The following is a 144179-nucleotide window of genomic DNA, read 5'->3' as shown; positions in this document are numbered from 1 at the left end:
AAACCACTGAATTTGCTAAGTAAACTTAGTGTCAGTCTAAACTGGTGATATCACTATGAGTGTAACACCATCTATGCAGGCACACATGAGACACCCAAAATTAACCACTGCACATCCAAATAAATTCAAACTCAACACTTACTAGGTTCCCCAGCAGCATAATGCCAGACTGTAGACTGATTTAGTTATCTACTTAGATTCTTAATGATCTTCCTAATGATAAGTGAAGAACACATCTCATTAAAAACCTTCTTCCCAGTCACCATAGGGCAAAAGGAAGGTACAACCTGGACACATCACAAGACCATTAGAATCACCAGTTAAACTAAACAATGCAAAATGTCTAAAATAAAATAATAATAGACAATTTCAGATGGAATATGTACATGAGAATCTAATCTCTTAGTTAGTAGCTGTTGTGTGATCAATAAATAATAGTGTGTCACACTGTGTCCCCTAGTTTGTACTTGTCTGCACAAATTAGTGGAATTACAAAATTATGTAATAAGCCTGAACAATAAAGTCATGTTTTAACATCAAAGGTATGCCTCTGAATGAATGTTTTACCTAGAGATCAGTCTGCTGCCTAATTAGGACAAAGATACAACAAAAACATATCATAAAGAGTTCTAGTGTTTTCTGGCTTGCGAACAAAGCTTGCACAGCTGCTAGGTGGAGTTTTTTTGGGGGGGGGTTTTAAGCAACACTAGGCTGCAAAAGTGACTTTTATAAAAGCTGAAAATATTATAACAAAGAGTCTCTGTATTGGATCAAACCTCCCCTCTAGAAGAAAAAACTCCTCTTTTTGTGATAGGGCAGGGAAATTATGTCTCTTAATTGACCCAAAAAATGTGAACAAATCTATCTATATTACACCCACATAATAACCAAAGTGATTAACCCACTACATTACATTATACCACCATCTGATATTCGTCGCTTGTATGTGTGGCCACTGTTGCAATATGTCATGCTCTGTCAAAACTGCTCCCTGTGGTCATTGCCTGTTTCCTCTATTTCATCATCTTGGTCTCATTATAAGTACCATCCTCTTTCTTGCATGTCTTTTTTATTTATTTTTCATCTCTCTCTCGCTCTCTCTCCTTTATATTCCACCACCCATGACACCATCGGCATGCAGTATAATCACATCCTTCCCCTTCTCCTCTCTTTCTCATACTAGCTCCCACAGTTTCTCTTGTTCTTTCTCTCTCTCTCCCTCTTTCCATCTAATGAGAAACAGTAAAACCAAGCACAAGGGGTATCCCTTATGGTCTAGGGGACAGTGGTAGAGGCCTGTTTATTTCAGAGTGATTAACACACAGTGCCACAGTTCCACATGCACCACCAGTGGCTGGCAAATGAAGTATCTGACAGATGAATGGCAGTGGAAGAAGAAACTGAACACAGAGGAAGACTTAATGGATGTCCATATAACTGCTTGCCCTTGTGTACCACAGAGCTAAAGATGTTTTGTGGATGTGTTCAACATTTCAAACTGGTCTACCACATATGACTTTTTCCATTTTCCATTTTACAATATCTAGATCAATAAATTACAGCTATTCGTTTTTTCCCCCTTAATATTACACTTGCATACTTCTTAACTACCTTGTCAAATACATTGAGATGTAAAGTAGTCCATGAAGTGTATCATTGCTATACTGCAGTGATGTTACTGGGATGAAGTCAAGGTGGATGGCTTGGGGGTACGAAGTAAAAGTCGAAGCAACAAATGTGTTCAGCTGTGTTTTTAGATTTAAGCTACAGAAAAAAAAAACCCTGCTTGTTAAAAGTATGGTTGATTTAACAAACCCAGAAAGAATGATTACATCACAGGTCTCTTCAGCTGTACAAATCATTTTAGCACTTCTTGCTACCACCAAATTTACCATGTTGCTCCACTATCACCACATATTTCCAGCAGCCACATATGTTATCATAAAGTTTGCACAGTGCATGCTGTCACAGTCATGTAGAAATCTGAAATATTATGATCACAATCATTAGAGGTTTCCTTAGAAATTAGTTAATTTAAACTTGCACTAAGCAGCCACAAAATTTAATAGACTGGACAAGCAGTTTTTGAGCATGCACACACAGTGTGCAGATTTCCACGTAGTGCAAATCGTGCTCTCCGTGGGCTGCGCAGCAATAAATAAAGGACAAATAAAAGTAATGACTGAAGCTGGTTAATGTAACGTCAAATACCTCATGCAACTAGTGGCTTCATAAAAAGATCTGCTTATTGTTTTTACGCTAGTATATTTAGGTTAAAAATTGACACGTCGATAAAGAAAAAATATATATAACTGATTTAAAGACTCTGACATAATGACGCCATCAAACTATTTGATTGGCGTCATTATCATAAAGTACATGCATTTTACTCCGAAGTTCCATTGTTTTTCTCTGCCATTGTTTTTCTCTGCATTTGCTTTGTGATCTTCTTCTGGTTGTCTTTCTGTGTCACTTTTCAACAAAGAACATCTGCAGTATTATTTTGAGTGCCTCTTCATGCAAGGGGCTTTGAGGGTATGATCAAGATGAAGGGCCTCAGCCATTTGAAAGACAATGCATTTCTTTATATTTTTTCCCAGGCAAAATGCAAGTGAGCTCCCTACATCTTTATTTAATTTAGACCTTTTTAATTCAAAGTCACTTCTCTTCAGAAAGCAAAGGGTTGATCCAGTTCATTTAAAGCATCTGAGACAGCTTTGAGCTGCTATGGCAACCAAGAAAGATAAGGAATAAGCAATCAAGTAATGTGACACTTTTTGACAGTCATTATTGCTAGCCCAAAGCTCTTGGGCAACAGCAGCAAATTTAATGCATTATAATAATAAGCAATTGTGCGTGCGTGTGTGTGTGTATAACGAGTACGCTGTGAAAAGCGAAAGTTAGATTGGTACATCTGCTCATGATGATTCAGCATCATGTGATATTCCTGCAATAATTTCTTCATCAGTAGCACCCTTTGGTAACCTCTGATTTGCCTATTCATTATTGCCCTTCAATCACCTTTTTATTGTCTGTTGTAAACTCTTCATTGAGAGTGACGCTTGTGGCTGTTACTTCTTATGTGCTTAACATTGCAGGCAACCTTTTAAAATTGACATTTTGCAAGCATTCTTGCTATTTTTGATTTAATATGCATGCAAATAGGGATTATAGCAAGCTGTAAACGAGTGCCAGAACTAAAAGGGATGGGTTATATGGGAGGGAGGGTTGTGGGGAAAGAGCTGGGCAAAATATGTGATAGCTTTATTAGTTGAACAATGCATTTAAATCCCTTGTCATTGGGGGCCAACAATTGTTTTCAAATCCAGAGGTAGCAAAAGCAAAGTGACACTTAAAAATAAAAGTGCAAGCAATTTTCATAACCAAGGTCATACATTGTCTTTTAAATTAATTATACTGGAGTTGTAAATTTTATAATTTAAGAATATACAGAACAACATAAGCCCATGAAAATAGGCATGCATAGCATCTGTATCAAAAGCATTCAATGTAATGCAATGTTATATCAAAAGCATGCCAAACTACAGCTATATACAGTATAACCTAAGCATTGCATTGTGTTGGCTACTCATCTTTTTACCTGCAAAGCTGCTGTGAAGTTAAAGATGGCTGTCCTGACTGAAGTTGGCTTTGGCTGATTGCTTCTGTAAGGCCAAAAGAGATCTAGTCAGGAACACAAATTAAAGCATCCTACAAAACATCCCCTAAATTCTTCACTGGCTCTCTAGGGGTGTTAAGCTCCTGCAGAGTCCCCCAAGTCCAAATCTATTCTCATAACTGGGGTTCCTAAACAAGCTAACTGTTATGTTTTGGCTAATTCTGTTAGCTACCTACTAAATATCTTAAATATTTAAAGCCTAACAAGTTTTTTATCAGATGTGTACATTATATTGCTTTATCTATGCTTTGGGATAGATCTGCATTGCCTCTGGAACAAGGGAGATTGATATCTGTGCTCCATGAACTATCTGCCTATTGGCAAGGTTGCACCAATCACTGAAACTAGTTGCTGCTTACGTACATGTTCTTGAAGGATGTGATTTTGCTACACAATGAGATGTGGAGCACAAGATCAACAAGCAGTTCTTTATATTTATTGATAGGCTCAAAAATGTGCAACTATGATTCAAGGCAAGTCGCATAAGTGGAGTAAGTCTGAGTGAGGAACAGTGAAGAGTAGACAGGCAGGTTATCTAAACTTAAAGAGGTTGCTGATGCAAGAGTGATGATTTGGATCATGGGGGAGAAGTAAGGTAAAACTGGTGGGAAGACACACTTCAAAAAGTCTGCATTTCTAGATTGACTAGAAACAAAGCACAATAGAGGCGATACTATGGCAAAGCTGGCAGAATAATGTGGCAACGAGTGGTTGTAAGGGCTGTTGTTTAAATCCAGCAAGTGATGAGTTGAATGTGAGCAGGTGTATCATCCAGGGAGCCAGTGTAAGACCACGGCCCTGTGCTTCGTACGTCGCTTACTACATCCAAGATCAAATGAAACATCCAAGACCAAATCATCGCGCTAACTCTGAGCTCGCTATTCCGGTTCCCCGAACACACCTGTTGTTGACGATTAGTATAGCTGGATGAAGTAATGTGAGATCACTGGGTGGCCCAACAGGGGCTACGCATCGATAGTAGAAACATTGATCGGCAACCCTTTGATTGGTCGGCGAAAATGTCGAAGGAGCGCGCTCGGTATTTTTCGGCAGCAGAGCAAGAACTCTTGAGTGAGGGATTTCAGGAGTTTCAGAGTTTAATTAAAACGCAAGGGAACACTGCAAAGGCTGCAAAAGCAAGGAGAGAGGGCTGGCAGAAAGTTGCTGACAAATCAAACTCGTAAGTAATTTAATAATAATAATAATAACAATAATAATGGAGTGGATTTATATAGCGCTTTTCAAGGCACCCAAAGCGCTTTACAATGCCACTATTCATTCACTCTCACATTCACACACTGGTGGAGGCAGCTACGGTTGTAGCCACAGCTGCCCTGGGGCAGACTGACAGAAGCCAGGCTGCCATATTGCGCCATCGGCCCCTCTGGCCAACACCAGTAGGCGGTAGGGTAGATTTATCATATCACACCATATTATCCAATATTATATTACATTATATTATATTATAATATGTTATATTATATCCCCTTTCACATTAGAGCCACAACAGGACCCACTAGAACATGGGAACAAGTAAAAGTGAAATATAAGAATATTCTACAGAATGGTAATATTTATCACTTATATTGCTTGTCGTCTCTTGGAAAGAGACCCTGGAATACTCTGTTTGTTTGTTCATAACAGCAACCAAGAAAAGGGCAGAGCAAAAAAAAAGACAGGTGGTGGTCCTGCACCCCCTCGTCAACAAGTTGGTTAAGTGAATAATACCCTCACGGGAAAATCGATATCTCTCTATGAGCACACTGTCGCGCTGAGCTAAAGGATCCTGTCTGTCCCGCAATATACACTGAATTCTGAGGACTATCCTTATCAATCTTGCACCTTCCGCAATGGGTTGCTCGCGTAAACGGACAGGATATGACTGCGACAGACTTCCCAAATCCACCTTCGCTTTTATAGCCGTGGTCTCTCATCTTGATTACACGAAGTAATTTACAATTACTACTCTGAAATATGAATTACATCTGTAATAATCACATACATGTAATAGAATGTTAATAGTACATTTCCCTTTTTTAGGGAATGACCTGTATGTATCTGTGTGAAATCAATAAAAGGATCAAGTGCTGCATTATCTTTAGTTACATTGATGTTATTTATTTATGGTGAAACAGTGGTGGAATATCGCTGTTGCTTTCGTATGAATGACGCGGACATACCTGCGTGGCCGCGATCTAATCCTGTTTACATAAAGTAAACCTGCTCCCCAGCAGGTTTACGCTTACGGCTCTGTTGCTATGACAGCAAGTCCCGGATGGGCTTCGGGGAACCGAACGATCCAGGATCACGCGAAATCGTCAACAATCTCATCCAGCTAACTCACTTAGCGCGGTACGAAGAACAGGCCCCACATCTCTAGGGAGGCAATACAACACAGAGAGAGAGCAAGGGAGTGGAGGGAAAGATAGAGCCAAGCAGAAGAGAAAAAGGCAGGTCAGCACTGGAGGCAAACGGGATCAGAGCAAAGACTGCACCCTTACTTACCAAACTCTGACAGATCTCATGTACCTCAGATCTTCAGGCAGATTCATACTTCAAAAGTTCAGGCCTTCATCTGATGTAAGCTCCACTTAGCTCCTTAGTGGGTAACACTAAGCGAAGGTAACACAGTTAAATTTAACACTTTATTGCTTACAATTTCACAAAATGAAAAGAAAAGAAAGCAGGAAAAAAAAGAAAATGACAAATGGTTTACAATCACAGCCAAAATTCACAGGTGAAGCTCTAACACAATTTAAGCAGGTAGGGTAGACTGAAGTTGGTTGTCACACTTCTTAGTTTATCAATCAACACTTAAGGTGGTGGCCCCAAATGGGTATTAATTGTAACAAAAAGCAATTAACCACCACCAACAACAACACTGACACAAGGTGTGGGGTTGGGTGTCCCAACAGTTATCAATGGGGTTTCTGTTAAAAAATACTAACTTTAGTAAATAACACAACATAACTGTTATTAAAGCAGCAAAAATAAGTGAGAGCAGATTCACATCCAATGGCTGCTTTTTGAACTGAGCTATCATTGATATCATTAAAAAGGGAAATAGGGAATATGGTGTCATTGCACATTTGTAAGCAAGTAAAATTCTGGATGTTGAAATAAGCTCATCCTGTTTCTGTTCCTGCTAACAGGTGGTGGGCTCTCAGCATGAAATCAGTTTTCTTTCAATATGAATAGGTGGTCATGTACAGCCGAGATAGTGCCATCATAGTAGGCTTTGGTAATTATAATCTACTTACAATGAACATCATCTTACATTCTAATAGCAGAACAGGAAGTGTATGGGTACCAAGCGTTGCAAGAAAAGGGACAGTTTGCGAGAGATGAACAAAGAGGATGCAAAGGCTCCATCTGCTGAGAGCATATGTTGGAATTTATATTTTTGGAATTTAAATCAAATCAAATCACTTTTATTGTCACATCACATGTGCAGGTACATTGGTACAGCACATGTGAGTGAAATTCTTGCGTGCGAGCTTCACAAGCAACAGAGTTGTGCAAAATACAATAATGTAAACAAGCAAAATACAAGAATGGCTACATCTGAAACTAATAAATATATGTACAATATATAATAGTATATGCATTTCTGGATGTGTATACTAAATATTTTTCTACGTGTGTGTGTGTGTGTGTGTGTGTGTGTGTGTGTACACATATTTTACAAATTAAATAGAGTAAACAATAAATAAAATATATAAAAATATACAGAGTTGAGACATGTGCAAAACAGTGGCATTACTGTACAGTATGGAGTGCATAATGTTAAAGTTCCAGTAGTGAAGCTGAGGTGTCTATGACGTGTTCAGCAGTCTGATGGCCTGGTGGAAGAAGCTGTCTCTCAGTCTGCTGGTACGGGACCGGATGCTGCAGAACCTCCTTCCTGATGGAAGCAGTCTGAACAGTTTATGGCTGGGGTGACTGGAGTCCTTGATGATCCTCCCCGCTTTCCTCAGGCACCGCTTCCTGTAGATGTCTTGGAGGGAGGGAAGCTCACCTCCAATTATCCGTTCAGAGCACCGCACTACTCGCTGGAGAGCTTTGCAGTTGTAGGCGGTGCTGTTGCCATACCAGGTGGTGATGCATCCAGTGAGGATGCTCTCAATGGCACAGTGATAGAAGGTCCTGAGGATGCGGGGGCTCATGCCGAATCTTTTCAGTCTCCTGAGAAAGAAGAGGCGCTGCTGCGCCTTCTTCACTGTTTTGTTTGTGTGTACTGACCACGTAAGATCCTCAGCCAGATGTACACCAAGGAACCGGAAGCTGCTCACTCTCTCCACAGCAGCGCCATTGATGGTGATGGGGGTGTGTACTTCTCTGCACCTCCGGAAGTCCACTATCAACTCCTTTGTCTTTGCGACGTTGAGGGTGAGATGGTTGTCTTGACACCAGTGGGTCAGGGCGCTGACCTCCTCCCTGTAAGCCGTCTCATCACCATTGGTGATAAGACCCACCACTGTAGTGTCGTCCGCAAACTTCACAATGATGTTGGAGTTGTTAGTGGCTGTGCAGTCGTAGGTGTAGAGTGAGTATAGGAGAGGGCTCAGTACACACCCCTGTGGAGCACCAGTGTTCAGTGTGATGGGGGATGAGGTGATGCTGCCCAGTCTGACCACTTGGCGTCTGTCAGACAGGAAGTTAAGGATCCAGCTGGAGAGGGAGCTGCTCAGTCCTAGATCCTGCAGTTTCCTGTCCAGCTTCGAGGGAACGATGGTATTGAATGCTGAGCTGTAATCTACAAACAGCATTCTCACATACGTGTCTCTCTTCTCCAGGTGTGACAGGGCAGTATGTAGTATATATATATCTTCTCAGTTTTGGCACCATGATCCTCATCAACTACACGGACAGGAGCTTAAAGTGTAAATAGTATGAATCACATTTTTCACATTAATATTCAAGTCATATCCCAAACATGTTAGTATCCAATGCTACTATGACTGATCCCCAATTTGAGAAGCTTAGTTGAGTCAGTCAATGGAGAAGAAGCGTAATGCTTATATCCATAAATGTAGATTGTCCATATTTATGGATATTTATACATGTCAGGGACTGAGACAGAGGTATTCAGCACTATGTGGAAATGTCAAGTATGTCTCTAAACAGTTGTGACACGCTAAGTGATGATCAAATGACATTTATAGTATTCCAGGCTGCCAAATCTTCCCCATAGCAGCCAAGCAGACACAGGTTAGTGCAATTTAACCTCTGCTCATTCTCTTATCCTTCGGACCACATACAGCATTGGAGAGGGTGATTATACTCAGAAAAATGCATAAGCCAGTTCATTATGTATTGAACCCTACTTGGCTGAGCCACTATATTGATGCACAAAAGCAAACACAATGTACAGTGGGTCTCTTTACCCTCAATATTGTCCCTGTAGGTGCAATTTTTGAAACGTAATGCTTGTCTAGTTAATGCAATGTGTGTGTCTGTGTACATGTACCTCTGTTTGCAATTCCTAGTGCATGAATCATACAGAATCAGTCAATTACAATTACAATTCCAACTCTTTTTTTCTGTCTTCCAACTCAAATACATCACTTCAAACATCAAACTAATGTTACAATACAGCTCTGTGCTCTCCTCCCACACATACAACTCCTCCTCTGGAGAGGACCAACAAGAAATGAGATTCCACATTGAGCCAATTAAGCTGATGGGTAGCTGCTGTGCTGGCACGAGCATATGTTTACGATCTCATTATAAACACTCTTCCTTGTTCTGATAGGGACCGCCTCATCATACTCTCGACACATTCTGTGTCAAGAGTAATTCCCAGGCCTTTAATTTGGCAAGGCAATAAAAAGAGCCAGCCCTCCAGAAGTGGGAACTTGTACTGAGATTGTCAGAAGGCCACCTGCGATTCAGGTGGTGGTAGCAGGTCATGCTGCTGGCAGTGTGGAAAGAAGATGAAGGGTTAAAGTGCTGCAGCAGTTTGGGAGATGTTTCACCATTGTTAATTGAACATGCTTAAAGGTGTGAAATACAGGGATTCCCTTGCAAAAATGTGATGTCATCATTGCAAATAGTGATGGAGTAGCATGGTAGAATAAAATCTATCCTTCCAGTGGAAATTAAACATAAGCTAAACTAAACAACTAAACAATCTTTAGAGAAAAGCAGACTATGGTGAAGATTTCATTTGAGAAGTTAAACTGGAATTAAACTGGATAAATTCAAATTAATACAGTTGTAGTGTGTGAACACCCATAGTTAAAGATTGCAGAGATGGCAACTGGGACATGCATGGTCACATTGTGACAATGGTGACAATGGTGAAGTGTATTACTGGAGTTGTTTCAATGTGGGGTGGAATTACATCAGGTTACATCAGGGATCAGCTTTGAGCCCCTTCTTGTGGTAATGGACAACTTAACAGATGAAGTCAGGCAGGAGTCTTTGTGGAGTATGATGTTTGCTGACCAACAACACTGATGGTGTTTGCACACAAAGATGAACTCAAAGTGATAGAAATGTTTGGTGCACACATGGGGCACTGTACTTTGAATTAAAATGGTTAATAAAGGATTTAAAGGGTTAAAGATCAAATATAGAACGTTTCATGAACATTCATGAATCTTGGGTCTTGAGCATAACACAAGCAGCAGCATACATCCACGTGATTTACGCACACTTTCCCAGTATGGATTGACTCGAGGAAAAGGCAAACTTGAAATACTTGGAGGTAAAAAAATAAAACGAATATCATAGTGGAAAGTTTGAAGGTAAAAGTTTCCCTGCACAATAGAAATGTAGACTTAACCTTAAAATGAGCCATGTCCACTACTGTGATAGTCACTTCACCTTGGAGTGGCAATAGTTTAATCTTGACACTTTGCTCAAATTCATTGCTTTGAAGTGTGGGGGATTTGAGTGGGGTTGAACCAGATCAAATTTTACTCAAGACTCTGCAAAGATTTTGGTGGCACTCAACATGAGGTATTCATACTGTCACCTTGATTGACTCAATAGGCTGTGAAAACCAGCCGTTGGCAGTTCACATGGAGTCCTCTCTTTCTAAGCATCAGCAGTCAGCCAGTCAGCCAGGCAGCCATGCAGCCATCCGGTTGTTAAGTGAAAGTGAATCTCCATCAATAATGATTAGTTGGTGCCAAGCACTCTGTCTCACCCTTTATCTCCAACTGTATGGATATAGATGGTTGTTTCTTTTTCACCAATATACAACCTAATTGCTTCTTGTGACTAGTCAAGAATAGAAAAGAACGTTTACACACTGCCTTGTGTACCAGTTTCTGGAAGGAGCAGGATCATACATTATATCAAGTGTCTGCAGTTTCTGGAATGAATGAGATAGCCGCTAATTATTTGTAGCCATGTTTTCTGTTACCCTATTCTCTGGATGTAAAATGCAGCTTTATTTTCCAGTGTGTTTTTGTCACGCTTGTTGGCCAAATTTTGCAGAACTCTTGAGAATACAATTGTTAATTCTGCTAGCCTTTTCTCACAATTAAACCCCACCTTCACTAGCCTTCAAGTCAAGGAATTCTCCAAAGGGTTTCTTGCAAGTAAACAAATATCAGCCTGTGTGTCCTCAGCTCAATGGCCACCCAAAGCTAAGCAGGCCATGCATACATAGTTTACAACGTGTAGGCTGCAAACAACATGCTATGCTGAGCCCATTGGCTGTTATGTCAAGATGAGTGGACAGGAGAAAATTAGATTTTTTTTCGACCTACTGAGTTAGTTATACACATCCTATTACAGATGCAGCAAGGTTTAATTCATAGACTGAAAATAAACAAAATTTGCAATAGCTTCAAAAATGCAATCTAAGGTAATCGGTAAACAGGCAGAGAGGCAATAGCCTTGTGAGAGCATTTGATTGGCACATTCATTTTTCTTATTTAGCTACAGAACTACTTCCCTCACCCTTTTACTTTGAACAAATCATATTTGTGTTTTGCTAGGTTATACGTATGTATATACACACTAAAATTCAACTGTAAAGGAAACCACTTTCTCTATAATGCACCATAGCTAAAAGCATTTGTAGAAAATAGAAAATGGATTACTTTAATGTGCAGTGCAAACTGCATGGCAGAATAGATATTGACTCGTTCCTGTGGACCCCCCACAAGTGCAGAGAGACAGAGAGAAAAAATAAAAGCAGTCAAGTAGTAAGTGTAATAACACCCATGAGAGGTACCTCAAAAAACATATCTGCAAGTCCCATCCAAGACCCCTGAAACATTGCTGCGGTCAGTGGTGGGGAATCAGATGTGATGATCCTTTAAAGATCAGTGATGGGTTTTTATCTCTTTTTCTCCCATTTAGGTCTTGCTCTGTCTAACTATTTCTGAGTGTTTACTGAGTGCAATTTCTGATATAGGACCCTTCTGGTGAGTCGGAGGGCAGAGGTCTCTGGAGAGAGTGCATCCTGTAATTCCTCTAAACAAATAGATAGCGGGTTAGCTAAAGAGCATCTGTTGTGGCACAAGACCAACAACACACAGCTGCCTGGCTGGATGCAGCCAATCTGCCTCCAAGACATGCTCAGGAGGATAGAGATCAGAGAGAGAAACAGAAAGAGACAGACAGAGAATTTGTGTGAGAGAACACTGTAAGTGCTGAATAGGGAGAGGGAGAAAAATGTATGTGAGAAAGACGAGGTAGCAGAGCTGCAGAGAGAAAAGCAAGTAAACCTGAAGGACACAGTGATAAAATGATTCAGAGTGGGAACGTGGTATGTGTGAGGGAGACAGAAATCCTGCAGATATATGCCAATCCCTGAGTCTAGAATTGAAATGTATCCAAGGCATAATACAAGATGCATCACATTTCTATTCTTGATAGTTGCAAGCGTAAACACATCATAAAAGTCCAACACAATGTTAGTATCTTCTATAACCATGCTCTAAATCCTCACAGTGCATATTTTACACCATATAAATCAATTTCCATTAGCGATTCAGAAAAAAAAGTACTTTTAAGTACTCGACATTTGTGTAGTTTTGATAAATAAAACAAAAGTTATCTTTCTTTTTGCACTCTCCAAGCCTTTAGTGATTTAAAAAAAAATACAGTTTAAGAATTTATGACATTAAAGATCTAAGCAGCTGAAAAAACTAGACACTGACCATGTTTTTAGAGACTTATTTAAATACTATTGACATGAATTATTTGAAGTTTTGAAAGTGACGGGAATCGGTGTTAATAGTGGCCACATGACATGTTCTGATTCACTTAAGGTCTCATTACAATAGTCCAAGAAAGATCTATAGAGTGCAGCAAATCTTCCACCATTACATACTGCAGTATTTTTACAGTAAAACTCCCACTGGCAGTATGACCCAGGGGGTCAACTTCACAGTGCACAACCCCTTTAATGTGTGAAAACCAAAACAACACAAACAAAAAAATAAGCAGTCTTATGCTGCTGTTGCAGGCTGTTCCACAGTTTGATTTTTTGATTTTAAAGACGCTGGAGATCCAGTTTTTTAGAAACATCCAAAGCCAAAAAGGTGAAAAGCTTCATCGTGAACAATTTTATTAACTAATTGTATGTTTGTTTGGAAAATCTTTATCTAAGAATCAGCCAGTGTTAGCAAAAATAATCTAGTGAAGCTAAAAATAAATGGGCATAATATGGAAATACTGTTATGCCCATTTAATGCAACTAGCTCAAATTTGTACTTGTGAAAATTATTTCTCACCAATGAAAAAAGTGTCTGTGCCAACACATCAGTATTTATAATATAATATTAATTTATTTTAGTCGTGTACACTAAACAAACAAATAGACAAAACAAACGACAGTTGTACATATTGATTGCTTTTAAATTCAATATCCGGTACATTTTATCCACAACTGTTAATCCATACTGATCACACTATACAGGGGCAATGCCTCACTGCAGGATGTAAATCAAAGAGTAAATACAGGCAGGAGTACAATCCTGCTTGTATTTACTGTACATCAGTGTATTGAATCTACTCATTGATTGTGGGCTACAGCTTTATCATTGCTTAAACGATCAAGCTGACATCATTCTGTATCTTGCTGTGTGGGTCACCAAGCTCACAAAAACAGTTTTAATTAACCCAGATCTCTGTGGGGTGAGTTTTTCCTAATCCTTATGTGATCACGGCTGGACACCACCACCCGCTTGTGTTGATGTTACGCAACTCTTCCTGCTAGCCAAGAGACATTATGCAAACACACACACACACACACACCTAATATGCCCTCCCCTCTTTTAAGAATCAATGTGCTGTGAAAGAGTTTATTGCTGATAAATACAGCTGCTGGCAATGTAGCTTGCAGTTCTCTTCTCTGTTTCATTTGCTTTCTGTTGGCATGCTTTATCCAGCATTGGGAATAACCAATTATAAAGCAATATAATGTCAAAAATGTGTCATCTTATCTGGAGTACAGTGTATTGGAAATATGAGTAGTAAATGTCAGGCTTTGGTGTCATTTCACCAGAATCAAAGGGTAAAGTCTTTTTTCTCCAGTCACACATGGTTGCATTGATGTTTAACTGTCACAAAGTTGGTTTTTTTGGGGTTGTTTTTTTTTTTTTTAAAAAAGCACCACAGAGAAAGCAGAGACATGTCTCATTCAAGGCCAATGCAGCCTCAAAAGCCCAGAATGCAATGCAAGAAATGTTGTCCTTTAGGAAAAACACACTGTCACTTTTAAAATAAACAAGCTTATATTTTATCTTGGACCATAATATTTAAACAGATGTAGATGAGAAATAAGAAAATAGATAAACAAAAGGTCATCATGTAATATATTTGGTATAGGGCAGATTGTGATACTGGGTTACATAGATTTAGAGAATTACATGGTATATGCCAATTGCTCTACAAGCATGCCTAAAATAATTGTATTATCTTCATGTAAAATTTTAACTTTGAATAATAACAAATACAAAAAAGAATCACCTCAGAGCTGAAATTGAAAAAGAGCTCACTTAGTTTTAATATCTGTTTTGAGTAGTCTCCATTATCGTCTCATAACTGAGCATGCTCACTAGGAGCTCTACCATAGACACTAATGCTTTCCAGCATGCCCTGTAGGGTGCCTGTATACACCTTAGTGAACTGTGTGTTTTTCTTATTAAGGACAAGATTTCTCTTCCCAGTCACACTTGGTGCAGGTCAACCTATAGACTGTAGTAAAAACTATTTGTATTCTGAAGTGTTCTTCACTGCAAAGTGAATCAACTGAGTTAGCATTAGTGGAAGGACTTCTGAGTATCAGTTTCCTGCAATTCTATCTTAAAATGCTTTTCATGCTGCAGGGATTTTCATGTCTTAGGAAGAAATGCAGCGCTAATAGTGTTAATAATGGCTTTATTTCAGCAAGTTGAACCATTTAACCATGCCAGTGAACTATTATAAACAAGGATACGTCATACTGACATATCCTTGTTTATGTAGCCCATACTTCCAGAGCTCTGAGTGCTCCGGGAGTATGGTGAGTTTGACCCATTGCTACAGGCCATTCGATCTTTATACAACCATTGCAAGAGCTTGGTTCGCATTGCCGGCAATAAGTCGGACTCATTCCTGGTGGGTGATAGGCTCCACCAGGGCTGCCTTTTGTCACCGATTCTGTTCATAATTTTCATGGACAGAATTTCTAGGCGTAGCCAAGGCTTTCACTTGGGTGTTCTCAGGATCTCATTTCTGCTTTTTGCGGATGATGTGGTTCTGTTGCCCTAATCAGGTGTTGGCCTCCAGCTCGCTTTGGAATGGTTCGCAGCCGAGTGTGAAACGGTGGGAATGAGAATCAGCAGATTGACAGACAGATTGGTGCTGCAGCTGCAGTGAAGCTCACGCTGATAGGGTGAGCAGTTTGGCCATCCGGGAGGGGCTCAGAGTAGAGCCGCTGCTCCTCCACATCGAAAGGAGCCAGATGAGGTGGTTCGGGCATCTGACAAGGATGCCTCCTGGGTGAGGTGTTCCAGGCATGTCCCACCAGGAGTAGGCCCTGGGGCAGACCCAGGACACACTGGAAAGATTATATCTCATGGCTGGCCTGGGAATGCGTTGGTGTTCCCCTGGACAAGCTGGAGGAGGTGGCTGGGGGAGAGGGAGGTGTAGGCTTCTCTGCTTAGGCTGCTGAACCCGTGACCCGGCTCAGGATAAGTGGAAGAAGATGGATGGATGGATGGATACGTCATAATGCAGTGCAGTTTGTTCTCTGTATATAATGTAGCTCCCATTAGATAGACATGGCATAATTCTAATAACAGTTGAGTTAAAAGACAGGACTGAATTTTAAAACTCCTATCTAAAATGATCTAAATTCATTCAAACAACTAGATCGAATTTTTAGCCATGAAGAATGCCCTGTGTTCTGCATCCAGTAACCTTTAATATGTTACATTCATAGCAGGTGGTGGTATATTGTGATAATATGAATGAGGAGACGGTACAGGTGGATAGATGCTTTGCTATGAATCAGTTCAGCAATATTGATAAAGTGATGTTCATATTGTGAACCATGGATGACCTTATTATTACAGTGTGGATGTATAGTAGATGCCTTGTAAATAAACTCTGAAAAGGCAGAGCAAATATCTTACTGTTTGTTATAGCACCAGATTTCTTTATTTATCTTCTTGTAAACTGCTAATAAGTAAATATCTCAAAATCACAGCATAGTCAGCTGTTTTTGTTGTTACAGTCAAAATTGCAGGAACATTAAAACTGTTATTTTCACCACTTTGCTCGGGCTCATTGCTCATCCGCATGCACAGGAGATTTTATTGTCGCAATGAGAAAACCTGAAAGTGACATAGCAGCTTAATTCACTCTGATTTGCCATATTCAGTATGTCTCAGCACGTTCAAGCACAACATGAAGCGATTTGCAAGTGTTGAACACTGACAGCCGATGTATATACCTTATGGGCTTTGCAAAAGCAACAAACACATCAATCCCTCAAGGATGCCATTTTTGTTAATCCTACTTCTTTAGACTGTCATGGGGGGGAGGGGTTTAAAAATTAATTTCATCACTTTAAAGCTCCCTATTGCTACAATCCCCTAGTTCCTTTTCAAACTAAAACATCTTCCCTGAAACCATTAATCTCTATATTGTACATATCTGATGGTAAGTCAGAGGGCTTGAAACATATTAGTCTCTCCCTTTAAAAAGAGAAGCCATCACATTTCTTCATTAAACCTCAACTATAGCTAGTATGGCAGTCTTTTAATCTGGTGGTTTGGTACTTTAATCTGCCTCACATATGGCCTTCTAGATAAATCAGACAAGCTTCACTCTTCCCTGTACAGCACTGCTCCACTGGGGTTATCAACATGTTTTTCCCTCAGCAGTAATAATAACTATAGCTGCAATAAGCCAAAGTCAAGTCTCATTTACGCTTTCTGCACTGTAGGGTCTCCTCACACTTAGACAGCTTCTGTCACCTATTAGAAAGACAGAGCGAATCTACTTCTCACTTAGCTCGAAGCAGGTGTTTCTATGGAATATTGTGCACTTATTTGTTTGTGCTGCAAAATGAAGTTGTAAATAGACGTGCCAAGTGCTCGTCTATGCTGTCAGAATAATTTACAATTTTTAGCTCACTACTTCCGGGCTCGGTTTTAATGTTTTGCAAAATTGATATGTCCACCTTCTCAAGCTTAACTTCAACATAGATGATTTAAACTGTAATGAGGATTTGCCAAACTGTTTTTTTTTTTTACCAGAAATATAGATAACTATATAACAGCCACATTTCTAGCAGTTTGTGTGACTAGGCTTTAACCTCAAATTCACATATATGAGTAGGCATATACACTGGATGTCTGATTAGCTGATCGAAGTTTACCAGAAAAGTTTTGGGTAAAAGAAAAAAGAGAGGAAGTAGAAGTATCTAAAGCATAACATAGCATTTAAAAAGTGAAACAGTGAAAAGCTGAAGGTAGAAGAAACCAGGATTAGTCTGCTGATGCTCAAGGCAATTCTTCTTGTGCCATTCTTTTTTGTGAACCTATTATATTGACATGCAAATATATAATGCTCATGTATGTTTCCAAATCTGCATTTTCATGTTTTTCTGGGAGATTTGTCCTTCCAAATGTATAATCATATGACTAGTTTGTGATGTGTCTATGAAATCCTGTTCAAGAACCCACAATTTTTATGCAGTTACTTGTAATGCAATTTGAATAAGTGAAAAATTAACCCTATCATGGGATTACACATGATAGTGCTGCATATACATCTGTGAAACCTTATCTGGAAGTGCCGCTTTAGCTCACATAATCCTTGGCATTGCTTGCCTCCATATGACACCAGCCAACACCATTAATTTAAATATCTTCCTCAAAGATGTCTTCATTTCCCCAGATACTTTCAAAGAAAACATCATCAATCATGTGGTCCTCTTGAGCTCTTTCAGTTTGACCTGCCTCGTTGTTTGTGGGCACTCTAATTCAAAAGTTCCCCAGTGAAATCATTATAGTTCAGTGTCTACTAATGTCCTCAGTAATTTGTATATGTAGAGATGGCATTCATTCAAATGTCTAAATGCCATCATTATTAGCTTAGATGCATAATTCCTTATAATACAAAGCTGAGAATTAAAATATTAAGTACTTGTTTGGTTGCTTAACCAAAGGCCAGTGGTGGGCTTGATGTAGACAAATCTCAAAAGATCATTCAGTCAAAGAGCAACTGATAAGTCTAGTTCATGATGATTTTGAAATATTTCAGAAATATCTAACAATGCTTCAAAGTGACTATTATAAAAGAAAAAAATGGTTTCATATTCACTGCAATCACCAGAAAGTGAAATGCTGTGACACAGAGGCTGAGACCTCTAACTGGATGTTGTTAGGATTAAATTGCAGAATGAGGGTTAAGAGGTGGGTTGGATTTTATCCTCTCTGTTGGCACATATTTTCAGACACAATAGATTCGGTAGGTACACTGAGCGTCACAGAGAGTTTTTTTTTTTTTTTTCAAAATCAGGGATTAACCTCCATTGGTTGTAATTAGATGGAGCAGGCACTTCCACTCCACTACAATGGATTTGTGTGTCTAACACTCTGGTGCTCCATTTTCTCTGTGATTCATTTGTCATTTGTCTGCACTGAGCGCCTGCCTTGGACAAAAAGCTCAAGGAGGTAAATGGGCTGTGCTCCAGGAAGTTTAGAATTTGGCAAGGATGTGCCACTAGACCACAACTTCCCAAAAGAAGAAAAACATACACACACTTACATATATGCTGTTAGTCCTTCTTGGGAAAGCACTGCCTGTTTTTCTTCACCAGTGTGAAAAATAGTGCCATTTTGTCAAGGCTGTAATGTCTCAGAGACCCCTTAAATATCATTTAAAAAAGTTGACCAAACTGACAAAGTGCCCATTTTCTTACAGCTCATACATAAACCAGAAATAAAACCCTATTCACAGAAAAGTGCAGCAACGTAATCTTTGATCTTGTGTAGTGTTCGTCACTCAGAAACATACCACCAGAACAAGTGTAATAAAAAGCCTCCTTTCCTATTTTTGATGTCCAACATTTGATGGAGTGTATGTGTCAAAGTAATGCAATCAAAGTCTTACCGGTATCTGTGACACCAGCTGTTTATGATAAAAAAAGCCATATTTTTAATCCCCTGTAATGGGAGCAAGTTAGAAAGCAATATATCTTGATTCATTTGTGCATCATTAAACATTTACCCTGCCAGCTCATGTGTTTTAATTTTTGGGAACCGAATTCTAATTAGCTGTGATCGGTAAATATCTTAGATCTTTAATCGTAGATTAAAGTACAGCATGCATAAAAGTGATCTACACTGCCCCTGTTGTGTTTGATTTCTTTGTCTATTAACTTGCTCTGATTGGAGGATTATAATTATTACTCTACAAAATCTCTTTACTACAATTTGAGTTGATTCACTGAGCATAAGAGAGAAAAATCTATTCATAAAAGCCACCAAAATCAATTTATTCAGCTAAATTTGAGATATGAGCAGTAATTTAGACAACTAGAACCTGATTAGGAGAGATGAGTCTTGCCTGCAGCAGGCTGGCCTGTTTACATCACTGTTTGATTGTCACGGTTAACTTTCCTTCCACCATCTGCCTTCCCATTTTTCCTCACAACCGTCTGCTATATGTAATCACGCACTTAAACAGTTAACTTTTTATTTCTCACTATCTCTTGTGTATGCTTGTTAAACTTCAGTAAACTTGTCTCTAAAAAAAGAAAAATGCACTGAGGGTGTAGTTTTGGTGCTTTACTTTAAACAGATGTCACTGAGCTACAGATGCTATGTTTATCATTAAAGAGAGACCTGTGTACAAAAAGGCTATCTTAGTCTTTTTTTATTTTTTGCAGTTTTGCAATTTTAAATGATTTATTGGCTCAATTGTTGTTGAGCATTTGCATTCAGTTTGCTGCATTCAGTTTATATGCAACAGTATATAAAAGCTTCATAGCAGAAGCCAGTATATATAGCATTCACCATTTCTGACACAAAATGCATATATTATTTTATATTATTGAAACATCCTTCGCATATAATTAAATGGTGTAGTTTTTATTTACCAACAGTTTTAACATGCTGGTGTTCCATTTGTTCTGCGATTCATCCGTCATTTGTCTGGATTAAGAGCTCAGTTTGGACAAAGAGCATGAGGAGGTAAATGAGTTCTCTGCTAGTGACTTTAGGATTTGGCAGTGATACGTAACTGGACACCTACCCTTCAAATGGACACAAATATCTGTTCATCCAGTCTTGGTAACTTGTAAATAATTACACAGATCCAGCAAACCTTCATGACAGAATCACAAGATTGTGCATTTGATTCCTACACAATGGAACGCAACACCATCATTCCTCATTTTGCACTTTAGAGTTATTACTTCATTGATAAATAAGCTAATCATGGTTGTGTCATTAAGATGTTCAAAAGATGGCCTACACTGGCTTTACAAAACTGCTTCACACAAGAACAATGGGGTGAGGACAGTCTGATTGTCTCATCTTACAGATCCAATAATGGACTCTAGTATGAGAACCACCAGGGTCAAAATAGACAATCTGCCTGCAGAAAGCAGACAAGATCGCGAGCTGAAGAACATCCACCATGACAGTTGTATTTACCAGCCAGAAAATCAAAGCAGGCACTTAATGAATCAGCCCATCTCCGCGCTGTCAGGCGTTTCAATAAAAGACAGTACTAAACAGCATCAAAATCCATAGTTCTATAGAAGACAAAAACCCAACGTGGAGGATTATCCGTTCAGCAAATTAGGCCAAAGAAAAACAGCTAATGTGTTAAAATGGGAGAGAAAAGGGAGAAAGAAAAAATCTTTATGGGTGTAACAAGATACAAACAGGCCAATAATCCGCTTTTAACAAGATGAGTGATCATGGCCTTTTGTTAGTGCATTGAAGTCACACAATCAATGCTGGCGATTTAGCCCCCCGTTTACTCCGGGGCCCCCTCTGTAGTGAAAGTCTGGATCTTCATTTATGTGGCGCAGGTTTTGCACAAGGCTGTGTCCTCGCCTGCGGGGATTGTTGATTAGGAAAAGTGACAGAGAGGAGTTTCGGGCAAACAGGAGAGAATGGAAGTGGGAGCAAGAGGTGAAGACAGAAAAGGAACGACAAAGTGGACATGAAGAAGAAGGATGGAAGCACAAGGGGTGGAGGTTTGAATAGAGGCAAAGAGACTCTACTAGTCTACTGCCCTGCTGTCAAGTAAATGCCATCTGGGTGTTTTACAGATGAGACTGCAGCTGTTGGCATTTTGAATGCTCCACCTACACTTTGTCCTTTTCTATTTCTTGCTTGTTTATTCTGCACGGTCTACTCTTACACAGGCTCTATTGAGAAAGGCCCAACATTTGACATAATAAAGCATAAAATTCAATATCCAAAACACTAACATGTGTTATTCAGATTGAAAATAACAGAGTTTGTATGAAAAGAAATGAGGAAATCATCTGTGATATACACACACAGCTATGGCAGGGTGAGGCGATGTGGCAGTGTACTAAAGTAAAATACAACTGCAATGGAATTGCCAGAAAACCAACAGATATGTGTTGATAAAACCTCACATTAAATTATGCCGCTGTTTGACGTTGTTTGTAGCATAAAGTTAAATACTGGCAGACATCTGCTGACATTTTAACATCATTATCGAAATTCAAAAGTCTATAGATTTTAAAATATGACAGTCTTTTTCTTTGGAATTACTGGAACTAATTTGCCAGGGTCCAAACCTTTAATTTATGAACAACAGTTGGTTAACAGAATGATTTTGCCTAGGCAAGGGGGTCTAAGAATTAACCAATAAGTGCCATGAGAGGGGCTAACACTGACCGCTAAGCATTTTTCAAGTGTTGCCAAGCTGTGCAGTAGGAGCAAGGACCAATAACATAACAGAAATCAGGAGAAGAAGGAGGAGTAATAACAGTGGCATATGCAGCAACATGTATTCTTAATATTGCCTGACATTAGAGTTTGTTTTTGTTCAGCTTGACTCTTGCAAGCAACCTTACATGATTTTCTATGTGAACATCCAGGGAAAGTATTGTGAGAAAGGTGAATATTTATTTGACAACATGTGTATGTTCCATTCTGATATATTCTCTTTTGCTGTTGCAAATTTTTTTTAAAAAGTGGGAAAAAATTTTCAGGTAGATCCATTTGATTGCTTATGAAACATCAAATTCCCTACTTGGGAGATAGTTGTGTATAATTCTGTCTGATATCATGCAAATAGTCCACTTTTAGATTTGAACCATGGTGATCAGCATGCCACACTGACTTTATCAGTCATTTTTTTCTTTCTTCACGCACAGTTTAGGTTTTACCCCGAGGCTTCCAAAGTATTTTGAACATTTGTGTCCTACTAAAATGAACAGGACCTCCATAGCAATTTTCTCTGAAGGCCGTGAAGCTCATGAAAAATTGATTTTGAAAGCCTTGAAATAGTTTTACTCTGCTTCAAAAACTCAATGCTCATAGACTAGCAAAAATAACAATAGCTGTATTATTGAGACAGGAAATGCCTGACAAAAATCATCCACTGCCTCCAATAATATGAGTTACTTTCCCAGGAGATTTGGAAGAACTGTGAACATATCCACAGCCAGGGCATCCTGATAAAATTGCCCTGCTTGCTCTTAATTCCACAATATTCTCTCTGCTGTTATTGTCAGTCTCTGAAATGTAGGTCAGAGGGAATTTGTTGGCGTTGTATTGAAAGGTAGATTTACACAGCCGCTCAGCACTGCCACAACTGCCTCGCTGCCTGGACGCTAAGTTTACACCCATCCCTAGAGGTAAAGCCTGCAATTTCCTTCCTCACACTCATTCTGGCTTCTGTTAGCCCTGTAACAACCATACAGGCTATCAATTGGCTTCAATTGCAGCTATAATTTTTACATTAGCCAAGCTAATGAAAAAAGGTTCCTGTTGCTCATGTTAATTTTGCAGCCTCCTACAAAAACACAAGTACTCTGACGGAAACATTATACTCACAGCACCCTTCCAGCCCTGCTGCCCACAGAACTGCCACCTGAGTATGTACGTCTATTTGACTTCTGTCTGATCAGTCTAAACAGGATTAAGTGCTTGTAGTCAGTCCCATTTTTCATGTAGAAATAAAAGATTATGTGTTAGGTCTGTACAACTATAAATCCGCCTGCACAGTGGTGTCATTTAGAGACTGCCTATGACAAAAGCTGCTGCTTTTGTGCTGCTTTAGCTACACAGCTGCTTGCACACAAGGTTTGAGCTTCAAAGTAACCAAAATCACCCTAAAAATAGAAACCTTTGCTCTCTTACGTGCTAATTAGAAAAAAAATAGCTTGTTCTACAACACCTCAAACACTTTTGAAGATTTATTTTGATTTCCCACAGACTACTTGGGAAATATTTCATTTGTATATGTGTTTGGATTTTTCCTTTTTGCTAAAGAACCTTTGAGGATTATTTCAAAGTTATCGTGCAATAAGTTTGGTCTTATAATATTTTTTTGTTACTCTTTAAGGATGTTTGCTTTTTCTTTTAGCCACGGAGAAATGCTTAGCTGTATTTTAACACTGTAGGTATTACAGTAAATTGTCACTGGAGGCGACTGCAGTCACAGGTCAAACGTGTGCATTGTCATATTAAGAAAGAAAAAAAAAAGCATCTTTTTGGCCCTTGTCAGACAAACTGTAATCTTGTTTATGACCAATAATAACACCATCACTGAGTTGTAGCCATGAATGGGCTTTTATTGTTGCAATTTGGTTGTTAGCAAAAATTAACTGGCATTGATAGCTACTCTCATTTGATCGTTATCACAAGACAATCCCATATTGTTGGGCTGGCACTGCACTTATAGATAAACAAAGGTTAGTTGACACCAGTCTGTCTGTAGATGATATATTGTACGTTCAATATGAAAACAGTGTGCACTGCTTCACTACTGTTCTCAGGTTTGAACTGAGAACAGAGAATTCTCACATTTAGCAGGTGTGTTAGAAGTGTAACCCAATCAGCACGATGCTATAAATGTTATAAATAAATGTTTTCTGTGTTTTCATCTGGCCAATATGGCTGAGGCTGAGGGTGTGTTCTAGCTGTTGCAAGGGAAATTTGTTTCTTTCAGTTACCTGCCAATTATCATTTAATCATTGTTGTTTGATTCCTGAAATTTTACTAACAGTTTTGAAGGACTGATTTCACTTGGTAGTAAAGTAACAGAAAGATTATGGCAAGGCAAGGCAAGTTTATTTGTATAGCACAATTCAACAACAATGTGATTCAAAGTGCTTTACAGAGACATTAGAAACAAAAACAAATAAAAAGCATGATTTAAAACTGATTAAAACAAGCAAACAAACTAACTAACTAATTAACAAACAAACAAACAAACAAAACTATATAAAATCAAAACAGATAAAATCAGAACAGTAGATAAAATCAGTAGTTAAAATGTTAGTTTTGAAATTTAAGCTTAAAAGTGTGGATTTGGTGCTTTATTCAAATGCAGCTGAGAACAGGTGAGTCTTCAACCTGGATTTAAATGAACTGAGTGTTTCAGCTGATCTGAGGCTTTCTGGGAGTTTGTTCCAGATATAAGGAGCATAAAAGCTGAATGCAGCTTCTTCGTGTCTGGTTCTGACTCTGGGAACTGATAAAAGACCGGATCCAGATGACCTGAGGGATCTGGATGGTTCATACTGGGTCAGGAGGTCATTTAAAAGTACTGTGAGCTAAAACAAGTCGAATGTAAAAGTCTATCTGTACTATTTTATGTAAATGAGATATCACCGTTTTTTCTTTCTTTCTCATTTAGTAAAATTAAAAATAAGTGTAAAATCTCTTGGCACACAGGAGTAGATTATTGACCAACAAAACATTTTAAATTATTAATGAAAAAGCATCTACTCCCATGCCATAACTTAGCTATTACCCTGGTTCCTGAACTTCTGAATTGCAATTTGCTGATCACATTTAAAATTTTCTCCAGTGATTCAATGCAAAGTCCATTCAGTCTGAATATCAGGCTACTATTCCACCGCTACAGCAGCCAAAATGTCAATGGCCAATCACTAATGGTGGCCTTGCTGTAGCTCTTAAGGTCTCAGTTAATTGGCTATTTAGACCCAGGGAAATGGCACTGCCAGAAGAACAGTCACCACTACACACCTGGGAATGAACAACCAGCCATTCAAGAGAAGGGAAACAGAGGAGAATTAATCGGTCAAGTTGGAGAAAACAATGAGGTAATGGGTTAGAAAACTCATACTACATATCTTTCAAGGTTATAGCGCGAACCTAATGACCCATGTAAAACAGTCTAAAGGGTGATTGGAGCAAGATTTTAAGAGATGTACCAAAACTGGGGTGATGTGTTTTTAAAGCAGTTAGCAATGCATGCATCTAATTTAAGAGCGTAATAACAAAACAGGTGCTAACATTATATGGAGCAGAATGAACTAAAATGTTGAACCAGTAGATCTGAGAAATCTATCCCGAGCAAAGTAGTTTTATTTCCAGCTTCATCCATTGTTGCACATTTTGAAATCCTAACTTCTACTGAGAAACCATAAATGCTAATGACACCAATTGAAAGCAGAAAATAAAGAGTTGAAGGTCTTAGATGACAAAAGTTGACACAAATCAGTACACATAGAACATATAATCTATATACTACAACAGAAGTAGTCCAAGTACACACTGAGACTTCTGAAGAAACTTTTTTGTGTGTTATCGTCACCTTTTGCTTCCAGGGAAGTATTGCCTATAATAATATTATTGCCTATTTATTTTATCAAAATGTTACTCACTACAAGAGGAGCTGTGGTCATGGAAAAATGACGATGTGCAGCAGAATAATATTAACTTACTGTATATTTTGCCTTTTTTAAGCAAGACGCAAAGGTGCCTTAAAAGTTAAATGGCAGTCTGAATTATGAACTGTGTGATTGTCACCATGACTTTAATTACAGTGTAACACTAAACAGTTGAATTAAGGTAGGCCAGCTTAAATAGGTCACTCAGTGAATTACAAATGATGTAATAGCTGCTGTGGCACACATGACTAAGCATCTAAAAAATCATAAGCTCAGTGGATAAGCCCCTCCTGTAATATCTGAATTCTGCCTTCACATTTGAATTTGATACTGTAAACATCTGACAAACTTAAACAAGGATCATTAAAACAAACAAACAAATTATAGAAATATTATTTATGAATCATCACAGAGAAACACATTTATACTTACAGCCAGTTTGCAATCTCCACGTAACCTAACAATCTTACTGCACCAAATACAATCAGCCCAGCAATCCCTTTTAAGCAAGCACATGGCGACAGAGGGGAAAAAAACCTCCCATTTAGCATAAAGAAAACTTGGGCAGAAACAGACTCAGTGAGAGTGGCCATCTGCCTCTGCCAGCTGGGTTGAGTGGAGAGTGAAAAGAGAAGAGAGGATCACTGTCGAACAACAAACAACCAACAACATAACAATCTTTCAATCAGGTAGATACGGGTGCCTGAGAGATACTCGCAGGAGGAAGCTCAAGCACAAATAGCAGACACAAAGGTAATGATATGCAATGCTGGTTTAAAATAAGAAGTGAATTATTGGAAGTTAAGGGAAACCTAAGCTAGGTTTATTTAAAAGAAAGTAGACGGGTGTCTTTTTCAAGGTTTTTCAATTTAAAACACTACTTATTAATATGCATTCTTTGGGTTAAAAAGAAAAAAAGTACGACAGCTGCAAGTAAAGAGAGATGTGTTACTGCACATCTCCCTTCTGGTCTCTGCCAAATTTCTAGAAATGAGACCTACAACATGCAAAGTGGGTCTGATGCTGTCTCTCAGAATAAGACCAGATTTTCTACAGAAAGTTTTCCAGTTATCTATGTAGCTCACATTTGATCCTTTGGTGGACACCAGCTCGACAGTCAAAGTCGGCTATAATAGGCATCTGTACATGTGAGTCAGGGGACCAGAGAAAAATTGATTATTTTGGGGTGGTTTTTGCTTGTTTTTCTTGCATACTGCATATACACTGAGTGTGTTTGTGTCATGTACTCTTAGTTCAGACACAAATTCTAAGCTATTTCCTGTATAGACACATCTTTGATACAAATTGAACCTAGAAGTCAGACTGGCAATAAATAGCAATTTTAAGAGTGAAAGCAATTTTTTCTTTTTAGACATACACTCCAGACAGAAATACACACACAGGTAGCTTCAATACAAAATGCATCCACCTTAAGTTCACATTTTGGTGCACTTGCTTTGCTGTAGACCATTGCCAGATTTGCCTGGTATTTATTGAAATTGTCTTAAAATAATCACTTAAAATACTGCAAAAGATGACAAAGCAGAAAAAGAAGTATGAACATAAAATTAATTAGAGATTATGTATCGGAATTTCAGGAGCGGGACCACGCATCCAAACACACTCCTTCCAGTTGTCATCTATATAGGTTCCCCCAGTTCTGCAAGCTGCTCATTCTCATTTCGTGCCCCATTCTCCCTCCCTCCTTGTTCTCAATTCTTTAACTTCTTCACTCCTATTTAGTGCATGGGGATCTGCCAGGCCTGGGAGCTGTCGCCAGTCCCCTTCGAGGTCTTCTCCAAACCACAGCTCAAATTATGCCCAAGCATTCACCTTTACCTACTAAAATGCTGTCAAACCTAAAATGAGGACGTGGGTCCAGCTGGTGAAAAATGTTTTTATGTCCAAGTTTAGACTGTAGGCTTTGCATCTATAGCTAAACCTGGTGATAATGAGGCACAGATTTTCTATTACTGAATCTGGAATTAAAAAATTCATGTTTTGAAATATTCATCCTCTAAGAATATGCCCTGTCATTTAAACCAATATGATAATCTGAGGTCACTTATGCATAACAGCAACCTCCCTGAAGTGTTGGGGCTCACAGACCTGTGTGTCCACATCACCTGTGTTGCTTCTGCAGTGCAGCAACTACCAACCCTTTCTTTCCACTTTGAATTTGCCTTTGATAGTTATAACCTGTAGGGGATTTATAGTACACACATTGCCCCCGCTGTCTTCTTTAATAACATTCCACTGTGAGATGTTCAAACGTATCCCAGACACTAAAATCAAGTGAAAGGTGTCAGTTATGCAATATATCAGTAGATGTTTTAACAGCCTATTTTGGCTCCAGACTGAGTCACAAAGGCAACATGCTGAATCTCTAGACGAGTTTCATCTACCAGCATGCGTAAATAAAGATATGTAGTACCAGTCCTGAGTCTCTCCCTACTGATGAGTGAATCAGATGTACCTAAACTGAAATATCCCTGTTTATTAGGTGATTGGCAATTTATATCAGTCAAAAAAATAAAATAAAATAAAGTGATGACAGTGGAGCGGTAACTAGTACATTCAAGAACTGAAGTTTGGCAATTATTCTTAAAAGTCATATAGGTTGCTTCATTTTAAAGGCATGCCTGTTTTTTGCTTGAATGACTAGTGAATCATGAGGTATTGGTAAGTTTAAAACAACACTCTGGTGTGGAAAGTGTTAATGTTTCTTGGCCCTCAGGATCCCTTATTGGCTTTTAAATTTAGGAGGTTAAATCGATGTGAAGAATAATTATAACTTCTACATTTATTAAATTATCACCTGTGAAGCTGAGGACTGCGGGGAGTAAGTAATGGAAACACCGCTGTTAACACTTGTTAGTTTCCTAAATTATTATGAAACAGTCAAAGTTATAGTAATAAATGTAACAAGGCATATTATTTCTCTTCCAAGATGAAACACAGTTCATACTGATAGTCAGGCAAAAGCACAGTGCTTCTGTCTTGGCCTGTCCTCTGAAGGACTCTGCTTTTTTGGCCAGGTCCTTTAGAGGGTCTTTGTGAAGGGTTACAACAACACTGTTCAACCACCTACGGGTTGTTCCTGAAAAGCTGAATGATGCTCAGTATATGTAATTCTACAGTCATTACTACTTGAACATTCAGTCTTGGCTTAATGCATGCAAATAAAACAAAAGAGGAATGCAAATTACAAATAACGGAAAAGACTGTTGCAACTTTTTCATTGGATAGGCACACTCTAAGAGTAACAAGAGAGCTGAGACTAAATATTTTACATAACCTCTTACAAAAGTACATGAATATGGGTCAAGTTTATTATGTAAACTAAAATATATATGCAAATTAGCACAGTGCATTTGCAAATTATGTTTCCTTTGATTAAATTGCCAACACTTGTAGACATCAAACATGAGGCTTTCAAACAGCTGAGTTCAGCAATGCAGTGACCTATTGCATTTTATCATGTGTTTAAACATACCCATATTTGTATTTTTTTAATCTGAATATAGTATTAAACATGTACTTCAGAAGTCCTCTAAGCAATAGATTACACATGAAAAGGTCTGCATGTTGTAAAGGCTACATCACAACTGAATCTTTGGACAGTTTTTGTATAATTTCTAATAATTAAAAATTTATAATATAATGTAATTCATAATTTACAGCTAGTTAAAAGCTTAATGATACAGCAATTATTTGTCAAATAAATAGTTTTAAGAAGAAACACAAATTAATCACATTTACTTAATTTATAGACATTCTAAGATGGTCACTATGGTTGTCAGATGTTATTCTGCAAAATGCTGTTGCTCCCTGAAGGATGAATTGGATTGTGTGAAATGATTTGATACAGTATGAAAATCTATACTGCATTAACACTCAATTAAGGTCTAACTAGACCGCATCCCTATTGGTCATCCCACATCTCAGGAATGGATCAGCCGTCTCATGCTACACTGACAAACAGCATGGCGCCGCGACAGATACCACAGTCGAAAAGAGAGGGCAGGGAGACAAGTGAACTCAGCATTTTAACCGGCAGAGCAGAACCCGAGCCCTGGAATCCAGTGGAGCCTTGCAGTACGAAGAGTGACAATGGATCAATACCTGTGATTAATTAACTTCTAATGAGTTCATCTAGGCGTTGAGAGACCTCGAAAGTTGGACATGTCCCATCATCTCTATCCTCCCCTCTATTCTTTCCCTCATCCCCTATACTGCGTTTATTGATTCGGTGTAAACCCAAATGAATAATCTTCTCTTTTTATTTGTAACAGCTCTCCTTTCTCTTTTAGAGTACCCTTTCATTGATTAATTAAATAATTTGAAAATATCAGTACAGTAACCTGGATTGTGCTGGATTATTGATTTTCGGTTTCGAGTCAATATCTGTCTTGGGTCACTGCACATTGCCGGTACCTCATTGTTAACAATTCCTATTGTGCATCAATAAAACACAGCACAGTGAAGATTAAATGTCATTGAGCTGACCTGATTTCCTATGGCTCTTAAAGCTAGAAGTCACGGTGAAGTCAGAGCCACGATAGCAGACAAGCATTCCCACATGTAATTACCCCAGCAGTCATTATGATGCTTCAGAGAGTGAGAGTGAAAGCTTGGAGTACAGAAGCAATGGAGATGAATGGTCATGTGAATAGAGAAGTGGATTGGGGAGCCTGTGTAGCTAGGTCTGCCATTTTCTCTCTATTTCTCAGCGCTGAGGGCCAAGCGCGAAGTTATTTGTCTCACAGTGAAATTAGTAATCGTACCGCCATCCATCATTGGCTGACCTGCTATTGATCGCCACTGCACCCTCTCTTTTCAACTAAATTATATTACAAAAAAAGAATAACAAATGTCTGCACAATCTGAGTGGTCCACACTTTTGTCTGCCTCAGCAGAATATTTTGAAAGAAGAAAAAAAAAACCACTTTAATGTGTAATGTTTGTGAGACATGTCAAGCAATCCTATTCAGAGAACTTAGTGGTGTTTTCAAGGTGACAAGTATTGTACCGATTTAAACCAACACAGACTTTCAAGCGGGGGCAATTTCTGCTAGAACTGCTTGTTATATACTCGTGACACCTTAGTGACAAACACTGTAGAACATGCTGATACAAGCATCAACTTGTAAATGTTTCAGAGGTGAAATGCATGCCCTCTACTGTGGAAAGAGTTTGCACATACTGTATCTAAATATAAAATTTCAATTTCAACTACAGCTATCAAAATGTGCTGCAGTGCACCAAAAGGAGGTCAACATCAGCTTTTTTGTGTAGACTTTTTCCATTACACAGTCAATAATACATACAGGCTCTGTGCTGTGATTAGCCTGCTATTGATCACTGCTTCCCTGTGACTATGAAAACACTGTACACAGAGTTCACTTGTCAAAGGATATTCAATAATGTCCCACAGAATGTCAAGATTTCAACAGGATTTTCTGCTGTGAGTTATATTACTAGCTTAGTAGCTTGAACTCTGTGAATGATAGAAACACTGTCACACAGACAGACCCATAAAGTTGCCATTTGTGGCAGAAAGCTACATAGATAGCTATATAGCTTTAGAGATTATAGAGAGGGGAAACTGTGGTGGAAAAGAACATTAAAGTGGTGTCAGTTACATTGTAGCTCTCTAATTGCAGAAATAGCAGGAGCTTATGTGATCTTGTGATGAAATGGATTCTGGTTGCAGCTGTTACCAAAATAAATAAATAAATAAATAAATAAAGTGTCTAACTGTAATTATTGCAGTTATTAAAACTGTGTTTGATTATCAGTCTTATCCATTCAAATACTTTTCACTGTCACCCAAACTTGATGTAGCTGTGGTGGTGCAGAATGCAGTGTGGGGTTATTTTGAGTAAATGAAAACAAAAGGCAGTGCAACAGAGATATTTTACCTAAGTCTGTTGTTGCATCTGTATCTTGGATGTTAAGAGTGCTAGGGAAACATTAATCGATGACAGTCACCCTGTCTGCGTCACAGTGGTCACCCACCGCTTCACAGTATGAGCAAAGTAAATTAACTTTAGGTCAATACATAATTTAAGAATTTCTGAACAGTAGAAAAATTCTTGAACTTTTTTATAGACCGTCAGTGTTGTACGTTGAATTTACCTTCTGTTGCAGAAACAATACATACGCAGATAAAGATAAAGTGAATTATATGCCTGTCAGTGCCAGGTGTAGGCTTTTGTTTGCTGCTTTCTTTGGACTTCACAGTTCTGCTCATAATATCTGAAATATGAAATGGTTTAGGTATTGAGTCTATAAGGCTGGGTTAATACTATGCATCCCATTCACTCTTACCGCGATAATAACTAAATGGCCAGTCTAAATTGTGATATTTAATCTCTGTGCTCATTCTTTTTGGTTTCTGGGACTCAGCATCAAACAGAACCTGTGATGGTCATCACACATCCCACATATCTGGTAAGCACAACTCCATTTCTGTCAAGTTAGAACCATCCTAACTGGAAACATCACAATCTGGAATGGGTTGTGCAGTCCATGACCTGAGGGGTTTTGAGTGGGTGATTACATGAGAACATGAGCATGACCAGTCCACTATAGACTAATGTGGTGAGGGAGAGTCTGTCCAGAGCCCAAAGGATACTAAAAGACAACACTGACCCCAGTCACAATCTGTTCACCCTGCTGCCATCTGACAACCGATGCAGAAGTATTTACTGCAAATGCCACCAGATTTCGAAGTAGTTCCTTCCCCCCCAGGCTGTGAGAATACTGAACCCATCCTCCTTACTTCACCATGTAAAGAAAGAAGAGATATTGCCTTCAGTTATCACACTCCTTTCCTGTAGAACGAGTTTGAATGTCATTAACTTTCCTGTCTCGCATAGATTGTGCTTGCTCCTGTTTGTTGTTTTTATTGTCTCTCTGTGGTCCTATTTTGTCTTCTATACTTCCTGTATCTGCCAGAGGTTTCTTCTTGTTAAAGGAGAACTATTTATTCTTAACTGAGAACCATTTCTTCCCATAACCAGATAATTGGGGCTCACTCTTTAATTTGCAATATAGGGGTTAAAAATTAATGACAAACAGACACTCTCTTCTTTAACTGTGAACACTGAATTCTGCAACGTAATGGAATAGAATAGCAAGGTTGATGTATTAAATCCCCCTTTGAATCAGATCAGCACATGGGTAAAACAATGAGGTATGTGGTCATCTATATAGTCCTCTGTTTTAAATCTGACCAATAGGCTTCATTCACATTTTCCTATTTACAAATCCCTAATCCCTGTGCTTTGAAATGGGACACTTGAACAGACGTCTCGACTATGTAATCACAGTACAGTACAACAAACTGTAATCGCATTGGATCTATGTTCTCTAAAATGTACTGTAAATGCCTAAATACAATTTTTGACACACAGCACAACCCATAAAGCCTCTTCACATCTTCTTTTTACCTCTTTGTCACTGTGACTGTTTGCTTTCTGACAGTTGCATGAACCCTCTCCTCATTCTTATCTCCTTTCTATCCTTATCTCAGCCCTTCAATTCCCCTTAACCGTTCCAACCAATATCCCTGTAGATTCTTTGACACACACTAGATAGCCTCTCAGACATCCACTGTTGTGTCTCCTTCTAATGTCTTTGCGCAGTGGACTTTGAACTGCGGATGCCCCGAGCACCCAGCAGAGACCTGAGAGGGCCTGTGGTTTGGCCTCCAATCTGTCATATCTTACCTGCAGCCATGGAGAGACAACCACTCTCAGTTCAGCTGTTGGACTCGATACACACTAATATACATCACAAATATAGATCCCTTCAACAAGCCATTGAACCCCAGTGCTTCTCAGATTGCTGTTATATTGAGCTTCTGTGTGGAAAAAGATATTATGACAGCACTTCAAAACATGTGGCTTAGCCACGTGGTAAATGTGAGGTGACATTTATCAATACTGGAACCAAAAACAATGTAGTCTAAACTATTCTACGATATATTGCCAAAAATATTCCTACACTCATGGCTACATGTTTATAAAATTAAGCACCGAGGGATGCAGACTCTACAAAGATTTCTGAAAGAATGCCTGAGCTCTTGAGAACAACCCAATGTCAGCATGATACCATGATAGGATGCCACCTGTACAACAATTCCACTTGTCCTAGCTACTAAATGTTCCACGGTCAACTTTTTGTAGTATTATCATAAAGTGGAAGCAACTGGGAACAACAGTGCCTAGAGACCTTCATGGAATATGATTCCATGGCTGAGCAGCTCCAGTCAACCCTTACATCATCAAGTGCAACACAAAACATCAGATGCAGTGGAGTAAATAATGCACCCATTGGATTCTAGAGCTCTATGGAGTGATGAATCGCTCCCTCTGGCAAGTCAAAAGGCAAGTCTGGGTTTGACCCCAGGTAATTTTTCAGAAGTTGAACTGCTTCAGAATACCAAGAGATGTTGGACAATTTCATGCTCCCAACTTTGTGGAAACCGTTTGGGGATGGCCCTTTCCCGTTCCAACCTAACTGTGCACAAGTGTGCAAACCAAGGTCCATGAAGACATGGATGAGCAAGTTTGATGTAAAAGAACTTGATCGACCTACACAGAGTCCTGACCTCAACCCAACAAAACACATTTACGATGAAACAGAGCAGAGGTCTTCTTTTCCCACATTAGCATCTGTGTTCACAAAAGCACTTCTGGAAGAATGGTCAAACATTCCCATGAACAGACTCATAAATCTTGTGGAAGTCTTCCCAGAAGGGCTAAAGCTGTTATAGCTGCAAAGGGTAATCTGACATCATATTAATTCCTGTGGATTGAGATGGGTTGTCACTCAAGTTCATATGCATGTCAAGGCAGAAATATTAATAGTTAAAACGATTACTTATTTCCCAGAATGTTTAAAGGCTTGATTTAGTTTACATTCCCTTTCAAACCTGAAGCATATTTACATTCAAACGGGAATTTACTGTTTGGGTTTTTTGTTTGTTTGTTTGTTTGTTTACCCTTTCAGTGGCCTGTTGCAAGTAAATAGTGATAACTGTGAGCTTTTTTGGATAATGTTTTGTTTTTAATATTTCAGTCTTAAGCTTATACCGTACTTCTTTTTAAATTTGTATTCAGACAAAGGGAACTTCCAACCAAAGGCATAAGCTTTTCCAAAAACATACAAAAGGAAAAAGAAAAGTAAAATATTTGAGCTGAAAGTACCAGCAACATAAGGCAAGGATGGGGTGAGATACTGGATAACGCTTTGGATGAAAGCCATGGAGTTGTCTTTTAAATCAATTTGTTATGAAAACCAAATTCTCTCAGCATATTAGCAGAGCACTAATAATAGCTCTCTTTCAGCGCCGCTTAGGAAGAGAAAACCCTTTTGAATTTGAATCATTCCATTTTGAAAACTTTGCTACTGGCAGAAACCCAGCTCTTCCTGAGTAAGGTCTAATTGACTCTGTTGTATTAAAAGGAGTGCCTCTAAATGATCCATTTGTATCTCCATGTGTGATTTATTGAGCCTGTGGAGACTTATGCTGAGGTTTAATGTAACAAGTAGAAAGTGAAGACCATATTTAGCTACAATATAACTGAGTACATAGAAAAACTGAAATCCTAAAAAAAGGAGATGTTTCTTTCTTTCTTATCAGGTTTTATACTTTGTATTAAAATGTATGGCTTTTTTCATTCACAGTCAATAACTGATATCCTGGTAGTTATATAAAAGTGCAATTACAACATGAACAATAATTTTAGCTATGAAAGTTTCCACCTTGACATTTTGTGCCCCAATCTATCATATACTAATTAGCATAATGCACCAGATTTATGCCTCTGTGAAGGTTGCGCTGTCCTCCTCACAAACTTCGACAACTCCACACCACTCGTCTGATCATCCATTCTGGAGGCAGTGCTTGACGTTTGAAAATCAACTGCCTGTAAACCTTCCTGACAGGAGAATGAAGACATATTTCCCCTGTCTGTCCATGTATCCCTGGTGATTGTCTGGGAGGATGAGAAAATCATCAATAACGAAACTTTAGAAAGCAGAGGGCGGCAGTTGCAGTGGTTACACAAACCTCCCACTGACACCTCCATGGGATGCAGGGAAATTAAATTAAATCAGAAGGAATCACTGCGCCACTCATGCTGGCGCGCGCGCACACACACACAGACACAGAAACACACACACAAAGCAAATGTGATCTTCGTATTTATTTACCCACACAAAAACAGAGTGTGGGAAAGCTCCATCTGCTCTACCTGCCTCAGTCACTGTCCATGTGAAGGGCCCTCAAATTTCCAAATTCATCAACACAAGAGGAGCGTCCATCTGTTTCCAGTCTACATACGTGGCCAAGTGTGTGTTTGCCTTTTGAAGACATGCCCCAACTCAATGACGGCAAATTACAAAGAAAGAGAGAGGAAGGAATTGAAGGCTCAAGCCATTAATTTCCCTGGAGAAAGTGTGCACTCTGCTTGGAGGGCCAGCCTGACCTTTCGCTGACAACACTGGAGCTGCAGAGACAGGAGCAGTGGACAAATGAGATATTAGAATACACCAGCAAGTGGGGATGGAGGGGAATACAGACAGCCAGGAATGGATAATCACTGTAAGTATGTGTTCTGACTCAAATATACAAGGAAATTTGAAGTATGTGGTAATCTGATGCTTTGCCTTTGGATTATATTGCAATGCTTTGTTATTCATTTAAAATACCTGTACTGTGTTCTGGTAAATGTATAAAATAGATATTATTTAGCAGGTATATTTTGTTTAGTCCTGATCATGACCTGACTGGGAAAAAAGAAATCTTTGTACACTACATCTGCAAAAAGCAAATAATAATCCAAAACATTTTTTATTTGCATCTTTGAGCATATTAACTGTCAATCAAAACGTGAACTGGGGGCACTCAGACTGCTTTAGAACTTTGAACAGTGCAGTTTTAAAATAGTAGCAGTAAGAATTTGTGTTTGCTTTTCTGCTGCTGAAAAATATATCCAGCCATTCAGAAGCCTTGTCAGTGAACATGATGGATACATTACTGTGTTTAAGTCAACCCTGGTGTTACGGGATTAACCAACATTAATTACAGTTTAATTACACTGTTGGATTCTGGTCAACGTGTATCATGCCCTTCACCCTGTAAGAGCTGGGATAGACTGCAACTCCCTAGATAAGCAGCTAAAAAAGTGGATGACTTTAGATGTAGTATTCACTTTAAATATTGTGTTTGCTTTTAAGACAGAAGGAAACCAGCAATCCAGACTAACTCCCTTTCTGAGGTGAGACACTTATACCATGTGCGCCTCAAGAAATTATAATTATTTTGCAACAATGCTGTTCAAGTGCGGTTCTCCAAGTAGCATGTTGGAGAACCACGTGAGAGTTTATGCAAATATGTGTATACAGAACAACATAACTCAGAAAAAGAAATCAGAAGAGATAAAACAAAATGGGTGATGGTGATGGGGCAGGGTTATAAACCTGTTCATCTCAAAGTAAACAGACACACACACACTAGTAAAATGAGCATGATGAAAAATAAAAACCCATGCCTTGTTGGTCTGCAGTTCCTATGAGGCTCAAGTAAGAAAAAAATATAATAAAAGTGAAAGCAGCAGACCAATAAAACTGGAATCTAAGCCCATAACAGTTTCTTGGTCCATGAACATGAGGCAATTTAATGGTTGTGCAGCATGTGTCATTTTGATGGACAAGGTCACTCTAAACAGGATACGAGTCTGGTGGAACTTTCCTTCATTTTTCTAATGCAGAGATCTCCTGTGAAATTTATGTGCATTGTTTGCTTTGGGACCATACTTACCTGAAAGAGCTGAGGCTGAGAAAAGTAATAAAGGGAAGAGGTATGAGGCCATTGTGAAAGTTATAACCAATCCTTGAATGTAGGCCAGGCTGTAGCTCTGAAGTCTGGCCTCATAGTGGTATCAAAGAAGACTGATTTCAACTGGACAGTCTTTTATTTCATGCAGGATTTATTTGAAAGATGATGTTATGCCTCTCTCTCTTTGTGTGTGTATGTGTGTGTGTTGTTGGACAAAATATTCAATTGCTCACTTTTATTTAATAAACAATATATGTGCAATTTCAGGAATGATTTGAACAGGGCAGCAGAGTGCTTTGGTTCTTGGTACCCTTCTGTGTGGTTTTTGCATATTCCCTATGCCTGGATGGTTTCTCTCCCACAGTCCAAAGACATATATGTTAGATTAACTGGTGATTCTAAATTCCTCATAGGAGTGATTGTGAGTGTGACTTGTTGTCTGTCTTTCTGTGTTTGGACTGCAACAGACTGGCAGCGTGGCCAGGGTACACCCTGTTTCTCATCATATCAAAGCTGGGACGGGCCAGATCCCCACTGTAACCCTACCAGAACAAAAATGGATGGATGGATTAATAATTTGAATTTTGAATTTTGAATTTAAGGCATCAAATCAACTATAAATCCTGGTGAGAGTCAATGACTAAAAACATCTTTTGCAACAACCAAGTCTAACTTATAAGACATTAAATAATAAAATGCCAGAAGGCTTTCTGGAGAATGAACAAGCATAACAAAGCACCTTGTTCAAGGGTACATTAGAGAGTTTTCATGGGCTAAAATGCAGTAAGCTTTCAGCCAACCTGCAGTCCTGTATTAATTAGAACTGTAAGGATGTGAGGATCACTGCAGTAATCTCATAATATACATACTCTACCCACACACAGAGAAAATCAACAGCAACCCCAGCAGTGACTAATGACTAACACCCACTTGCTTGGTCTAAAGAACACAGTAGCCACTTTAATTCAATGGATATGGTGCACTAATGCGCATTGCTTTGTTGAGTGCTGAAAAAAGACAGGCTGAACACTGGAAAATAGCTGAGCTTCTTAGACCAGAAACCTAAAGCTTTCAAATGCTGATAAGCATTCACTAAGTAGTGTCATATCAGTGGGGACCTCAGACCTGTCACTCATGTTTTTACCATCACATTGATTTTGTCTGACACATTTTCATCTAGGTACCCACAATTACAGTTAATAATGCAGGGTTCAATAACTGGACAGAGTTCAAAGTATTGCATAGTTTTAGCACAAGACTAGTGGATTAGAAGTTAGGCAAAAGTTGTAATCGTAAGCTACATTATATTGCCAAAAGTATTCACTCACCCATCCAACTCATTGAATTCAGGTGTTCCAATCCCTTCATGGCCAAGGGTGTATAAAATCAAGCATCTAGGCATGCAGACTGGTACTGGGATAAGATACCACCTGTTTAACAAGTCTAGTCATAAAATTTCCTCACTACTAAATATTCCACAGTCCCACAGAGTTGGAACAGAGCTTCCACAGAGTGGGAACAACAGCAACTCAGGTACAAAATGGTAGGCTACGTAAAATCACAGAGTGGAAGTTGGTGAATGTGCCACCAGTGGACTCTAGAAGAGTGGAGATGTGTTCTCTCTCTCTCCTCCCCCCTTTTTTTTCTTTTCTTTTGTTCTGACCAGTGAAAATTCTCGATTCCATATCTGTCAGTCCAACGTATGAGTCTGTTTGGTGGTTGCAAGGAGAGTGGCACTTGTCTGACAGCATTGTGCCAAGTTTGAGTCCAGGTTTTGGTCCAAGTCTGCCCCTTAGTTCCAGTGAAAGGAATTCTTAATGCTTCAGCATACCAAGACATTGTGGAAAATTTTATGCTCACAACTTTGTGGAAACAGTTTGGGGATGACTCCTTCCTGTTCTAACATGACTGTGCACCAGTACACAAAGCAAAGTCCATAAAGACATGCATGAGTTATTTAGTTGTGGAAGAACTTAATAGACCTGGACAGAGTCCTGACCTCAACCCGACAGAGCACCTTTGGGATGAATTAGAGCAGAGACTGCCAGGCCTTCTTGTCCAACATCGGTGTCTGACCTTTTGAATGCACTTCTGGAAGAAAATTCCCATAAAGACTCCTAAACCTTGTTAAAAGCCTTTTCAGAAGGGTTGAAGCTGTTATTGCTAAGAGTGGCCTGACATCATATTAAGCCTATGGAATAAGAATGGGATGTCACTCAAGTCCATATGCATGTGAGGGTATGAGCAAAAACTTTTGCATATCTGGGTTGCGAACGAGAAAAAGCAATGACTGCTAGTACATATGTGTCTTAAATGTTTTGGGTTTTTTTTTTTTTTTTTGTATTTACCACTGCAAAAATACATCCAAGTGAGGCCCTAAACCTCTGACTGCTGGATTTGAACAGTCACATTAGCTTGTGTTCAAGCGTCTGCTAACTCTTAACAAAATTTAAGTGTGTAATTAATATACTGAAAAATAAATCCAGGCTCTTAATAAGGCTGTCTCAAAGAAATAAAGGTTCAAAGTGGAATATAAAATTGCAGGGACTTTTGACTTTTCTAACTATATTCTTCTAACCTCAGAAAAGGTCCTTTGCCATTACAGCGTTCCGGATTTGATGTGCAATGTAAAAATGAAATTAAAATTGTTTAAAAAGGAAGTTATTCAACATTTGACCCTCACCTCTTAAATTATGTGAGAAATGATGCACATGCACACGAATCATTCGATATGAAGGTGAGTTGCTTGGAAAACAGCAACACTTACGGTAAGACACAAAGTGTTCTCAGATGTGTTTGTGGTTAATAAACTTAACAAGCGAATGTAGGAAGACACACATTGTGCATTTACATACATAAAGCAAGTACTGTATGTTAGTTGTATGAAATGCATTTAAAACATCAAAGCGATTACATTGACTTTGTTTAGGAAAGAGCAATTGGTTCTGAGAGTATTGACTAATGCCTGCATTACGGATAGTTGATGCACCAGCTTTAGCGGTCAAAGGTGAACTTGCACTCCTGCCCAAACCCTCCGTTTCCTTTTTCTGCTTGAGAACCATGCATCCATTTGTCTATCATGAGCAAATGTTTAAAGAGATAGAACCACTGCATTGAGTCAGCTAGTCCAGACAAAATTTGACAGCTATTTCTACCCTTTCTCTAAAGCAGTTCAGCTTGTTAAAAGTATTAAACTACGCTGATATATTTTGATGCAAGGATAATAAAAAGCTTCGTTTGTTTGCAGAAATTTACCTTATATTACCTTGTAATTAATTAATTTAAAGTTAAAATGTTCCACTTAAAGAGCATAAATTTCTGCCTGACTAAGCAGCTGCATTATGTTGTATAAATTAAACTTGATGAAAGGAAGATGATTCACAGTCATTCACAAACACGTGTTCAAATATTCTAGTTGTTCCATTTGTGCAGCGTGTTCTTTGATCTCATGAAAATAGATCACAAAGCTAAGACTGTTGTTTACTAGCATTAACAATTAGATGGAAATACGCCTCCTCCATGTGTAAAAAAAAAAAAAAAGGAGAGGTGGAATTGCCATTTTGCGTACTATCACTGTGAAAAAAACAACAACAACCAAAAACTGCTAATACAAATAAAAACGCTATGGTACATAAGGGTGTATACATTAAGGTATTCTGCAAAACATTTCTTTGATGAAAAAACATGAGTAGTAATTGTCCTGTTTGTGGTTTCGTCCAAAAGATTGATTCTAAAACTTCAGTGTTGTGCTATTGTATGTATAACGACTTCTAAGCTGTACATTACCCTGTTTAGCTGGTGTGAATCACGCCTGAAATAACCTCTTTCATTATCACAGCATAATTGCAGTCAACAACATGGCATGATTAATCAAAGTGTTTCTCTGAACCAGCTGGAATTGCCTCTCTCTCATTTAGAGGAGCACATCCAATCATGACATCACAGGCACATCACAACAAATTAGACGAGGAGGTTTCCATCTAATGATGTTTATCGCTTGATGTGTAGATGTAGGGACTTAATCACATTTCCTTCACTTGGTGTGAAACTAAGTGTTTATCCTTGAGCCGGGCTAATACAATTGGTTTTAGGGATGCTGTTAGTGAATCATGAGTGGAAACTTATCTACAGAGAATGTTCAATTACATCCTGACAAGTAGGGAGGTTTCTCAAACTCCACGCAATGCTTTTCTCCTTTAACCCAATTAAAGGATTTGACGAAAACACCACTTTCATTATTCATCATAAAGCATGTCAGCCTTGTCAAGTAGGACTGCTCACAACCTGATCTAAGTGCTGTTAAACAAAACATCACTGTGAACAGTGAAACATGTTAGATACACAGATATTGGCCGCGGGTGCTGCCGGCTTGTTTTTCCCCCAACTCCTTCCAAGGATTTAACCCTGTGAAGATGGCCTGCTGAGATGACGGTAATTAAACTCCACATTTCCATTGATCTCCTTCATCTCTTCCTATATCCTCCCTACCTCCTCCCTCATTCCAGCTCACATCCCAAGGAAGGATCCTGAATAAGTAATGGCTCTTTCCGAGTGTGGGTGTGTTAATTGGCCTGTCTTTATGAGCGCTGAGTGTTCGTGCTGACCTTTTTCAGAGATAGCCTTTAGCCCAGGGCCATAGGCTTACAGAGAGACAAAGTGAAAGCTGTTAGCCATGGGATTACATCGAGGTGGTAGCACTCTACTCACTGGGGAAGAAGTCCGACCTTTGAGCTTGTTGTGTTTAGCAAACATCAAACAACCAATAATAGCTTAGTTTAATTTGTTTTTGATCAGGACAACAAATGATCACATCCATTATTGCATGTATGTGCTTGCTCACTGAGTTGATTATTTATACTACGTGAAAATACTAATGCTATTGCTACAAAGTTATCAAAATGCTAAGAAATTACTTCCTATTGGTTGGCATGACTCTATAAATGAGGAAAAGCCGTGATTGTAAGATACATGAAGGGTTTAACATGATGACATGTGAGAGATAGTTTTTAAATGATTTTGACTCACACACAGAGGAATATATCACTCCTTGACAGAAGGCAATTTGGACCATTTGTCAGTTTATTTTTGGGCTAAATTTGTACAAAAATATTTGCGCTTATGTGCCAACCGATAGCTCAGAGTACCCAGCCTTCTTGGAGTCACTGACTGGGGTGCTTGAGGGTTCTCCACCTCATCATCCTATTGGGCATCAGATTGTATCATATCATCAGATCTGCAGCCTTAATGTTCTGAAAACTCTGGTAAAGAGAGGACCTGAGCTATCCATTGATCACCACCTGGTGGTGAGTTGGATCAAGTAGAGGGGGAGAATGCTGGATAGACCTAGCAGATGCAAACGTATTTTAAGGGTGTGGCGGGAACACCTGGCAGAGGCCTGGGTCCAGGAGATCTTCAGCAACTGCACTTGGTGCCTGTTGTGGTAATCCCTAAATATATGTATACCAGAGGTGAAGGAAGTCATCAAGCTGAAGAAAGAATCCTACTGGGCTTGGTTACCCTGTGAGACTTTTGTAAACAGCTGATGGGTACTTGCAGGTCAAGTGGAATGCAGCTTGGGTGGTAGCTATAGCAAAAATTCAGGTGTGGGGGGAATTCAGGGAGGCCATTGGGCAAGACTTCTGCCTTGATGCAATTCAGGAAAACCGTCAGGTGACTCAGGAGGGGAAAGTGATACATGTGATACATGGTGTATTGTGAGGGTGGAGTGCTGCTGACCTCAGCTGAGGATATAGTTAGGCGGTAGAAGGAATGCTCTGAGGACCTCTTTAATCTAGCTTGACAAGCCTTCTATAGATGAAGCGGAGTCTGGAGATGAGGGGAATGATTTGCCCATTACTGACTGTGAGGTCAACGCATACCAGCTACCTCCTGTGTTCACTGAGATATTCAACATCTCTTTATCTCAGTCGGTGATCCCCACATGCTTCAAAGAGTCCATCATTGTTCCTGTCCCGAAGAAACCCCACCCTGCTTCTCTCAATGACTACCGCCCTGTAGCCCTCACCTCAGTAGTGATGAAGTGTTTTGAACGCCTGGTCAGAGACTTCATCATTTCTTCACTACCAGACACACTGGACCCACTACAGTTCGCTTACCGTCCAAATCGTTCCACAGACGATGCCATCTCTCATCTCCTCCACACATCACTCACTCACTCGGACACTAGAAGGGGGAATTACTGTATGTTAAAATGCTCTTCGTAGACTACAGCTCTGCATTTAATACCATAATTCCCTCCACACTCACCACCAAGCTGGAGCATCTGGGACTCAGCTCATCTATGTGTCAGTGGATCTCCAACTTCCTAACTGGCAGACCACAGGCAGTAAGGATGGGCGGACATGTCTCAGCCTCCACCACTCTCAGCACTGGAGCCCCCCAGGGGTGTGTTCTGAGCCCCCTGCTGTACTCTTTGTACACATACGACTGTGTGGCCACTACCAGCTCCACCACCATCATCAAGTTTGCTGATGACACTGTCGTGGTGGGTCTGATCTCTGATAACAACGAGACGGCCTACCTGAAGGAGATTAGGAATCTGGAGAACTGGTGCCAGAGGAACAACCTCCTTCTAAACGTCAGTAAGACAAAGGAGCTGATAGTGGACTTCAGCACTAAGCAGGAGAGGAACTACCAGACCCCCGTCATCAACGAGTGCCCAGTGGAGAGAGTGGACAGCTTCAAATACCTCGGAGTTCACATCACGCAGGACCTGTCATGGTCCTGTCACATCAACACCGTGGTGAAAAAGGCCCGTCAGCGTCTCTACCACCTCAGACGCTTGAGAGACTTCCAACTGCCCTCCAAGGTGCTCAGGAACTTTTACTCATGCATAGAGAGCATCCTGACGGGAAACATCTTAACCTGGTTCGGGAACAGCACCATGCAGGACAGACGAGCTCTACAGAGGGTTGTGCGATCAGCTGAGCGCACCATCCGCTCCGAGCTCCCTGACCTGCACTCAATCTAGAGCAGGCGGTGCTGGACCAAGGCCAGGAAGATTGTGAAGGACCTCAGCGATCCCAACAACAGACTGTTCTCTCTGTTGAGGTCAGGAAAGCGATTCCGTTCCCTGAAGACCAACACAGAGAGACTGAGGAGGAGCTTCTTCCAGCAGGCGATACGGTCTCTCAATCACACCACCACACAGTACTGACCCACACATATAGTTCTTACACACACACTGGACATTCTGGACATTGTTTTCACTTCATCACTTAAATCACTTTAAGCATATTTGCACTGCACAAGACATAATGTGGATTGCACAACACTGGTCACTATATTCTTCATTTCCAGTTAATACTTGTACAGCTGCTGTTATTGTGTATATATTTATTTATATTTCTTCATACATCCTTATATAGTTCTATACTGTGTATTGTGTATTTTGTTGTACAGTTATTTTATTTTCAACTTTAATTTATATATTTTATCTTATTCTTTCCCAGTTAAATTTGCCCTTCATTCTAATTTGTGTTGTACAGTTATTTCATTTTTAACCTTAATTTATATTTTATTCCTTCCTAATTAAATTTACCCTTTTTAATTTTTCATATTTATTTCCTATCTTATTCATAGCCTTTTCCTTTTTTTTTTTCTCTTTAGGTCACGAGCAGTTGTCCAAGCATTTCACTGCATATCGTACTGTGTATGACTGTGTACGTGACAAATAAAATTTGAATTTGAATTTGAATTTATCAAACAATTTCTTTATGACCAGGTACCTGGGGTGGACAAGGTTTGCCTGGAGTTACTGAGAGGTCTGGATAGCGTAGGGCTGTGTTGGGTAAAATGACTTTGCAACATCATGTGGAGATGTTGGGTGATGCCTCTGGATTGGCCTTCCTGGGGAAAGACCATGCCAACGTACTGGAAAGGAGAGTTTATCTGTTAGTTGGCCCTTGGATGCAATAGGAACAATACGGTTTTTATCCTGGTAATAGAGCACTGAATCCAGTTTTTGGCCTCTCAAAGATATTTTAGGGTACGTGGGAGTTATCCCAATCAGTATACATGTGTTTTGTGGATATTCATCTGCATCTCTTGGCTTCTTGCTATGTGCCTTTCAGGCTCTGTACAACCATTGCAAGAGATTGGTCCGCATTTCCAGAAATAATTCAGACTCATTTCTGGTGGGTCTGTTCTAGAGCTGGGCGATATGAGATTTTTTCATATCACGATATGTTTTTTTCATTTCAGGCGATAACGATATCTATCACGATATAAGCCAAATAACTATATTTGTAAGATTTAAATGTGCCGTTGCTCACAAGTAAAATGTGAAATAATCAGCAGCTTGTTTTTATTTAAATATTTATTTCCCATAATAAGTTCAACAGGGTAGATGTACTTAAGGAACATGAGACTTTTTCAGATAAATAAAGGCAAATATTGCAAACTACACAATAGGCAGCCGCTAAAGCGTTTAAGTTTCAAAATAGAACAAACAAAACAGACTAAATTGTCAATTCCACTTAGAAACAAAATATTAATTCTAAAAATAAATCTTAGTTTGTTTTACAGAAGAACAGACAAAACTGACTAACTTTTGTCAATATCAAATAAACTGAGAACTAAAAGGAAATTCTCAATCTCTCCTTGTTGTATAGCTGAGCTTTTCAAACACTTTTAACAGTTACTTTAGTCTGACAAAAGCCGAATGACAAATTAGCGCTTCCAGTCAGAGACTGAGGCTACGTCCACGGGTACACGGGTATTTTTGAAAACGGAGATTTTCCGTTTTCGTTGTAAAAAATAATCCCGTCCACACATAAAGGCAGAAATGAAGGAAAACGCTGCTATGAACATGCCAAAGCAGCAGGTGGAGCTAGACTCCTAACCATGCCGAAATGTTGGCCAATCAGAAGTCTAGAAGCCTCGGTGGGAAAAAGTAAACAAAGCTGCGGCATAGAAGCAGAACCGAGTCGTATGTGTGGAGGGACAGTAACTGTGTGTATATGTAAGCATTTAAACACTGCAGAGAGTAGAATTAACAGTAACAGTATTGTAGAAATTAATTTCACCGAAACAATAACGTGGCGCAGTGTGACGCATGCACCAGTTTATTGTATTTCCAGACTTGCTTTCGGCACAATTTACAGTGCATGCTACTCTGTTTTTTGTCAATAAAATACCTTCACACTACGGAACTTCTATGGCTCTTCCGTTCGACAATCTCTCCGGCATTGGAACCATCATCTGTTTTCTCTTCGGTCACGCTCGGTTGATTTTTCTAGTCGGCACACTCATTTCCTCCATTACCCGCTGGCTCCATTACCCGCTGGCTGCTTCCCAAACAAACACACGTGCGGCTTGGCACTTGTGCTGTACGTAACAAGTCACACGGACGTGACGCTGCGGCTGTGATTGGTTCGGCTCTGCGCTACTTAATTTGGATTGGCTGACCTTTTTTATTTTTTATTTTTGAGGACAAGAGCGGCGAAGTCTATCGCGATAGCTTAATTTCTCTATCGAGTAAAAGTTATATCGCGATACATATCGTTATCGTTCTATCGCCCAGCTCTAGTCTGTTCATAATTTTTATGGACAGAATTTCTAGACATAGCCAGGTGGAAGTTGGAAAAGGTTTCCACTTTGGTGGTCTCAGAATTTCAGCTCTTGCTCGTAGGGTGTCATCTTATTGTTGGGGTTTCTCTGTATTGTTGTAGGGTCCTTACCTTACAACATTAAGTGCCTCCAGGCAACTGTTGTTGTTTTTTTGAACTTGTAAATAAAATGGAATTAAATGGATGGATGGAAATTTGTTCAGTTCATAAATTTGTCTATAGTCTTTTTTGTTGGCTGTTATCAGCAATGCAGATTAAAATTCAAGCACTAAGCTCATTGGTGCTCTTTGTTTAGAATATTAGAAGACCAGTTGCTCATTCAGAGATTATGTTAGTGTGAGTAAAAGTCCCTATTTCTCTTAGATAACTACATTGTATATTGTATTTGTTTTGTCTGTTGTAAAATGCCAGCTGGCGTCACTAACATTTTAAATCTCTTCTATAAAAAATATCCTAAACTCACCCTCTTCGTAGAGTGTACCACTTCTTGGATAACCAAATTGAGATCCCTGGGGCTAAACCCCTTGTGACTTTCTATCAATTTCATAGGCAAAGCTGGAAAAGTGGGCAGATGTGTCATGCCATGCTCAGGGCTACCCAGCTTCCTCTTTCATTTCCTGCTGAGGGCTACTTTGAAGCGGCTTGTAGATGTGCAAGTTCCTTCAAATGAATTTGACTGCCTTATCTGAAATTCATTTGGACAGAGTACCTGTAAAATGGATAAGGAAGATCTGCACTGTATTTCTGGGGGGGAACAAAAGACGTATATTTATATGTTCCAGTAATAGGCTTTTCTCTTTTTTGATTGGAAGAGAAGATTTCTGAAGGAAATGAATAGTTTAGCCTAGACTGTAGATTACAAACAATCCGAGAAATACAGCATGTTTTGTTTTATTTTTTTATTTTTTAGGTTAATCGTTGTACAAGGGCCATTCTTTCATGGGCCAGCAATTTTAATGCTCGTGTATTATCTTTAAGCTTAAAGAAGAAAGATCTTGATTCTATCTAAGATTGATTATACTCTTTCACAAACTTTCAATATCCTACAGAAAACTGTTATTGTGAAAAAATTATAAACAGACCAGATTTAAACTGGAACATGCCACATTGGACACGCCATCAGGCAATCAATCTAGGTCTGGACCACACATTACTGATGCTGTACTATGATACCATCTATATATATCTAGAGTAAAAAGATCTCATTATATGATTTCACATTATAAACGTAGTAACTGAGTAACACACAAATTTTAATTTTCGACTGAGATGGATTGAGAGATTTTGACTGATAAAGCATACTGAAATAACTTTGTGGTATATTGTGTTACATTTACTGAAAAGAAATGACTTTAGATGGTAATTGTCTTGAGAAATACATGAAATCTGATTGTGCTGGAAAAAGCACTGCATCATTGTACTGCTTGTGGTGCTTTTCCTCAGACAAATGCAATGAGAGAGAAGAGAGAGAGAAAGAAAAGATTAAGGTCCTAATCCAATCTAATTCAGACAATGACATCTCAGCTTGTGAACAACAGAAGCTTCAAAACCGCTTGGAATTTAGTGGCAAATCTGAACACCCTTAATATTTTGATATGGAAATGAGTTAACCATTGTGTCTTACCCATTTCCTCTATGCTAGCTGTGGTAGAATCTTAGTGGGATTTACACATTTAAAAAAGAAAGGTGTCTTAGTTACCTAAAATGCCAAAACCTGAACATGTCATAAACAGTTTCTGGGGTTCAGGATAGGTTACATGCAATAGAAGCAGGAAGCAGTTGACATAATGCTGGTAACAGAGATTCCACTGAGGGAAATGAGGCAAATTGCTTAATTCAATTAAGAGATTTGTCTAATTGACTTTATCTATCCTGGAATCATATCAGATTTAGAAATAATAAGGAATGAGGGGGACTTTAAAAAAGAATTAAGAAAGCTTGTTTGTCAGCTGACCTTGTAGTTTTTTTTTAATCCAACCTATATTTACTCGCAATCCAAAGGAGAACAATGTGGCATATTTATGTAAGACTGACTTGCTGCTTTTCCAGGGCAAGTCAGGACAATTTGTCCTGCTGAGTGACTGTTATACAGTAAAACAAAAAGGCAACATAAAAAGACATGTGCTTGATCTCAAGGGTGGTTGAGTAGGTTGTATGCAGTGACCCTGTACTGTTATATATGACTAAGAATAAATCTCTGTCCTTTATGAAATATTATGCTGAATAAGTCAGCCTGAGACAACGTTCTAAGTAAGTACAGGACAGAGCTACTGTATGTGCTCATTTACATTTAGGAGTGACGGCAATTAAAAAAACAACATTTAATTGTACACCTTCCTTTTTGGATAACACATTACAAGGTGAATGAGTCATTCAACGACATTTACAGTGAGACGCACAGAGATTTTTTGAGTGAAGTCCTTTAAACCTTATTGGATGGATTTTCATACAATTTAATACATTTATGATAAGTGCAAGAATATTAGTTACACCTGAATTTTCTAATAGTAAAATCACCAGTTCACAATTATTTCTTCCAGTCCTTTGATTCATGACTCACTACCTACAACATTTATGACACTTCCACCTGCTTCAGTTGCACATTGGTAGTAATAAGCAAATACTAGCATGTTAACATTTCCTCATAGTCCCACCTCTGTGAGCTCTGAGGGAGTGTTACATATTCAATCTTTTCTTTGCTATCAAAGCTATATGCCCGATCTGTGTCTTTTTTGCTGGCTTTCTGCCTTTGATAAAAGGAGGTGTCTTCTGTGAGCTGCTGCTGTGAACACTTTCTCACTACTGACTGCCTTTGTGTTGCAAAGTTGTTACCTCTCAGGACCGTGAGCAGCATGTTTTCCAAGTACCCCAACATCTCATGGAGAGCTGGTAGTTCTGAAGGCAGAAAAGTGCCAATTTCACACCCATTTTGTCTTCCCAAAAGGTTACATTTGCTAAAGGTGAAGCGAGGATAGATCCTATCAAATTCCTGCCAGTAAGAGATTGAACCCACTCCCTGAGCTGGAAGGAGCCATAGTGGGCCCTTAGATTTTCAAACTTTTATAGCAGCCAGGCTACAGCAAGGTATCGTGACTTCTGATAGTTCTTACCTTGAGCTTTAAGTGGTCCTATGAGGTTGGATCTCATTTCTTCAGAGCCCATCCTGAATTCTACTAACACCTCTTACCAGTTTGCAGTTAAGTTTGATACTTTACCCAGAGTCATATCATGATATTGGGAACAGAGATTGACATAAGCAGCTTTGATTAGATGGGCCTGACCATTGTTTTATTGTTTTATTGTTTTATTGTGTGAAGGAAACAGGAACCTTGAAGGAACCTTATTAGGATGTCTAAAAGATTTTAGTATAAACTTGGTACTTTACTATAGGCCTACCTCAAAGAATGGTAAGCCAGACAGGCAAAGAATGATGAGCATATACATATATTTTTTTAAATGTTGGCTATGCAACCTTTGATATAGAAAGTCTTAGAGTCACCTTTAGCAGTCAAACTCGGGCAACAACCCCCCCGACGCATTATTTTTGGAACTTTCCAAAAGGTCCTGTGCTGGAGGGGTAGAACACAACAAAGGTTACCTGTCACCCTGGGATACATTGTGTACCTTTCCTGGTGGCTGACAATGGAGCGGGACACCAGAGCATTTGTCACAGCCTAGTGACCCATTCAAACTAACGCTGCCTTACCTTTCCCCTTGTGAAAAAAGTAGCACATCACTGTTTGTGACCAGCTTTCCAGTAACTGATAGACAAGTTTTCTAATTATGCTCAGTGTATTCTTCATTACTAAGGTAATGACATAGCTTAAGTTCGGATCAGAAGAGGTGCTCTGGCTTCATGTCCTGGCAGCTGCAATGCTGTGGGCTTCAGCTTATCTCTCCTTTTTTTTCTGTGAAGGGTCTTCTGTCCACCCATCGGTTCATGCACTCTGTATGGGAATTTCTTTTATTCATGTATTATTCACATTATTTTATTGTATAATGCCTTGGTGCCACTGGATTTTAACATGTCTCACACTCATACAGTTAGACAGATGGTGGGGGTCTGGTAAGGAAGTTGGGGGGAAGCAGACAGGTCCACAGGAAGAGTCTTTTGTCTCTTCGAGGACTCTGGGAGGTAGCAAGGGAGTGCGAACCTTAAGGTGTGAAACAGCTGTGTACTGCCTTTTGTTCCTGGAGAAGGTATTTAACTGAGAGCCATGTTAGGCTCAGTGAGACTCTGCTGACCGTCTGCCCCACGATCATGCAGGCTCTCCACCAAGCTTGGTTTTCTGTTCTTTGTTTTGATTAAACAATGTTAGCTACTGCTCACTGCTTGTCTGCAGGCTTTATTTAAATGGAAAACTTCCACAACAACTTACAGACTTATGTACAGCCTGAGAGGGAATACAAACTGGATTCTACTCCATGGTGTTTTGTCTCCCAGACTCTTGTATATATTCCACATGCTTGGAGTAGGCCCACATTGCTCAGCTCTGCTCCTATTGCAGTTATTCTATTGTTATCATTGTCAGGCACCTGTGCCCCTTTCCCAGGAGCATGGTCTGAAAGGCACTAAATTCCTAATCATATATGTGGAGGTGGAATTGTACATGATAATGTGCTAAAATGGCCCTAGCATGAGAGACTTGCCAACCACCATTAATCAGCCACATTTATTTACAAGACTGTCCAAAAGGGACCTACTACTGTGAGTACTGGCTCATTCCCTGTGGTAAAGGTGCTTAACCTTGTGGCTTCCAGTGTCTGCGGGACTATCCTGTGTTCCATGTGTCTTGTGTTGATCCAGTTTTCTGTCATCCACTCATTTTCCTCTTTCTTTACCACCACTTGCACGGATCATTGATGTCGCGCTTTCTTACTTGTACTTTCCTACATCTTTGATGCTCATTTCGGGAAAGAGGTATGCAATGCCCGGAAAAGTTGAAGAGTTATGTTCTAGATGATGTATTCTCATTTTCCCAATGCAACATCTTAAATTCTGCATTTAAATTTTCACCATCCAGTGAAACCTGGCAGGAGCCTAAAGGTGCTGGATATCTGATAGTATTGCACTAAGACAGTGTTTTTCTGTCATCCCAGAATCTTTGTATAAATGCCACATTTTGGATCTCTCATTCTCTCACTCTTACTGCCTAGGGCTGCATACAAACAGCCATTTTTGCTTGAGAAGAATGCTGGCAATAATAAAACCTGGAAATTCTATAAATCCTTGTGAAAGTTGCTTTAGTAACTTCCTTTTTTTCACCTTCCTTAGTGGAGAATTAACTTGAACATTCTTTATAAAAGGAAAAAAAATAATATTGTCATTTCAGCGTCCTTGAGCCCAGGGTTCAAGTGAGTCTTAGATTCGATTTATAATGTTCTCTATTTGGTTCCTGCTTTGTTTATATTTTTCCAGTTTGACTTTTCATTAATATCTTGAACAAGTAATTTTTAGTTCCAGCATTTTTTATTTTTTTTTTTTGTAATTAGAGTTCCTGAGACTGTGATTAGACTTTATTATTTCCATCTACTTTGTTTTCTTTTTCAGCTACTCCCAGTGTTCTACTGTGTCAAGTTCTTTTTAATTGCTTCCTGATTTACTTTCTTACTTCCTGTTTCTTGGGCCCTAGTTTTATATTTACTTCCTGTCTACCACTGACTCAATTATTTTCACCTATGTTTCATTCCTCTGAATAAACTTCAGTATGACTGTGACCATTTAAAACACTGTCTTCTCTTTGTTCTTTGTTGGAGTATCTGTTTGTCCTCCTTGTTTATTTCGTTTTGCCTTTGTACTGGTTTATTTTATGGATTTATTTAAAACCTAAACAGAGGTTCATTTCCTGTTAATTGACGTTTGGTCTCAGAGTTTGCATTTGGGTCTTCCTTTTAAAATTTATTGCATGCTTACAAAAATATACTGATAGCAATATCTAGGGTGCTACCACAGATTCTTGGAGCATGTGTCAAATTCATACTGATACCACAAAAATACACAATGATTTTCACAGTGTTTTCATGTAGTACACATGTGTTATGATAGAGTTTATCTTGGCTAGTGTGAGAAAGTCATGTCCATTAGCTCATTCAAAAATTGGCCCTCGCTAATTCACGTGCTGCATGCTTACAGTATAATTGACTTTATATTAATGTAATTTCACATATTTGTCAATATGAAAACCATTTCATACCCATTCATACATACCTGCTTAAAATTATTATATAGTATAAATGGTATGCAAGCCAGTCTTGTCGTACTACACATTTATCCTGTAAAGGAATTCATGCTTTTCATCCCATATTTAGTGGTGAGTTAAACAAATTACATCCTGGATACATATTTTGGGGACTGTAAAGTTAATTAGGGGTGACATACATTAATGCAAGACACAAAGACAAACAGAGAATGTAATATCACATTCACAGGGGATGATTAAGACGAAAAGCAAAAGAATTTGGATTTATAATAAATATTTTTTTTTAAAAACATTCAGATGCCAACAATCGCTGTATGTGTGACAATGTTTGTGCAAAGTTTCGCTGAGATTGGCTAACTCCTTAAGGAGGAGAAATTTGTGTATTTACTTACAGGTTCCTACAGAAGTGAATAAGGTAATTTCACAAGTGCAAATATAATTAATTAAGCAAAAGCTTCTTTTTTTTTCCCATGCCAATGCAGTTACATTACTGTGCATAGAGAAATGCAGGAGGAAAAAGCCATGGCTCACATCTGCTATCTTTGCTTATATCACAGTAGACAAGCTCAAATTCACACGAGAGATGCACCAAGCCTGTGTTCATTCAACCATCACTTTTACTTTCTGTATCTATCCCCCCAACCCCCCTCCTGGCTATCAATTGAAAAAGAGACAAAATCAAGGTCATGCAACGAAGCACGTGGAGTTGTAGGAGAATAAATTTCCACATTCTTATGCTTATGCTGACAGTCTCAAGGAATGTAGCCTTGTCATGCCAGGTAATATATGACTAGTGAAGACACATGGCATGTTTGCACGGAGACCTCCTTCATTTTCACACTCTTTTCTTGTGCATCTCACACATGACACTCAAATAATATTGGAAATGATGAGTCGGTGGGTGCTTAATTCAGGAGTCAAAAGCAAGTCCAAATTGTCAATGTTTGAGCAGAGGAGAATCTAATTAAAACTGAAAATGGAACGAGAAGAAAGAGAGTGACTGAGAGAGGGAGGAAGTGAGTGAATCTGTATAATTACAGCTTAATGCAAACAACTCCACATTGTCTTTATTCCAATGAGTTAATGAGGTTACACACTAAAAAAAAAGAAAAAAAAAACCAATTCCAACACCGCTATTGTCTTCTACAGGCCACCAAGGAAAATGAGCTGTCACTCGATCTTAATGGCAACAGGGTTTTCACTCGGGCCAGAATTAATATCTGACTCTAAGGCCTAATGAGCAAGAGCAGGGGGAGCAGCACAAACTCTTCGTCCTGCAAGTTTGGAGAAGAAAAGAAGAGAAAGCAAAAAAACATAAAAATAAGAAATGAATGGTGCAGAATCTAATGGCAGTAGCGAGGGAATACATCGCTGTGATTGAATTCTTCTCCTCAAGGGCAATTTCAATTCAAATGTGCCTCATCAGCATGAGGATCAGAGAATTAACAGCATTCTCCAGGTGATTCACTTCACACTGTAAAACTGACATAATTATGTGATAGTTGTAATAAAATTGATTACAGTTCATTTCAGTGCTGGTGTCCAGCATCTGTGACTGCTGTCCATCAGTCATGTGTGATGTACAGTACATCATTGTTGACTGTCTTTTGACATTTTAGTAATATATGCTTAAACATATTTCATAGTGATAAACAACTATTGCTTAAGCAAGCATGTATATACTGTGCACACACTAAATAACAACCTTTATTTATGGTTTATGGTTTTGGCATGGTGTCTGCAGACAGCTGTTTCATCTCTGAGCAGCTGGGAATGTAATCTACAAATGTACAACCCCAATTCCAAAAAAGCTGGTAAGCTGTTTAAAATGTAAATAAAAACAGAATGCAATGATTTGGAAATCTCATGTTTTATTCACTGTAGAACACGGAAAACATATCAAATGTTTAAACTTTTACCAGTTCATTGGAAAAATGTCAACTGAGCTTCACCAATCAGCAAAACACTGCCCCTACCCATTGTAGAATAATTTAGTAATAGTGTTAGTTAATGTAAAATTGTGAGAACTTTGACTATTTCCCCGTCTACAGTGCATATAGTTGTCAAAGTCTCTTTGTGCAAGGGCAAGCCTGAAAATCAGTATCTGATGCCCTTCAGGCCCTCGGGCAGCACTGCATTAAGAACAGGCATAATTCTGCCGTGGAAATCACTATGAGTGACTGCCATTCACAAATTCAGGTTATAGCTCAATCGTCCAAAGAAAAAACCTTACGTGAATATAATCCAGAAACTGAGGCAAAGTTGAAAACTGTTCTGCTGTTAGACAAAGACAAATTTGAAGTTCTTTGTATGTACGCTGCCTCCTTGACTAATGAGAAGAGACCATCCAGTTTGTCATCCACACTCAGTTTAAAAGTCTGTATCTCTGATTGTACGGGGGTGCATAAGTGCCTGTGGCCTGCAACCATCTGGAAGGGCACCATCATTCCTGAAAAGTATATAGCGCAACATATGCTCCCATCCAGATGATGTCTTTTCAGGGAAGACATCATCTGGATGCTAAATGGCATACTGCATCTATTACAACAGCATGACTACATAATAGAAATTTTCAGGTACTGAACTGACCAGACTTTTCACCAAATGAAAACATTTGGTACATGATGAAACCAAAATACAACAAAGAAGACAAAAGTGACCAGCTAGAATCCTTTAGCTGAGAAGAATGGGAACATTCCTCTCCCAAAAACCCAACAACTGTTCTCCACAGTTTGTAAGCACTTACAGACTGTGAAGTTAAAAGAAGAGGAGGAGTTATACATTGGTAAACATGGCCTTGTCCCAACTTTTGTGAGATGTGTCTCATTGGCATCAAAGTCAAAATGAGCTAATATATTTAATGAAACAGTAAAATGTCTCAATGTATACATTCAATTGGTTTTCTGCATTCTATAGTGAATAAAATATGAGAATTGGGTCTGTATTTCTTTTATATTATCATCACACAAGCTACCTTGCTTTTATTTCTACTTTTTAGGTTAGTTTTTAATTTGCTAAATAGAGTTCTCTAAATATGTCCGTGAAGGTTCTCAGTCATCCAGGTCATCGTAGTCTAAGGAGCTTGGAAAGAAAAACGTCTGGACTTCTTTGAGTTGCTTGAAGACGTTTCACCTCTCATCCGAGAAGCTTCTTCAGTTCTAAGGTCAAAAGGTGGAGAGTCTCAGATTTAAACCCAGTGGGAGTTTCCCCCCAAAGAGGGACAAAGGACCCCCTGATGATCCTCTACCTAATCACATGAGCCAAGGTGTGAAAGCGGGTGTGGGTCACCAGTTCTCTAAATACATAAAACAAAGTCTGCTGCTATTTCCTATAGTATTTGAAAGAAAGATGTACAAGTAAATCATCTCTTCACAACGTAATTTTTTTTTAAAAAAAAGTCAGTATATAAGGTAATTCAAGGGTTCAATTTTATATAACACCAATTCAATCATTTTTCAGAGGAACAAAACCAGAACTTTCTTATTCATATAATATTTTTCACATACCACTTTCCAAAGTTAAAATGTGTATTTTTAATGTGAAATACACCAATGACCAATTTCAGGATTATGAGACACTTAAAATAACTCTCATTCAACAACTGGTATTTAAAAAAGGCAGAATTGCCTTGGATTTTCTTTACCGATCATATTTCACAGACTCATACTGTGAAACTCAGCCAGCAGGGATTCTCACCCTGAGGAGGATTTACATTTTCATTCCTTTTCTTTACACATTTTATTTCTTTTTTAGTATATCCAAGCATTTTTACTCTTCCTAACCTCTGCTGTTGGTTTGGGAAACTTTTAAAAAGCCTATTGCCTAAAGTGACAAATGTACTAATCCAGCTCACATTTAGACTAGCAATGCACAGATAAGGCAAAGAATATCTCATGAAGGTAACCACCTACATCTTTATAACTATTGTAGAATATTTACATAGTGTTGAAAGTGTGGAAAACATAAGGAAGCGTTATCAGGCAGGGGAATGTATAAGCCATGGGGTGCCCTAAGGAACCTCCGTGACCTTTTTCAAACTCAAACATAACTTAACAAAAGTATCTTCAAACTGTTCATTCTGTAATCCAAAGTGTGTAAAGGGAATATGCTTTAGCTGTCATTCATATACTGTGATTAACACTGGCCCTGCTGTAGTTCCTGTGGCAGTGGAACACAACTAACTTTCCTATTACCAAAGGAAGTCATTTATGCCCCTGTTCTCCTTTTGATCTGTCAGACTTGGGATGAAAAGAATAGTAGAGTCTCAGCCTAGGGATCCACTGCCTTTGAGACTCAACAGCTTGACTCATTTCATTACTGTCATGAATTAAAGATCCCCAATCTCCTTTTTTTTCTATTCGCATGGCAATGATCCACCCTTAGTTAATTTACAGTCACTCGTTGTGCAAGGCCTCCAGCCTCAAAGCTCCCACGACAATTTACCTGCATCCTTTTCACTTGCTGGTGCATATCATTGTGATATACTGTAATAGGGTTGGCAGAGGACTCAGTAGTAAGCGTGCATGTTGTATAATGAGCAGAGGAAGTGAGAATAATCACTTGCATAGCATCCGTAAGTTCGTAGCACGAGAAGACGTCATGACAACTGAACCAAAATAATATTTTTACTGGAAATAAAATTGACTGGGGTTATATTATGGAAATATCTTGTGACCATGTCAACACTAAATGCTGTGACTTAATTAAGATCTCATTTCATATGCAACTCATGTCTGTTTCATGATATTTTGGTTCGAAGACCTAACACACACTCAACATTCTTGCAGTTCCTGTTGCTGTTAATACTGGGAAATGCAACTTTTTGTCTGCTCATCGTGATTAGTATTATTTTTCTGTGAAAAGCTTCCAAAACAGCACATGAAAAAGCAGCACACGAAAAGCATTTTGTTACCATTCACTCAAGGACACAAAAATGCATAACGTAGAAGTGCATGGCAGGATTATCCACAAACATGTGTTTGTCCACATGGATGCATTAGGATAAAGCATGAGAGGCAGAGACGACTGTGAAAGGTGACAGCACTTCCTTTCTGGCAGGGTGACCTGGTTCTCAGCGGGTTGCTGAGGCAGCTTTGGACTGTCTCTACTGGCCATCTGGCCCTGACGGTCTCCACTGTGAGCAAATACCAGGCTAGTGGCTCACCGACATATTCTGATAGTGTGATTCATTATTGGTGGTAGTTGTAAGCTTGGGATTAGCCTGCTGCATTCTCCATTACACTCAGCTAAACCACCCACCTGGCTGCGGTTTCCATTCACCTGCTCCCCATGGTAATCTTGTATCTTTTATGTCCCCATGTACGTACAATATTGTAATATGCAATGTGTTAATCTTGTGCCTGTATGTGCTGCGAATCAACAGTTAAACTGCTTTTCCAAATACAAATCTGAGAATGGTATGTGTAATTTTATCAACGTTAATTCCAGAATTTCTTATTGAAAACTAAATATAAGAAATGTACCTTCCACTTTAATTTCAACAGCTTCTCTGCCTGTGCTTACAAATACATTGCCAGTGTGATTGCTTGCTGTATCTAAGGCGAGGTGGGAGACATCATCTCGAGATGAGGCTTCTCTTTCTCTTTCTCTTTCTGTGATGCTGAAAATCAATTTTTGTGTCTGTCGGTAGGGGGCGTGTGATACCTATAGATAATAGCCCGCTGCTGCTTCTTCAATCCTCCAGGGTTTCAGCAAAACCCATCAAAGGTGCAGGCCAAAGACAAGGTGAATTGGTCTTCGAGCCAATCAGCGTTAACAGTGCAGTAGTTAAGTAGTTTAATCCTTTCGTAAAAATAAAGGTTATCACATCCGATACACTGAAAAGGAATTCATAATGATGGATTCCGTTGAAAGTATAAAGACATGAAAAAATATTTTAATTGTGTTTTCAATAGACATTTTCACCTAGCACAGTTTTGTTTTCATTGTTCTTTTTCTATATACAAAAGAAAACATTTCCAGAAGTAGTTAAGGGTCTCAGGTGAGCCTCAGGATTACAAATGTTATTGTAACGGTTCAGTTAACCAAGTAGAACTGAGATCTTTGTTTCTCACGGCTTTAACAACTACACCTACGTCAGGACAGCCAAACTGAAGTCCCCAGGAGGAAGCTTGGGTCCCTGCAGGAAGCCTGGCTCTCAGCCTGTCTTTTGGGGGTGTTTTCGTATGCATGTGCGTGCCTGGCCATGTCCGATCCAAATAGATTCGCCTCACGTCACCTTCCTACCCACCACCAGCCCACCACCCCTGCACATAAAACATTCATTAGAGCACAGCCTAGCACTGTGAGAAATGTCTCTCCAAATAAGTCATTAAGTATCAGATTCACTCTTTGATTCTAGGAATGACACCAGTTACCTAAAATTATGATTATTATTGTTATTTTCAGTTCAGTTTTGTTTGTGTTCAGTATTTTCTATAAATAGCCTCGGACATAAAATCTAGTCTTTCTTTTATTTGCCATGATTAATAGCCCATGCACTCAGAATTAGGAGGGATATTTTTTGCAGCGTGATACAGACCCATAAAACATTCATCTTCGAATTCTCTCTCTCCCTCTTTCTGTCTCTTTCCGCCAAACGCCCCTTGCCGCCCCGCCCTCCCTTTCCACCTCTCCGTGGTAAACGCACACTGGCGCGCACCAGTGCGACCGACAACCGTGCTCATACCACACACTTTTTTTCAGTGTACTTGGGAAATACAGAGGGGCAAGTAATCAGACTGGATATCTGCTGCGATTTCAAAAGATGGATTCAATACTCGGTTTTCGCCTGTGCCGTTGATTCTCCACTTCTGCGTTAACACTTTGAGCTCTTCTCCCGAGCTGTTTGCGCGTCCTATATTTGGGGAGGTGTCGACTGGTGCGTCGAGTCTACTGATCCCAAATTGGATGTTTATTGCTGACTGTTTTTGAATCTCTCGTCCACATGACTGAGCCAGGGTGCAGCTGGAGACGTGGCTCCCCACTCGGGAAGACCTACGGCTAAAGTTTGAAGGGTGCAGGGGTGCTTTAGTCTGCCTGTTTCCCGTCTTGCACTGGATTTGCAATAACCCATAAATTGCAATAATTAGCGGATTTCCTATCTATCTCCGTATACGTGGGATTCATTCTCGGAATTATAAAGCCTCTGGATTTCACTTTCATCTGAATCATGAAGACCGTTATTATTGATGGTGAGTACACATCAGACAGCTGGACACCTCTGTAAAGTTTTCACATATATCAGACAGTAGGATCCCGCTGGGTTACTGCGCACTGATAAAATCCACAACGGTGCAGTGTCACCGCTCTGTGGAGGACAGACAGAAAGATAAATCAGGTGTCCTAATTGGAGTTGACTCCGTTCAACACCCCCGAGGTTTGATTAAAATAAGGTATGGCTATCAGCATGACAATAAAAAAAGAATCGAAAGAAATCGAAAAATAAAGCCTTTATATACAATCAAATATAATTTTATTGTTGGAACGGAAGAAAAAAAAACTAGAAACAGAAGTGTCGGCTGTAAACGACCTTGAATCAGTGGCTCTTAATTGAGTCATAATTCGGATCTTATCTTGTGCGTGTCTTGCTTTCCCTTTTTGTATGCGTATGTCAGTGAGAGTGCGCACGAGAGAGCGAGAGGCCGTGTACTGTTTGCAGTGGTCAATATGCTCTGCATGATATCGCAACTTAAACCGGGCATCCGCTTCTGCCCGTCTGGACACTGTGGGCTGAGCGTTTGATGAAGTCTGCAGATGGTCCGCTTGGCGGCCCAGTAATACCGCTTCATTCCCCAGCTCCTTGGCTTATAATTGGTGTTTTGGTGGCATCGTCCCACTCAGGGTGCCGCCAAAGTGACGGGAAATTGGGCCTTGTAGCTTTCATGACTGGACTTGGAGCTATTCTAATGAGGGCAAGAATGCTTTCTCAATTCCGCCAGAAATGGTTAAGAATTTAATTTCTTGTCAGTTGTTTGAGTGTGTGTTTGTGTGCGTGAGGACACTCACAGAGAGCTAGAGGGAGGGTGGGAAAGGAAGGAGGATGCAGCACCTGGCGTGTCATTGTGTCTCTTCCTGCACCTGACTGTAACCCTGTGTTTTTTGTTGGGGTTTTTTTGGCTTTTTTTGTTTGTTTGGTTTTTTTTTAGTGATCTAGTCATGTTTACTGCAGTGCAGAGTGTATAACACAGATATGACATGTGCTGTTTGGTCAGCAGCACCGAGGCTGTAACATCCACTTGGTTCAAATAAGATATTGTGGAAAATCTTAATTTCCACTTTGCCCCACCCGTGCATAGACTGCCCCAGCACTGTCACATGCATACACCACTGCCACAGTGCTTATGCAACATGCTGTACACACTCCATCTTCCTCATGTTCATGACTTGGCTAAAACTGCAGGAATAGGGTAAGAAAGCTGCAGATTATTGTGGGGATACAGAATAACTTTGCTTTTCACAAGTAACAAAATCAAAGAGGCACATCTGCTTGTGCATTCTCTTTGATATGTCACAGGGTGATGCAAATTCAAGTGCACACCCCTTCATTGGCACAGAATGGCTCTGGGTCCCTCAGACCCTACAGGCAACCTTTCATTACCCAACTGCTGGCATGATTTAGCACCACGCGTCTGACACACACCTATGTCTGATTTTTATTCATTTTTTTTTTTTTTTGTTTCTGCTGCAATTATAATTGGTATCCATCTCTCAGGCTCCTGATTTGGCTGAGAAAATATGGCCTGCCTTTTCTTGTGTTTAAAGTGTCACAATGAGGAGGGACTTTAATTTACACTCTTTTTCACCCAGTCAGCATATGATCAAATGCCTCTGTGGGAAAGCTGTTGCTTGGGGGTGCCGTCGCTCCCTGTCTACTGCCAGGCAAAGCCAATGAAGCCCAAATGAATGGATAAAACCATTATAGTGGAACTGAACGCTTTCTCTTTGAAACCACTACACATTTAGGGCATTTTTTTCCCAATTAGTTAACTCTGTTATTTTTTGGCAATGCCTTGCCAAAAGCTCTGCCCCATTTTCAAAAATAGGCCACAAGATGCATCATCTGAGGTGGCAAGATGATTGTTCTGAATGCATTAAGCTATGAGAAAATGGTGCTAATAAAAGAAAACAAATAAACAATAAAAAAACAAAGCTGATTTGCATTTCAGCATTAGGGGAATCCAACATCATGATATAAACTGACAATAAGGCAAGGCATCTTCCGCACCCTGAAAGGGAATGTGAAATTGATCCATCTTTGTGTTTGTATGGATGTTTATACAAGCGCAGGGGGAGGGCTGGAAGAGATAATGTGTGTGTGGGTGTAGTGTTCAGTTAGTTTATGGGGAGGTCTGGAGAAAGGAGAGGAAGTTAAGAAAATGAAATAAATGTTTTTGGGGGGGTTTTTTGATTTCTTTCATAATGTACTGTATGGATGGCGTGGCAAGTGAGAGAAAAATGATTAGGGATGTTATTTTGAATGCTGTTTACATCCGTGTGAGTTATAGAGTTACAGGTTTGTTTGGTTTTTGTCATATTAGTCATTCATGGTCAGCAATGAAACCAAACAACACTGTTGTTCTCTTGAGGTATTAAATGAGAAATATGCAAAATCACAATACACCCTCTGGTTACATTACTGGTCCACTTTGCTAGTATTGGGTTCTACCCCCCTTTTTTCTTAACAACGTAAGCAGGATGTAGATTCAGCAAGGTGGTGGAAACAGCCACCAGAGATTTTTGGTTGATATTGAATTGATAGCGTCATCCATTTGGTGCAGATTTGTCAGCTGCTCCATGATACAGATGTCCTATTTCACCACTTTCCAAAGATGCTCATTGAATTGAGATGTTGTTTTTAAAGGCCATTTAAGTTAATTTAACTCACTATCGTGTTTAAGAAACTAGTTTGAGATGATTTAAACTTTGTGACACGATGTGTTATCCTGCTGGTCTCCAGAAGGGTACTCTGTAGTCATAAAAGGACAGACGTGGTAAGCAACAATACTCAGGTAGGCTGTGGCATTTAAATGATGTTCATGCCCAAAATGGGAAAACATGACACCACCACTATGACAGGATGGACCCGTGCTTAATGCCAAATCCTGATTCAATGATCTAGATGTCACAGGAGAAATCAAGGCAGTGTTTTTCCCGTCTTTTATTGACCAAATTTAGAGATACAGTCAAAAGTCTCAGATTCCTCTTCTTGGCTAACAGGAGTGGTACCTGGTGTGATCTTCTGCTGCTATAGCCCAGTATGTTCCAAAGTTCAGAGTCTTGTGCATTCAGCGATGCTCTTCTGTATACCTTGGTTGTAATGAGTGGTTATTTGAGTTATTGTTACTTTCCTATCAATTAGAACCAGTCTGGCCATTCTGACCTCTCACATCAACATGGTGTTTTTGTCAAGATAGCTGCTGCTCACTAGATATTTGTTCTATTTTACAGACTATTCACTCTTTACTCCTAGAGATGTTAATATGGGAAAATCTCATTAGATCAGTAATTTCTAAAATATTCAGATTTATATTTATTAAATATTCTTATTTTGATGTTTTGATGATACACCGGTTCAGAATCTCTCATTTTCGTTCTTTCAGTTGAGATGTGGTGACTGGGATGACCCATAGACAGGGATGATAAGTTAATTCAAACCACTGTAATAGAATGTCCCCCAACAGCATAAAAGAGCCAACTACCCCCTCACTGTAGGCATGAAACATTGAAGGTTTTTTTCCTTGAATTCCTCACCTGTCAGAACAGGAGTCAGAACAGTGATGATTGATCAAGTTTTCATGAATATCTCCACGTCTACAAATTGTTTATGCTCGAAAAGGAGTAGGATGAAGTTTACACTTTTCCTGTTCCTACACCCTTATTTCAAATTCCATTATTTACAAATCAATATTCAGAATTCAACATTATATGATCCATACATTTTAACTATATACAATTCTACACTCATATATAATACACACATAAAACAATTTAAGCTTGTAAACCAAAACAACAGCAAACTACATTTTTACATAAACTAAGCATAACTGGCAAAATCTGAGCTCCTTCAAAATAATCTCACAAAGCTCAGAGATTTTGCCATAATGATGATAATGATGCATGCAAGAAGTCACTGATTTACCTCAACTGAAGGAGGTAAACAGGAGGTGTTCTTGCCACTTATTTCACATAGTGACCTCGGGATTGCCACTGCACACAGGGTTTGTGGTTAAATACACTGGTGTCACCCGTTTAGTGGTTCATGGTTCTATGTATTTTGGTTGCAACCTTTAGTTTCATCACAAACGGATGTTTCATTCAAAGTAAATGAAATTTCAACATTCACCTTTTCAGCCAGATGCATATTTAAATGTCTTAGCAAAATATACTGTTAACTTTTTAATAATAGGTATTTAAATCATGTTGAAAAGACTTTTAATCTCTCTAATTATGACTAAAATTGAGTTGTTCTCTTCATGTAACGCACTGCTGGGTGATGTAATGACATCTTTGGCAGAGTTTTTGAATTAAAATAATAACAAGATTTCCCATGCAATTATAAATTTCTATAAGATCTGAGTTTGTGAAACGTTACAATAGATCAATTTTATCATACAGTTTCTCAACGTCAAAGGATAAAGATGTCAAAGTTTTATGCTACGGAGCTCGGTTGTATTAATGCCTTAGTTACAGTGACAGATTCCAGCAGGCTATCTGAAAGTGGATCTGCGATGTTCACTGCATCCTGATGAGCGTGCTCCTTGAGGGGCTTCTTTTAATTGGCCGCGCCCTTCAAGTAGATCTGCATTTGTTTATACAGTACATGCACACACACATTCAGACTCCCACTGATGCGCACACGGGCATGCTGGCCTAAGATATCCTTGGAACCATCCGCTCTAGGTTATCCCAGTCTCACAGCCTTTCACTTCTAATCAGAAAGACAGAGAAACTAAGTGGATAAATGAGCAAAATTCTATTTGTTTATACAGAGGAAGCTAATGGGCAAAAATATAAAAAAAGCAGTTGAAATGAAATACACTATTCCCCCAGATTACCAGTTCTTAATCCTCTCTGTGGGTTATTATTGTACTGTCAGAATATTTGGAGAGAGAACCAGCAGGAGAAATGCTGCAGTTTTTGACCCCCACTCCCTACAAGTCTTTTTTTTCACATAACAAAAAATAAATTAAAGTGTTGGCCCTTGTCTTGAAGATGGTGTGGGGGAAGAAGGAGGGCCAAATGAATTAATGTTATGCGTGTATATGGTGTTGACGCAGGTGGAGTCTTTATGAAGGGATTTAGTTACATCTTTTTACAAAAAATAGAAATCCACTTTGACACCGTATTATAATCCTTTCAAGGTGCCTACGCATAACAGAGCAGATCACACCTTCCACTTTTACTTTACACAACACTTTATAAAATGACAAGTGAAATTTGCACACAATATTCAGTTGTGTTGACCCAGCAGTGATACATACTGATGGGAACTCTTTTTTCCTAAAGATTATATGGATGAAGGTCCTAGTATGCACAAACTGAGCTGCCTAATTTGTTGAACACAATGCCCATCTCACTCTGCTGCAGTGTCATCTTTCATTCTGTGGTGTCACAGTTGTTCTCGCTGCATCTTTGGAACACACCGTGCCCACTTTTCTGTTTGTGTACTGATGAAAGTTGCATGGATGCGCTAATCCTATTGCAGATGCGAAAGGGTGCGATGAGCTGCTTGAACGTCAGTGACGCTGATTATACCACAATGGGGAGGCTGACTGATGGCCTAGTAAATTGTTAATTAGACAGAGCAGAAGCCGCTCTTAAATTAGACGCATGAATGGAGCCGTTGTCAGCCTTATAAGTCAACCCTGCTCTGCTCCTTTTCTTGCAGGCTACAGTGACATTCAGATAAAGCAGCTGGTTGATCCAAGATGTGAGCAGTGTAAGGCGAAGGGTTAGCATAACAGATCAACACCATAGTGCATATATAGCTAGAATCAGGGTTTTCAGGTTCAATTTTTGAATATCATGGTTTTGAGCTGTAAAAATAACTACAAGGATTGGAGATATAAGTAAAAACATGATAAATCCTATGGCGAGTGATTCCTGCATGCCCAGGTATTGCTAAAGGACAAATTCCAGCTCCTATAGATCAACAGCTGAGAGCTTAATTGCTGCAGAAAAGGAGTTCTATCAGTAGGTATCTTTAGTAAAAACAAACCGACATATAATTAGTAATATTGTGCTTGCATATATGATATGCAATCTGCACACATTCATTACTGGCTGATGTGCATATTCTACAGCAGGACTATAAAATGTAAATGTAAACTCAGTTTTACGATGTAAAAGTTTTAGAGAGAGAAGAGGAACTTCCGATTTCTTTTATCCTGAAAGAATAGCTACATTCTTATTTATCACCATATTCATTTCATAAGCGAGGTCCTTAAATTACCCCTCATTATCCTGATCGAGTCAGCCTGTGTTTGTCATTAGATTGCAAACTTAACAGATGGGAGCTGGTGTTTTGATGCAGTCTTACTGAATGTCTGGTACCACATTGTTGAGATGCTTAAGCCAGCGGGGTCACCTTTCTCTCCCTTTATGCATTGTTGGATTTTGTTCTTCCTTTATTTATCTTCATTCAAAGCAAAGTTCTTAACAATCACTCCAGGGTGTTGTATGTGAAGGACACATACTTTATGTTGAAGACTGCATATATTACCTTTCTAAGGTGTTTTTTAGCAGTAAATACGCACCCTGAGTTGACAGATAGATAGATAGATAGATAGATAGATAGATAGATAGATAGATAGATAGATAGATAGATAGATAGATAGATAGATAGATAGATACTTCTGTTTGAGATAGTGGTAGAACAAAGGCTTTCAGAAATTCTGTGACATATTATTCTTTACCTTATATTGCAAAACCTTCACAACAGCAATGCGTCTGCCTGTGAGCTTGGTAGTTCACCACTGAAATATGTATTGGGAGCCCTTCAAAAGAAATAGGTCATTACTCCCCGACTCAGGGGAAATTGATCTGTTATAGATGTGAAAGCTCATTCTGTAGGTGCTAAACATATATAATGTGTACCTGTTCTGGCAGCTTTATACAAGAATTCCACAGTTTGTTTGTTTTTTTTTCGCGTCTGATAACTTTCTTTCATACACAAATCGGTGTCCTCAATGTCTGGTGGGAGTGAAAGGATTTGTAGAGCAGGAAATGCATAATCCTGCAACTGCGGCAGAAGGAAAGAGTTTCTAAACATACTCACAAGCATAACAGTGGAATCAATGAAGATCCCACTCATCTGCTCCAAGAAGAGTACCCTATAACCTTCACTTAGAAAGAACAACACCACTCTTTATCTGCATGTAATTGAACAGGGCTGACCTCACAAAGCAAACCAAAGTATGATGGAGAGGCACCCCTCTCCAAGCTAAGATGTAAGGTCTGTGTTGAAGAATGTTGACAAAGATTTAGGTTTTGCTCTCAAGTCATTTTAAGTCCAAAGTAGATTATTCTTATTAAAATGCAAATCTTACAAGTGTGCTTCACTTAATCTTTTGTTGTTTAGCATGTGTGCTGAATACATATACCTTCCTATTCCCTTACCTTACGTCTTTCTTTTACTTTTACTTTCTCCCACTTTTCTCGCAGTGTCTTGGTCATTCTTCTGTCTCTACCTCGATGTCTTTACCGCATACACATTGTGGCGTATATTTCTGTCTACACTCTCAGGTGTAAATGCTGATTATCTCGTGTAGATATCAGGCCATGGCAAATTAAATGTGACCGCAGCTGGCCTGCCAGGACATCCATTATAATGATATCTGTAATCTGCTGGGTTCAGGGGAAGCGGTGTCAAGGGGTTGGAAGATAGTGGGATGATGATGGAGGGGGATTCAGTATGGTTCCAATGGCTGGCAGGAAAATAGAGCACATGGATTTCCACCACTGATGAGGTTCAAATTGACCATATGTCATCCATGGGTTTTAAATCCTACGATCAGAATAGCATCCAAGCCTGTAAACACACCGTAAGCTGAGGTTGTGTACAGTATGTTGAATTCATTATACTCCTTTATTTTGTCTACTTGTACCATCTAATATATAAATAAATTGTGGTTTCAACCTTTAACTTTTGAATTTTCTGTCATATCGGTCAAGAGTGTATGGAGCTCTTTGTTTAACCAAGTGGTCCAAATCCTGATAACTTATTGGTTCCTTAGATTATATAAAATACAGCATAAAATCTGCATTCTCTGACAGTCAATAGGGAGCAATACCTAGGGCTGAAAAATAACCAAAAATCTATAAATATCTAAACGTAAACTTCCCTAATGACCTATGATCTCAGTTTCTAATTTCAAGCCTAAGTTAATTCAACATGATGGTTATTTAGTAAATAGATGATAAAACAGGTTATGCCTTAGGGCAGCGGTCCCCAACCCCCGGGCCTCGGACCGGTACCGGTCCGTGAGTAGTTTGGTACCGGGCCGCGAGAGTTGAGGCTCAGGTGTGAAATGTATGGTTTTCAGGGTTTTTATCGGTTTTCAGCGTTATTTTGTTATCGTTTTTATCGCTAACTTTTTTTCCTGGGTCTTTTCACATGTGTTATGAATAAATCTTCTTTTTTTTCAGTACCGGTACTAGTTTTATTTTGTTGTATTTATCCACGACACCTTAAAGACCGGTCCGTGAAAATATTGTCGGGCATAAACCGGTCCGTGGCGCAAAAAAGGTTGGGGACAGCTGCCTTAGGGCATTTCCACTTTGTGACTGAAAAATTGGTAACATCACGAAATTGCCTAACTGGAGTCCAAAAATCAATTGCTTTAAGTAAGTAAATTCATTTTTATGTACATACCATTATTTATTCCAGTTAGAGCTGCTGATAAAATGAAAAAACAAATAAACAAAAAATCCCAAACAAGCACATTTTTTAAAGATTTTAGGACCTGCAAATATTTTCTCTCTACTATATTATCAGTCAGTGAGTTTCCGAATGGAAATTTATCCATTTGAAGGTATTCCTGTTGATCATACTTGGGCACTGTGCAAAATTGAAATAACAGTATTTAAATCCCGCAGTGTTGCATTTTGACACAACTCTAAGTGTAGAATAGAGATTAGATAAGTGTTAAAAAAAAAAAGCATGGAGTCCTTTGACATTGAGCATCAGACAGCCCAAAGCAAGAATTGATTTGATGAGCGAAACAGAGATATGTCACTTTTGCGGTCACATCAGCTTGGCTGGCTTTCCAAACCCTCTAATCTAAAATGGTGCATGTTTTCACATGCCTGTACATGTTCCCAGCAAAGCCTATCATCACAGCAATTATTCCGGGGGGAGAGATGAGAACTGCCAACACTCAATCTCCGAGCTGTAAACAAATTATGCCGAGGGGTCTTGATGATGGCTGTGTGAGAAACAAAATAGTCTAAAACCGATCTTGATGGTCCCACTGTGCCATCTTGGGTCTTCAACCAGCAAGAGTGTGCCATCGCTAGAAGGAAACTGGCTGGTTATAGCACTGCCTTCGGAGGTATGGAGTATCTGTGTAGCATTTTTTTTTTACAATGTATTTTGCATCACTATCAGAAGTACAGCGCCCACTCCACTTGCTTGGATAATGAGTTTTGACAGATCAGTCCTTTCCTTTGTTAACATAAATCAAAGTTTGAAATTTGCACCTAGCACTTTCAAGAAGTAATTAATAGATATACAAATTGCTGTATGCGTCCTTAAACATAATTTATTTTGACACAATGGCAATGAGTCTGCGAAGGCTCACATCATTTTATAATTAGTTAAACAGGTGGTGCCTTGTATTTTGACCTGTCATGTTTAAGCTCTTTTGTCATGTGGAATTTTCTGGTTTTCAATAAATCTTCCTGTGGTTTTGCTATAGGTAATTGACAAGTTATGTTTTCTCCCCCTCCAAAGCTCCCTAGGAAGGCATTAGCATATTGAGTTTCATGCCTGACTATGAAGTGATTCCCACCATGCCTTTAAAAGGCATCGCATGAACAGGCAGCACATTATACCAAAGAGAAATATGAGACAAGAGAGAGAGCATGCTCTTCCTCCACTTTTTCTCTCAGCTCATACACACTTTAGCAATACAAGTTCAACACCTGCACACATACAGCACATACTTGCACGGACACATGTTTGCTGCTTGAATCCCCCCTCCCGCCCCCATTACTTGCTGATTCATACAAGGTTTAGCAAACGGACCATATTTTCGGGAAGGGTGAGTGGTACATGTTACATTTACATTTCCCACAGTTAACTCTGGAGAAAAAGCCATGAAATAGTTTCACCTTCCTCTCCAAGTTAAAGACACCTGAGCCGTTCCGTGGTTTTTCCTTTGTTTATTGTTGTTTACTCTACCGTAACACAGAAATTAGAGCTGGAAACTCTATAGACTCCATCAGCAGTTCACAATCACTCAGGATTTATAATACTTGGCTACTGGAAATGCACAGAAATTAAAGTGCTGTAGTACTTTCCGAAAGTCAATATCACAGTTAAAATCTAATGTCAACAGCCCACAGTGTCACAAAATACATTATTGAGCAAGCTAAATACATTATTTCTAAGTGCATGCAGTGTTGTTGTTTTTTTTTTAAAGCTTAAGAGTGGGACTTTTCCATTTCACACATTCATATTAATGAATGTTCTTTACATTTAAAGCATTGCACAATTAGTACACACAATGCTGATTGAGTCTGTCAGCACCAATAAATCACTAAAATTTCTCATGCTCAGTCTAAAAAAGAAAGTAACAGATAACAAAGACAAATGTGGGCTTTCCTCATTATAAAAACACTTTATTAGCATTTGTTTAGAACTCACACTGCCAGAAGGAGCAGAAGGGGGGGATAAAAAATTCCAAACTTTTAGGATGTCAAGATGCTTTTCAGGGTTTTCACTCACATTAACATGAAGAAAAAAAGAGACGTACTCTTAAGCAGGAATTATACTTTCCATGTCCGCGGGGGTCTGCCCAGGTCCTAGTTACATAAGTTTAGCCAACAGACAGTGCAAGGGTTTGTGTAGATGTCCACGTGCCTGCCTTTTTTTTTTTGTGATCTCACTTACTTGAATTGCATTACAGTTCCCAGTTACACATGCTCCCTAGGCAGCTGACTTCCACCAGACACCAAAGAAGTATAACAGGAATGAATGCCTGGCTGTCGAATTTTCACCTGTCCATGTCCAAAATGGAATATTATCTAGGCTTTGTGTCAAATGCAGTTATCCTTTCTGTAAATATATTCTTCTGGAAAACTGAGATGTTTTTTACATTAAACGTAATGCACTACATTAGATAAAAATAACAGTGTGAATTAAAACAATGAATGCAACAACAGAATAAAGCTGTGAATAGTTTTTTTCTATTGAAGTGTTTTAGTGGGGGGGGGATCATAGCTATGTGCCCTCATAATAACATGTGTCCTGCTACATTTGTGATTAGTTCCTTTGTGAGATTTTTTAGTCTCTCTTGCATTTAAATAAATAAATAAATAATTTGTCAGTTCATGTAAATTACTCTTCATACTTCATACTAGCAGCTTTTTATTATCGCACAGGAAACTAGGTATTTAGCTTTGGTCTTCCAGGTTTTATGTTGAGCCTATCCCAGCTACCATAGGGCGAGAGTTAGGGTATTCCCTGGACTTTTTGCCAGTATGCATGCATAGCTAACACAGACAGTCACAAATACAGCCCACATGTACAGCCAATTTAGAATCACCAATGGATATAATCCCACTAACTGCCTGTCTTTTTGACTTTGGGAGGAAACCAGAGTTCCTGGAAAGAACCCACATACACACAGGGGGAATTAAATTTCAATTCAGTTCAGTTTTACTTATATAGCGCCAAATCACAACAACAGTTGCCTCAAGGTGCTTTATATTGTAAGGTAAAGGCCCTACAATAATACCAAACAAGCATACTCCACACAGAAAGGCCCCAGCCAAATGATGCATTCTAACTCAGAATCATCTTGTTGTGCTGCGCTAATCACCGTACTGCCCAATAGAAGTAATCTGAACACTTTTTATTCATATAGCACAAATTCAAGTTAACTCAGGGCATTTTGAAGCATTATAATACTTTACATAATTATAAAGGAACCCAACTATTCCCTTTGAGCAAGCTCTTGACAACAGATTAATAAGTAGAGACCTCCATCAGACCAAGACTGAGGTAGGGTGGCCATCTATCTTGATTGGCGGGGTAAGCGGAAAGCAAAGAGAGAAATGATGAGCACAAGCAAATTATTAAAAAATCAAATAGTAACCATCCCCAGATTGGGGAGGCCTATAACTGCAGATTAGGAACATGCAGCTTCAGAGCCAGACACACTTACAGAAAGTTACAAGGAGACAGAGGAAAGCACTACAGAAGAGTTAATAACATGCAATAGTGGCGATTAAGGGTTTTTATATAGGTTCAATAAGAAAGATCTATTCTGTCATATCTATCTCCATTCCTTTTTGTAATATTGACCATTTTTGCTGCTGTTTTTTAACTCCCATTTTTCCATTTAAATGAGGTTGAATTAACCTCATTGAAAATGTCAACATTATACCAGGTATTGAGCAATCTATCTGCCCTTGTTCTCTCAGCCCATCAGCTAGGCCCTAGTCTCTGTTAAATTCATTGTTATCTGTCGTGCTCCCTTTTGAGCCATCTGTCATGCAACCTCGCTGTAATGTTGAGAAGATACATTTCATAGTATGTTCTTTTCTTCTCAGTCATGTTACGCAGCTATATTTTTGGTAAACCAGAGATATTTGATCTACTATCTACTAAACTCTTGAATACTGGAATATTATTTCACATCGATGGTAGATTTTCCAGTCTTCAGCAGCTAGTAGTTAGTATTATTAATCTAGCTCGTAGTCTGCATTGTCAGTTCTCAGTTCATTCTCAGATTCTATCAGTCTCCAGTCCTGCAAGAGCCCAGCAGTTGTGTTGAACTTGCTCAGAGTTCCCAAACTAGGTTTCTTATCATCAAAAAAGACTGAAAAATTCACCCCAGCCAAAGCACAAATGCAAAAGTATGAACCACCCAACCCTACCCTACCCTTGCCCTTCCACCAATAAAGCTGGCATGGCACCATCTCTCTACGCTGTAATGGCATCTGCCCCACTCATCTGGTGATTCTTATGTATGATGTATGATTTCTAAAACATTTCAATAATAAAGGGCGTTCTGTCTTATCTTTCAATGTTATCATTTTTAAACTCTATCTCAGACCTTTTATCGCCATTTAATCACAGTTTGTCCAAATCTTAGTTTATCAGTATTCAGGCTGCTCCATCAGAATCCGTGCTGCTACTTTAGCAGCTACACAGGAAATGTTATCCTAATCTCTTAAACATCTGGGTCACTGCTGGCCATCTGTTGCTAACATTTCATGACTCCTGATTCTGATATCAGCCTCTAATCACAAGATCTTTCAGGTCTTAAGATTCTTGGGGTAAGATCAGCATATGTTTAGTTTATTGTTCACATTTGTCTATTTTCATCATATTTATTTTTGTTTGGTTCACCTGTTTCTCGCTGTCTTACAATCCTTTAATGACAAACCAGTTACAGTCTCTCGTTCTTCTATCTGCTGACAACCTCTGGGCAAAGGCTGTCATTTCTTTTTCTCTGGCCTCTGACAGTCAATCAGAAAGCTTCATTTTTCACCCTCTGCCTCCTGACATCCTCTAACCAATCAATGGCCTCTTTTCTAGCCTCCAATGGCCACCAGCCAATTAAAGGCTCTAATTTCTCGCTTTCTTTGACCTTAAACAGCCTCTGGATGATCAAAGGCTCTATTTTTTTTCTTTCTGGTTTCCAACATCTTCAAGCCAATCAAATGCCCTCATTCTCTCTCTGGCTTCTTTTCAATCAAAGGCTCTTATTTCGTTCTTTCTCTGTCCTCCAATGACTGCCAACCAATCAGAAGCCTACGTTCTTCCACTCTCTCTCTCTTTCTTTAGCAGCCTCTAGCCAATCAACGACTCCCAGTCCTCTCCCTGTGACCTAGTCAGCTAGCCTTCTTTGCAAGATTTCATCTTCGCTGTCTTTAATCTATTTCTGACTTCTTCTCTCATCATAATTGTAACTGTTCTTTATCTGTCATTTTTCTTGACTTTGCCTGTTTCATATCTTTTCTACTCTGGAGATGAGATTTCCATGCTATGTTAAGACTGCCCCTGCTGTTCTCTTTTAGGTCCCGTTATAATCCCCTACCTTCTTCTGGGATTGTACACTATGATCTATCAAATTGTCAGTAATACTTAAAATTTTGAATCTTCACATTTTTGCTGTTAATATTGCTCTTTTATTCCAAATGAGCCCCCTTTGCTGAAATTACGTTTTTATGTATCTTAATTGAGGAAGACCTGTACTCTCACATATGTCTTGGTCATATCTAAAATGCTTCATGGCTTTTTCTCCAATACCTCTCTTTTCCCACAAATTTGAATTGAGCTTTAAATTTTAATGTCACTACTTGTATCCAAAAAACAAATCTATCTGTGAGCTCTGAGCCAATCAGCCCCTTCTCCCACTCAATGCTCCTCCTTATTTCCACCTTATCAATTGTCAAATGTACGCTGTCCAAGTCTCCATCAGCCATCTGCTTACTCTGCTCCACCACCCCCGTTTGTTTTACTCTCGGGGTTCCAGTCTCCATTGCCTATCTTCATCTGGGATTTGACTGCAGGATGTCACTTCTCATTGAAGTATAAAATTTTGCATGCTCATATTTTTAAGCGAGGAAGGGAGGTGGGAAACAAGTTATGAGTAAATGTAAATGAACAGCCAAATTTAATGTAGGGACACTATTCCCTTAAAGACTCATAAACAGGTAAGAGAGCAAGTATACGTTCATAAATTTTTTGGAGGTCAATTGTAGCATCACAGCATTTCCTGATGACAAATTCTATCCACACACAACATTATCATAGAGCACATTTTATTTCAAAAGCCATAGCATCATGCATTAGAAACCATAAACAGCCATTAGCTTTTTCCAGTGTGAAAGCACTGCACCTCACCACTGGCTAGGCAAGGCATTACTCAGCAAATGGAAACTGGAGACTGGAAACTTTATTGCAGATGAGTGGATGAAAGGAGAAATAGTTTACTGACATGAACTTTATGGGGCTCTTTTCTTCAAGGCTGCCTCGTTTACTGAATCTGTAGGGTTTTTACAGGGAAGAGCTTTCATTGGGCAAATATTGTCAAGCAAAGCTGAAATTATGTTGACATGTTTGAGTTGGCAGTGTTACTTTAGATATCTTTCTCTCTTGAAATACTGAAAATATAGGCTCTTATTAGGTTTTGTTCAATTCTTACACTTCTGCTAAACGACCTGTTTTTTGTCTTTCACATCATTCCAAGGATATGTTTACTTAATAATTACATGAAGATAGCTCCTTTTTTTCTCTTGATAACAGACCCTTTCAATGTTTCATCTGCTCCAGTAAAAACTTCCACATTATGTAAGTGACATTGAAACAGCTCTTCTGCAATGATTTCTCTGCCAGTACAGGAACACACTAATTGTCGTTTTCATATCAGTTCAGTGATTGAGCGCTGTCAGTATGTGATTTTTTTTTTAACCTTACAATGGGTTTATCCAGCCCACTGACATTACTATGCAAACTATCCTCCTGTGCACCACCTTCTCAGTGAGATAAAGTTGGAGCCGTGCATACTGGGACTATATTACATTATCGACTCCTTATCCACTTAACAGGAGAATCAACTCCGTTTACAACTAATTAAAGTCATTAAAGGGGGCACACAATAATGCATTTTTGCTCAGATAACAGAAGTACGGGTGGCAGTGGCAGCTGGGCTCATTCTACCAGCAGGTCAAGATGAGAACAATTAACTGCATATTAAAGTCGCAGTGTGACATGTTTGAGACAAGTGAAGATGGTGAATTCGGTACAAAGTGCTGATATGGGTGTCATCAAAACTGTAACTGATTGCTTCTCTACTTAGCACCTTTTAGCTCAAAAGCCCTATGTTAGGATCCATTAAAGAGATTCTATATCTGTAAAGAAACAGCATTAAATGTTTTGCCAATCACAGTATAAGATTTGTGGCTCACTGTGTAACGTCAGTGTTAGTTAATTTCCAAGCATTCGCAGACATACTTTTTGAACACTCAGATACTACTGCTGCTTTTGTAGCAGTACTTTAGAGCACAAATAGCTCTTGGGACAAATTATAGGTTACATCATTAACATTTACATAAAAATGCTTGGCAAGTTTTACCATGCATTATATGTTTCTACTTTATAACATTTTCATTATCTACAATTCTAATGGAGGCTTATGCAGGTTAAATGCATGAAAGGCTTGCATAATAGCTTTGACTGTCCACAGACAGATGCTACTTTTCAGACATTACAACAGCCTGCAGCCTATGGGCAAAAAGTGTTCCATATAACCTACTTTAAATATACAGTACATATTCCCATCATAAAAAACTGTGGTGAAGGTCAACATTTTTTAAGATCCAGGGGGAAAGGTAGAGTATGTATTACATACATTACATAGGTAAATATTCAGCGTCCAGATGTCGATTAAAAAGACAAAACAAAGCCTGGTTTCTAACATAAGGAGCAAGATGAAAGGAGAGGCTTTAAGAGTTCCTCCACCTAAGGTAAGCTGTTACAAAGCTGAGTCTGCAGTTATCTCATATCCACTGTGCTCAATACAGGAAGAGAGGAAAGGGAAGAGAAAATAAGGGCTCGGCATTCTGTTGCCAGATTGACTCCATCTTCAAAGAGATATTAACATAGCACCAGTTTCCTTTTATCATCCTTTAATTTCAATGATGCCAACCCAAATTAACATGACTGAAGCTCAAAATATCACAAACACAAACGATGGAGAGTAAGATTAGGAATAACAAAGAGAAAGGTATGCATTTTGAAGACAGTGATCTGCCTGCCAAACAGTGTCTTACTCCATCACTGAGCAATCATAGGTCATATTGTCTGAAATTCTTCATTTCGTTGACCTAGTCATGTCAAATGATGTTTCTATGATGACATATGAACTATTATTGGGCAAATACATTTGTATTAGTAAATTCCAAAGGTTCTAGTTTTTCTTTAATAGGATACCCTGGTGACAGTACTGTTTTATTGGTGAGGAAAATGTGCTACAAAAACACTCCAAGTAACTGCTGTAATGACTGTTTTCCATGTCGGGGACATAGACTACAGTCTTGCAGCTGTTCTCTACGCAGTTTGTTGAAAAATTATCTTCTGATGAGGCAATGTTTCATTCCAAATGTGGTGTGGAAATTAAAAAAGAATTAAGCAACTTGTTTGGAATACCAAATAGAGATTTAAAGAAAATTGAAATAAATTAGTGCAGGCTTCCTATAGGCTGCTTAGATCAGTGGAGAAAAGGAAATACCTTACTCTGCATCAACTTTCATTTCACATGAAAACATGTCTGCGAGACAAACAATCTCACTATCACTCCCACTCCTTATATATTTAATTGGCCTTATGTGTCTTGGAAAATGTCCTTGAACATTCTGCTCTGTTTGCATCTCAAAACTTGCAGTAAATTTTAAACATGTCATCTCAGCAGGACCAGTTGTCCTCCTTCCTTCACTGCGGAGCTACCCAGCAGCATAATGTTAGAGATCGAGTGCTACAGCAGCTTCCTAAGCCTCTCAAAAGAAGATTTCGGCTGCTCTTTCCCCATGCTACATTGCTGTCGCAGACATTGCATGTTTAAGATAAAAACAGGGAATAGAGGATCTTGGAAGATGATGTAGTAGGGCTGGCAATGGCACAGAAGATCAGACTGCAGTGGAGAACTCTGGGAACTGAGTAAGACAGAGTGAGGAAAAGCATGCATACTAATATAGCCCTCAGCATTCTTGTCTCTCTTTCACTACTTTGCATAGAGGTCTTTACTTCAACTTTATATTTCATGGCTTTCATTTAATGATGCCTCCTACACTATATTCCTCCTTTTGTATAACTTCCCCACTGAAGCAGTCATGAATCACAGAGCTGAGGCTTTTTTCCATTCTATGTCATCAATATGTCATCCTAATTCATATACAACTACCTATACCATAGTGTCAACCTGACAGAGATGTTGGTACTGCATAGAAGTAATTTACCTGAGGTATAATGTGGGTAATAACTGACACAGCATATTGGCTAGGGTAATTAACTAAGAAATGATGGTAGTCACAAGATAAATGACAGTGTGTCTGTGGTATTTCTATCATTAGTTGCATACTGTACTAGAGTGACAGTCTGAGAATGTGCTTAGCGTGGCTTATCTATCTGAGAAATGATGATGAAAGCAGATGAAAGTGATGGACGCTGGGTTTTCTGTCAGCTTGAAGGATAATGATGTAAAGTTCAAATGCTCCTGGTCATATATAGGCTTAGAATTTTTAGATAGTCTAGTTTTTTTTAGTAATGCCAATATTATCCACCCAGCCATTTTTAGCCACACTGGAACTAAAATGAGATTCCCAGACCTCCCTGTCCCCGGGTACCTCCTCCTCCAGTTCTTCCAGGGGAATACTAAGGCCTTCCAACACTAGAAAAAGGAAGTTGAGCATGCATTGTATTATGTGTCCAACTTCTAGTTGGACACATAATACATCACTTAAGATGTATCCAATAGGCTTTATGGTCAAATACTCGAACGACCATAGCTAACAGCTTTAAGTGTGGAGAAATATTGAAAGCGCTGTCTCTAGATGACTGCACTCCTTATCTTATCTCTAAGTTTGAGCCCAGACACTTTCAGAGGAAGCTCATTTTTGACGCTTGTATCTATGATCTCATACTTTCTGTCACTAACAGCAGCCTGTGACCAAAGGTGAGGTTAGCAAAGCAAAGAAAACAGTAAACTGATTACTGTCAAATGATGTTTCTATCATCCCATATGAACTATTATTGGGCAAATACTTTGGTTTTAGTAAATTCCAGAGGTTCTAGTTTTTTTTAATAGGATACCCTGGTGACCATACTATTTTATTTGTGAGGAAAATGTGCTACAAAAACACTCCAAGTAACTGCTGTAATGACTGTTTTCCATGTCGGGGACATAGACTACAGTCTTGCAGCTGTTCTCTACACAGTGTGTTGAATAATTATCTTCTGATGAGGCAATGTTTCATTCCAAATGTGGTGTGGAAATTAAAAAAGACTTAAGCAACTTGTTTGGAAGAGATTTTAAAGAAAATTGAAATACAGCTTTATGTGTGGAAAAACATTGAAAGAGCTGTCTCTAGATGACTGCACTCCTTATCTTATCTCTAAGTTTGAGCCCAGACACTTTCAGAGGAAGCTCATTTTTGACGCTTGTATCTATGATCTTATACTTTCTGTCACTAACAGCAGCCTGTGACCAAATGTGAGGTTAGCAAAGCAAAGAAAACAGTAAACTGTTAGCTGTCAAATGATGTTTCTATGATGAACTGACAGCTCTTCTTTATGTTTAGTGTGTCAGTCTTCCATACTACTCTTCTCCCACTTGAGACAAGAACTCTTCCCCAATCCAAAATGGATAATAGATAATAGAGCAATATTATAATATTTCGGTCAAAAACAAAAACAAAAACAAAAACACCCATCACAATATTTAGAGTAAAAACCTTGAAAAAACCCCCACTAGAATTGGCAAACATAAAATATACAGTAAGGAACTTCTAACCTAGCACTATAGCTGTAGCCTATCGCTTTTTATAGCTGTTTAAGTTTTAAATAAAAAAGTTGTTTTCAGCTGTCGATGCCATTCTATATGATATTATTATATAAACTGCAGTTTTGGCCATCGATCTTTAATAGTAACATGTTAATACATATAATAATAATTTTGTAATTCATATTTTTTTATTTCATAATTTTGTTTTTTAAACAGACAAAATGAATAAAAAAATATATACACTTTTGTAGAGCCCACGGTGTCCTTTTTGGCGATTAACAGGTAAAAGCTGAACTATATAAATATAGTTCTGTTATTAAGGAAAGATGTAGACTCTTCAAAAATTAGTTTATAATTAGTGTGCCATTGCTCATAATGGTTCATATGTTTCTAATTACTCAAATTCAGCCTGTAACAAATGTATTTTGAAAGCCAACTAGAAATAATCCCGATGACAACATTTGTCAGTTTTCCTTAGAGTTTGGAGCAAATCCAGTTCAACTGTTTGGACACGCTGAGTCGTTTCTCAATTTGGTATCAAATGCCCATCTGGAGGATAATCAACATCAAATTGTTAAGCATACACACAAAGTCCATAGACAAGATAACAGTAACATTTAATAATTTGCCTCGTTAACAATCAGTTACTTTCACTTTCTTTAGCGATTCTTCAGTGTATATGATTTGTTATATTGCGTTCTAATGACTAATACGCTCTAGTAAAAGCAAAATTAGTGGAATGCACCTTTATGTTCAGAAGATTCACTTCTTTTTGACACACCTTTCAGGACTCACTGATGAGGAGTCCCATTAAGTATTCTCTTGGCTCTCAGAGGAGGCGGACGCACTTTTTCTCCTCTCCCTTATCTTCCCTGCTTATGTCCTTGTCTAGTCTCGTGTTATTTGTATTACTTCTCCCTGGAACACTCTCTCACAGTCTGTTTCTAAAACCTAAAGAGAATTATGGATTTGATCAACTGGTCTCTGAATGCTATTGACACCCTTTTCTCAACGAGAAGTCTGAGAGTGCCCTGGAGGTACTTTCCCTGCCGGATACACGATGGACGGGTGGCAGAGGATCGTGTGCCTGGCGGGACTGTCGATCGAGGACGCTGAAGATATCTACCTATTCGGAACCATGATAACAGGGTTCTTGCTGATCGGAGCTGGCTTGGCCCTGGCTTATCGGAGAATTAAGACAGCGGAACCGGCTGTTCAACCCCCCCCAAGGCTGCCCGCTGGGATTGAAACGATGGGACGAGGCACGACTTCTCAGAACGGGCTCATTGAAAGCAGCATGGTTAAGACCTTGGAGATGCTTACAGCTGCTGTGAATACTCAGAATAACACCTCTGAATGTATATTGGGTTACATCAAGGAGAGGCCTGCTCAAAATAACACCTTTGAGCGAAAGTTGGATTACATCGTAGAACAGCTCACTGTGAGGTCTCAGAATCGGCTCTCTGAGCAAAAGAATGACAATACCACGGAGCGCAAGTTTGATAACATCATGGGGAAGCTCGGGGTTCTCCAACGGGAGATTGAGAGACCAGTGTCAGAGTGTTAAAGAACAGCTTTGAAATTCTCATGAGTTGTTGCAAAAGAAAAATTACCATCATAATCCGGCTACCCCTTCGGCTCCAGCTGTGGGCTCAAGGCTGGAGCCGAACAAAAACTCCCTGATAACGACTGTGTTGAGTCTGTTCCTTCCCATTCCATGCAAGGCCACCTGGGTTGGCTGGAAGACTGTTTACTCAGCCTGGCAGGGCGAAGGACACCGTCTCAGCTGAACTATGGACACGCACACACATACATATACTGATACTGATAAGCACTCACTGACGCATCACCCTCCCTACCCCGGATCCAACGCCACCTCCAACGCTTACCTCCCCTCTGATGTGGACATCGGGTCAGCTGGAGGCGCAGTCGAAGATTGCAGCGCTCCCAGATCAGATGTACACACTGGAACACTTTCCCATGTTGCCTGTCCGTGTTTATTGTGCTATGGTGTGTTGATATCTGTGCATTCCTGTATTATCCTTCTGTGTTACACATTTCGATGTTTTTTTTTCCTTGCTACCTAGCTTGACCTGTCTCCCCAATGTGATGTTTGTGTATTGTATGTACGGGCGGCAAGTTCTGTCATCTCGGTTGGGGGCAAAAGACCTGCAACTGACAAATAAAGGCTATCTCATCTCATCATCTCATCCCATTAAAGCACTGAGTAAAACAGCAGTACTGTACTATGTTTACTTGTAACTTTCATATTAAAATGCTTTGTAGAAAGAAATCCAGCCTGTGAAAGAAGGATGGTATTTTTGAAATGATTACAGTGTGACAAAATTTAACTTGACTTATTTGGGGAAAACAAGCAGAATCCAAATGGCAGTACTTAACTATTTGGTTTGATGTTGGACAGAAAATGTCAAAATATGGCCCTGAAAAAGAAAGTAAGTCAGAAGATGGCATGATATCTCAGACTAAATATGTTCACACCACCAACACAGTTCCAGAGTTTCCCAACATCATAAGACAGGCTTTTACGTCACTCACAGGCACATATTCAGATTTGGTTGACATGCGTAGTCAACAGGTGCAAGAACACAACAGCTGCTGCTTGCCTGCAATGATGCTGCCCTGGGGAGCTCACTGCCAGAGCTGGTTTGGGTTCATCACACATGCTTTTTTCCCCCCTTTCTTTTCTTTTTTTTTTAACCAACTGTAGAAGCCATGATTTAAAAAAGGGAAAGCAATAGTTCTGTTCCCAGAGATGGGGTAAGTGAACTGATCTTTTGTTACTTTCATTTATTATTCAGGCATCTACGTGACATTTGTTTCCCAAAGGTATGAGCAGATATTGGTTTTTATAAGTGAAAAAAAAACCAACTGAAATAAAAGAGTTAATGGCAGAATTCAGCTGATTTTTGGTTTTCAGTAGCAATGGAAAACCCAAACATTAACACCTCTTGACCTCCTCAAATAAGACAGATGGATATGTTCTCCACTTAGCTCCATTGGTGCCTATTTAAGAAGCCGCCAGTCTCTGCTCTGTTTCATCTGAGCCACGGAGGGACAATGGCTATTCGAGTTCAAATGATTGATGTGGTCTCATCTCTCAGACTGTCACACGCTGCTGATGAGTAGATACTTTATCAACTTCAGTGTGTCAGAGTGTGTCTAGTCTTACTCTTTTAAAGACCAGAATCCAAATGGTGACCTCAACCCTGATCTTAAAAGCGTTGATTTAAGTGTAATGTCCCATCAGATAAGTTCTCTTTGTAAGAGAACATAGTCTTGAGGATAAGGTAGAAACCATAAGAAATAGTCCTGTGCTCTGTACAAGACCACTGACAGAAAAAGAGATACTAGCGTTTGAATAATAGCATTAGCTAAGGTGACAAGATTGCACTGATATTTGCTTTTGATGTGGCATCTTCTTTTCTTTTTGGCTCTTTTCTGCTGCAAAATATATCTTGGTCAGCTTACACTGAACAGCAAGCTTCTTATAGAAATTGCTTTCTTTTTCTATGCACATATGAAAAAGCCAAAGTAGAAGCTATTTCAAACACAAACAGGCCTGATATTACATTTAAATATACAAGAGGATTTCCTGCTGTTGTTTGCTTATCCTTGCTTTGTGCTTCAGTTTAGGAAAAAAAAAATTAAAACTGTAATCCACAAAGTCTCTCTTTCCTTGCAATAAGGTGATGGCTTTGCATTTTCACTCTTAAGCTCTGTCGGCTGTATCAGAGAGTGGCCTCTACAGAGGAAATTGTACAAACCCATGTAATAGCCCACTTCGCTTATAAAGGGCAGGTGCTTATCTTGTCCGTATAAGATCCTGGTCAGCCTCGTCTGTTGTACAGAAAATAAGTCATAACCTGCATGTTCAGCTCTGTGTCAACCAACCATCTCTAGGCTGGCGCAAGCTCTCAAGTGGAAAGAAAAGAAAAGAAAAAAAAACAGAGGGAATAATGTGGAAAAATCATTAAATGCAGTGCTTTTTAATATGAGTATCATTTTTTTCTTTTGGTGGCTTTCTCTCCCTTTTGTATCACGTACAGTGTGAAACAGTTATAGTTGAGACAACCAGTTTATTCCAGTAAGTGATGCAGAAAATACTTCGATAACAAAAAGACTAAAACTTGAAGGAGCAAGGCAGCAATCAGCAACTTTTGATCAGGCTTGATTAAGAATTTTGCTACAATGTGCTACCAAAGCATTCGGTTTGTATTTCCGTTACTATAAAGAGATCTCACATTCCTTCCTGTATTCGTGGCACTGCTTTTCTTGTCATTTTAAATAATCTCTTTTATTTTGGCATTTAACCTAACACAACTCTGAATTGTAGAATTTGAATTGTGAAATTATACAACCGGAATAAGCAGCTTGTTTTAACACAGGCTGTTATTGCATGTAGGTGTTTCCTGCCATAAACCAAGAATTGGCCCTCGTGAAACAAGAGTTTTGATTGGAAGCCAGTATAAACAGTCAGAGTTTCCAGTGTATTTATTCACAGACTGCAGAGCCTTGGGAGAAAAAGGAAGAAGAACTATTAAAAACACCACAGAGTAACATAACAATAAGATTGCACCATTTAGGCCCAAAGGCATATGTATTAATAATCAGAAGAATTATGACATTCTGAAACAAGTGACAGGAGCAACAAGGTAAGGAAGTGAGGCAAAGAGCAATGCAGAATTGTATCCGTGCTAGAGATTATCACAGCGCTGTGCTGATATGTTATATGATGCCTATTTTGTTCAATTATATTTCAGTGATTTCTAATGTAGTGTTTTATGGTAGTTGAGTCACATTAATCTTACAGTGTCTCAATCTAATTTTGTTTTTATTAAACAACAGTATGTCATTTCTGTAGTCGGAGCATGTTCAGTGTGAATGGTTTTGTGTGTTTTCTTTCTTGGTGCTGGCATTTCAGTGTTGAATCATCGCACCTTATTAAATCAAATCTGCTGCTGGCAATACAAAATGGAGAATTTCGAAAGACGAGCGGAAGAAGGTCTCATTAATGGATTGCATTCTTTTTTTATCTTTCAAATAATGAATCTTTCTATTAATGTAGTGCTGACTTTGATGTTGATCCACAAGCGTATACACCATTAGTCATGAAACTGTCTACTTCTCACCATATTTAGCCTTTTTTTCCCCACTTTCGCACATAGTTTCTTCATGGCTTTGATTACAGACAGCTTTATTATTTATTAACATGCATAAATCCAGTTACAGAAAATATCCAGAACCTTGGAGTCGAATTGTAACGGCATGTGTGCCTGCATGCATATATGCAGACAATTCCAGTGGCTGCCACTACAGTACATCTTGAACCAAGAAAGAAAAAGGCACAAAACAGTAATCGAAACAAAAGAATGTTTCTTTGTTAAATAAGCATCTTGAAACAATATCTGTTAAAACAAATTAATAATAATAAAGGAATATTTTTAGATTGTATTTTAATTGGGTTTAAGAAACCGAATATCTTGCTGTAATTTTCTAATACTTTCCAGTGTGTTGTTCGGATGTCATAAGGGAGTGGAATGAACACTAGGGGGCAAGCTTAAGCCTTTCTCACATGTCCAGAGCATATTTAGGCATTTGAGTCTCTTCTTTTCTCTTCCATCCTTTAACACCTCATGTTGTGTGTGTGTGCACCACGTACGTGTTTGCTTCACAGAAGAATAAGCTTGTGACAGCCCGTGAACGTTTGTTTGTGTGTTTGTTTGTGGGTTTGTGTGTGGTGAGCCAGCCACATTAATCTTAATCCAAAACTAACGTTCGTCACTTAGTATTCTGATTGAGGGACATTGTTCGAACGTCTGGCATGTTGGATTAAAAATGAATTGCATTCCCAAATCTTTCCTTCTCTCTTTCTTTCTGTGTGACCACACGCAATGTCAAATCTCTGTTGTTGCTGGCTGCGTCTTCAGACATTCTAGCGTTTCCCCCCTTATTCTCCTCTGCTTGGATAGTCTGTCTTTGGTCTTTTCCGTTGCATAGTGGCTACAATCTTTCGTTCTCTCCCTCATCTCCTGCCACATCCCACTGGCTTCCTTTCTCCTGCTCCTTTGCTATGAAGAGTCTCTCTTATTGCACTGCAGCTCCTTTGCAGTGTCTGCCTCAATTTCCATCATTCCTTGATGTGCAGTGTCAGCTCAGGCCTCCTGATCAAATTCTAACAGCTGATGACTGCTTTCATCCCCTGTTTAGCTGCCCTGCATTTGTGCAGTAGCCTCCCTGTTTCCCACAATTCTTTGCTAATGCAGGAGTGGTGGCCGCCTGTGTCTGCTGGTCTGTCTGCTGTGTTGGTCTGTCTCTTGTTTGTTGCCAGGGATTGGGGAACAGATGGTGTGCTACGTTTTCCCCTGCAGAGAGTGAGTTCTACAAAGTGCATCATTGTGCAAAATGGGTTTTGCTGCACAAATTTCTTCTACACAGTGTCATATTTGAAAAAAAACAACAAAAAAACAAAAACATTACCACTTTATTATATGCTATATACAACTTTCTCTTTTGGTTCCTTTACAGTGCAGGCTTTTTAACTTGTTTATCCTATTTATTGTATTAAGAAATATTTATATGTCTATAAACATCAAACAGCAACATTTTTTAAGTCTTTGAGTGAAATCTTAAAGAGCTGAACATCCGATGAAAACTCAAGAGAGGCTTGGGAATTTCTTTGTGCTAAAGTAATGTTGGATCTATAGTTATTTGACAATTCCAAAGTTCTTTAGAGATTATATACTTCAGATGATCTCCCTTGACAATACTGCTGTACCAAGAAATACATTTACAGGAAACCAGCACCAGTTCAATCACGTATGCAGGACTCCCCTCTGGGAGGATGAGTGGGTTTAGTATGGATGGTAACTCTCAGGAAGCAGCACTTCCTTAATACTACCAAGGCAGATTAATTCATTTCCTGCTAATGATTGTTGCCACTGATATTACCAAAGCACACAAATGGCAGTGATTGGCAGGATTGGGTGATGTAACCTGTAGGCCCTATCGTACAAATGGTCAGGCCAGCTGAAACCGTGTCACTCACCGCAGAGTGCGTTTTTACAAAAAAAAAAAATCAGTTGTGTCTGGGCTAGTGCCAGGCACTGTGAAGCAAAGATTAAAACTCTGCTTTCGCTAATCATAACTAAAACCATGGGATTAGTCATTGGAGATAGAGTCAAGGTCCTTGCCCACACAGCTAATTGAGCTCTTATCTTGGCATAGACAGTAATAGCATTAATCACACATAGCATGTCATGTTCACATTGTAATGCTCTTCTTTCTGGGCTACCAAAGAAAAGTTTTAGAGGTCTACAGATGGTGCAAAATACAGCTGCTCGCATTTTAACAAGAACTGGGAAATTTGAGCACATTAGCCCTGTTCTGAGATCTCTGCATTGGCTACCTTGTCAGGTTCGAGCAGATTTTAAGGTCCTGCTGCTCACCTACAAGGCTTTAAACGGATTGGCACATTCATACCTCTCCGACCTTTTACATCTTTACGTTCCATCCCGTGCTCTCCGATCTCAGGACTCTGGCCTTCTATAGGTTCCTAGAGCCAGAAAAAAGACAATTGGAGAGCGTGCTTTTTCTTTTCGTGCCCCGTTTCTGTGGAACAACCTCCCTCAAGATGTTAGGCAGGCATGCTCTGTGGAAGTTTTTAAAACTAAGCTGAAGACACATTTGTTCACCTTATCTTACAAGTCTTAATTCTATGGCTTTTAGTTTTTAAATTTTTACTGTTTTTAACTTGCATTGTGTCTTTTACCTGTATTGCTATGTATCGCTTTTATTATTATTATTATTTTTATCTTTTTAGTTTTAAATAGTTGTACAGCACTTTGTTTGAAAGTGCTTTATAAATAAAGTTGTTATTATTATTATTATTATTCACATGGATATGTGGAAACTGCATAAGCTCCCAGTGAGCTCTGAAAGTCCATGGTGCTTTGTTTTTAAAAGCCCCAACCGCTTTGTGAAAGTTGTAAATGTGTATGAAGATTAGCATTTTGGTTAAGTTGAGTTTGTGTAAAATCGTAGAACCAACATTGACACATTAAGATTTGTTGATTTGTGTTTATATGTTCAATTCATTGCAGCGCTCTTGCATTTTGCCAGACTAATGGCAATCTCATAATTTCTTTCTTAGAAAAAACACAGAGCATCTATTTTCCTGTTTACTCTGCTTCACTGGAGGTCATTTACCTTAGTTGCAGCAGAAGTGAAAGCGCAAACATAATCTATTGTTAACCACTGCAGTTGCTGCACAGCTGCTATTTATAGATGCCCTGGAGAAATGCGCTGCCTACCTGTGAAGATGAATGTAGTTACAGTACTTTTCTTTGTTCTCTGTCATACTTGTTTCAAAGCTATTATGTTCTTTGGAAAATGTGCATAACCATCTTCCATTGTCATGTCAAATTTTCCTCAGGAGAGTGCAAAGTTGTTCTTGTTTCTATTCATATTTCCTTTTTTAAATTACACAAAACTTTAATTGCCAGCCAATGATGGTGTCTATGAGAAAGCCCTAAAACATGAGTGCTCACATCAGTGTGCACTAGTAAATTAGCATGACAGTGGCAGGTGGCTGCATTGGGAATGTGGGGGAGGTGGTGAAGGAGGAAATACAGATATGAGCCAAGCACAATGATTGAAATCCCTGCTGTCAGGCGATGGCTGCTCAGGTAATGTGGCACCGCGCTCCTCTAAGCAGAATGCAGTCAGTAGGAGAGTCGACTTTAGAGGTTTTCAGATGAGGGGGGATCAAGCGGTATTTTGTCCAACGCCGTCTGTCTTTCTCTTTTTCCTTCTTGTTTTTCTAACAGGGCCACATGTTCAGCAGCATGCATATGTGAACAGCATGCTAAACTACCAGCTAATACAATTGCATAACATGAACAGAAGCCGTGTATGTAAACACAAACAATCAAAGAATGTTAAATAGAAACGAGGATTAACTTAAGAGACTTGATGGCTTCTTAGGAGTAGATTCTGGGATGTGGAAATGCCAAAAGAACAACTTAGAGCCACAGTTCTCAAAGTGTGGCCCAAGAACCACTGGCAGCACTTTGTAACATTTTCGTGACCCTTGACTATGACAAGCAAGAATGCAGTATGTAAATTATAGTCATCTGCAGTTCATATTCCTGCCTTTCAACACACATAAAAAGATATAACAAACACTGTGCTAAAGTATCTGTGCATTTTTGTACATCATTATCACATCTTGATCTCAACAAGTCGCATGATAGGGTGAGGCACGGTCTCACAATGGTTTCACCCCAAACCCCTGCTAATAATGACCCACACTCTTTTTCACACCTTGGCTCATGTGGTAAGCCACATGATCAATAGTGGGTCAACGACCCTCTTAAGCAACAACTCCCACTAGGGCTTAAATACCTGGGCCTCTCCACCATTTAGACTTAGAACTGAAGAAGCTTCTCAGATAGGGAGGTGAAACATCTTGAAGAAACTAGTCCAGTTGCTTTTATTTCCAAGCTCCTTAAAACGCACGGATCATAAGAAATTCATTTTCACACACATCAAATTCCCGTAAAGATAACATGTTGTATTTAGTGAGTTTTGCAGCAACTTACTAATAATTGTTTGTCATCTTTGGTGAAGTGACTCAAAAAACTAAAGTAAATTTGCAGGTGTCAGCTGTTAAGCTATATGGTGTGAGATTATATAAGACAAACACAGACCTGGGATTGAGGTGGCTTTTGAGTTTTGCATATATACAAATTGAACCTACTAAACTTACAATGTGATGCAATTAGTCAGATAAATCTCAACACAACAAAACAGGCACATAATATAACACAATATGAACATTTTTCTCACTAAAATCAACTTCTAAAGTAATTTACCAGCTACATTCAAAGACACTCAACATTCGTAGTATTCTTGCAGTGGTAGATCAGTTAATTCTAATCTAAATATTTGTGCACTGTTTAATTTTGGGACGTATTGGCCAACTCACTTTTATTTTATCCAACAGCTCCCTCAAACTCATATTCTTATATTTCGGTGCTGTGTGATTCTAAAACTGAGACTAGCATACTTTCTAAAATTTATGTAACACATAGTGTTTGCCTCGCTTTTAACATTCTAAACGCTGGAGTGTTATAACCTGAAAAAACGCTAATAGCACTGGACTACTGATTAAATGGTAATCTCACATTTTGCTGCATTGTGTAGAGCATTAAATCAGAATTGTTGGGGCATGGATGAACCAAGAGTACCATTAAAAGGTCTGCAATGCATTTCTATTATTCAGACATATCAGGCCCATTAGCACAAGAACTACAAATGGCATTCGTATTACAAGCCACTGAGAGCTTACAAGATGGAGCTCGAGGGAGAAAGGAACAGCTGAAGGATGCAGTTTAAAAATACCAGATTGTTTTTCTCCAGGGCTGGAATGACTCATTACCCAGGCAGCAAAGCAGGAAGTCTTGTCAGTTGGGTCATCCCACACTACAGTGACACGCAAATTGCGCCAGCGCATCATTTACAGTGTTACAGTTATTTTGGAACTGTGACAGCAACAACAATACACACAAATACTTGGATGCAATTTCATATAAACAGATACACACACATACACACCTGTGTTGGAATCCGGTTAAGTGATGTGTGCAAATTGCTTTAGGTTTTTGGATTCTGGGAGGCAAGCTAAGGTTTCAGGTGGCCGCCATATGCTGGTGTGTTTATCCCCTCTTCTCAACTCGTGACTGTTTTGTTCAGAAGGGAGGGGTGTAGGCTGACCAACCCATTGCTCGGACACTGCAGCATCACTGAGCCACTAGTGGTCTGCCAGTCTGGTCTTATTGGATAGTGTGATGTGATGCAAACTTGTGCGCATATAACCAAGTTTACACTTCCTCTCTCTATCTCTGGGAGCAGCCCAGGAATTGAAGAGGTTAGAGGGCGTATTGGGGGCATTCTGACATGGCACTCAGCCTTGGATCATCCCTCACCTGGGAGATAAAGAGCAGGGATGATGACTTCCCAGCATGAACTGAGCTTTGGGCCAATGCTCGACCTTTTCAGTAAAAAAGGTTACTGATCCGTGGAGGCCTGTGATGTAAAGAACTGCCCTTATCAGGCCAACAGGGAGGATGAGGTGGAGATAGTAGACAGGTTGATGTGAAGAAATTTAACTGATTCTGGGTTTGGCTAATGTCTCTCTGTTTTCACCCCTTTTTTTGTTTTCTGTTCTTCCTTCCCCGTATATTTCTTATCTGAGCTCCCCTGCAGGAAAATCCATTTTCCTGCACTAGGCCACTTTGTCTACGCAGGGTGCGGCGGTACTGAGGCGGGTGGTAAATAATGCACATCTCTTTCCCCTTTCATTATTCCAAAGGAGCGAGTGCTTGCTTTAAGACGCTCTGTGAAGTGCGCTTATTAAACGAACCAGGCTTCAGCCATTTCTTTTTGTTTTTAGGAGTCGAGGTTAGGAAAACATGTCCCTAAAAAATATCTGTAGGAAAGGCCCAGTATCCCATTCTTTCCTACTCATTGAAACTAAAGAAGATTCTAGATGAAGGCCTTTGCAGAAGTTGAGATCCTAGAATCAACAAATATCTGCTCTGTTTCAGAACAATAAGATGGCTAACTCGGTGTTTTGTGTTATGACATTTACATCAGAAAGTTTGAAAGGCTTACTTATCCTTTCTGTCTATTTTGCATTCTCACAAGCAAAATATTCACTTTGAAATGAAACACTAAGAATTTATTAGAGAATGCCCCTTTTAAGTCATTCTGTTCATATGCAAACAAATGTGGTTTTATTATTCACCTCTTATTTTCATAAAGGCCTGCAACTCCACTCCATTTGTATTCCATTTTCAAGTAAATTGCCAGCGGTTGTCATTTTTCTTTTAAGCACAGTGAGTTTTCTACCATCTGCTTTGCCTCAGCACATACTGTCAGTGGTGAATCGACGGATGCTGGCCAAATTCTGCTTCAAACCTCCAGTTTTCACATGCTTTGGGTTTAAGTGGAAGGTCTAGGATGAAGAATGAATCAGATGTATGCGGAGGCAGGGGAAGATATGAGATCCTATACCTCACAAATGTCAAAATCCACCTACATCTGCTCACAGACAGTATTGCTGCCTCCACAATTATTTACCGGGTTTTCAATAGTTTTCATTACGCAACTAGATTCCAGCGCATTCCTCTGACAACACTATTTTTGAAAGAATGGCTGGTAAAAATCCAATGTGATAGGTGCAAAACATTGCTAAGAACACTGCTGTTGTTTCAGGGCAGAACAGCAGAAGTAGGCCTCATGATATTGGCCGTAATACATTTGCTTGCAGGAACTGACTCAGAAGATGAAAGGAAGGGAGAGGTTTGTCTTTTTCAGGTCAACATGCCTCCAGGGCTGCCTACACATCCAAAATAGATGGATCTACAAGGAAGCTGGACAGAATTAGTTAATGCTTGCAGTCTTCCACAAAATTTTTGTATTTCATCATTTTCATTTTCCTGTGATTTCTTATGACTCATCAGACATCTCTGTAGTTCCTTTACTGTGTGTCTGATGAGTCATACAGAGGGAATAAAACAAGCTAAAGAATAAGTGCATGAGATAATGGATACATAATTCCTACCCTAAAAGAACACATGCAGTGATTGGATCTGCTGTAAATGATTGGAATCAGTTAACCTGCTGACATTACGGTATGAGTCAATAGTATAAATATTACATGCCTACATACAATTACACAAACCCAGTGTTTTATATCATGCAGCAAACTGGACATTAGCTTCCCCCCTCATCTTATTTTCTGGAACTCCCATATTCATCTTCTTCCTCTTGGGATCTCATTGATTTCCTTTTCCTAGAGGGCAATTAAATGTCATTAAAATGTTATTAAAATGTCATACCTTTTTTAAGAAGGCATGGATCTTACATTCCACATGATTGCCTTTTCATCTCTTTCAAAGGTATACTTTCTTGTGTGTCATATAGCTAAACAATTTGTTGCCAGATGACAGCTTGATAACTGCTGCGCTGTATGACAGATATCACAGCGAGCTCTATCATTTTGTCTGTTGAGCAGTCTGTGATTTTACTGAGAAAAACAACACCACCCGACTTACACTGTTTTGAATCGTACTGTTGTGCTGTGGTTCAAACATGCTGGTCAGCTGGGGCCCTGTGTAGGTTTTTCATGTTCTGTACCTGTGTGTGGCTTTCCTCTCACAGTTCTAGGGACCTGCTGTCAGCTTATTTGGTGACTCTAAATTGGCTGTAGGCGTGGATCTGAGAGCAGGTATTTGTCCTTCTGTGTTTGCCCTGTGTTTGAATAATGACTGATAAAAAAATAAATATTAAAACACAAAAGCATTCATTCATTTTTATAACATAGTGGAAACAATTTATGAAAAAGACTAATGTATTGAAAACCTAATGATGATATTGTAAACATGCTGTTAAAAATACATTTGTACATATTCAACAACAACATTAGCAGTCATTTGTGTGACTTCAACTTATTCGCAAATTATTTGCCTGGCTATCTATTGACTGCTCCAGTTATTATTCTCCTTTTATCTGCCTTTTGCTCTTCACCAGCGCCTAAGGGAAAAATCTGTCTCTTAAGCTGCTAAATGCTCTACCATGTTCCTAGAGCCGCCTACTGTGACTAAAAACATTGCTGATGAGAGAAGTGAAACTTAACAAAAAACAGATAACTTGCAGACAAACTATTTGAATTTGCCGAGGAAAAAAAAGGCTCGAAGGGGGAAAACAAAATCAAAACTCAGTAATCATATTCTCTGGGAGCATAACAACAAGAAATTCTTCACATTGTTATACAAAAATGATTTATATTACTTCAAAATCTAGAACTCTGCCTCCAGTACCATTTCTGAGGCTTCAGTAAAGCATCTCTAACAGATGAGACTAGAAGATACCCCTGCCTCAAAATGAATGAAGTGAAGTAAATCAGCTGTTTATAGACAAATGTTTTCATTAGATATCGATAGTTTTCAGTTTAATTATGTCACCACTAGTGGAGTGTAGGGCACATGTAACAAAAAGCAAAGCATTTTTTAGTAGCTGACAAAAGTACCAAAAAGACTTAACAAAACATGAAATTAACAGTAACCAAAAAAGACAAAGAATAGCACAAGCACTTCTAAGCTTAAGTGCTAAGTATCTAACATTCATACACATTCACACTCCGATGGATGCATCGGAGAGCAACATGGGCTTAGTATCTTGCCCAAGGATATTTGGCATGCAGACTGGAGCAGCCACTGGAGCAGATCGAACCACCGACCTTCTGGTTAGTGGTTGATCCGCTCTGCCACCTGAGCTACAGCCACCCCATTTGCCACCCACAATGAAACCAAATAGAAAATGAAGTAATAAAGATAGAGCTCAAAGAGCACACATTAAACATGATACAAAAGAACACAGAGGCAGTAAACAGATTTTTAAAGTAACAAGAAAAAACTCAAAGTACTGTAATATCCATGGAATTGGCATCATGGGAAATCAAAACTTAAACTAACATTATTCGGACATCAGCAATAATGAAAACAATCTGAAATTACCAAATAAGAAACCAGAACCCAGAACTCAAAATACTAGTACACATGTAAAGGGGGCAGGACAGTGTACCATTTCAGCTTGAGTGCCTGACATATCACTGTTGTGATTAACTTTTTTAATCTGCTAAAAACACATTTTACATGTGGTTACTAGCAATTGTTTGCTCAAATCTTCTGCGCATTTGTGTATGTCTTAATAGGGAGATCTAGTCCTGGAGACAACTAGTGTGATGGGGAACTATCACAAAGTTCTTTGATTGGTATTTAGATGTCTGAGGAATTCGTACTGATTAGTCATGTAATGATGTTGCAATGTAGTGATGACTAATGGATTGTGAAATATCAACATCTTGACAGGTGTTGCGACCAGTGTGAGATGGTCTGTAGTTCAAGCAGGCTGTAGAGGATAAGCCTACGCTTGAAGCCACTGAGGTGTTCGTTGGCGGGGGTGACGCGATATCACTGGTACAGCCCAATAACTCCAGCTGTACTTATCTTGACCTTTAGAATCTTTATTCCAACACCATTTTAACATAACAGCGCAGCAGTTACAAACAGTTTGCTTCCTCCCAAACAAAAACACCTGGTGTTAATTACATGTGTCTACCTTAAATACCTACACATAAACACACCATACCAAAAAACCCAAAAGGTGACCTCTAGCAGCATACATAAGGTATCAACCCAAAAATGGCTCCTACACGGGCCTTTCTTCTTTCCTAGTTTCAGTGCGAGGTGATTGAAGAGGACACATTTGCAACCAGCCTGCATAGTCAGCAGGCCAGTATAGCAGAGTGCAATATTGCAAAAGTGGAGAAGACTGAAGAAGGTTAGATAACACATTATGGCAGTAAAAAGGGGTGTCAATAATGGTTTGTCTTCAGAAGTATTTTCAGCCTCATTTTCTCTACCTATCACCCCTAGGCATTGAAATACCTGTGTCATTCATTGCATTTTCACATGAATGAGAAATCTGCCAACTGAAAATACCAGTCTCTGCTGTACACCCACCAATGAATTACCTCAGAGTGACTAATGTATATGCTTGCAATTTTTCGATCATTGATGCAAGGGTTTTGCAAGGTTAAGTTGAGCGCCTGTCTCAAGAACAAAAACAACAAGGTGGTAGGAATTCTGAATTCCTTGCTAGTTTTCCCTACAGCTACTCATTTCTTCAAAGCAATTCTCCCAAACAACTACATGGATTACTCACAGAATGACGTTTGTTTTGTCTAGACTGGGCAAAGATTAAGCGCTTGTTTGGTGCATTTCCCCCCAATTGTAACTCACACAAATGCAACAATTTATCTAGAGCTTGTTTCTCTTCAACAAGCACAATCATTGCTTGTATAAGAGGGCATCTGCCAAACATAGGAATTTTGTAGTAATGAAGCCATCAGAAAAATGTTGAGTGGTTAATGTTTGCACCCACTTTACTTCCAGCCCTGCTAAACACAGTATACTATTCTTTGAAAGCTCAAATTTGCCCACAGCAAAGACAGGCTACAATGACATCAAGCTGTGCAACCACTTATTACCGCATGTTCTCAGCTCGACCAAACTGTGTTTCATCATCTTTAGATGCAGCAATATACAGGGTCGCCTGTGGGGGCTGTCACTGCTTTGACACTTTCAGAGCAGAGCAGAAACTTTTTGTTTTTAACACTTAATGTGTGATGGTGTCATTATCTGAAGCTTTCGTTTGCATGGGCTGTTATCCTTTTCAAATAATTGAGAACAATATTACTAGTGATACGTTATTTTCATGCCACGGCAATAGGGCTGAACGATATATCGCATTTGCGATAATATCGCGACATGATCAAGTGCAATTTTCTAACCGCAAAGGCTGCGATTATACTCTGGACATGTCCAAATTCATGGGCTGCATCCTCCTGAGGCCGCATTTGTAGACCGATTACGTCACAGCGACGCGCCGAAGGCTGTCCAAATTACTACCATATCCCAGAATTCATAGCGCGGCCCAGCCAAACTCCAGTTTCCAGCAATGGCGGCCGCTACTAAGTTTTAAAATTACTCATACTAATCTTTCTGGGTCACAAAATAAACTTTTAACATATTTTCAGGCGAGAAAGTAGTTGTGTAAACATCAAATATCTGCTCAGTTTATCAAGATATCCCATATTTGCAAAAGTGCTTCGACGTTTTCAGAGGCGTCTGCTACCCACCAGCTCGACAGCTAGCCGGGAACTCGAGGGTTACTGATGCGGCCGAGAACGGCACAACTCCCGGCACATCATTTTCAGATCACCGCGGAGTTTCGCTGCTCGGGTTAAACGTAATATATAAGTCACTTAGACAACCTAAAAATGTTATTGTTGGGCTTTTTTCAGTGTTTTGTTTGTTCGTGAGTAAATCGGTTTGGCTGAGATTAAAGTTATTAGATTAGATAAAATAAAACTATTAATGCCCCGGGTGGGTTCCTCCTTGGTTTTCACACAGCTGACTAAACGTCAAACAGAAAACTTATTAAACAGAAGTATGAGACAGTCGAGAATTTACACCAGTGTCTGGTTATATTTTAGATAGCAAGAAGCAGACGGCCGAGTTTATTAAACTCCACCGAGACAGCGGTGACGCTAATCAGAACTAGACTGTCCAATTTCACGCCTTTAAATTTTAAAGGCGTGTTTGTGTGTGTGTTTATACAATTGCTATTATGTTTGAACTTTATGTGTAATGTTACTGACTGCAGAGATCAGTAAGATGTGTGTATTTTTTATTTATTAGTTTTATTTATTTAATATTATTTTTTAATTGAATGACTGTCTAGTAGTTCACAGATGTCGAAAAACTGAGTGTGGTAAAGCCACTGATTTTGTTTATGTATATTTCTGCAATCTGCACATTGTACTGACTTTCATTTTAATGTTTACACCAGGGTTCCTTGTCAGCACTTTATGCTCAGATGTTTGTAAGCTAAAAATAAACTATTGTGTATGTTCAAATATACTGTTGTGATTGAAGAAGTTAAATAAAAATGTCAGTCATCAATTCATGCATCACCTCATGTCATCATAACAGAGGTCTGTCTTCCAGGAAAGAACAGTTTAAAATTAATGTAATATAGTATTGGCCATACTATATGATGTATTGCTTGTCTTTGTTTAATAATACAGAAGACAAAGACCTTAAAAAATAATCGCATATCGCATCGCAATCGCAATATTGGGGCAAAAAATCGCAATTAGATTATTTTCCATAATCGTTCAGCCCTACACGGCAATACATTAAATGTGATTGTAGCAGTCTCCATCAACTTACACATGCAGGACCATGACTTGTTTTTTTGGAGTGGTAAATATTTTATTGCATTCAACATGATGTGCGTCCACAATAGACACTCTGGAAACAACATAACTTATTTAATGTGAAACATCTATGACTCAATAAATAGAACTGGTTACATTGCAAACAATTAAATACAAAAATCAAAACAAACACAGTTTGGACCATGCAAAGTACTTTCTAAATCATAGTGGCAAACCTTAGGAAACATCCATCCATCCATTCATGATTAGATGCATTTAAGAGTAGCCTAACCTAACACCCATTAATGATAAAAAAATATTAAAAATTACTGACAAATGCAATTAAACAAACACTGCACTCATTGTTTTATTAGTTTGGCTCTAAACTGTTGTTTAACCATTGTTTTGAATTTCATTGCAGAAAGGATTTTCACATTAATCCTCTCAGGTCCTTCATGTCTGCTCTGTTTAAACCCCCCAAAAAGAATGCATTGTAAATGTTGTTAACACCTGCGCTAAAGTCTAGCTCAGAGCAAAACAACATCTAGGCACATGGGGCATGTACTGTAGCTGCTACCCTCATTTATTTTCTTTCCAGCTATGTGCAGATAAGGTAAAGCCTCATACACTCTGTTAAGCAAAAAACTGCACTACTGGCAGTCTGCATGGCACAAACCCTAAAGTAGGCCATTCTGAATTTTTGGTCTTCTGTGGCTCAAGGAGTGCATCTGAACTCCTTGAGTCCCCCAAAGCCAACCCCACCACACACACACACAAACACGCACACTGCTAGCATTATTTTCAGTTAACATTACTTGAATTACGCATTTTGCATGGTTTCACACAAGAAAATTGTCCATGTCTGTGACATGTGGGGGTGGGTATAAAGCTGAATTTGAGCCATTCTGCAAAACCTCACGGGTAGACTTGACTCCTAACGCCTTCGATGGAACATTTCATAGTGAGTTGTAGAAGCACTGAAGGCCACTTGGTTTGCTGCCAACATACAATAGAGTTGTGAGGAATATGCCATTTCTGCCCCTTAATCCAATGGCACTTTGCCACCACTTCACAAATATTTCATTTTAGTGGCATTCAAGCATATCTAACTCTATCTTAGCTATCATTAATGCAACTTGAAAGAAAAGGCAGTACCATTTAGTAGATAAACTGACTGATAGTTGCAGAAGCACTGTAGAGTTGCACAATCGCTGATGCAAGAATTATCCATCATATACTAGGGGACATGCCACCAATTGAACATGTCATTGACTATTCAGTATTTATCTGCAATTGAACACAGCACTGCTTAAAAAGAACTGAATAATGTTTTTATGGCTCTCAAGGAAACATTAATTCATGCCCTCTTATAGTATTACATTTTGTTGCATAAGCTGATGTTATAGTTTTGTTATATGTAAAATGTTCTTGGCATTTGAAGTACAAAAAAGCATTAAATAAAAATAGAGGTAAAAAAGAAATGCTTGAAAATATTTATTGTTATAGTACGTGTGCACATTTTTAGTTGAGTATTTTTATTTATCAATTTACTTCCACAGCGGTATACAGCGCTAACAGTTTGCAAATGTTGAGCCTAACACAGTCTCGAATGATATCCTGTTGAGTGACAATTTGAGCAGCTATGAGGTCAGTGCATCATTGAAGGGTCGATGGTAATTTGATGGCAGTTGTTGAAAGGGAGAACTCTTCACCTCCACTTTCCCTTCCACTTGCTTGCCAGTCAAGCAGGGATTCGATCCGACGGCCCTCTGATTGCAAGCTCAGTCTCTAACTGTCAGGATCTTGCCAGCCCACTGCCTTTTGTTACTGCTGCCATTTCTCAGTGGTTTGACATGACCACCTATTTGTCTACCACAGTTAGGTTTAGTCAGAAGTATTCAGTGCATGATGTATTGCCATTTATTTTAAATTTCTCCAGGCAATAAAAGAATGTATGTAAATGCATATGCATGCAAATCTATGCAGGCCCACCTTTTTACATACACACACCATTGGCTGGCTCAGTTTTTTCCTCTGCCTGCCGACCTCCGGTTCCTTCAGTTATTCATGAGCCATCTGTTTGGGCAAGTGCTGTGTCAGATGTGTGTCAAACAGGACCTCATCTGTCCCCATGTTCGTCTTCTAATTGTGTGCTCATCTGGTTGCTAAAGCTGCCACTGGTGCCCCAGCAACACTATGGTTAGCTGAGAGACTCCAGCTGAAGTCTCTGGTCCATAGTGCCCTAAATAACCTGTTTGATCTGATGTGTGCATCTTTATTTAAGATTATAGCATCTGGTTCATCAATATTGTAAGGACAAGCACAAATCTGTCTTTGTGTATTTGTTTTGAGTTTTTGTGGACATTCTTCTGGGAGATTGGTTGAAATTGAAACAGGTCCACATCCGGATGCAGAAAGAAAGAAAACTTTTTCAATAATAAATACTAAATTGCCTTTTACAAAACTTTAAAAGTAAATGTTATACTATTTACTGCAGGTTATGTGAAAAAAAAAAACTTTTGGAATATATAAGTGAAGAACTTGACTTACAAGTAAGACTAACACCAATGAAAATCGAGTAACAGATGAAAAGTGTCTCTTTTGAAAACTATACTTTCAGTGACAGAGTGATTATAGTAGCATTAAAAAGGTCAATGTGGACTTCAGATCATAACTTTTTTCCATATGAATATGCCCTTCCAACCAATTCCTCTGCAATTCCGTGAAGCTCTTGAAAGTGAAGACCATTTCTTCTCCTTAATAAAACTTTTCACAGGCTTATGAAGGAAAAAAGGTTCAAAGCAAACTTAAATGGAATATCCTCCGGTTCTGTCATGACCGAGGGACTATAGGCTACCCTGTAATTCTTGCTTTTCCTAAAGCATTATTTTGTAAAAATCTCTACAGCAATGAAAGTTTTAGAATGTATCCAAAGTTTAAACAGACAAAAAGAGAAGCTTTACAGAGAGAAATGTAATTAGTTTCTTCATATAAACGTTTGTTCAGGTTCTTCACATTCATACCAGTGTGCTGTACATTGGTTTAAACTATCAAATCATGTCAAGTTACGTTATTTATGTAAAATAGTTAATAGTGATGATGATAATAATAATAATAATAATAATAATAATAGATTAAAACAGAAACCACTTATTCCATGATACACTGGGGTAAATGGCAATAAATTGAATGTGAATATGAAAGGGCCAATGACAACAGTATCAGCTATCAGGAAATCATAATGATTTGTGTTACAATAAAATCTTTCACAGCTTTAGCCATGTTAGAAGATTAAGATGGTTATAGCGTCTATCGAATCATAAATAAATGATTTGCTGCCTGGAAAAAAAGAATAACAAGAGGAAGGCAATAAAATAAAGGGCAAAGATATGTTGATTACAAACATTTATGATAAATCTCAAACAAATGTATTTAAGAAAGAAATTTAGTAGACAGAGCTGTCATATTGCTTTGTAATTAATACCAGAAGGAAGGGAACACAGAGCAAAAATAGTCAACCCCTGAGGATAAATTAACACAGAAAGACGTGGTGTCATAACACTTACACAAAAAGTTGATACAGTAGAGTTCCAAAAGTCAAGATACACTTTAAATGACAGAGGGAAAACAAATAAACGCATAAACAGCATCAAAGTAGTTTTGTCTTTAAAAAAGAAATAATGAATTTGGAATGTTTTCTTAGTGGTACAATATAGTTTCATATCTATGTTTTCACTTTTCATAACAGTTTTCTGTTTGTGATTTGTGAGTAGGCAGTGCCTCAAGTTATTGCCCTATATTACTCTATAGCTCAGATTGTCATTTCTAGTTGCATAGGCTTTGCTAAAATTGGACTTCATGCAACTGTCATATCAACCCGGTATCCTAAAAAATATGTTTCCATACAGCAAAACTGCATTTTCAGTTACCTTTTAAGGGTAACATATTTTCTCCCTGCAGCAGTATGACTTTCTGCCAGAAAGGTAGCGGTTCCCATTATAAAGACAGACAAATTCTGTATTCAGAAGAAAAGGGGATGGTGGCGGCATCAGTAAAAATGCTGAACTTTCTCCCAGATCAGGGTTTTACTAGGCACAGACATCAAAACTACTTGGTTAGATTTAGGAAAATATCATGGTTCAGGTTAATATATACACCCTTTCACAACATTAACCACATCTTTAAAGCTTCTTCATCATTTTTACCATGTGGCTTAAGACAGAGATACAGTACGAAAGCAAGAACGTGTTTGTCAAACATTGTCAATGTATTTGGAAGTGAGAATTTAATTGGGAAAATGTATCCGTGAAAAAAATCTGCATTCAATAATATAAACTCTTAAATCAGCAGCGTACATTTTGCAGAGTAAATGGTGAAACCTCTGACTCTAATCCCACTCTAATGACATCAGTTATTTGATTATGGAAGCAGTTTATTTTATGTGAACATAACCCTACTATAATTTTTAGGAAAGAGGTCTAGTAGTATCATCCACAGTTTCTCTTCACATTGATATAAGAAAAATATGCATACAAAGAGGGATTCATGGAGAATACATGACCTTTCAGTCAGGGACCATTGCTCTCATATGCAGTTCTTCTTCTCTTCTTCTCTTACCTTTCAAAACACAATAATGTATAATTTCAGAAGGAGGCCAGGAGGTCCCTCTGGAGAACTACTGTGATTCATCTTTGACAGAGACATCACTTTCACTCTGGGCCAAGGGGATAAGACTGTCATGTTAGCTGTCCCCGCCCAATCCCCAGCCCTTCAAAGCAAAGCCACCGTGATGAATCTGAAGCACTCTGAATTTGCTGTCCCAGTATGCCCTCTGTGTTCCTTGGAAGGTCCAGAGCATTTAAATGTATGTTGTATTTTAAGACAAAGGAGCACCAACTCCAAACATGCCAGAGGCACATGAAAATGAGTGAGAAGACTGGCTAAGTGACTTCTCACTCATACAATAAGTAAACAAAGCAGTCTGCACCCACTCATACCTCTCTTGCTGACAACTCTCTGTTTTTGCATTCCAGTATTGTATCCTCTAGCTACTACTAGGGTACTGATACCAGTATTTTTGGATGGGAGTTGGCTGCTGATATTGTTTATCTACAACACTGACTGTTTTCACGATTTACTTTCTCAGAATATTGATTTGTTTTTTCTTTTATCACAATCCTGAAATTCAAACAATAAAAAGCTTGACATATTTTTTGCATTTCTTAGTACGTTTCAGTCCAGGTTTTAAAGACTGCCATTCAAAAGGATGGGTGAATAAAGTGATACTTTCACCTACAGAATAGTAGCCAGTGAAACAGACACTGCAAGACTAGTTTTTGTAGAATACATGGATCACCCCAATAATGAAAATGTAAATAGAGGTGCTGGTCTTGGAGAGAGAGAAGGTGAAATGATGTACTTGACTCGGGTGTCTCTCAAGAGAAAACAAAGAAGTTTGTCCGCGCCTAAACAGACTAGAAGGTTGCTATTGTGCAATAATATAGCTCTTAGAAAAGAGGCTACTGGCAGGGTATGAAAGCGGGAAAGCTGTGCTCTGAGCCATGTTTTGACAAAAGAGATAGTAGAAGATTAAGAGTTGAAACCAAAGCTGGCAGAAGCTGATAAGGAATGGATTTTTCACCATAACCTTGTTGTATTTTGTGTCAACAACTCCACAACTTGAACTCAACAACAACATCAGGACAGCTCCAAAGCATACTTTTTTATGTAACGTTTCAGATTATTGTGTATGACTCTCTGTAGAGTGAAAGGTGAAAGGTCTGACACTATGACATCAAATACTTGATTATGAAAGTGTAACATAATACAAAACTGCCAGGATGCTATGACTGTCAGATTTCTGGTTATAGTGTAATTGGTCTGATCCAGTGAAGATGCATTTTGGAGTTCATGACATTGTGTGGCATATGCTATCTTTCAACAGATGCTAACAAAGACAAGACATTATGCAGAGAGCTGAGGAGCCCAGGCTTTGACATGCAATGCGTGGGTGGAAATAGCCTGTTAATGAATAGACAGCAGAGAGAGGGAAAAAAATGAAGACGGCATAGGAGATACACGAAGCGTGCCGTGCGATAAAATATTGCTATTGTTAGGCAGTGCTGAGGGAAAAGTGCTGCGATGCAGAAAGAGTGGAAAGCCTTGACAGCTTTCCGGTGGCAGTCTGACGGCTGAGCAGGGAGATTGCAAGGAAAGTGCAGCAGAGGGCTGCTGTCAGGCCACACCAGAGCTCCGTTTAACAAGGTCCAGAGATGAGCTGCACCACAACACATTGCAAGGGAATGAGAAGAGGGAGAGTGAGGCTGGAGGGAGGGCTGACTAAGGCTCATGCATTTTCCAGAGGCTCACTACCTGTCATGCCTGCAAACCTGGGATTCCTCACATGTGCATGAGAGCAGAGATTGGAAATCCTCAGTAAGAACAGGAGCTGAAGAGGATTCAGAGATTTAAAGGAGTACCTGCCATTACATGATGATACTAGACATGCTTGTGACACTTTGACACCTTTATCGCTACGTGAAGATATATCAGCCCCAATAGATACTTTATTTTTACCTCAGCTGTTCCTACAACAAAATAATGTCAAAAGTCATTGTTTACATGATTGAGCCCACTTCAGTCATTGTCGTGTTTAACAAGTTCATGCTAACAGTGGCGTCATGAATATGCATTACTTTAAACATGGATTTTTACAAACCTCGCGGTGTGTCATATAATATGTCCTGTAGCCCATTTCCACAATGGCCCTTGGCATCAATCCCTGGCATGAAAGCTTCTTTGCAATCTTCACATTAAATGTCAGTTTCTAGACGATCAAAACATCTTTAGTTGTGTCCCCCCCTATTAGAGCAAGCTAATTCCATACAAAACACACCCACTCAGTTTTAAATGAGACTTCTTCAGCTGCTTAGGTCTTTAAGTCATCAGGGAAGCAATGTGTCCCCAGATCCAAATAACATGACTGTTGAATTTCATGCTGAATCTCTGTTACGAAGAGGATTAGGTATTCTGTAGTAATGTGCTGAATATTATACTTCATGCAATTAAATATTTTGGAATTTGTCTGTTTTGTAATTTGCTGGTGTGCACTGTCACATTAACTGGTGGAGTCTTATTTTGCTTATACAGTAACATCCTGTCACAAAACACAACATTATCAAGTAGAAACTTCACAACTGTTTCAGCCACAATTTTCATTGCTCTGCATCAGGCTTGTTTCTACATTTGCTGTGTGATTGAAATCTACTTATTGATTCAAGGGTTTTTGTATGTTACAACCTGACCTGGAGACATTTGTTTTTACCTATTTTAGTAAATCTTTCTGCCTACGTTAATTACTAATCTACTGATGATTTTCTGTCTCCTTAGGGGGGCGACTCCTTTTTCTGGTGATGTGGCTGAACCTTGTGCCTCAGACTGACAGCTGCCCTGCCAAGTGTGTGTGCTACAGAGAACCCAGGCCCACTGTGGCTTGCCAACAACAAGGACTGTTTTCCATCCCTACTGAGATCCCAGCACGGAGCCAACGAATATTTCTCCAGAGCAACAAGCTGACGGTGGTACGGTCCACCAGTTTCAGTTCTTGCCATAATCTTACTGTTCTCTGGCTGTACTCCAACAACATCAGCTACATTGAGGCTGGAGCCTTTTATGGCTTAGAAAAACTGGAGGAACTGGACATTGGAGACAACAGCAACCTCCGCACCATCAGCCCAACAGCCTTCCGGGGCTTAACTAAGCTGCATACCCTTCACCTGCACAGGTGTGGCCTGTCAGAGCTCCCTGTTGGGGTTTTCCGAGGAATGTTCTCTCTACAGTACCTTTATCTGCAGGACAATAACATTCTAACCCTGCATGATGACACTTTTCTGGATCTTGGTAACCTCACCTATCTCCACCTGCACAATAACAAGATCAAGATAGTAACAGACAACATGTTTCGAGGGTTAATCAATCTGGACCGGCTGCTGCTACACCAAAACCGGGTTATTTATGTCCAACCCAGGGCTTTTAGTGACCTCGGTAAGCTGAAATCCTTGTTCTTGTTCTTCAACAATCTTACCGTCTTGACAGGGGAGACCATGGACCCACTGGTTTCTCTCCAGTATTTGCGTTTAAATGGGAATCAGTGGATTTGTGATTGTCGGGCCAGAAGCTTGTGGGACTGGTTCAAACGTTTCAAAGGTTCCAGCTCTGAGTTGGAGTGCAATGTCCCCGAGTTCCTGGCGGGAAAGGACCTTAAACGACTGAAAAGCCAAGATTTGGAGGGATGTGTGGAAACACCTCAAATCCAGACCAATCTCTTTAGCTCCAAGCCACAGTCTGGAAAATTCCTTTCCACTGAAAGCCCTGTGGGGGACACCATCCCCAGGTGTTGCCTTGGAGATAATGACAAGTCCTCTATCCTGTCTGGAAAGAGTCGCCAAATCACTAACAACCCCCTTAAGGAAAAGGAGAACATGTCCAAAACTAAATATAAGGATCCAGAAAGAACAAAAAATGAGACCCAAAACAAGCAGAATGATGGACCACTAGGAACCTTGTCGAACACCCTGGAAAGGTCTTTGGAAAACTTAAACCCTGACCTTATAGACAACCTGGAATCATCCACAGCATCAAACAAAAAGAAAAAGAAGTGTTCCAAAAAGCCAAAATCAGACACCCACTGCATCAAAGGTCGGGGTTCTAATTTGCAAGTGCTGCACTTTCTCTTCATTCCCATGACCTGGATATCTCTAGCCATGTCTTAGGACTCCCGCTTTCCCTCAGAACACTGGACTCAAGAATGTTGATGCTCATGACAATGATACAGAAGATGCAGTGGCATCTAAGGCTGGCAGTGACTAAAAGGAGAGGAGTCACTTTGACCCAACATTGCTGAGGAAAAACAATAATGAAGACGTTAGAGTACATTTAACAAAATGGATGCCTTTACAGAACACTACAGATCTAATGTAAATAATGAATTGGTGCCCAAAATTGTTTGTTCTCTATGTACTCAACTGTACTGTGTCTAAGCTACACTTTGGAGACTCCTCCCTTTCCCTCTCAAAAGCTTTTACTGCTTAGACAGACCACTGGAAGACGAAAAAAAAAAAAGACGAAAAAACATAAGAAGAAGAACACTCGTACAGGAAATCAGAGACAGAAAGCACACAAAGAATGTTTGGTCTGTTTCATGAAGATAAACAATCTCTCCCCATTATTTATTCAAAGTCATGCATTTGTTGGGTAATGTTTTGGTTTTTTATGTTTATAAAAAAAAATGTTTTGCCTCCCCTGATTTTAGTTATATTTTCATGACAGAAAGGATAATGGATAGCATTTACCAAAAAAACAACAACAATGCTATCAGTTTGTTCATGGAGATTGCAATGGAACCATAGATATGCATTTTATTTTACTTGTGTACAAGTATGAATATATTATGAATAAAAGTTCTTATTTCTTAGATGTTGTTATTGTGTGGTGCTTTTAAATATAGAGGACAATTACTTTCTATCCAATTTTTCTAGATCTGAAGTCTAAGTTTTACGCTATCATTTGAGAAAAAAAAAAAGAAAGATTTTCTCTATTTATTATAGATGTTGGAAGGGTACAATTCTTATCAAAAAAAAAAAGGAAAAAAAAAAAAGAGTCAACTGAAAATTTTATTCAACCAGGTTGTGGTTGTTTTTTGCTCAGCTTCTTCAAAGTTTCAGCATTGTGATGCTCCACACAGTCCGAAGAGAACCTGCTAGAGCAACAGCAAAATTATCCTGTGAGTGACATAGTTTTCAGACTTTTTTCACTTTATTTCTTTCAGGTAATGGGCCCGTTTATTTTGACTTTGCTCTCATAATGATGAAGAAATATTTTTTTCAAAAATTAGTTACAATGGAAATTAATTTTTACGCTGTTGTTCCACAGTGTGTCCATGTAACTACGATTTTCTGAAAAATCACACAAATCAGTGGATAATCTAACATACATGCATGCAGTATATCTACAAGTCTTTAATGATTGCGGCACATGTAGTATGATGATGTTGAATGATTCGCTTCAGGCAGCTTACAAAATTCAGAATATGATTAGACCTAGTTTTGTATATTACACTGCCACATCCCTCATCATTTTGATTGAATTATTAAGCAATGTATGAAAATGCTGCAAGAATATTTAAAAAGTGACTCCTCGCATCACAACCTTGACTTTGAGAACAGAAGAGACCCTCAAGGCATCTTATTAAGAACTGCTTTGCTTTCTTCACATAGAAAATACAGTATGAAATATCTGCATACAGAATAATTTAAGCTTTAAAATGTCTCTATGTCATACAGCTCTGCTGGGGCTAGTTGCCTGTGGTAGGCCCATGGCAGCTTGTGCACAAGGCCAAGATAATGTGGAGTTATATTTATCACTAAATTAAGTCAAGATCTTATCATCAGCCGTACATCTCTTTTTTGCAAAGTAGAAAAAGTAGAAGGCTGGGACTCCTGCAGCTTTCGGCTGTCATTAGTTAACCCTAAAATCTAAAAGAACTGAAGTCAAAGTCAAAGTCAACTTTATTTGTCGATTCTGCCACATGTACAGGACATACAGAGAATAGAAATTGCGTTACTCTCAATCCCTAGATAAATAGCAAATGAACATTTAAATATATTTAAATATAAAAGTGATTAAAAATGCAAGTAAAATAATTAAAAAGTAAAAATTTAAATAAATACAATTTTACATATAACAAGAAAGCTATACAATATACAATATAATGGGTAAGTGACATTGAGTGTAAAAAGAAGAGGGGGAGGTGAGAGGATATTGACCTTAAATAGGAATCAACAGGGAAATCATCAAAGTCTTTCCAAAACAAGCTGGCTTCCCTATGCTGATACACAAGCAGGCTGAAAGGGTCCCAGTAATTGTACGTGACTTGATCAAATCATATGTGTATATCTAGCCAGACAATAATCACAAACAAACAAAAAAAAGAAACAAGAAAATTTGGCATTGAGCTATACTGTAAAATCTAATTAGTTCAAAGAACTCAAAAAAACTATGCAAACTCGTTGCCTCAAAAAAAACTAAGTAAAGGTTACGTAAGATGACTGTTAGGACAACTTATACATTGCAAGTCTGCAGTATTAAGAATAACTTGATATTTCTGACTGTACAATAATTGTTTACCTACTGACAAACATTTCAAGTTCAACTAAATGAAAAATCAATTTGTGGTAACCTGAATATGATTAAAAATAACATACTAACACTTTCTGTAATGATGTTAAAATCAGCCCAACTTTTATTTTCAAACACAACAAAGTATAACAGCCAACATACTGGACACTATTCTCATGAACAACAAACAATTATATTGCCATCACTGTTATAATCTTACAATGAAACAAAGTCTCAGATGTAATTATTCTGAAAATAAGTTTAGGCCTACCACAAGTTTGTTTTGTACTTACATTACTTATATAATCAAAATAACATATTTGTAGTTCTGTCACATGTGCAGTCTCTAATTTAAACAACACATTTGTTTTTCATCCCAACGCAGGAGCTGGAATGTTGTAATATTTTAAGGATGGCTTGTTTCCAGTCCAGGCATTACTGCCTGAATGACTATCATGGATCGAGGTGACCCAAATGTAGGTGCTGAAGAAAGTCTTTAATTTCCCTTAAGTACAGTGGCAGTGGATGTGGGTTGGAGATGCAATGAGCTTGAACCTGCAGGCGACCATCTTCACTGACCACACCATCTGTGACGGAGGACTCATCTCTCCTGTTGTCCTGCAAGCAAACAATCATATTTTTTGGAACATGAACTGCTGAATTGCTTTCTTAAAACATTTTTTCTGCATTTATAGAACAGACCTCAATTTAGACAATCTCAGGCTCCCTCCCCACCGGAGAGGTGACATTCAATGTCCCACTTGTTAGTCTGGATAGCCCTGACCACCACCCGACACTGTCATGGTCCTGGGCCATGTTGGCCCAGTGTTCTTAGTTTCCTTGTATGTTTGTATTTTGTTCCTTGCTTAGGCCATGTTTTCTGAGTTGCCCTGTTGTGTTGTTCCCTAAGTGTTTTCCCTTCATGGCTTTTACCCCCTGTGTGCCCCTCTGTGTATCTGTGAGCCCTCGTCTCTCCTTATGTTTTATTCCATGCTTCCCCTGCCCATTATGTCTAAGTTCTCCCCGTGCTCTCTCTTCCCCCTGTGTGCCCTCTATGTATTTATGAGCCCTCGTCTCCCTTTGTGGTTGTTTCATGTTTCCCCAGCCCGTTATGTCTGTGTTTTCCCCGTGCTCTCTCTCCTCCTGTCTGAACCTCTGTGCACTTCCTGTTTACCTTGTGACTCTCACGCCCGTACGTGTCATGTTCAGTTCACCCCGCCCTGTCTCGTTGTGATTATCAGTGTCACCTGTGTTCCCCGTGTGTTCCCACTTTCCTCGTTAACCCTCTGTGTATTTCTGTCTGCGTCTCCCTCTGTTCAGCGTGACGTCGTCCCTCATGCTGTGTGTGATTCCCCCGTGTTTCCTGGTGAGCTTTATGTTAGTTTTTCCCAGTTTAGTTTTGTATCTCCTATTATCTTTGGTCAGCAATAAAGCTGCTTTTTGAGTTCATCCCCGTGTGTGTGAGTTTTGCATTTTGGGTCCTCCTCCTGCCTGCCACACAGCCGAGCCTTGACAGACACACAATAATGTCATGAAAGCATCATTTTAAAAAGGGCTATGCAAACATGGCCAATAATTTCCATTCTAATGATGTGCAAAATGATTTGGGCACAAAACAAATTTTTCTGTTAGAAAACTTGCAGACTTCACTATATACAGTGTAGACCCTCTAAACTAAGTTTGGGGGATGTGATCTTTCAAGAAATGCAGACCAAACTGTTGTTGTTTGTTTACTTACACAGCATGTCTTGTAGAATTAACTGGAGTCAATAGCAACAGCATAGTGCAGTCATATCTCAAGTCTAATAACAGAAGACAGGAAAAGATCAGTGAAGAAACAACTTCCCCAAACCAAAGCACAAATAAAACAATAAGTAAAACAGGCTGATCTAAAGTATGATTAAAGTTCAGCCTGATTAATATAAATGTCACTGACAGTTGCTAATATATTGGAAAACCAAAATACTTATCACTGAGTTGATGTCTTTCTGTCCAACAGCAGGAGTGCTGGTCCCGAGCCGCAAAGACAGTAAGAAGCCAGCAGATGGAGAAATAACAGAAAAATTTTTAGAAGCCGATTTGATCCTTAATGGCTGTGCAATCATTGTAACTTACAACACAGAAGGTCAATGTAGACCCATCCATCCATCTTCATCCACTTTATCCGAGGCCGGGTCGCGGGGGCAAGAGCCTAAGCAAAGAGGCCCAGACCTCCCTCTCCCCAGCCACCTCCTCCAGCTTATCCGGGGGAATACCAAGGCGTTCCCAGGCCAGCCGAGAGATATAATCTCTCCAGCGTGTCCTGGGTCTGCCCTGGGGCCTCCTCCCGGTGGGACATGCCTGGAACACCTCACCCAGGAGGCGCCCAGGGGGCATCCTTGTCAGATGCCCGAACCACCTCAGCTGGCTCCTTTCGATGTGGAGCAGCAGCTGCTCTACTCTGAGCCCCTCCCGGATGGCCGAACTTCTCACCCTATCTCTAAGGGAGAGGCCAGCCACCCTTCGGAGGAAGCTCATTTCTGCCGCTTGTATCCGCGATCTCGTTCTTTCGGTCACTACCCACAGCTCGTGGCCATAGGTGAGGGTAGGGACGTAGATCGACCGGTAAATTGAGAGCTTCGCTTTTACACTCAGCTCCCTCTTCACCACGACGGACCGGTGCAGCGTCTGCATTACTGCAGCTGCAGTCCCAATCCGTCTGTCGATCTCCGGCTCCCTTCTCCCATCACTCGCAAACAAGACCCCGAGATACTTGAACTCCTCCACTTGGGGCAGGAACTCATCCCCGACCCGGAGTGGGCACTCCACCCTTTTCCGGCTGAGAACCATGGCCTCAGATTTGGAGGTGCTGATCCTCATTCCCGCTGCTTCACACTCGGCTGCGAACCGTTCCAGTGCGAGCTGGAGGCCCTCACCCGATGAAGCCAACAGAACCACATCATCCGCAAAAATCAGAGATGAGATTCTGAGGCCACCAAAGCGAAAGCCCTCCGCCACTTGGCTGCGCTTAGAAATCCTGTCCATAAAAATTATGAACAGAACCGGAGACAAAGGGCAGCCCTGGCGGAGCCCATCACCCACCGGGAACAAGTACGACTATTGCGAATGCGAACCAAGCTCTTGCAACGGTTGTATAGGGATCGAATGGCCCGTAGCAATGGGCCAGACACCCCATACTCCCGCAACACCTCCCACAGGACACCCCGAGGGACACGGTCGAATGCCTTCTCCAAGTCCACAAAACACATGTAGACTGGTTGGGCAAACTCCCATGCACCCTCAAGTATCCTCGAGAGGATAAAGAGCTGGTCCAGTGTTCCGCGACCAGGACGAAAACCGCATTGTTCCTCCTGTATCCGAGGTTCGACTAGCGGACGAACTCTCTTTCCAGCACCCTGGCATAGACTTTCCCAGGGAGGCTGAGGAGTGTGATCCCCCTGTAGTTGGAACACACCCTCCGGTCCCCCTTCTTAAAGATGGGGACCACCACCCCGGTCTGCCAGTCCACAGGTACTGCCCCTGATCTCCACGCAACATTGCAGAGGCGTGTCAACCAGGACAGCCCTACAACGTCCAGAGCCTTCAGGAACTCGGGGCGGACCTCATCAACACCAGGGGCTCTGCCACCAAGGAGTTGTTTAACTGCCTCAGTGACCTCGCCCCCGGAAATTGGCGGGTCATTCCCCTCATCCCCAGACTCTGCTTCCTCCTCGGAAGACATGTCAGTGGGATTAAGGAGGTCCTCGAAGTATTCCTTCCACCGCCTGACAATTTTCTCAGCCGACGTCAGCAGCCCTCCGCCAGCACTATACACAGTGCAGGTAGAGCACCGCTTTCCCCTCCTGAGACGCCTGACGGTTTGCCAGAATCTGTTCGAGGCAGTCCGAAAGTCTTTTTCCATGGCCTCTCCGAACTCCTCCCACACCCGAGTTTTTGCTTAAGCCACTGCCCGAGCCGCATTCCGCTTGGCCTGTCGATACCTGTCGGCTGCCTCCGGAGTCCCACAGGCTAACCATACCCGATAGGACTCCTTCTTCAGCCTGGTGGCTCCCTTCACCTCTGGTGTCCTCCATTTGGTTCGGGGATTACCACCACGGCAGGCACCAACCACCTTGCGGCCGCAGCTCAATGCAGCAGCTTCGGCAATGGAGACGCTGAACATGGTCCATTCAGACTCAATGTCCCCAGTCCCTCCCTCGGAATGCTGTTGAAGCTCTGCCGGAGGTGTGCGTTGAAGATCTCGCGGACTGGGGCCTCTGCTAGACGTTCCCAGCACACCCTCACTACGCGTTTAGGTGCACCAGGTCTGTCCAGCGTCCTCCCCCGCCACCTGATCCAACTCACCACCAGGTGGTGATCAGTTGACAGCTCAGCCCCTCTCTTTACCCGAGTGTCCAGAACATATGGTCGCAGGGCTGGTGATACGATTACAAAATCGATCATCGACCTACGGCCTAGAGCGTCCTGGTGCCACGTGCACTTATGGACACTTATGTTCGAACAGGGTGTTCGTTATGGCCAAACTGTGATTAGCACAGAAGTCCAATAACAAAGCACCGCTCGGGTTCAGATCAGGGAGGCCGTTCCTCCCAATCACGCCCCTCCAGGTCTCGCTGTCGTTACCCACGTGAGCATTGAAGTCTCCCAGCAGGACAACAGAGTCTCCAGGTGGAGCACCTTCCAGCATCCCACCCCCCTCAGGGGGTGGGATGCTGGAAGGTGCATAAGCGCACTCGGCGCATAAGCGCAGATGACAGTCAGGACCCGTTCCCCGACCCTAAGGCGCAGGGAACAAACCCTCTCGTCCACCGGGAAAAACCCCAACGTACCGGCAGCAAGCCGAGGAGATATTAAAATACCCACCCCAGCCCGCCGCCTCTCACTAGGGGCAACTCCAGACTGAGACAGAGTCCAGCCCCTCTCCAGGAGACTGGTTCCAGAGCCCAAGCCATGCGTAGAGGTGAGCCCGACTATATCTAGCCGGTACCTCTCAACCTCACGCACTAACTCAGGCTCCTTCCCCACCAGAGAGGTGACATTCCATGTCCCTGTTGCCAGTCTGGGCAGCCGGGGGTCAGTCCGCAAGGGCCTCCGCTCCTGGCCGCCACCGGCACACAATGCACCCGACCCCTATGGCGCCTCCTGCGGGTGGTGGGCCTGCGGGAGGATGGGCCCATGTCTCCTCTTCGGGCTGTGCCCCGCCGGGCCCCATGGACCAAGGCCCGGCCACCAGACGCTCGCCCTCGGGCACCCTCCCCGGGCCTGGCTCCAGGGCGGGGCCCCGGTAACCCTATCCCGGGCAGGGTAAACTGTTCCCTCGATATTCTTTTCATAAGGGTCTTCTGAATTGCTCTTTGTCTGGTCCCTCACCCAGGACCAATTTGCCATGGGAGACCCTACCAGGGGGCAAAAGCCCCCAGACAACATATCCCCTGGGATCCCTGGGACACACAAACCCCTCCACCACGATAAGGTAGCGATTCAAGGAGGAGCAGGACCCCCTACAACCAAATTAGACTAACACATATAGTATTAGAAACACCATCTACTACTGTGTCTGGATGTGTGGTATTGGCAATGTCAGTTTAGGCCTAAAGAGATATGTGTTTAAAACAAGATCACCTAATTTAAATATAATCATTACATGCTTGTTAAAAACTTCCAATATATAAAGTTTCTAATAAGCAAAATGACCAGATCTAACATATGGCAGGGTTTATATGTAACATAATGTTTCTTATGTTTCAACTGTGGAACTGAACTTATTTTTTAGAAGGACAAGCTATATTACTTTATTTCTCAATTATAAAGCCAACCTAGACTTTAACCATTTAACAGGCCACTAATCTGGATTATAGCTTACACAACAAAACTTGTTTTTTAAACACATTTTTTAACAAAACAAATACTATTGTTATGAAACACAAAAGTCGGTTAAGTATACAAGCAGTTTGCTTATGTTGTTAAAGAAAAGCTAGATTGGACATACATACCATACATGTCTTTGTGACCAATACCACCTACCAATCTAAGACCAATGTTGAAAGTGGACTTTTACATGCCAGTGATACGTAGGGGCTGATAGCTGATGATAGCCATTTAAATTGCTCAAAGGGCCCTTCTATAACTAGAACTCTAACATCTAGAGGCAAACTTGTTGTTTTTTTACAGATAAACTTTTACATTGGCAGATGATTTTTTGTATCTTTATTGTTGATTAACAGTAAATGTTTTTAATATTTCAAAAGGATTTTGGACATTTGAAAAATACAAGAGGTCATAAGGCAGCTACAAGGCCATTTTTAATAGTATTTGCTTTTATGCAGCTTAGTTTTCAGATATTTAAAAAAGTAAACATGCATTCCAGATTCATCTGCCACGCTCTCCATGCATATTTAATAAATACAAATTTGCAATTAGATATACTTTTGTAAACATTTGCAATCCCACAATAAAACTGGATATTTGAACTTGCAAAATCACAGGGTGATCAAATACTTATTGACCTCACTGTTTTTACAGTCCCAGTTTCTGAGATTTTGGCTTTCTGTTTTCAAGGAAAGGAATGTAACCTAAATTCTACTTTGAAAATGTGTTTTCACTAATGTCTTGTGTCATTAACTATGATTCTGCTTTGATTACAAAGGACTGCTCATGCTAGCACATACCACATACGTACTAGACGGATTTTCTTTAAATCACAAATTCTGCTTTTTCAAACAAAACATATCTAGTGCCCCAGAAGGAATTATTACTTTGATATGAGTCCCCTTTTACTTAAAAGGCATTACTCGAGTAAAAATATGCTTCACATCAAGAGAACAGTTGTAAATTAGCTTGATCATCAGAAGCATTTTCATTCTTGCAAGCACCACGCCGGTTAATTGGAGATTTGAAAAAGAGACTCATGCTGAGAGGAAGCTGGAGTTTCTCGGAGCAGAAAAATTTGGAACACTTGACAAGATATGATCCACCCTTAAAAGCACATTTCATTTACGTTCTCTCTTATCCCTTTACATTTACATTCCCTTTAGAATTTTTCTGTTTTTCATTCTGTTCTCTCTGGATTTCCTTTTGTGATTTTGTTTGTTTTTAAAATCTTGCTACAACAAAGTTCAAAATTTGAACTATTGGACTGCAGCTGTATATAGCCACTCAAGACGGGATCATTCCAGTTTTATTTCAGCTGCTCGCCAAGGGGACTAAAATCCCATCAGCTTTGGACTCTTTACAAGCCCCTAAAGTTCCCAGTAGAGGCTGTGAAATCTGCAACTGTGCAACATTGAGGCTGTAACTCCATTTAACAGTGTCTAGAATCATGATGACCCAGGCCTGCAGGCTTCTGCTGGGCGTCAAGAACTTTTTCATCAGATGCTGAAATCCACCCCTGAGACTGACTATATTTCTAGGTCTGAGTAACAGTTCCACCCTCCTTTTGCACTGATGAAGGGAAATGAAGCTAATTATGGGCACTCCATCTGCAGCGAGGGTCCGGATGCAACATGTATTAGCATCTTGGCTGGGAATCAAAATAACTGCAGGCTATGCAAAAAATTATGTTAAGGGAAAAATAATCAGCAAAGCAAAATGTTGAATTTAGTCTCGATTCTTCAGTCTGCAGCTGACATCCATGTAAATAATGCTTGCAAAAAGATATTTGCTACATTATATATAAAATGCATAATGTAAAAATTTCTAATGCTAATAGCAATAATATTAATAGAATAATATATTCTCCTTTTTAAATCAATGATTAGTAGAGTATTTCTGGTAAAATAAATTAATACTCACTGTTATCCAATCTGCCACTTCTTAAGTTGAGTAACATTAAGTTCAACAGAAAAAGACATTGCTAGCTGGATACATTGTACTATAATATTTAAGAAATACATATGTACTATGTCAATATTTAAGAAAATCTAGAAAAAATGAGTGCCTTGCTGCTAAAGCTCCAACATTGCAAATATTAAATCCATAAATAAAACATTTTAAAATAATATTAATAGAGAATTATATTTAAAAGATAATCCATAATTAATTATATAATTCAATAAATTATTAAACCTCATCTTAAATGTTGTTTCTTTATTATCTCCAACGAAGGGCAGATACAGGGTAGTGTGAATTTCTCATTAGTTGTCCTAATTAAAATGAGCCCTCTGATGGCTGTGGAAAAGCTGGAGACATGTGATCAGTTGAAGTGGGAAGAGGCTGTTGAGTATGCATGAATCAGAAGTAACTATCAAAATTATTACACCATCTGTGGTATGGTTGGAATAACAGGATTTAAAAAAATGAAAATGTATAAAAATGTCTATAGTTACTCAACAATTACATTCATCAAAAGTCTTGACATACAGCTTAAAGACTACTTCCATCACATGTTTATTATTCGAATGAAAATCCACTATACAGTGCAGAAACTACAAAAACTATGTCACTGACTAAAATGTTATTAACCCAGCAGTATGTGTTTCACAGAAATGAGTAGGCTACTTTATGATAACATAATAATATGGTTATGGTAATTAATACATAGAGTTTTTTTATGTATTCATAGTGAACTTAACAGTGATGGTTACAGACGTATGATAGGAAAAAAAACTAATATTCTCCCATCTTAAAGTCCAAGAAAAAGAAGAAATGTAAACAACATCAACCATCCCAGGTTTTTTTTGTGAAAACAGTAATTTTGGATGCATTTAAATAGCATATTTTTGCAAATGTGTGTAACTCAGCCTCCATCAGTCTAGGGTGTACTCAGATTTGTATGCACTGAAATTTGTAAATATTTAGACAAATTTGTAAATGTACACAAAAACATGGATCTGCAATATCTGCACAGTCTAAGCATTTTGCTCCAAGAGCTCAAAGTCTTGAGTTAAATGTGACATTTGCTACACTTCTCTTGTGACAAATCTGAAAATATATTTTAGTATGTGTGGAAATTTGTCTGTAACTCCTAGGTTGTATATGCCATACCCCAGGCTCACAGGCTTAAGCTTTTGGGCTGTGTACTGCTCTGCTCATTAGCGTCAGACCCCTCTTGGTCTGCCCACACTATGCCTCAGTCCTGTGTGCAAAGAAAGCTCGCTTGACCCATATTACCCAATATTTTTCATGAACGAAGAACTGTGAGGCTTCCTCTTATTTGGCGTGAGATTTGTTTAGCCAGTGCTTTCATACACTGGTTATATGGCTAAAGTCATGCTAGCAGACACTGCTGAGTATTGTTGGAAATTCTGAAATTGCCATTTGTGTGTTACTATAAGTAGTCAATTTTTGTTGATAATGTTGTCACTGTAACCATGATTAATCTTCCTGACAGCTTTCACCCTAACTGCCTATGCCTTTGCTGTGGGTTGGCTCTGCTCAACGAATTTGCTGTGACGATTTTAAAGAGTTAAGGTCGACTAACTATGTGTCTTAACAGGGAAATAGAGATTTATCTCTTCATTCCTATTGATCATATTTAGATTTCATGAAGCAATGTTTATCCATGTAAACTTTCTTCAAAGGAAGTGAGCTTAAAAGCAGTGAAAACAACCAATCCCCGCCTTTTTCTGGATGTCTCTTTATTCACTGAAAATAACCCGCCTTCAACTTCTAATGCAAATTCTAGCAGACGCTCTATGTCTCCTCCAGAAAACACCAACCTTTGATCATAAGTAATAAGACTTTTTTTTTTTCCTTAGCTTCAGTGAATGTGACTGAAATATCTGAGCTCATGGCCCGAGGCGAAGGCTTATATGAGAAAGTTTAGACTGCTCACTGCAGAGGAGTTCCAGACTTCGACAGAGGGTCTAAAAGTGTTTGCGTTCTGCATACTAACTGCCCTGACTCTATCATACTCACTTTCTGTCAAATCTCACTCTAATTTCCCCTCTATTACTGTTTATTTATGTCACTCTCTCACCCTCATTCTCACCTTTCTCTTCCAGCAGTCACCTGCTATTATTCATGTTGGAAAAAATATACTAAACATGGGTCATATTTGTAAACTTGTATGAAAATGCATCAAAAAGTCACATGACTTCATTACCATTTACAAGGTACCAATTACCATTTAATTGAAAATGTAAGATGAGTACATTTCCAAAGAGTAATATATAAACTTACATATAAATGGAAGTAAATTGGAATTGTTACTCAGGAAAAGCATTTTATTAGACATTACTCATTACTTTGCTTGAAACATTACTTTTGACATTACTTCTTCATTATTGTTTAAAATGACCTCAAACACATTGCCACATAATTACCACTTAACAATATAAACCTGCAGGCTACATACATACGAAGTATTTAGATATGAACACAAAGCCGACGACACAAAGAAAAGTTCAAAAAGCAGTCTGTGCAGACACTTGCAAAGAGTCAGTTTTCTCTTAGCAGTGTAATGCAGTTGTTTCTGTCCTGGATATAGTTTCCACTTTACCATCGCGCGCTTGTCCTTTTGTGCAGTAAAAATATTGGCCATATCTCCACTCCTGACAAATTGTATAACTGTAGACCGGTCTATCATTTCTCTCCTCCCACAGCGGAGCTGAAAAAGGTTGATTGTAGCGCAAGTGCACAGGGAAAAAAAAACAAAAACAAAACCCAACATACTTATCAAATTGTTTTTTTTTCAGTGTAGCGCACAGATAACTGAAGAACCTTTGTCACATAAGAAATGGCATAATTGTAACTGTGATGTAATTACTGAATTTATTAAGTGCTAACATGTTGCATTACTGAAAAATGTAATGTGATTACACACATACACACTTCTATAAATATTTATATAACATACTACATTTACTATATTTCCATTTAATACCATTTACTAATCAGCTTAGTGAACATTTTGAACATTTTCAAAGGCAAGTTTTTAAACATCTGTTATACAGTATTGTGTTTACAAGCGTGCAGTGTTCTTAGAAGTTTTAAATGGCATAGTTCTGGCATCTTGGCACAGAACCACTAGGTATTGACCAGTGTAGCTTTACTGTTGCATCTAATGATATGTCTCTGCACGTGTGATGTTTGTCAGAGGACAAACTCACAGAAAAGCAGGACTACTTAAATTCTAAAGAAAAAACGTATACTTGCATGAAGTAGATGAAATCTAGACATAATCATACATACCATTTTTATTCATATTAGCTGTAAGTCATTTATTTGAAAGCAATTTACACAAGAGTATTGCTAGCATGTGGTGTAAGCTGCTTAGAAATGTGTAGCAGTGTGACAAACTCATGCAGTCTTAGTTTAGTTTATGGAACCCTGTGAGTGGAGTAAATATAGAATTCAATACATTCGTTGTGCTGTAAATTGGATCTTGTAATTCAACTGCCCTTCACCCCTTTCAGTGTTCTCCTGAGCCAACTTTAGAATTGTGACTGTATTGGCTTTAGTCTCCAGAGCCCACTCTAAAGGTCATATCAGCAGGACCTCCATCCTGATCCTCTTTTAAATGTTGAGGATCATCGTTCTATTTTTACCATTAGTGCTATCATAACGTGAAATGCTGCTAAGGGATAATCTTCAAGGGGGTGGACCGAAAATGAAGCTTTCAACATCCAGGGAAGGTCAAAGTCTAGAGGGTTATCACAGTACTAATCCTATACTAAAAAAGATGCAAGACGCTCTGTGTTAGGCACAAGGCTGGAAAACATTCACCAAATTTACAAGATTTATCATAGAATGTAAGAAATATGAATAGACTGACATTAATACTGAGAACCTTTGCCTGCTGAGAGTTGTCCTAGCTGACTCACACGCATGCTTTATCTTGTTATATCCATGATAAGTCTGTACATCATAAAACCATTTGACTTCATGGCCAGGATAGAGGTGAGCTGTGTGTTTCTGAAGGGGATAATCTAGTGAACCATTTATGTAGGCTGAGCTGCTCATTATTTCTCAATCACACCAGGATTTGGGAAGGTAGAGTGGCAATTTGTTTTTAGCCCTAACTCTGCCAAATTAATGCTTCATGCATGTTCATACCCAGGCTTGAAGCTAGGGGTGCAGAGTCCTCACCAAAGCTACAACTGGAAGCTACAGAGCTTTTGCAATAGATTAGGCCGATTTCCAAGAGGATTTGGTACCGCACACCTCATGAAAACACTTTGTAAATGGGTCCATCTAATGATCCAACTTAATATGATTAAAAAGAATAAACCACCCATATGCACATGATCCCTTGTCCCACACCCCACCCTCATCTTGCTCTCATTCTTTCTATGCCTCAAAATACAATAAAATAAAATCTTTTTTTTTTTTCAAACAGGGTCATAGGAAAAATATTCTGTAAAAAAAATAGTTTCTGTTAGCAAAGAAAAAGCCCCTAATATGTTAGAAAGTTAAGAATGCTCTCCAAGACAGGAAGTATTTCCATGTTTCCTAGAAGTCTTCACTTGAATAGTCAGCATGTTTTGAAAAACAAATATTAAAAAAATTCAGAAATTAGATATAAATTGAGCACTGTCTCTGTCCAGCACTGAAAAGTTTTTTGTACTAAATTAGCTTTAGATCTTATGGATTATGTTTTCAAAACATACTACAGGATTAAAAACTGTCAGACTTTTCATTGACACCAGCCCGCATCAAAATCCAAGGGTTACAGAAATATAACCACAGGACTCAGTCAGCGAAGAATAACATGTTGCATTAATGTACCGTCTGCTACTAGGCCATCTTCACAGGTGGAGCATGCTCTTAACTGGGAGAGCATGGCAAACCGACTTACTTCCCTCAGGGGTTTAGAGGGACATATGTCCAATTCTTTATACTTCCATGGGTCCAGTTTTCACTCACTAATGGAGTGAAACATGTTTGAGTACTAAGTAGTTAAAACGTTACCTTCAGCCTTGCAGGGGTTCAGAGTCACAAAACATTAAATAATAAAAAATTTTAAAAAATGATTTTTTCTTCTTATTTTGGTTTACTATAAATATTTAAAATGTGTCTTCTTTAAAAGCATTTGACTTCATCTTTGTTTTCTTCAGCTAGTTTTAATTCATATATTCAATTTCCAGGATAAGTAAATGAAGCCCTCTTTCTGTCAGTCATAAATGTGTTCAGTGTTTTATTCTATTTCTCAAGGGGGTTGACTCTCAGTTCTGCTTTTCCAACTGCCAGTAACCTGCTGGTGCCTCACCACAGGGTGACTCTGTCCTGCTGTTAACTCGTGTAAATATGACTGATTCCTTTTAATCCACACAATTGTGTACTCATTTGTCGCTGGAGTTCGCCAAAGTCTCTTCATTCTTCGATTTAGACAGTAAAGAAAGCAGAAATAAAAACTGAGAAACGAAGGAAGAGAAAGGGGAAGAAGTGATGTGTGATGCTGTTTATTGCTGGAGTAACTCCAGCACAACCTATCTCATTAGTCTGTTCGTGATTAAAAACTACTCTCAAGCTGATATCATTAACCTGCCCACACAACCATACACTCTCAATGGGGCCTTACAAACGAGCTAAAAGAAATGAGCTTGTGCCTTCTGTATGAGGTCTAAATTCCCCCAGTTTATTCACAGTTACGTCAATATTATCATGAATGTTGTGCTAAAAAGTAACAGGCTTACAGTACTGTGCAAAAACTTCTCTATATTTGCCTCCAATAAGCAAGATTTTCATGCAATTTTCTTAAATGGGTCTAGAGCAATAGGTCTCCAGGCCTTTAAATTCTTCTTAACTAACTTCAGCTATCCATCTACTGAAGCGAGTCATCAGAAATGGTTCAGTGGAAAAGTGGTTGTCAAGAATCCTTAAGGAGGGAAACAGAGAGAGAAGGCTTAGGTATGCCAGATTACTGAACTAAAAGTGGCTAAAAGCCAATACCATAAAAGCAGACCTGGATAGAAAAAACAGACATAAAACACTATCAGCCGTGGACTGACCTCCCCAGAGCCTGGACTATGGCATTATTGAGAGTCTAGTATAATCTTAACAGAGAACAGAACAAAAGGGAGCCAACATCAAAAGGAAAGCTTTCGAATGTCCTTCAACAAGCTTGGAGACCTATTCCTGAAGAACATTTACAGCAATTACAAGAAAACTTGCTGGAGAAAGTTCAGACTGTGTTGCCATATATGTATTAATAATTATTAAGTTGGCGAATACACTAAACAGCCTTTAACAGGAGCAAAAAGAGATAATTTGCCATCTATCAGTGATTATAGTAGATGCTATAGCCTTTTCCCACTGTCACCATTTATAATCCCTTCCTATGTCCCTTTATCTGATTGCAACCCCAGTCACAAGCTTCTCGTTGTGAGATTACAAACATCTGGTGCGTGATCTACTCTCAAGCTGTTACGATAAACTCGGCAACAGAAAGGGCTTTTGGACAGCCAGGGGGAAATTTAGCGATGAAATGTCTTGTGCAATTGACATCCTAATGTAATGCTTCGTCATTGCAATAAGATCCATCACCTAATGCCTTGCTGGTGTTGATATGTGATTAAAAAGCGTAATCGGAGAGGTCTGTATAGGCTGATATGCAGTATATCACTTCACGGCCAGAGTTTCTCCTGTTGGCTGGTCTACTAGGATGTCGGAAATGTGTATATAGACAGGATTAGTGAAAGGGGGAAAAACTGAAAAATGATAAAGAGAAAGTTAAAAGAAAACACTGAAATTGTGATGAGAGGAAGAATTATATGCTCCTCCTGAATTTTCTAGTTTATATACAGCCATTACCCTCCACAGATCAAAAAGGCTGTTGAATCCCATCCAAAGCATCTGACACGCAGGATCTGGCAAAAGATCAAACCAAGCACCAAATAGAGAAATGAAGCTTGTTAGAAAGTTCTTGCAGGGTTAGGTTGTTATTCAAAGTTAAAGTGAGCATTAGTGGAGTTTTCATTGCATTTTGTGTGCTAAATATTCACATTTTAATAATTTAAACATCACTTAATGAAAGTCTTTTTTTTTTTTAGTCCAGCTAGGTGAATGGGTGGTAATGTAGTTAGATTGCTGACCTTTCCCCTACAACAGGGTCAATATTTTCACTTGTTAAGATAATTATCTTAACAACTGCCAGATGGTTTAGTATAGATTTGTCTCTGTACAGCAATATTTGTGAGCCCTCTCTTCAATCAGGTCACAGATGATCCAGTACTTTAAAAACCTCAGTTGGAGTTTTTCCATTCAGTGCTAAATATCAACATTGCATCAGCTTAAACTGCTATTTTATTCATCTTAGGCAATGAATAGTTTCAGTATAAACATAGGCTTTAGAGAAAAAAAAAAAAGAGTAGAGATCTGTGGTTGCAGACTCCAAGCCTTCTGTACGACAGTGTGCTAAAGGTTTAAAAACCTGGAAGATACATCACTAATGATGTCTGATGAGGGGAATAAATAATGACAAATCAGCCATCATCATGGTCATGATTTACATCACAATATTCATGTATTGACCCCAAATGTAAAAGCAGCTGCATTACTAGTTACAATAAGCTACGATAACAAGTAAGCACATGTCCAAATAGCAACTGTGACTTTTAGCAGTTAATCACTTCCCCAGTGCTAAATCTGATTCTCTCTCTTGTGTTTTACATCTCCTTTCATCAGTGCTGCAAAAGGACAGCTGCACCATAAACTGAGATTTTACACTCTGGGCAAACTGTGACTCAAGCCAAAGTATTGCTCTTCAATGAGCACCTGAGATAAAAAAAAGTCATGCTCTCAACCCACACTCCTTCATTTCCTTATAACAACTTCATAGACATCCAAGAAACAGAATTTCATTAACATCAAATATAACTCTTGAGATTTCGTGTGAGACTTGACCAAGAAAACTTTCAAATGAATGCACCTGCTAAGGCACCCTGCTATTTCTCTATCAAATTTTTACTGTTGCCTCGTAGTTAGCAAAGACTTCAGCGCGCATAAGTGGAAATGACATTTACTCCAAAGACTTTTCTGGAAAGGGGAAATGAAGGAGAGGCAGACATGGGGTGAGAAGGACAGAAACATTAATATAAAAAAAATTGTGAATCCTCCATGTCTCCATCATCCAACCCTTTCTTTTCTGTTATCCTCACCCAAATCTAACAGCTGGTGGCACAAAAAAGAAGAGAGTTTGTTTTGATGTTTGTGCAGAGTTGAGGCAATTTATTGGACAGGGATTTAGCAAATCAAAATTCATTGCAGAAACTTTCTGATCCTGGGGGTTCAAGGGCTCTGGATAAACAAGACTGATTGTTTCGGAGGCATGCATATATTACCCCTATTTGAGCCCAAGCTATTTCACACAGACAGCTATGGGAATATAAGCCAGATTCATATCGAAGGATTTTGCAGGAAAACATGGCTAGATCAGTGGATTTCTTTATGCAAGGCAAGCAGGCACTGGGAGACATTTCTTACAAATTGCTCAAGCCTCGACACATGACAGACACAATGTTAAATGTCTTGAGTCCTGTTCAGAAAATATATATGACAGAATAGTTTGTCAGGGGCTAAAATGAAAAGAACAGCTGTCATGTTCCTTTTTCATCTTAAATGTTGATGATGATGGCTGACAGCAAAACACTGAAAATATTAAGAATGGACTCAAAATATCACATCCATCCTTTAACATGAAGTCAGGGTCCAGAGAAGGGAACATCTCTAATAATAGCATGCAGAAGGTGCTGACAGGCTGAATTCACAGCATTCTGCAACACACCTCTGAGGACAAGAAATTATGTGGGTCACATGAGAAATGCCCTATTAGTTCATCAGCTTCCCACTAAGGCTGAGCCTGCATTTGAGATCCTAATTTTCCAGAGAACATAATCTTGATGAGGTAATTTAATTTGCAAGCTCTGTCACAAGCAAAGTCCCCTTTTAGAGAAGTAGAAAGTCCCTTGAGTGGCGATAAGGACAATTTTTACTGCCCCATTGCGCCAACTATTTAGTATATATGTTAAAGGGGACAGTGTAAATGGGGCTGTTTATCAACACCAATGACCCAGCGAGTACCAGGTGCTCAGATTTCTGGCCCTTTGAAACACGAATAATAAGTGCCTTTTGTGATTTCTAGGGTCTTCTGTCCCTAACACTGTTCCACCTCACAGACACCACATTCAACAATATGCATGTAATTCTTACTTTTTATTTAACTCAAAGAGTTTAAAGTCTAATTCTTTAAAGCATTTTAATTAGGTTTTATTGTGTTGTGAAATTGTGAGTTTCACCTTCAGATTTAGAAGATGTGATAGGCCAGTCCATACTATCATAGTAAACGGTGTATAGAGACACATGATAAATTAAAGTGGTTGTTAAATAAATGTATCCAAAATGATAGTAGATAGCTTAAATCTACCAATATTACTCATAAGAAACACAGCTGATTTAACAAAACAGTTCTTCTATGACAAGATCCCATCTGTGAACCTGGTGTCCAGTTTTAGGGAAGAACCAGGTCCTGCATGAAAGAGGTACAACAAAAATCTCCATAACTGAGGCTCTAGAAACTGCCAAAAAAAATGGGCTCACAACTTTTGTTTGGCTTGCAAAAGCAGGTATTGATCCAAACAGGGCAGATCATGAAGGATCCCCACAAAGGTACAACACCATCAAACTACCGGCCAATTACTGGCCACATGGAAGCTCCTGTCAGGCAGTGTAGCAACCAAGTCAATATATGAGCACAGCTCAGAAAGGTATTGAAAATAACACCAGAGGGCCAAAAGGACCAGCTATTGGTTGATAGAGCAGTAAACCAGAACTTTAAGTCCAGGGATTTGAATACCACCTGGTACATGGATATTAGAGTGTTTGGAACTATACAAGGCTAATAGTCTACTTATAACATTTATAATGAACTCAATGAGATTCTGGAAGACAACACTACCAGCCAACTCCAAGGCAATAACACATGTCACCATCAAGTGTGGAATTTACCAAGGTGATGCACAGTCTGCCGATGTTCTGCCTAGGCCTCAACAAATAAAGCCACCTGTACTTCGATGACATCAACCAAGACAATAATACACACTGATCCACCTCACTAGGGTCTATAGGGAGTACATTGGGGTGTCATTCAGACTGGATAAGTCTGACTGAATGGATGCAAAGAGAGGGAAGACGATTGATGTAATGAATGGGGGGAGTTACCAGAAGGCAGAAAAGCAGATATGCAGGATAGCTACAAGCACTATGGTATCCCACAGGAGAAGGGGAATCCTGACAAAGATACATGAAGGTCAGCCACAGCCAAATACCTGGTAAGGTAAGACAGGTACTGAAAAGCCAACTGAATGGTAGGAATAAGATCCAGGCCACCAATACAAACGCCCTACTGGTCATAAAATATGAATCTGGAATAATAAGTTTGCCAAAGGAGGAGATAAAACCAATGTCAAGACAAAAAAAAAAAAGCTTCACAATGTTCGGAGGTATTCACCTGAAGTCTTGCATTCTGAGGCTGAACAAGCAGCACCAAGAGGGAGGGTGAGGAATAATGAGTTCCAGAGCCCCAATCCTGGAAGAAACAGTCCGCAAACACATCAGGAAAATGCCCCATCCCCAAGATTATCTGCGTCAAGAATTCCTGGCAACAGATGGCGATGAGAAAAAGGAAGGGCAACTATCACCCTGGCAACAGGACCAAGCCCTTGCATCAAGTGTACCATCAACAGATAGAGGAAGTGGCTGACAAAAGAAATCCTACACAGTGGCTAGAAAAGTAGTTCTGATCATTGCAGTACAAGAACAGGCCCTAAGCATTACATCATAGAGGCAGGAGGCTCCACAGCTGTTAGGACCCAACTTGCATGATGTGCAAAAGGCACCTTGGCGACTGTCCAGCACATAGTAGCAGAATACAAGATGGTATCTTGGAACATGTACATCAAGGCTGAAATAGTCTACAGGGACCTCTATGCTGCATATGGACTAGAAGTCCCCAAGTCCTGAAAGGAAAGACCAGCAACGGTGGCTGTGAACAATAGGGCTACTGTTCTGTGGGACAACTTCTAGACAGACAAGCAGCTGCTGGCCAATCAGTATATTATATATGAGGATGACACTGGGGATGGTCACAATGATCAGTGATAACTCAGCAGTCAAGATGAGTTAGCGCAGATCCTTTTTGATTCATTGAAATAATACAATAATTTTTATGAGATCCATAATATTTTCAGTCTGCTTCACAATAGTTTCACGTTGCATCTCTACATTTAACTGACAATTGCAGCACAAGTTAATGTTCAGACTTCTGCACTTTGAAATTAATGTGCCTGTGGAGCAGCTACACTGATCCACTGTCATTCCCAAACGAGAGAAAACAGGAGAATTTCTGAGTGTTTGATTTTTAAATTAGAACTTAATGTGACTATGCACTAGCAGAGATGCCCATTTATCTCATCTCCTTTTTCCCCCACTGGGGACTTTTGTCTGTGAAAATCTCCACTGTGTGGTGGGGGCACTGTGAAGAATGAAGGAGAGGCAGATAAAAAAAATTACAAAATCACTGGAAGAGATAGTAGACTTTAGGTCTTATGAAAACAGTATTTTTTCAGCAAGTCTTATGATCATATACTGTTTTTAGCTGTTTGATATCCATCCACTTGTGTTAACAAATTACAGTTGGCAAAATCATCCTTGCAACAAATCTTTTCACAAGCGCACTTTTTGTTGTTGGGTCACCCATTGAAAATTGTGGTGGATGTTAACCTTCTCTGCTGCCCTGTCAGTGTTGCTATCAAACCTCAGAGATTTCACAAAGGGCTGGGTAGTGTGATCAGACTATGGAGTAGGGTGAGATATTTCACCAAACATGCCTTTGAACTATACGGTATCCACTTGTCTCCTCCTCATCTGTCCCCTCAATTCTCCATTGAATCTTTGAGTGCATTGTGCAACATAAGCAATTCTTCTCCAATGTTTTACTAAAGTGCATCTATCTTCTGTTGTAGCTACTGATTAATTGGTTGGGAGCAGAATGTCATTATTAATACCATCAGGCAGATTTCAACCCCTGGGATAAGGGGTACAGTGGGAGTTCCATTATATTCTGCCAAGCTTAATCTAAGGTCTTGGTACAGTAATAGAAAACAAACCATATTGATGCATGTAATGGGTCACACATCCAGTCAGAATGGCTTTTCAAATGATAAACCTGCAGATGGTCTCAACAGACTGTTTCAGACTCTGCTAGAAAAATTCAATTTCATAGGCATCTGAATAAACTTACATCCCTGATTCACTGTAAGACATCATTTATGGATTTGCTACATGTGCTTTGGAGAAGGTTTGGATGAATGCTATTATTCTGCTGTGCCCCACTGCTTTGATGCACATTGAAAATAATCACATGCCCACTCTAAATACCAGTCACACTGAACAGGGAAAATTCAAGATCCTCTATGTCAAAAGAGAAAGAATTATATTTTTGTTCTGGATTTCTATTAAATCCAAAAGAGGTCTTTTTTTTTATGAAAAGTGATGATAGCAAAACTTGCACCTGACAGAAGACAACTTTTCAATATGTCTTCTTCAAGGGCTCTTGCAATATCATGGGGTGTTTTTGTGAAGGAATTCATCAGCTCAGGGAGGTCATCCAAGAGGCATTCACCCCAAGAGCATTTCCTGGACAAGAACACATTAAAGAGGGATGAGCATTCACTCAGGGAAGAGATTTGCCATTTTCATGCTGTAGGCTGAAATATCACTGTATGTCAGCACAATTGTAATCGCTCACCGTTTTGTCCAAAGGTGACAAAAGAAGTCTCCTTAACAAGTCATGCACGCCTTCAGGCCACTTTCTATCATTCATTCACTAAATCAATTTAAAATTGCTTGTAGCATTAATTAATTACGGTAGTTTGAACACATATTTAATCTGTAAAAAAAGCCATACACTTTCTTTGTTCCAGGTTATATTCTCCAAGTAAATAAAGATTTTGTGAAACATGCACATTAGTAACGCTTAATAGATGGCAACAGTGGAATCTGAAAAGAACAGAAGGTTTGCCCAACTGGCGAACAGTTTAACACTCCATGTTTTCCCTGCATTCATTCTTTTGTCATTTTTAATAGAAACCAGAAACAATCTCAAAGCATAATGTCTGATACATTTTAAAGGTTTACAATACTTGCGTTCCATATTTAGCTGGTACAGTATAACATTATTTGGAGTTCCATGTGTGGTGAATTAACAAAGGTTATCACAACCAACCACTATCTTTTACATTACACACAATTTCCCCCATTGTCTATAGCATACTATATAAACTCTACATCTTGCTAGTGGAGGCTGAATGTGTCTGCACTGGCCATGTGTTCCTTGTACTTTCTTGTAAAAACACATTTTTTACATTCTGTTGAGCCAGATTACTATACTTAGTGATAAGTATAAATGGCTATTATGACTTGGACATATGGGCAATACATAAGGATGAATGCAACATTACTTCACAGCTTCATACAGACTAAGAATTACAAGTGTAGGAAGCTTGTTGGAACCGAATTTCCTTTAATAATATGGTTTCAACTTGTTTTTTTCTGTCACTTAAAAATATATATTTGTTGTATGTTTGAAAAATAATGAAATACTCTTTGTGATGATAGTTCATGAAGGTATAACTCTGCAAGAGACAAAAAAGTATAATCTGTCTAATGTGAATAATAATTACTGCTTCATCTTTGAGATTCTGAAGGATTTCCAGATGGATCTAGATAAAAGCATCCTCTATAGTTCACTCATAACTTGCAGATTATGAATGTCAACTATAGCTCATTGCAGATCAAATTCAGTGGCTACTGAATTAGAACATTAATAAGTGGTAAAACTTTAAAGTGCCTCTTTATCCTGTTTACTGACAACAGAGGTGCAGATATTTGTGGGGTAAAAAGGCATTCCCAGTGAATATGAAGATTAAGATTGTGTTAATCTCCATCGTCATTTTGTTTTGACTCATCCAAGATTGCCAGGTATGTTGCCAGAAATGCCATCTGGTACAGAGAGCCTTGTGTGATTATTAAGCAAGCTGCCAGGTACTGCAGCGACCATCTCCACACATATTGCTATCTAACTTACCATAGAATCCGCACCAACTTGGTCTAAACTAAAGGGGTTTTCTGTTGTTTGGTGTTAGTTTTTAGCTGATTTTACAAATAATTTGATCAGGCAGTCGTAAATATTTACGGTTTGAAATCAAGTACTTGTGTCTGTATTTTATAATGAAAAAAGAGCTTAATGAGTAAAAGAATAAATGTGATTATCTAGCTAGTGACTGAGCTGAAACCATGAAGCAAGTAGGAATAACAGAAAATAGTAATAGCTGTGTAATGTTAATGAAATATCACAAATGTTTAGAAATATCATTGCTATTTGTGTATTTATGTTTAGAAATTGTTCAGGATTAGCGAGTAAAAACAGAGATTTGTGAATGTTATTATAATTTTAAAAAACTCCCGTTTATGTCAAGAGAGACAAACTCTTCCCTTTATGAATATAGTAACTAGACTTCAAACACAGGTGCCACCTGAATGTTCTTATCAGTACCACGCTATATTCAATTCAATAATTTAATTCAATTTTAAGCTTATAGTTAAATCACAATATTCACCTTAATGCACTTTGTAAGGTAAACACCCTACGTTTAAACGACCTACTATGAGCGAGCACTTGCTGACAGCGGGAAGGAAAAACTCCCTTTTAACTGGCAGAACTCTCAAGGAGGGGCAGCCATCTGCTGGTACCGGCTGGGGGTCAGGGGAAGAAGACAGGACAAAAGACACACTGTGGAAACCAGAAAGAGATTAATAACAGCTAAATGCAGAGTGGTGTATAAATACATAATGAGTGGAAAAAGATGAATGAAGAAAAAACACTGAGTGCCTCCAGAAGTCTAGGCAAGTTTCAGCATTGCTAAGCTAGGATTCAGAGTCACGTGATGCGGCCCTAACAGAAAAAGAAACGTTTTAAGACTAATCTTGAAAGTAGAGTGGGTGTATTTTCAAAATCCAAACTGGGAGCTTATTCCCCACAAGAGAGGCCTGAAAGCTAAAGACACTGGCTCCCATTCTACTAAAAAAAAAGAAAACCAAAAAAAACAAAACCTAGGAACCACAAGTAAACCTGCAGTCTGAGAGTAAAGAACTGCTCTGAATTGATCTGGTACTATGAGCCCTTTAAGATAAGATGATTATTACCTTGTATGTGAGGAGAAGCATTTGAAATTTGATTCTGGATTTAACAGGGAGCCAGTGAAGAGAATAAATATGCTCTCTTTTTAGTCCCTGTCAGTGCTCTCGCTGCAGCATTTTAGATCAATGGACAAAAAGTGGGCCACCTGCACATTATGCCTGCAGGAGCTGTTCCACCATGGAAACCCATGCCATGTAGGTCTTGTGGCATGTTTTTTTTCCTCCTTGATGTCAATGCTAGAGGAAATTTGGAACTCTGCAGTTACTGAGTGATTAGATTCTAAGTTTATTTCTTGTTTATTATGGAATATCTAGCAGGGAAAAACTGTCATTTTGCAGTGGTGGCATGTTTTTATAGTAAAACACTCAAATTCATTGAGTTCCTTCTTTCACATACAGTGGGGCAAAAAAGTATTTAGTCAGCCACCGATTGTGCAAGTTCCCCCACTTAAAATGATGACAGAGGTCAGTAATTTGCATCAGAGGTACACTTCAACTGTGAGAGACAGAATGTGAAAAAAAAATCCATGAATTCACATGGTAGGATTTGTAAAGAATTTATTCGTAAATTAGGGTGGAAAATAAGTATTTGGTCACCTCAAACAAGGAAAATCTCTGGCTCTCACAGACCTGTAACATCTTCTGTAAGAAGCTTTTCTGTCCCCCACTCGTTACCTGTATGAATGGCACCTGTTTGAACTCATCATCTGTATAAAAGACACCTGTTCACAGGTGTCAGACTCCAAACTCCGCCATGGCCAAGACCAAAGAGCTTTCGAAGGACACCAGGAAAAGTATTGTAGACCTGCACCAGACTGGGAAGAGTGAATCTACAATAGGCAAGCAGCTTGGTGTGAAAAAATCAACTGTGGGAGCAATCATCAGAAAATGGAAGACATACAAGACCACTGATAATCTCCCTCGATCTGGGGCTCCACGCAAGATCTCATCCCGTGGGGTCAAAATGATCATGAGAGCGGTGAGCAAAGATCCCAGAACCACACGGGGGGACCTGGTGAATGACCTGCAGAGAGCTGGGACCAAAGTAACAAAGGTCACCATCAGTAACACACTACAAGGGCAGGGAATCAAATCCCGCAGTGCCAGACGTGTTCCGCTGCTGAAGCCAGTGCATGTCCAGGCCCGTCTGAAGTTTGCCAGAGAGCACATGGATGATACAGCAGAGGATTGGGAGAATGTCATGTGGTCAGATGAAACCAAAGTAGAACTTTTTGGTATAAACTCAACTCGTCGTGTTTGGAGGAAGAAGAATACTGAGTTGCATCCCAAGAACACCATACCTACTGTGAAGCATGGGGGTGGAAACATCATGCTATGGGGCTGTTTTTCTGCCAAGGGGACAGGACGACTGATCCGTGTTAAGGACAGAATGAATGGGGCCATGTATCGTGAGATTTTGAGCCAAAACCTCCTTCCATCAGTGAGAACTTTGAAGATGAAACGAGGCTGGGTCTTCCAACATGACAATGATCCACAACACACCGCCCGGGCAACAAAGGAGTGGCTCCGTAAGAAGCATTTGAAAGTCCTGGAGTGGCCTAGCCAGTCTCCAGACCTCAACCCCATAGAAAATCTGTGGCGGGAGTTGAAAGTCCGTGTTGCTCGGCGACAGCCCCAAAACATCACTGCTCTCGAGAAGATCTGCATGGAGGAATGGGCCAAAATACCAGCTACTGTGTGTGCAAACCTGGTAAAGACCTATAGTAAACGTTTGACCTCTGTTATTGCCAACAAAGGTTATGTTACAAAGTATTGAGTTGTAGTTTTGTTATTGACCAAATACTTATTTTCCACCCTGATTTACGAATAAATTCTTTACAAATCCTACCATGTGGATCCATGGATTTTTTTTTCACATTCTGTCTCTCACAGTTGAAGTGTACCTCTGGTGCAAATTGCTGACCTCTGTCATCATTTTAGGTGGGGGAACTTGCACAATCGGTGGCTGACTAAATACTTTTTTGCCCCACTGTATGTTTGTAAAGGCAGACTGCATGGCTAGGTGCTTTATTGACATTATCACAATATTTACAAGCAGTATATTAAATGCCCGACCAGAGAGGAGAGAACATTAGACCACTGTTACAGTACGATCAGCGGGGCCTATTGTGCGGTGCCCCGCGCTTCACTCGGACTTTCTGACAACGTCATGATCCACCTAATCCCCGCGTACAGACAGAGGCTGAAGCTCTCCAAACCTGTCGTGAGGACTAAAAAACTGTGGAGCAACGAGGCTGTGGAGGAGCTTCGCACGTGTTTGGAGTCTACAGACTGGGACACAATGAAGGCTGCTTCTAACAGCTTGGACGAGTTTACGGACACCGTCACCTCCTATCTCCACTAAGTGGACATTGCTAAACATCAGCACTCTGAGAAGATGCAGCAGCAGCAGATCTCAGAGAATGACTCGGCCTCTGTGTGGAAAAGTTTTAGGAAGATCACCAACTACAAGCCTAAAACCCCCCACTCCACTGATGACTTGCTCTTGGCCAACACCCTTAATGACTTTTACTGCCGTTTTGACGAGCCATCAGGCAGCCTTCACACCTCCAACGGCCCCAACAAAAGAGACACTTTAGACCAGGGGTGCCCAATCCCGGTCCTCGAGAGCTACCGTCCTGCAGCTTTTAGATGCATCCTTGTTCCCACACACCCGAATCAAATGAATGGCTTGTCATCAGGCCTTTGCCAAACACGATGGCATGCTGAAGAGGTAATCAAACCATTTGATTCAGCTGTGTTGGAGTAGGGATGCATCTAAAAGCTGCAGGATAGTAGCTCTCGAGGACTGGGATTGGGCAGCCCTGCTTTAGACACTCATTCCCCCACCTCTCCCCCCTCCATAGAGCCATCACCACCATCAAACACTTCACCTACAACACCCCCCTCCTCACACCACAACTCTTCATATTCATGAAGCAGATGTGAGGAAGCAGTTTAAGAGTCTGAATGCTCGAAAGCTCCTGGCCCAGACGGTGTGTTTCCTGCCACCCTCAGACACTGTGCAAACGAGCTGGCCCCAGTGTTTTCTGGCATTTTCAACTCCTCACTGCAGGCATGTCATGTGCCTGCCTGCTTCAAGTCCTCTACCATAATCCCTGTCCCCAAGAAACCTAGGATCACTGGACTAAATGACTACAGACCTGTGGCTCTGACATCTGTGGTCATGAAGTCATTTGAGCGCCTGGTTCTCTCCTATCTCCAGACCCTCACGGCCCCCCTCCTGGACCCCCTGCAGTTTGCATACAGAGCCAACAGGTCTGTAGACGACGCCATCAACACGGCTCTACACTTCATCCTGCAGCATCTGGACTCCCGAGGAACCTACGCCAGGATCCTGTTTGTGGACTTCAGCTCTGCCTTCAACACCATCCTTCCAGACCATCTCCGAGGCAAGCTTTCCCAGATGAATGTGCCTGATCCCATCTGCCGGTGGATCACTGACTTCCTGATAGACAGGAAGCAGCATGTGAGGCTGGGAAAGAATGTCTCGGACTCCCGGACCATCAGCACCGGCTCCCCTCAGGGCTGTGTTCTTTCTCCTTTGCTCTTCTCCCTGTACACCAAATGCTGCATCTCCACCCACCAGTCTGTCAAGCTAATCAAGTTTGCAGATGACACCACCGTTATTGGACTCATCTCGGACGGGGATGAGTCTGCCTTCAGGAGGGAGGTTGAACGTCTGGTGTCCTGGTGCAGCCACAACAACCTGGTGCTGAATGCCCAGAAGACAGTGGAGATTATTGTGGACTTCAGGAAGCACACAGCCCCACTCCCCCCCCATCATCCTGACTGACACCCTCATCACCTCTGTGGACTCATTCCGCTTCCTGGGTACCACCATCACCCAGGACCTGAAGTGGGAGCCCACCATCACCTCCGTCATTAAGAAAGCCCAGCAGAGGATGTACTTCCTGAGGCAGCTGAAGAAATTCAACCTGCCAACACGGACGATGATGCAATTCTACACCGCAATCATCGAGTCCATCCTCACCTCCTCCATCACCGTGTGGTACGCTGGAGCCACTATCAGGGACAAACAGACTGCAGCGTGTTGCGCGCTCTGCTGAGAAGGTGATTGGCTGCAGACTCCCATCTCTGCAGGACCTGTACACCTCCAGGACACTGGGGCGTGCAGCTCGGATCTCAGCTGACCCTTCTCACCCTGTACACAGTCTGTTTGACCTGCTCCCCTCAGGCAGGAGGCTCCGGTCCATTCGCACCAGAACCTCTCGCCATAAGAACAGTTTCTTCCCCTCTGCGGTTGGACTCATGAACAATAACCGTATGACTTTTCCCACCTCTAACACATGACCCTACGCTGTGTTCACTGCATCATTCCATGTTTGGCACTGATCACCACCTGCACTCATGTATATATCTACTTAGCACTTTTAATTCTTATTCTTATTTTTTTCTCATGTCTATTTAAGCGTTATTTATGACAGTATGTTTGCACTAAGCACCGCAGCAATTTCCTAATGTTGTACACCTGCTCAACATTTGGCAATAAAACCCTTTCTGATTCTAGCAATCAGTTTTAGCATTTGGGATAAAAGGATCGTACCATTTTAGTTTCATGACAGTAACATTTCGTTTATATCCACTAAAGTTGAATTAACCATGCTATACTGTGAAGCCATCACATTGCTTAGCAACCACAGAGCAAAATGCTAAAATGACCAATTTCTAACATAAACAACACGTAGCATCCCTATTTTTAACATTTCTCAATATGATTAAGTATGTTAATTTGCCAGTAGCATGCATAAACCAAACAATACAAGAGCACGACATGTACTAGTATCCAAAAAACAAACAAAACAAAAATGGCATTGTTTTAATTCATACTTTGCTAATTTATTCAGTTTACCAGAGATTGAAGAGAGCGTTGAACATTGAAAGGCGTACAGACTTAAAAATAATACCGATAGAAATAGTATATGTGGGTGAACAATCAGCAAACACCTTTGTGAGATCGAATGACACAAATCTGATCTTGTCAAAAATAAGAAGAAAGAAATTTAAGGGTAGAGTTGAGATTTGAATCAAAACCTAATTCTATTGTAGATCTGGATGTGTAATATGAACATCCACCTAGATCAGGGGTGTCAAACTCCAGGCCTCGAGGGCTGGTGTCCTGCAGGTTTTAGATATCACCCTGGGTCAACACACCTGAATCAAGTGATCAGTTCATTACCAGGCCTCTGGAGAACTTCAAGACATATTGAGGAGGTCATTTAGCCATTTAAATCAGCTGTGTTGGATCAAGGACACATCTAAAACCTGCAGGACACCGGCCCTCGAGGCCTGGAGTTCAACACCTGTGACCTAGATAGATCAGAATGACTTCATGACAAGTCTTTAACAGCACACTGAAAGTGGGTGAAACTTCCTAAAGTTATTAGATATATTGCTAAATAACAAACCTTTATCAAGGCTTTGGAAGCCACAGCTTATTATGACAACAAAAGCATTTTAAGCTAATTTTACTTGGTTCCAGATCAGCAAGCAAAGGATACTTGCCAACATTTATTCAGACAAATTACTTTTTCTGTGAAAATAGATACTCAAATCTGACTACATGTCCACTGGTACAAGGTTAAACATTTCATCTTGTTTTTGAAGCGTAGTCAAAATGATCTTGCTGAATAATGGAGATAGAAGTTAGATTTGAAGTTGAACACAACAGAAGTATTGGCAGACATAACATATTTAACACTCACTGGTTCAAAACCCATTGGTTTCAAATGGATGTTGCTGTATTACAATATATTCAATATATTTCCTCCAATTTCCAGGATTTCTTTGAAACTTTGAAACATAATCTTTATGTCCAGTACATTCCTAAACCCCACCCTCCTCTCTTTCCAGTAAGCCCGCCAAGAGAAGCATTGATAGAATAGAATAGAATTCAACTTTATTGTCATTGCACATGCACAGGTACAGGGCAACGAAATGCAGTTTGCATCCATCCAGAAGTGCTTTAGTGATATAGATATATTACAATACATATTAGCAATAATATAGATATGTAAGTATATTACAGAAATGGGTCTATTATGGTATGTTATAATGTACATGGTATGAAGTATGTTGTGAATATTCTATAACTATAGGTATGTATCGGCTGTAGTGTAGTGTACAGGCTGTAAGCTATGTACAGGATATGAACAGGATATAAATATGAAAAACTATACAGAATATGAAATAAATAACTTTACAGAAATCTGAGATATACAGCTATACAGAAATGAACTATGCAAGTTGTAAACAGTTGTAGGGTTAAAAATTATCGTATGTACAGAATGATTATTTACACAGAGCTATACAGTAGTGCAGTCAAGATAAGTGAGATATGTGGATAATTTCTACAGAGGCTATATAAAGTGCTAGTGGTTGTGAGTGGTGGTTCACTCCATGTTATTATTGTGTGTTTGAGGGTACAGTTGTCCATTGTGTGTGTGTGTGTGTGTGTGTGTGTGTGTGTGTGTGTGTGTGTGTGTGTGTGTGTGTTCAGTCCATGAGTTTAACGTGGGTCAGATGTCAGGAGGCAGAGTTCAGGAGTCTGACAGCTGTGGGGAAGAAGCTGTTCCGGTACCTGGTGGTCTTAGTCTGGAGGCTCCTGTGGCGCCTCCCAGAGGGCAGGAGGGTGAAGAGTCCATGTGATGGGTGACTGGGGTCTTTGATGATTTTCCCAGCCCTTTTCAGACACCGCTTCCTGTAGATGTCTTTTATGGCAGGAAGTGGTGCTCCGGCGATGCGCTGGGCAGTTTTCACGACCCTCTGCAACGCCTTCCGGTCCGAGGCAGAGCAGTTCCCGTACCAGACTGTTATTCAGTTGGTGAGGATGCTCTCGATGGTGCAACGATAGAAGTTCACCAGGATGTCTGAGGACAGGTGGTTCTTCCTCAGAGTCCTCAAGAAGAAGAGGCGCTGGTGAGCCTTCTTGACCAGCTTGGAGCAGTTGGTCGTCCAGATGAGATCCTCGGAGATGTGGACTCCCAGGAACTTGAAGCTGCTCACACGCTCCACAGCCGTCCCCTTAATGTGGATGGGTGGATGTGGGTCAGCATTCCTCCTTTAGTCCACGATGAGCTCCTTGGTCTTCTCGGTATTAAGCAGCAGGTTGTTTGTGTCGCACCACTCAGCCAAACGATCCACCTCCTCCCTGTAGGCGGCCTCATCGTTGTCACTGATGAGGCCAATCACCGTGGTGTCATCTGCAAACTTAATGATGGTGTTGGAACCATCAGCAGGTCTGCAGTCGTGGGTGAAGATGGAGTAGAGGAAAGGGCTCATCACACACAGCCTTGTGGTACACCAGTGTTCATTGTGATTGTAGATTAGCAGCGGTTATCCAGCCGGACATGTTGGGGGCGGTTGGTCAGGAAGTCCAGTAACCATTTGCAGATGAGGGAACTGATGCCCAGGTCTGTCAGTTTCCTGAGGGGTGGATTGTATTGAACGCTGATGAAATGTGGTTCCCTGACTTCTGTCTGAATGACGTGGCTATTTGATTTTAGCCACAGTAACTGAGATAATCAGCGGGTGGTGAGGAGTGTACAGCGGCAATTTCCAGAAAGGTCACAACTCTAATGAGTAGCATCAGCCCACTCACCAGCCACAGAGGAACTGAGAACTATTTTGTGGTACACAAGCAACTAGAGACTGGCAACTGAGATGCATCCAGGAAGTAAGACTTTCAGGTCATTTTTTCACATGATTTGAATAGAGTCTTGGTTCATCTTTAAAATGTATAATAAGGTAAATTATCATTACCTTGTATGTGAGGAGATATATTATCTATACTGGAAATTATTACCGTGAATGATAACTGCACTTGATTATTCTATTAAGGCCTTTTTTCAAATTGTAGTGCAAGGTTATCCAAAAGACAAAAGGACAGTTCTGCAAGTATTCATGTTTAATCATAAAGTCAGGCTTTGGTCAGTAGACCTAAATATGTAATATACTTTTCTCTTTAATATGCAAACATGTAATGAATAAACTGTACAATTACAAAATAAGGGTTGTTTTTTTTTCCCTGCAGACACAGTTTAAGATTTGACTTCATTGAGCAAATGCATTTTAACATAACACAAAGATATGTAGTGTAATTTGTGTTTTTAGTGTCAGCACAATACATTGTTACTGAGAGCTAAAGCTACCATACAGTCAGGTTCTTTTTCAATCTTTGAATCGGTGACAATCAAGGGAATGGTGAGCCATTGTGGCTGGCATCATTAATGTCAAAAGAGACTAAACCAAGAGTCAGCCCCTCAAACTTGAGTGGCAATTGAAGTGTAAACATTGCACCTGTCAGCTCATTACTGGGGCTTCAGTGTGGCAGCAAAGCTGTTTTCAGGATGGACAGCAGTTGTCTTGCAGCCAGGGTAAATACGTTGCCCTTCTGCTGTATTCCCAGGATTCATTATACTGCAAACCCAACACACAGGAGGATCTGTCAGGAGTTACCAGTTCCATTACCCACTAAATCCTTTAACAGGGGCTTTAACTTGTTGAATGAGGCTGATATTGATTTAGGGCGGGTGGTGAGGTTTTGGAGCAGTAGATGGGTTGATCCAAAGCACTGAAGTACTTAAATCGGACCTTTAAAAATCAGATTCCACAGAAATTTCTACACTTTTCACTGATAAAATAATATATGCCTTCCAACTATAATAGAAATCATTTTCATTAGTGTCTATTAATCAAACTTACTTCTCCACATGCAATAAAAAGTTATTTTTCACTATGTTAAATAATATAGTCTATAAAAAGAAAATCCCTTTAATTGCAAGGCAGATAAGCTCCTTACCTCATCTTCAACATAGCCAAGCACAACCTGCTGCAAGTCTTTGTTTTCTATCCAGCTATTAAAGTGATTTATCCCCAGTGTAGTCACCCCACCCCACCCCCTCCAAACAAGACTAATTTAGAGCGTTGTTGTGTATTTTAAAAATTTATTATTCCATATAAGCAACATCAAGCATTTGATTAACAAACTTAAGTCAGTGGGACAGTGGAAGACGTCGGATCCAAGCTGTGTCAAAAATCATTTTCAAGTGAACCCATTTACCATTTTTTTCCTTTGAGAGAAGAAGATTTCTCTTTTGTATCATTTTCTCTGACAGCAGTTACACAAATGCAGATTTACACATCCATCAAAGGATAAACACATTGGCCTTTTTTCATACAGAATCCTAGTGAATGCTGGAAAATACTGTGCTCTGTCAATTAAATATTTTATTTAGTAGCTTTTTGGAGTTAAACACAAATCTGGTAGTTAATGTTTTGCTTAGCACATAAGCCGGCTCTCTGGGTTAGTACCGTCAGACACATAAGTCTTTAGCAGTTTGGGGGGGTTCAATATATAACATTGTGTTGTTGCTGCCGTTTTAATGTGATTCTTTTTTTATTAATTTGTTTAATTGTTGCGCTAAAAGTGAGTCTGTTTTAGAGATCTTTTCTTGTATTTTTACAAGTAGTAAAATAGTTTCACGGCTCGGCAGCCAGAAATGAGAAGTGGACCCGAGAGCAGATTCAAACTGAGGCTCAGGGTATAGTGACCAGAAAACTTTATTTACAGTGACATGGTGAGAACAAGGTAAACAGTTGCTAAGGCTGTGAACTAGACTAGAGCAAATGAACGTGAACTATGGGTTTGCAGCCTAAAATACAAAATGCAATAGACATGAACTATGAGGCTCCAGACTAAGGCAGCTGGGAACAGGAGCTTAGAGTGGCTGAGCTTGACAGGGAAACTGTGGTGAGAGAGTTGGTGGTCAAGACATTGTTTGCAGGCGGAGTGAAGCATGAGGGGGGAGGAGAGAGGTAGAGACCATGGTGAGTACAGTTGGAAATAAGTCCAAGGTTTCAAACTGTGAAGCAGGTAGGCAGGCAGTGTACAGGTAAGACTGGAGAGCATACCATGAACGGTTACTGGCTGAAGTGGTGCAGAGAAGACCAGCGGACAGGTTAGTGAGGTTATGGCAAGGCTGGGTATGTTTTTCCTTGAACCAAATGGGTTAGCAGACAATCTGGCGAAGGCTGGTTGTGAACGCTAGTCTTAAACACAGCCTGTCTGATTAGCACCAGGTGGAAATTCTGGGAGGAGCGATGAAGAAGAGCAAGCACTGTGGAAAATTATTCTGACTCATTCAGACCACAACAATAAGCCTTTTTAATTTTTTTTTAAATTAATACTTTTTTTAAAATTTTGAGATACACTCAACGTATTTAATAAAACTTCGTAATTAGTCACTTAGACCTTTAAATAACCAAAATACATGACTCTGGTTTGCTATTTGCTCACCACATTTTCTCAAACATTTCAGAGTTATTCAATTACCTGTATCTGTTTTACAATAAATTGATTGATTCTGATCACTGTCTGGTATTACCAGGTCTGGATCTTTCTGGGCCACAATTTTAGCACCAGCACTTTTATCATCATCATTTGAAAACAAACAAATATCTATGGTATTGTCGAGTGTTTGATTTCTACAGTGAGCAGTAAGCACAAAAACAGCTGTTATATTGATAAATGAGCAACTCCAGTGACAAAGGGCTCTTGAAAACGATAAACCTTTGTATATGTCTACTTATACTCACATAAATGTTATATAAATTATACTTTCTGGGGAGAGGTGTGCAGCAGCTATATGTTGTGCCTCCTGGAGGCATATCTTTATATCACTGAGCAGCCATTTTCCAGTCTTAGTATGCCTCTCCCAGGGGAATAACAGGATCTTTTGTCTGCTTGTGATTTATGATGCCACCGTGTCTTGCCTTGAAGGGAAAGTAACACATTTCTGCAATAATTGAGGTAATTTATGCTTTTTTCCCTTTAATTCGTCACTTTTTAATCTAGAATTTTTAGCACTCGCAAAATATATTTTCTGAATTGCAGCAGGCTGTACCACCAAATGGTATGTTTGGGCTTACTTAAAAGTAGTCCATTATAAAATTGCGAGGCTCACAAAGTCATTCTAAAATATAATTGTGAATTAGACATGAACTGATTTTGTGTATACTCAGATTTAAAAGATCAAAGTGACCTTGAAACCGTGTAACTCAGTTTTAACCTCAATATTTAGCTTTATCTTTTTCGAAGGAGTATCATTCACCCTTGACTTTTCTGCACAGCTGAAATCCATCCAGCACGTCAGGCTTAAGGAGCACTATTCTGATTAGGAAACGATCAGTGCCATAAGAGAAATTGTCCATATGCCACAGATCATTAGCTGACTATCCCTGAGCGCATAAATGTGCCAAGACATGTCTCTGAATCCATCACTCTTACTTTCTCAGTGATCACCTCTCAGGTTTCTGAAGTTCTCATACCTTCCGGCCTTTGTGTGTGGAAACACACTGGAGCATATGGTATGAGAAAGCTCATGGGATACACACAAAGGAATCACTTGATCCATGTCTTTGTCAAACCTACAAACACTGTTATGTTACCTCTGACAGAGATATCAGGTGCTTGCAGCTGATGAGTGTCACATTTCTGCCATGCGCTTTAGACCACAATACTTTTCCCTGTCAAGTAACTGCATCAAAATGATAAACACGCTTCATCTGTTGGTAACATTCA

General features: G+C 39.6%; 1 protein-coding gene across 1 annotated transcript; it reads left to right on the top strand.

Annotated features, from left to right (window-relative positions):
* The first annotated feature begins 60259 nt into the window (after nt 1-60259).
* Nucleotides 60260-107720, top strand: rtn4r (reticulon 4 receptor). Its single transcript, XM_004566717.3, has 2 exons — nt 60260-60837; nt 105638-107720. The coding sequence occupies exons 1-2, from the start codon at nt 60816-60818 to the stop codon at nt 107017-107019; spliced, it is 1404 nt and encodes a 467-aa protein (XP_004566774.1). The 5' UTR covers nt 60260-60815; the 3' UTR covers nt 107020-107720.
* Nucleotides 107721-144179: the final 36459 nt, after the last annotated feature.

Source organism: Maylandia zebra, linkage group LG12 (assembly GCF_041146795.1).
Source record: "Maylandia zebra isolate NMK-2024a linkage group LG12, Mzebra_GT3a, whole genome shotgun sequence".
Lineage (NCBI taxonomy): Eukaryota > Metazoa > Chordata > Actinopteri > Cichliformes > Cichlidae > Maylandia > Maylandia zebra.
Note: the sequence above shows the minus strand (reverse complement) of the source record. Positions and strands in the feature narration are given on the sequence as shown.

Excerpts from the sequence above, each read along its gene's own strand:
- rtn4r (XM_004566717.3), top strand. The coding sequence starts at position 60,816 with ATGAAGACCGTTATTATTGATG. Across the intron at positions 60,838-105,637 it reads GAAGACCGTTATTATTGATG|GGGGGCGACTCCTTTTTCTG; the intron begins GTGAGTACACAT and ends CTGTCTCCTTAG.